Source organism: Emys orbicularis, chromosome 23 (genome assembly GCF_028017835.1).
Source record: "Emys orbicularis isolate rEmyOrb1 chromosome 23, rEmyOrb1.hap1, whole genome shotgun sequence".
NCBI lineage: Eukaryota > Metazoa > Chordata > Testudines > Emydidae > Emys > Emys orbicularis.
In genome coordinates, this window is record NC_088705.1 from 15781383 (window position 1) to 15923056 (window position 141674).

Below are 141674 nucleotides of genomic sequence, written 5' to 3' on the forward strand. Positions count from 1 at the left end.
GGCATCAGTGAGACTGATATTGGAATACTGCATCCAGTTTTGGTGTCCTCGTTTGAAAAAGATGTTGTGAAATTGGAGCTGGGGCGCAAAGAGCCACCAAATGTTCTGCGGGCTGGAGAAAAATGCCTTCTAGTGAGCTATTGAAAGAGCTCAACCTGTTTAGCTTATCAAAAGAAGATTGAAAGGTGACTTCATTGAAGTGTTGAAGTGCCTTAATGGAGAGAAAGGATTGGGTATTAAAGGGCTCTTTAATCGAGCAGAGAAAGGCAGAACAAGACCCAATGGCTGGAAGGCTAAAAGAGACAAACTCATATGACAAATAAGGCACAAATATTCAACAGCGAGGATGATTCACCACAGGAACAAGCTACCAAGGAAAGTGGTGGATTGGCCATCTCCTGATGTCATTTAATGGAGACTAGATGCCTTTCTGGAATGTGTTTGCCCCAAAAGTAGCTATTGTGTCATACAGGAGGCCTGTGATATGCAGGGGGTCAGATTAGATGCTTTAATGGTCTCTTCTGGCCATAAAGTCTACTAATTTCTGAAAAACTGAGTGGAGCATGGGGAGCAGCGTCTGATGTTTTACTGTGTAGCCGGCTTGCTTCCTAGAATGAACACTCCTTGAGTGGGGTGATCCACAGGGAGTAGCTCAAACCTCCAAAGTGCCTGACCAGCGGCAGGACATTAGCACAGCAAGGGAGGGGTGTAGCAGTGACATCACAAAGGCCTTTTGCAGGACCTCAGGCTGTTGGTCAAAGGTGGTGGGGAGGTGGAGACCTCACAGAGAGATGCTGACATCAGCCAGGCAGGACAGGGGTGAGGGGCCAAGGAGACCTCAGAGACTCCTGTGGCTTTGCTTCAGCAAGTCTCCTTCTCGAAGTCTCTCTTTGAGGACTGAGAGAATATTCGGGTTCACGTACGTGAGCGCCAGGAGGAACCTCTTTGAGTTTTCTCCTTTCATTTTAGTGATTTTACTAGAAAACAGACGTCCCTGTTTAGAAGGTAAGAGCCTCCTCGAGGTTTGAAACCTGTTCAGTCTGATCCATCTGGTGACAGTTGAATTCTAGACATGGAAAACACGAGCTTAAGGAGGCAGAATTTTATTCCGCACCTGGGATTTTGTCCCTTAGAATCACTGGGGACATTAGGGTTTGTCCTTTTTGTTTCACCTTTTCCTCCATCCCTCCCTCCTTTCTCTTCGTCTCTTGCTTCTTTTGTCCTTTCTCCTGTTCCCCTCCCAACACCAGGAGGTGTGTGTGTGTGTGTGTCGCGGGGGAGTGCTCTGCAGCTCCCACTGTGGGAGCTCCACCCAAAAATGTGGGGCTGAAATAATGCTCGGGCAGTGATCCCCACCGGTGACCTGGGCCATCCTTTGGGCTCTATGGTGAGAACCCTCAGCTTCCCGTCCTCAGTCTCTACCCTGATTGGCTGAGCAGAGGGTTATTGACAGGGAGGAGACTCAGGTCCTTGTTGTTCTCTTTTAAGACCAAGTAAATAAGTCATAAACAGTCATATGTTTGACGAATTTTGCTGCTTCTCTGCATTATCTGTCTGTGAGCAATTCATGATTCTCTCTAGCTTTCCAGTTCTCCTAAAATATTTGCAGAATAATTACTGTGCACTGTTGTTGGTCTGGAGCATATCTGAGAGCACTTTATTCAGGTCATTCAATGTATGAAATTCAAGATCCGATGGTTAGTTTGAAAATCAAGGCTCTTGGGTCCTATTCCCAACTCTGCCACTGACTGGCTGTGTGACAAGTCAATTCTCCTTTCTCAGCCTTAGCTTCTCCCTCTTTCAAGTAGGGATAACAGAAACATGGTGGAATAGTAGTCATGACTGGAGTACAGGTATTGAAGTGTATGTGCTGTTTAGGAAAGACAGAAATAAAGGCAAAGGTGGTGGAGTAGCATTGTATATCAATGATGAGGTAGACTGTAGGGAAATAAGAAGGGATGGAATGGATAAGACAGAGTCCGTCTGGGCAAAAATCACATTGGGAAAGAAAGCTACTAGAGCCTCCCCTGGGATAGTGCTTGGGGTGTGCTATAGACCGCCGGGATCCGATTTGGATATGGATAGAGACCTTTTTAATGTTTTTAATGAAGTAAATACTAATGGGAATTGTGTGATCATGGGAGACTTTAACTTCCCAGATATAGACTGGAGGACAGGTGCTAGTAATAATAATAGGGCTCGGATTTTCCTAGATGCGATAGCTGATGGATTCCTTCACCAAGTAGTTGCTGAACCAACAAGAGGGGATGCCATTTTAGATTTGGTTTTGGTGAGTAGTGAGGACCTCATAGAAGAAATGGTTGTCGGGGACAACCTTGGTTCGAGCGATCATGAGCTAATTCAGTTTAAACTAAATAGAAGGATAAACAAAAATAGATCTGTGACTAGGGTTTTTGATTTCAAAGGGGCTAACTTTAAAAAAATTAAGGAAATTAGTTAGGGAAGTGGATTGGACTGAAGAACTTGGGGATCTAAAGGTGGAGGAGGCCTGGAATTACTTCAAATCAAAATTGCAGAAACTATCAGAAGCCTGCATCCCAAGAAAGGGGAAAAAAATCATAGGCAGAGTTGTAGACCAAGCTGGATGAGCAAGCATCTTAGAGAGGTGATTAAGAAAAAGCAGAAAACTTACAAGGAGTGGAAGATGGGAGTGATCAGCAAGGGAAGCTACCTTATTGAGGTCAGAACATGTAGGGATCAAGTGAGAAAGGCCAAAAGCCATGTAGAGTTGGACCTTGCAAAGGGAATTAAAACCAATAGTAAAAGGTTCTATGGCCATATAAATAAGAGGAAAACAAAGAAAGAAGAAGTGGGACCGCTAAACACTGAGGATGGAATGGAGGATAAGGATAATCTAGGCATGGCCCAATATCTAAACAAATACTTTGCCTCAGTCTTTAATGAGGCTAATGAGGAGCTTAGGGATAATGGTAGGATGACATATAGGAATGAGGATATGGAGGTAGCTATTACCACATCCAAGGTAGAAGCCAAACTCGAACAGCTTAATGGGACTAAATCAGGGGGCCCAGATAATCTTCATCCAAGAATATTAAAGGAACTGGCACATGAAATCGTAAGCCCATTAGCAAGAATTTTTAATGAATCTGTAAACTCAGGGGTTGTACCATATGACTGGAGAATTGCTAACATAGTTCCTATCTTTAAGAAAGGAGAAAAAAGTGATCCGGGCAACTACAGGCCTGTTAGTTTGACATCTGTAGTATGCAAGGTCTTGGCAAAATTTTTGAATGAGAAAGTAGTTAAGGACATTGAGGTCAATGGTAATTGGGACAAAATACAACATGGTTTTACAAAAGGTTTTACAAAAGGTAGATCATGCCAAACCAACCTGATCTCCTTCTTTGAGACGGTAACAGATTTTTTAGACAAAGGAAACGCAGTGGATCTAATTTACCTCAATTTCAGTAAGGCATTTGATATGGTTCCACATGGGGAATTATTAGCTAAATTGGAAAAGATGGGGATCAATATGACAATTGCAAGGTGGATAAGGAACTGGTTAAAGGGGAGACTACAACGGGTCATACTGAAAGGTGAACTGTCAGGCTGGAGGGAGTTACTAGTCGAGTTTCTCAGGGATCGGTTTTGGGACCAATCTTATTTACTCTTTTTATTACTGACCTTGGCACAAAAAGTGGGAATGTGCTATAATAAAGTTTGCGGATGACACGAAGCTGGGAGGTATTGCCAATACAGAGAAGGACCGGGATATCATACAGGAAGATCTGGAGTAATAGTAATAGGATGAAATTTAATAGTGAAAAGTGCAAGGTCATGCATTTAGGGATTAATAACAAGAATTTTTGTTATAAACTGGGGACGCATCAGTTGGAAGTAACAGAGGAGGAGAAGGACCTCGGAGTATTGGTTGATCACAGGATGATTGTGAGCCACCAATGTGATGTGGCCGTGAAAAAAGCTAATGCAGTCTTGGGATGAATCAGGCGAGGTATTTCCAGTAGAGATAAAGAAGTGTTAGTACCGTTATGCAAGGCACTGGTGAGACCTCATCTGGAATATTGTGTGCAGTTCTGGTCTCCCATGTTTAAGAAGGATGAATTCAAACTGGAACAGGTACAGAGAAGGGCTACTAGGATGATCCGAGGAATGGAAAACCTGTCTTATGAAAGGAGACTCAAAGAGCTTGGCTTGTTTAGCCTAACCAAAAGAAGGCTGAGGGGAGATATGATTGCTCTCTATAAATATATCAGAGGAATAAATACCAGGGAGGGAGAGGAATTATTTAAGCTCAGTACCAATGCGGACACAAGAACAAATGGATATAAATTGGCCATCAGGAAGTTTAGACTTGAAATTAGACAAAGGTTTCTAACCATCGGAGTGAAGTTCTGGAACAGCCTTCCAAGGGGAGCAGTGAGGGCAAAAGACATATCTTGCCTCAAGACTAAGATTGATAAATTTATGAGGGGATGGTATAATGGGATAGCCTAATTTTTCCAATAAATTGGTTTTTGACTATTAGCAGTAAAAATGCCCTATGGCTTGTGATGGGATGTTAGATGGGGTGGGATCTGAGTTACTACAGAGAATCCCGGGGGGAGGGATAGCTCAGTGGTTTGAGCATTGGCCTGCTAAACCCAGGGTTGTGAGTTCAATCCTTGAGGGGGCCACTTGGGGATCTGGGGCAAAAATCAGTACTTGGTCCTGCTAGTGAAGGCAGGGGGCTGGACTCGATGACCTTTCAAGGTCCCTTCCAGTTCTAGGAGATGGGATATCTCCATTAATTATTTAATTATTTCCTGGATGTCTGGCTGGTGAGTCTTGCCCACATGCTCAGGGTTTAGCTGATCGCCATATTTGGGGTCGGGAAGGAATTTTTCTCCAGGGCTGATTGGCAGAGGCCCTGGGGGTTTCGCCTTCCTCTGCAGTGTGGGGCACGGGTCACTTGCTGGAAGATTCTCTGCACCTTGAAGTCTTTAAACCACGATTTGAGGACTTCAATGGCTCAGACACAGGTTTGATACAGGAGTGGGTGGGTGAGATTCTGTAGCCTGAGTTGTGCAGGAGGTCAGACTAGACGATCATAATGGTCCCTTCTGACCTTAAAGTCTATGATTCTATGATCCACTTCTACCTACCTCATGGTGGGTGGAGGATGGGGATCCATTGGAGAGTGTCAGTAGGAGTAGTGCATAATATGAGGTGTCCTATCACGTTTACTCAGAGCAGATTATGACATAATAGAATAGCTGAAATATTTTATTTTATTTGTATTTTTTTATTTTGAAATTGTTAAGAGCAGCAACTACTTAGCTCAGACTGAAGCATCTTATCTAATTTTTGAGATCTAAGTGCGACGAGACGATTTAACACTGTGACAAACAGGAGATGCTTTTGTTTTGCAACAAAATGTTTTTGCAAAGAACTTTCATCCCACTTGTTATGCTTTCAAGAAATAAACTGGTTTAGTCTGACTGGGATTTTCTGACAGAAACGGTTTCAATGAAACTTCCCCACCATCTCGATTCCTGGGCTCTATCCCTGCCTCTGGGGGGTTTGTTGTCCGTTAGAACAGGAGTCAGGACTGGTGGCTTCTCTTTCTGGCTCTTCCACCGCCTTGCTGTGTCCTTGGGTAGGTCACGTCCCTTCTCTGTACCTCAGGCTCCTCCCCATCTGTCCAATGGGAACAGGGACAATTCTCCAACTCTGGGCAGTGGTGAGCCTGAGGAGAAAGGGGAATTTCACAGTGTTTAGCACCAAGGAATTCTAAAGTTTGCTAAAATGTCTAGTCTGTGGAAACAAGAAATGGTCGGGGCCAAATTTTTTAACCCCTGCCTTTTGTAAAGCCCATTCAGGGATGTGAGTCCCTGTCTTTTAGGTACCTGGGTTTTTTTGCCAGCAAGAGAGAAGAGGTTCCTGCCTCCATTTTTGTGGCCTTAACAAACAAAGTTCTCATCTGAGATCCCTGAAAAAGAACATCTTCCCATCCATTAACAAGACAGGACCTATCTTTAAAAGGGGAACAAAGAGAACCCTGGGACTTACAGACTAGCTAGCCTCACTTCCATAACTGGAAAGATACTGGAATACATGATTAAATAATCCGTTTGTCAGCACCTACAGGATAATTTGGTTCTTAGGACTAGTGAGCATGGATTTGTCAAGAACAAATCATTCTAAACCAATCCTCTTTCCTTCTTTGGCAGGGTTCCGGGCCTAGTGGAGGTGGGTAAACAGTAGATGTGATCTATCTTGGTGTTACTAAGGCTTTTGACACAGTCCCGCAGGACATTCTCACTAGCAAACTAGGAAAATGCGGTCTAGATGCAATCAGTGTCATGTGGGTGCAGAGCTGGTTGAAAGCCCAGACTCCAAGAGCCCTTCTCCATGTCTGGCTGTCCAACGGAGAGGGTGTACCTAGTGGGTCCGGCAGGGATCAGTCCGGGGGCCGGTACTATTCAATATTTTCATTAATGATTTGGAAAATGGAGTGGAGAGTATGCTTCTAAAATTTGCAAATGACACCAAGCACTTTGGAGCACAGGATTGGAATTCAAAATGCCCTTAACAAATTGGAGAATTGGTCTTCTTGAGCCAAACTCCATGGCTGGGCCCCTCTCTATAGACTGGGCTGAAGTGAAACCCCAGAGCCAAACACTCCTCCTCCTGGGCAGTGCGCTCCCACCTTCAATGCTCAGATGCCACTTAGTGCTGTCAGAGCAGCTTTTGCTGGGGGATTATAGAACTCATAGAATATGAGAGTTGGAAGGGACCTCAGGAGATCATCTAGTCCAACCCCCTGCTCAAAGCAGGACCAATCCCCAACTAAATCATCCAACCAATTTTGCCCCATATTCCTAAATGGCCCCCTCAAGGGTTGAACTCACAACCCTGGGTTTAGAAGGCAAATACTCAAACCACTGAGCTATCCCTCCCAGCACTTTCCAATAGCGGGAAAGTATGAAATCCCCATTTGACTGCTGGGGACAGAGCCAGAGAGGGAGGAGCAACTTGCCCAAAGTCCCACAGGAAAAGGAAAACAACCAGCAGTGGAACCAATAGGAAACCCAGCAATGGAACTCAGGAGTCCTGACTCCCAATCCCCTGGTCCAGTCACTCCAGCGGAGCACACTCCCTCTCAAAGCAGGGGGAGCGGACGTGAGGGCCTGCTTGTAATTGCCAGCTGTGGGAGGGAGTGTGCAGCAGTGGTTAGCAAAGGGGCCTGGAAAGAAGGCCTGCTGGGTCCCATCCATACTTCTGACACTTGGTGTGACCCTGAGCCAGTAGCTTCCCCGCCCCAGGCCTGGTTCTCATCAGTGGGGTTGGGGTCACAGTCCCGACAGCCCAGGGGGGTTGGGAGGCTCCAGGAAGGTGTGTAAAGTGCAGGGATGTCAGGATCCCGGAGGCGCTGTCACCCCCACACTAGGGCGGTGTCCTGCACCCCCTGCTGCTGGCCGAGTTTCTCCGTCCCTTGGCAATGAGACAGACTCTTGTTTTCACAGCCAGCCGATCGCCCCGTGTCATCGACCTGCCTGCTGGCTGGGCAGGGTAACTCCTCAGGTCACCACCAGCCCTCTCCAGCCTGCCTTGGGCTTGGGGAGTGAGGAGAAGGGCGGGGACGACCCTGAACATCCTCCATCCATCGCTCCATCACCAGAGCAAGTGAGTGGCATTAGGGTTCCTCGGTGGCGTCCCCTGTCTGTCTGGGGAGAGGCAGAAAGAGGGGGAAGGAATCTCTCCCAAAGGAGATTGGATTTGCAAACCACCCCCAGGAGCCCCTTGCTCTCAGACCGGGGAGGGGCTTCTCCAGAGCCGTCTCCAGTGTGTTTGGCAAGGTCCCAGCAATGGTGATCCCAACCCTTCCCTTGTGGGAGACTGTTCCCCAGGCTGGGCCAGACCCGGTGAGCTGCTGAGCATGGAAATCAATGGGAACCGAGGGGGCCCTGGCCTTGCTCTGCCTAGGGACTTTGAAGTGGGGAATGGTTTCACAGGAGAAGTCCGGACTCCTGGGTTCTGTTCCTTCTCTAGCCTGGGCGGGTGGCAGGGTGTGGGGGGAGGTGTGAGTGTGGCCTGGGGTGGCAGGAGGGAGCTGCTTGTCCAAAGTGACCGATGGTCTTTGTGACTGACCCCAGTGCTCGAAAAGGACGAGACTCCCCGGTTCTTGCAGCCCAGGGATGATGAGGGGGAACATTGAGGGGGAGCAGAGCATGCAATAAACTCCTGCCAGTGTGTGTAGATTGCATTACGTGCACCCCTGTGTGGGGAGGAGGAGCTGCTCTGGCTGGGGCAGGGATCGGGGGGGACCAAACAGGCTGGTTAGTGAGAGGCTGCCTTGACCCCAGACTCACGCCTGCTCCCTGCTGGGTTCCAGGATGGCCAGGCTCCTGAGGATGTTCAGGAAGAAGGCTCTGCAGGTGGCCCCGGAGCCTGAGGGAAGCAGCTGCCATCTTCCCCAGGAGCAGAGCGGCCCCTCCGTCCCCGCTGGCGGGGAAGGAGCTCCCGGCCAGGCCAGGAGGTGGAAGTGCCCAGCCTTCTGGCAGAGAAAACCCGCTCCCGGCGCAGGCGCCGAGGTGGGAGAGGCACCGGCCAGGCCCAAATGGAGCTGGGCCAGGATGCGGCTGGGCAGGCAGGACCCAGCCCAGCGGTGGAACCGGGCAGGGTGGCTCTGGGGCTTGTTGTATGGGCAGCAGCGACCCCAGGAGCCCAGCCCCAATTTCCAGCAGGAGGCATCGCCCTGCCCGGTCACTGAGGACCTTCCAGCCTTCCCAGGGCAGGAGGTGGAGGATCCCTCTCACAGCCCCAGCAGCGCGGCCCGCTCCCTACCAGACAGCAGCAGCGCCTGCGACTCGGACGGCAGCCTGGCCGATGGACGCTTCTGCTTTGTTCAAGGTGAGGAGCCAGGCTGGGCTCAGGGAGGGGTGAGGAGGGGGCTGTGAACACCCTGGGCCCAGGCCCTCGAGCAGTGCTATGGGGGCGGGTCCCCAGCCCAGGGGTCTGGCCTGAGCCACGTGAACCCCACTGACACTAGATGCTGCCACTAGATGGTGGCACCTCCCAGGGAGTCCAGGACAGTGGTGCGGGGGGAATCTCTTTGCTATGGGCTCCTGAAGGAGTTGGGGGCTGACGACATCACTGAGAGGGGGGAGTGTGGGGCCCGATCTGCCCTATGTCCCGGAGGTGGGAAGGGGGCACATTGTCCCACCATGCCCTTGTCCTTCCCCCGAGTGGCAGCAGGAGTCACCCTGTCCCCTTCTCTCCCTGGTGCAGGATCCGCCAGGTCCTCCGAGGACAAGGAGGAGGAGGAGGATTGGGTAGACGTGGTAACAAAGGAGGCTGCTCTCAAAAACATCCAAGAGCAGCTTCAGGGCCCAGAAAAGGTACAAACATTCCCCAGCTGTGCTGGAACCGAGATTGTCCTGCTCCTTCCCAGCATCCCGACCCCCTGCAGAGGGTCTTGGCCCTCATGAGCTACCACCCCTAATGGGGACCTTTCTCCTCCATGATCTGGGACCCCAAAGATGGGGGTGTTTGTCACACACCAGCTGGGGTCTCCTCCCCCCCACAGGCACTGTCCCAGTTCCTGACCCTGCTTGTGTAGAAGTCATGGGTGATTTGGACAATGGGCGGGTCCCCACTATCCCCCATTCAGGCCTAAGTCCTGCAGCTGGTGTGGCTGGGGCAGGGAGGTCCCTGGCTAACTGGCTCTCTCTCCCCTAACCCCACTCCTGGTGGGCGCAGGACGAGGCCCAGCAGCTGGTGTTCCTGCACGCCAGCCACCCCACGTGTCTTGCTGCACAGCAGAGAGGGCAGGACACACGGGAGCCGCACTGCTCCAAGGCGGCTGTGGCGGAGAGGATTGTGGTGAGCGAGATACGTCGCCCGGCAGCTGGAGGGTGGACAGAGACATGGGAGGGGCAGGGGTCTCCCCAGGCCGACGGTTGGGGGGATGGCTGGTGCTGGAGGGGAGTTGAGGGCAAGGATTGCTGGGGCTAAAGATTGGGGAGAGGAGACGGGAGAACTAGTGGGCAGGAATCGGAGGAGCGGGAGGCAGGTGGGGGGATCCTGCTGGCTGTGTAATCTCCTCCTTGGGGAGTGTCAGTGAGGCCCGAATCTCACACGCTCCTTTGTCTCCTTTGGGTCTCACAGGAGCTCACTGAGGAGCTTCCTGATGACTCTCCACCCGGCACCGTCCTGGCCAACTGCCTGATCGCTGTGGCCAACCTCAGGTACCGAGACCCTCTTGCCCGGTTCCCCTAACCCCGGTGCTGCTCAGGCCCGTGGCTGGGAGTCACTGCCCCTCCCACTCCCAGGTTACCTCCCAAGAGGGGCTCCTCTGGCGGAGGGGGGAAGGTTCACTCCCTCTCCTGGCTGCTCTGTTCTTTTCACTCCAGTAACATTGCAATGGCTTTGGGGAGAGGCTGACTCCCAGGATCAGATACAGGAGGGGCAGCAGGGTCCAGGGAACAGGCGCCATTCCTGCCCTGCCACTGTCTGTCTGGGAAACCTTGGCCTTATCATTCCCTGGCTCGGTGCCTCAGTTTCTATTCTCGCCAGCCTCTTCCTATTTCCCTGCAGTTTCACGTCCGTGTTGGTGCCAGTCCCACCCCCGCACTGCACAGTCTAATACCGGCTCCTCTCTCTTGCCAGCACCATGACACCTGCCCTGGAGCCGGAGCTGGAGACCCACCTCCTCCGAGCTGCCCTGCACGCTGTCTTCACCCTGGGCACACAGATGGACACCAGCCAAGTCCAGGTAGATCAGCTAAATCATGGATTGAGGAGCCAACTGTCATCCTGCCCGACTCCTTGCTAATTGCCTGCAGTGGGATGTGAATGAGAGAGGCCAGGATATGTGTTTGGGGGTCTCACCAGTGCTTCCCAGAGACCCCTCTTCCCATCCTGTGGCAGGTGTAGCCCCAGTTTCCCTAAGGCTGACCCATGGCTCTCCCTTGCTTTGCAGGATCTGCATAGGGTCATACCAGACCTTCTGGACGCCATGCTGAGGAACCTGCTGGCAAAGACCCCAGCCACTGACAAGCTCTGACAGCAGCAGGAACACGAAGCTGACTGAACACCAGGGCTGCTCCCGGTTCTGGACCATGTGCTGCCTGGTTCTGCTGCCGCTCCCCTGGCTTGATTTCCTGGCATCTGATTTGTGGTGGTGATCGCAAGTTTGTCTTTTGCTGCTGATCTTCCAGTATCCTGACCCAGCTGACTCTCCACTCCTGTCATGTGAGTGTGGACTCTGGCTCTGACCAGTAGGTCTGGCTGCCCTTGACCCAGCCGTGACATTGACTTTTGTACAATTTCTCCAATGCCCTTTTCTGCTCTCCAGCAAGATACACCAGTCCCTTGGTTCCCAAAGTCCTAGTTGCCCGCTATGCAAGGGCTGAGGGGTAGTGCTTGTATTGCCCCACCCCCACCCCAGCTGCTTTTCCTATGGGAATCTCCCTAGAGCAGAGGAGAAATCTGCTCTTCTCTTAGGATCAGTCCCAGCAGTAATTCCACCCACCCTGGCCTCAGCTCAGCTACTTTGTTTACCTGGGGCCAGCGACCACTTTTGAAGCCCTTAGCGTGTGGGTGGAGGTGGGAGCAGAGGCTGAAGCTCTAGCATTTTCCACCAAAGAACACCACCGTGTCTTTCTATGATCCGGCTAGGGCTCCCCATCCGTCTTGGAGCTGAATCCCAGATGGGAGCTGATAGATTGTCCTTGGTGGGCCATGTTCTTGTGTGGGATGGAGCTGTGTGTCAGAGAGGGCCAGGAGCAGATGCACTAAGCCTGGCCGGGACCGGGCTAAACAGCCTGTAATGCTAGGTGAGTCAAACCATGGCCACAATACAGACACCCTGGGCATCCCTGGGGACTGAATCTGAGCCCTTCGCTGCCAAGAGCACAACTCATTCCAACTTGAGTCATGACTGTGGTGACCCCTGCCAGCCCCTCTGAGGTGGGTCAGTATTATCCCTGTTCGCTGGGGCATAGGGATAGAAAGCAACTGGCTGCAAGGTCACACACAACGTCCCTGACAGAGGCAGGAAGGAAGCGTGGGACAGATACCAGTCCAACTCCAACCACTAGACTCCACCCACTTCCAAAATCAGAGAACCCAGGAGCCCTGACTCTGACAGCTAGGCCTTAAATGACCAGACCAACCTCCCTCCCACTCAGGAAGCCATAGAAGGGACCATCTGCTGAGCTCCCCTGTGCAATGCCGCTGTCAGAGACCATTGCTAGTGGGGGCCAAGTGACTGAGCAGGGAACTGCTTGAGAGCCTCCTAGAGACTCGCAGGTGTTTGACTGTGACCCTCAGGGAGCCGTGGGAAGAGATTCTCCTGCTCTAACACAGGGTTTCTGGTCTCCTAGACAGTCAGCCCGTGAGGCCCGTTTGCAGAATGTGGAAGAGCCCTTTGGCGAGGGGTTGGAGGATTCCCCATGTAGGTGGCAGCAGCTGCAGTGCCTGGGGTCCCCATGGGCCAAGCCTCCACTCCTGACACTCCAGGCTAATCTCCCACTGCTCTCATTGGGGCTTGGCTTTAGCTGCTGGGCCTGTGTGCCTAGACAAAGGACTCGGGTATTTCCATCAGGCTGCTCAATGGCAAATGCAGCCCCCCAAAGAAGTGAAGAAGAATAGAAGTGAAAGAGGAAAGCTGGACCATCCGCTGAGCTGCTGCAATCAAGTGAGCAGACCCGGGGCGAGAAGAGGGAGGACTCGAAGGTGGCTGGCGGCAGTAGGGAGGAGAAGCATTTTGGGAGCCAGGAGAGTAGAAATAAATAGTTAATGACAAATGCTGCCGGCTTTGTCTTGTGTGGTGAAGGGTTGAAAAGGGGTCTCTTTACTATCATGCTAAACTTCAAAATAGCTGGTTTCAGAGTAGCAGCCATGTTAGTCTGTATCCGCAAAGAGAACAGGAGTACTTGTGGCACCTTAGACTAAAATATTTATTTGAGCATAAGAGCATTAGGGTTCACATATGTGAGAGCGAGGAGGAACCTCTTTCGAGTTTTCTCCTTTCCTTTTACTGATTTTACTAGAAAACAGACGTCCTCACACCTTCTTAGCCCTTTACAGACAGTTTGACATCTTGAGTATCACTACAAAAGTTTTGTCTCTTAATTAATTAGCCTCTTAGAGTTGGTAGGACAACTCCCACCTTTCCATGTTCTCTGTATGTGTATATATCTCTCCTTACTATATGTTCCATTCTGTGCATCCGAAGAAGTGGGCTGTAGCCCACGAAAGCTTATGCTCAAATAAATGTGTTAGTCTCTAAGGTGCCACAAGTACTCCTGTTCTTTTTACTTCTTGTCCTCTTCACTTAAGGAGTCAGCATAAGTGCCTTAGTTGGTCAACTTCTGAACTGAAGTCTTTGCTTCTTCCAGTACGTTTTCAATGGATCTCTCTCTGATTGATCCAAGTGATAATCAGGTCTATGTTCTTAGAGCTGCTACAGGACCGCATTTCTGTGGAAGACACTGCTGGCCTAGCCTGCACTCATTGTGAGGTTCCCCCACTGAGAGCTGAAATCACTGAGAGCTCATGAAACCTCAAGAGACCGACTGAGAGGTCACAGGGGCTGGTGGCAGCAGAAGGTGACGGCACAAGGCCATCGGTAATGGAGTGGTGGAGTGAATGGTGGCATGACAAACAGCGGCCAGAGTGAGCAGCCAGAGAGAGTGGCGAACAGCTGGAGGAATGAGCAAGGTACCTTCTGCCCCACAGGGCGGGAGGTGATTTCAGCTCTAGTGGTCACTTAACAAACCAAAAGACTCTCTCTCTGGAGCCTAGTAAGCTCTATCTTTAAACAGGAGAGAGGGGCAGGTCAAATAGTGCCTGTGACTTTTAGGCAGAGCCCACACCACCAAGCAAAACCCCTGTCTCCACCCTCTCTCTCCACCAGGATCTGCCATTCAAACCTCTTGCTTAGCCAGTGCAGTTCAGTTGAGGGTGACCAGTGCTTAATTGGTAATGAAAGAGGTGCCGGGGCTCAGGCAAGTTTTTTACTTTCATAACTAATGGGGCAAGCCCGGAGGTCCTGAGGCTATGAACTGCCAAGCCTAGATGTGCCAGGGCTCAGGCCTGGCAAACAATTAAGCACTGAGGGTGACCCCCTCAATCAGGACAGGCTCAGTACAGTTCTTCTGCCCTTTACTCATACAATAAGAATAACAACACTTCATTCCCCCTCATTCAAACCTCTGGGCATCTCCGCCCTGGGCTTTGCACCTCCTTTCACGCCACTTCCCATGGGCTGAGCCTTCCCTCTCCTTCAAAGCCAGGCCAGGTCTACCCAGCTATACAGATACAGGGTTATACGGCGACAGCTCTGCCTGCGATGCCTCCTAGTGGAGATGCAGCGTGTAGTGGCAAGAGAGCGCTTTGGCCAGTGTAACTATGTCTACACTAGACTTTTGCCGGAATAAAAGTGTCATGAGAACTCACACTCCTAGGCAACATTATTATACCGACCCGAGGTTTTAGTGGTGGCCAGGCACAGCTGTTCCCGGAAGCCGCCTTCGGCCATCTGCTCACGCTGCCTCGCCCCACATGTTGGAGCTCCCTGGCAATGCTGCGGGGCAGGGCTCTGTCCTCGTCCCAAGCCTGGGAAAGCATCGCTCTGTAGTTAAATGCAGACTCAGCAGAGAGGCCCCTGTAGGGTTGGCAACTTTCTAATCACACAAAACCGAACACCCTTGCCCCACCCCTGCCCTGAGGCCCCGCCCCCTGCTCACTCCATCCCCCCTCCCTCGGTCGCTCACTCTCCCCCATCCTCACTCACTTGCTCATTTTCACGGGGCTGGGGGGGGGAATTGGGGTGCAGGAGGGGGTGAGGGCTCTGGCACGGGGCCATAAATGATGGGTTCAGGGTGCAGGAGGGGGCTCCAGGCCAGGGGAGGGGCTTGAAGTGCGGGGAGTTGTGTGGGCTGGGGGTGCAGGCTCTGATGTGGGGCTGGGGATGAGGAGTTTGGGATGCAGGAGGGGGCTCTGGGCTGGAGCCGAGGGGTTTGGACTGTGGGACGGGTTCCAAACTGCGGCAGGGGGTTGGGGTGTGGGAGCAGGTTTTGGGTGTGGGCTCCAGGAGGGAGTTTGGCTGTGGGAGGGGGCTCGGGGATGGGGCAGGGGGCTGAGGTACGGGAGGGGGTGAGGGGTGCAGGCTCCAGGCAGTGCTTGGGCGGCTCCATGGAAGTGGCGGCATGTCCCTTGGCTCCTAGGTGCAGGGGTGGCCAAGAGGCTCTGCAGCAGCGGCTCCCCGGAGCTCCTATTGGGGCAGAGCTCTTCTTGACCTGCTGCTCACAAACCGGGAAGAATTAGTAGGGGAAGCAAAAGTGGATGGGAACCTGGGAGGCAGTGACCATGAGATGGTCGAGTTCAGGATCCTGACACAAGGAAGAAAGGAGAGCAGCAGAATACGGACCCTGGACTTCAGAAAAGCAGACTTTGACTCCCTCAGGGAACTGATGGGCAGGATCCCCTGGGAGAATAACATGAGGGGGAAAGGAGTCCAGGAGAGCTGGCTGTATTTTAAAGAATCCTTATTGAGGTTGCAGGAACAAACCATCCTGATGTGTAGAAAGAACAGTAAACATGGCAGGCGACCAGCTTGGCTTAACAGTGAAATCCTTGCTGATCAAAAAAGAAGCTTACAAGAAGTGGAAGATTGGACAAATGACCAGGGAGGAGTATAAAAATATTGCTCAGGCATGCAGGAGTGAAATCAGGAAGGCCAAATCACACTTGGGGTTGCAGCTAGCGAGAGATGTTAAGAGTAACAAGAAGGGTTTCTTCAGGTATGTTAGCAACAAGAAGAAGGTCAGGGAAAGTGTGGGCCCCTTACTGAATGGGGGAGGCAACCTAGTGACCGAGGATGTGGAAAAAGCTAATGTACTCAATGCTTTTTTTGCCTCTGTCTTCACGAACAAGGTCAGCTCCCAGACTACTGCACTGGGCAGCACAGTATGGGGAGGAGGTGACCAGCCCTCTGTGGAGAAAGAAGTGGTTCAGGACTATTTAGAAAAGCTGGACGAGCACAAGTCCATGGGGCCGGATGCACTGCATCTGAGGGTGCTAAAGGACTTGGCAGATGTGATTGCAGAGCCATTGGCCATTATCTTTGAAAACTCATGGCGATCAGGGGAGGTCCTGGATGACTGGAAAAAGGCTAATGTAGTGCCCATCTTTAAAAAAGGGTAGAAGGAGGATCCAGGGAACTACAGGCCAGTCAGCCTCACTTCAGTCCCTGGAAAAATCATGGAGCAGGTCCTCAAGGAATCAATTTTGAAGCACTTTGAGGAGAGGAAAGTGATCAGGAACCGTCACCAAGGGCAAGTGGATGAGGGGAAAGCAGTGGCCGTGTTATTCCTTGACTTTAGCAAAGCATTTGGTACGGTCTCCCACAGTATTCTTGCCAGCAAGTTAAAGAGGCATGGCTGGATGAATGGACTATAAGGTGGATAGAAAGCTGGCTAGATTGTCGGGCTCAATGGGTAGTGATCAATGGCTCCATGTCTAGTTAGCAGCCAGTATCAAGCAGAGCGCTTGTACTCACCCGGTGGCAGTCTGGGTTTTCGGCAGCATTTCGGGGGCAGGGGGCCCTTCAGTCGCTCCGTGTCTTCGGCAGCACTGAAGGGCCCCCCGTCACCGAAATGCTGCCAAAGACCCGTAGCGACGGAAGGGCCCCCCGTTGCCGAAATGCCGCCGAAGACCCGGACCGCTGCCGGGCCAGGGCTCACGGGGCCTCTGTGGGGCCTGGGGCAAATTGCCCCACTTGCCCCTCCCTCTGGGCGGTCCTGCCCAGAAAAGCAGCTTGGCCCAGGACAGGGTCTCACACGCCAGGAGCTCCAGTGTCCGCAGGGCTGCGGCTGCTCCACTGGGTGCCCCTCTGGCTCGTGACTTGTTGGAAATGCTGCTTTCACCTGGGCAACGTCTGGCTGGCCCTGCCTCCGCGAGCTCCGTTCCCGTGCTCCCCTGACCGCCAGCCTTTCAGAGACTAGCCCGGGGCTCCTGCAGCCGAGCCGACGCTGCCGCTGGGCAGCGCATGACGCTGCAGTCCCCGGCTGTGTCATTTCACATTTATTGGGTAGCTGCTGTGGGTTTACCGTGGTAATTACTGCGGAGGTGGCTGGCTCGCAAGGGCATCCCGGCAAATGAAGGCTTCAGCCTCAAGGACTTCTCCCCGTTCCCAGGCTAATAAACCTCTGGTGCTGTAACCCGCCCTTAGATTTCACCAGGATTAAATTCCCACCCAGGAGTGTGTCAAGGGGGACACGCAGCGTGACCATTCCTAAGGATATATTTGCTTTAGAAAATGGCCTCCCTCCCACCCCGCCTGCCCGCCCCCCCCACACACACGATCACAGAGCAACTCCAGAAACCAACCCTTCCCTGAGAGCAGCATAGGGCTGAGCTGGGGCTAGTGTGGGGTTGGGGAGCGCCTGTTCAGCCCCCCTTGTTCCAGCCGCCCTATGGCGATAATACAGCTGCCTTTGGCTGGCCGGACTTTAAGCTCTTGGGGGCAGGGACTGTCTCTCACAGTCTGTACAGCACCTAGCACAATGGGGCCTATGTGCTCCCGTAATGACCAATACATCAGAGTGAAGTTAGCACAGGGGCCTGTCTTCTCCCCCACCCCCGGAGGTTACTTGTACCCTGCAAGGCACAGAATAAGGCTTGAGATGGGTGGTAGCTACAACTTGCGTCCATCATTCACAAGTGGAGGCCTGGCTCTATCCACTCATGCAAGAAACCACTGCTAGCCTGTGGATGGTGGGGAGCTGGCTGTGCTGCCCCTCCTCGCACTCACAGCTTGGAGGTGGGCACCTGACCGCTAGGGACTGGCATGAGACTCGCCACCTCTGTCAGTGACGGACCAGGACAGGGTTTGAACCTGGATCCTTGAAGTGGAAGCCCCCATTTGCCCTGTGGCAGTTCTCAAGGGGGCAAGGGCAGTGAGACCAGCACAGCAACTCGTGCAGCTGGGTGCCCCTGTCACCCCAATTCCCTCCCCATGGCACCGCCTGCTCCCCCAACAGAGATGCAGCATTTGGACACATCTAGCAGAGGCCGTTGCTTCTGCTAAACTTCTCCCGGCATTCCTCTCCTGCAGCAGGGCTCGCGGCTTCCCTGACACCCATCTGGGGTGCGGCAGATGCTGCAGCTCAGGTACCGCTCCCATCAACCAGGACAGATCCACCCTAGACACGGCCAGTGAATCCCCCTCCCTCCCCCCGCGCAAAGCTTTCTCTAGTTTTAAAAGCCCAGAATCGAGGGAAGGACCCGAGGCTATAGAATAATTGCAAATACACAGTCGCTCCCAACAAGGAGCTCTTGGCATATAGCAAACATCCATGAAATCGCTCGACCCTCCTGGGCAGGAGGGAAAGATTATTAGTTTCCCCACCTTACAAATGGGGAAACTGAGGCAAGGAGAATTTAATTCCCCTGGCAGAGCTGGGAACAGGAGATGTGTGTGCCAGCTCCTACCCCCTAGACACCACTACCTATGCAGACAGATGTGAGAGCTGCAGCCCCATATTCAATCCGAGGCGGGCGCACACTGAGAGGGGCGATTCATTGCCAGGATAATGGAATGCAACTGCAGCGGTGGGGCTCTGAGGGAGGCAGACGTCTCCCCTCTCCCCTGGCTCGCTGCGGCCCTGGGTGGCCCAGCCTCCTCTGCACTCACACATCCTGCTGAAGCATCCACAGTGGGTGAAGAATGATAACCGCAGGCTCTCTGCCCCAGGGACCTCTCCGATCTGCAGCCTGGTTCACTGCAGCTACAGGCTCTACCTTCTGCTCCTTAGCCCCAGCCCTTGCTGGGAAGCAGAGCCCCTGTGAGCTGACAGAGGCGCCTCTCCCAGAGCCGCAGACGGAGGGAGCGGCAGGATTGCAGGGCGGTCTGAGCTCCAGGCTGGACCAGCAATGCACAGGGAGCGCTAAGGGGGGGGCAAGAGGACTCGATTCCTGTTTTGGAGACAGACCTGATCATGAGGAACCTGGGGGCCCCAGTCCCTTCAGGGACTGTAATAGGCCGTGTCGCAGTCAGATTAGACAGAGGTGGACTCTGTGTTCTAGGCAAGGGGGTTTTGGAGGTAGTTAGGTGCCTAACTCCCACTTAAACTAATAGGCATTAGGTGCCTAAATACCTTTGAGGATTGGGCCTACGTGCCCCGCAGAGGAGAGCAGAGGCAGAGGTGGCAGGGGCCTGGTTTAATGGAAGGGGGCTGCTCTCAGCAGCGGCTCCTTGCCTCTGGAAGTTCCTGGAACTGGCTCCCAGCCTCCGTGGGTTTGTTGCCCTTGTGACCTGCAGATTCTCGCAGCCCTGTGGGGGTGCCCAAGGAACCCAGCACACAAGGCAGGGCCCAGATCTGACTGACGGCAGGCCCAGAGCCTCCCTCCAAGGGGACTGGGCCTCAGCAGAGCTGCCCAGGCGCAGGGCTTGGGGAGCAGCTGCTGGCCCACACTCCTGAGACTGCCAGGAGACATCCTAGCTGCTGGCCCAATGTGGGGGGTGGGTCAGGTGCCCCCACAAGCCCTCCACTTCCCTCTGGTTGGGGAAGGTGAGGCTGTGGGACACTGCGGGGTTGGGCGTGTAGTGGAGACTGAGTTATTTGAGCTGGATACTGCAACTGGGCTTTTAAATAACGCCCTGCCACCAAGGGCTCCGGCCAGGGAGCCTCGGTCCATTTCAATAGGATAGCAGCTCTCCTAGCTTCTACCACCTAGCCATGGGAGCCCGCCTGCCAAACAGTGCCCCCATTTCCCATCGGGATTCCTAACCACCGGGGCGTCTCGCGTTGGATCCCCTGAGCTTCTTCCCATTCCAGTGAAGCGACTGGTAAGACCCAAGATGCCACCCAACCAGCTTCACTAACTTGCAGTTTTATCCCAAGTCTCACAATAGTGTGTGTTCTTCTTAAAGCCTGAGCTTCTGGAGTCAGGGGATTATCAGAACAGTTCAGCTTCCATGATCCATGTGAGGGGAAGTTTCTAACCCAACTGGCTGGAGAGAAAAGCTTGAAGACATGATCCCGACAGGCTCCAAACCCAGAAGGCCAATAAAAAGAACCCCAACCTTTGGCTTACAAATAATGGGATCTTTAAAAACACCAATCTCACATTTTGGGGGTTTTGGCTCTCACACTTGAGGTTAGTAATTCTGCAAACGGCAGGAGCTCATAAAGACCTCTCCATCCCCCCTCGTTCTGCAATCAGCAGGAGCTCATAAAGACCTCTCCATCCACAAGGAGATGTCTCCGGACAAGATGTCTCAGAAAATCAAAGGGTTAAGGCTGCTAAGCAGAGATAGCGCCATACACTGAAGGTGGAGTTTACAGCCGGTGGGACCAGTTTACACAGGGGACGGGGATGCATGCACAGTTAGACCAAAGGCAGCTACAGGGAAGGCCGAATCCGGCAGTAAGTGGGGAAAACGCATAGCAGAGTTAGGAAGCTCAGTGGACCTGATCCTTTCACAATGGTATAACTCAGGAGAAAATCCAGTGCAGTTAATGGAGTGGCACCAGAGCAGAACTGGCAGGTCAAGCCCAGTTTCCTGTTCCTCACCCCATGACGGGGAGGGGTGGCAAAGGGGAAATGTCTTCAGACAGGGAGGCCAGGAGCATGGAGCAGAGCAACAGGCAAAGCAGGGCTATCGCTGGCCCAGCTTCCTCCAGCCTCGGCCACTTGCCCAAGAGCATGCAGGAAAGGCCCTGACAGACCCAGGAATCCTGACTCCCCGTTTGGTGTTGATGTGCATAGATGGAGTGGGTGAAGAGAGAGGGGACACCCCACTCGGTATCAGATTACAACCTAACGCAGGATAAAATCTCATGCTTGCTGTGGTGGAAAGGCTACTGGGCCAGCTGTATTTTGCTTCTCCTTAATGGATCCACTGGGGAAAATCTAGCTGGACAAAATTTCTCCAAGCCAGAGCAGCAGGGAGAGAAACCTCCCTCGCACCGCTTCCCAGCTCAACTCCGGTTTGTTCAGCTCCATGCTGCAGGCCCTGCAGCTGCCTGCGCTGGCGTTCATGAAAAAGCTTTTTTTAAAACAAAGATGATTCAGAAACCCGCAGGATCATCAGATCATCGCTACTAAATAAGCCTGAGAAAGCAGCAGCTCTCAGCTGAGACTCTCTCTTTCCCCTGACACGTGGGTGTATATATATATATATAAACAATAATCCCAGGAATTGCATAATAGAGTTATTAAAAGCTATAAAGACCAGGTGATTGCATCCTTCTTGTTGTTCAGCAATGATACTAACAAGGAAGAGACGCCAGCAATGTGCATCACTGAAGGAATAGAATCATAGAATATCAGGGTTGGAAGGGACCTCAGGAGGTCATCTAGTCCAACCCCCTGCTCAAAGCAGGACCAATTCCCAACTAAATCATCCCAGCCAGGGCTTTGTCACGCCGGGCCTTAAAAACCTCCCTAGGGAACCCATTCCTGTGCTTCACCACCCTCCTAGTGAAATAGTTTTTCCTAATATCCAACCTAGACCTCCCCCACTGCAACTTGAGACCATTACTCCTTGTTCTGTCATCTGCCACCACTGAGAACAGCTGAGCTCCATCCTCTTTGGAATCCCCCTTCAGGTAGTTGAAGGCTGCTATCAAATCAAGTCCTTCTTGAACCTCATTAGATTTCTTTTGTCTCAACCCTCCAATTTGTCTAGGTCACTCTGGACTCTATCCCTACCCTCCAGCGTGTCTACTTCTCCCCCTGGCTTAGTGTCATCTGTGAACTTGCTGAGGGTGCAATCCATCCCATCATCCAGATCATTAATGAAGATGTTGAACAAAACTGGGCCCAGGACAGACCCCTTGGGCACTCCACTTGATACCAGTTGCTAACTAGACATGGAGCCATTGATCACTACCTGTTGAGCCCAACAATCTAGCCAGCTTTCTATCCACCTTATAGTCCATTCATCCAATCCATACTTTTTTAACTTGCTGGCAAGAATACTGTATCAAAAGCTTTGCTAAAGCCAAGGTATATCACGTCCACCGCTTTCCCCTCATCCACAGAGCCAGTTATCTCATCATAGAAGGCAATTAGGTTAATCAGGCATGACTTGCCCTTGGTGAATCCATGCTGACTGTTCCTGATCAGTGGTTAGAGAGCAGCGAAAAGAACGAGGAGTACTTGTGGGCACCTTAGAGACTAACAAATAATTCCCGAGTGGGGCTTCCAGCTCCACACTGCACCCACGATGGCGGGATTCATAACCCTAATTTACGTACATTTCAGGCCATGCTATTTAATACGACGCAGAGTTCAAAATAAATCTCCCCCGTCTACCCTCTCCCTTCCTGCTTCTGTGTCTGAAGGGTCGGTAGTTTACATTTCTGTAGAGCCTTTCATCCCAAGAGATCCAGGAGTTGGGTTTTCCTCTCACTCACCCCCACGGGTAACTCCACTGATTTATGCCCAAAGTACAATGGGGTGAGAGGGCAGAGCTGGGGCCCAGGGACATACAACAGCACTGGAGTGCAGCCACCTCTGAGGTGGAGGACAGCAGCCAGGTTCACAGCACGGTGCGCAGTAGGAAAGTTTTGATCTCGCGCCAGGGCAAATACCTATTGTTAGGGAAAGTGCTCTCGGATCTCTACTTTCCACCCAGGGCAGAGAGGGCTTAGTTTTTTAAGATCTTGTCTAAGAGAGCCCAGCTGCACTCTCACTTCCTCTAACACTCCTCTGAGCAGCACTTCCTCCTGCTCCCCCAGTCAACGGATTTACACCAGTCTGAGGGCAGTGTGGGATCAGAAGCCAACCTAATTCCTTACCCCAGCATGAGAACAGGCAAAACTGAGCCTCCTGGGCTTGGAACCTGGGGTTCTAGGGAATCTAGTTCTTTCAAAGCTGATGCTTAACATGTTAAGCCATCCCCTCCAGCTGTCTACAATGAAGTGTTCAATGAAAGATGCACGTACAGGCTGACAACTTTCACGGTGTTGTTAAGCACACCCAATCCATTCTGTGCTGAATTCCCCCCAACTTGATGTGAATGTAATAACCACGGATTAGCAAACCAGACCCTTGGCTTCTAATTCCACTGGCTTCAGAATTAACCCAGGGATCAATTGGACCCATTGCATTTTTCAAGAGATTCAGGGTGGATTTCTGACACAGTTTCATTAAAATCTGGAACCACATCTAAGAACATGGGGCTGTAAGGCAAGCTGTTTCTGTGAACTGGTGTTAAGCAGATTGGGGGTAGGGTAAGGGATAGGATGTTGCAGTCTATCAGATCCCCCAAACCTGCGTGATGGGGAAGTTGGTCAGAGGTGCTTGATAAGCCTGGAAAACAGGTCACCTTTCCAGTGGGGAACAAGCCTCATTCTTGGCAACTTGATCCCTGCAATTTCCCTCTCATGGTTAATGTTTATGGCCCAGTTTTATTGTGCATAATGCAGCACTCACTTTAAGGTAGTTTGCTCTCACATTACTCCACCAGGCACCAATTGCACACAGGGAAAATGGGTGCTCTGCTCACTGTCCGACAGTGCCTCCTCCTGGTGGCTCTGGGGATTAGCTCTGCCAGGCCAATGCCCTTTCCTGTCGGGGCCGGCTCCAGCATTTTTGCTGCCCCAAGCGGCGAAGAGGGGAAAAAAAAAAAAAAGATAAAGCCGTGATCGGCGGCACTTTGGCGGCTGCTCTACTGCGTCGCTTCATTCTTCGGCGGCAATTCGGCGGCTGGTCCTTCTCTCCGCAGGACTGAAGGACCCACCGCAGACCCAGATGTGCCACCCCTTTCCATTGGCTGCCCCAAGCACCTGCTTCTTGCGCTGGTGCCTGGAGCTGGCCCTGTTTCCTGTAGCTGCACTCTGCCGCTCTCAGTCTGTGGCTCCTCTCTAGCTCCAGCAGCTGCCGCTTCCTCTTCACACTCAGCTCTCTGGCCAGGTCACTCAGCAGTTTCCCCTTCCGGGGTGGCCAGTCAGAGTTTCTCTCCACAAGCAGCATCACTCCGGCAGCGACTCCGGCAGACTTTGTATCCACTGCCCTTAGTAATACCACTCTGCCGGGGAACCCAGGCCCGCCCTCTACTCTAGGGCCCAGTCCATGGCCCTGCAGTGAACAGTTAAGGTTTGCATCTACCCCAACCTTACTGCTCTTACCCTGGACTCCTCCCTCCCATGCTGCTTCTCCCCTACCTCAGGCAGAGGGACGGCAGACTTCCTCCCCGCTGATCCCCACACTGTTGCCAGCCTCCTGGCTTTATAGAAGTCACTCCAGTCCCCTCACAGGTGAGCTTCCTTCTAGTTTGCTCCCTCCACACAGCCTAACGCTCCCCCAGTGGCAGCTTACTTGGCTGATTGGACCCACTTGGCCTAATTCAGTGCTTGCAGAGCCAGTGTGGGGAGTCCACCCCATCACAGGGCCCCACACGCTCAGCAAAGGCAGACGCTGCAGTACGCAGCACTCTCAAAGGAAGGGGGGTTTGGCTTTTCCTCCCTTTGCTTCCCGAAGCACAAGCTGCTCGCTTGCTCTTGTGAGAAACACCCTTCGGTTGTGCTGTCCAGACCCCTTCTAACCTTTACAGCCCCAAGCTGGCCCACCTTCCAGCGGCTTCTTTATGCACCACCAGACAAAGTTCTGACAGAGGCTCCCCTCCATAAAACCCACCCACCCAAGCAGAGGCTGAACAGCAGCACAGGGCAGGCTACAGGCCCTCTGTACTGAGGGTCAGTGCAGCTTCAGGGGAGGGGTGTGCCATGGAAGGGTGCCCACAGGTCCTTGGGTGTGGGGACCCTGCCTGGAAGAGACTAGGGATCATTGCAAGAGATCAGGTGGGGGGCACAGATCTGTACGTGTGGGTTCCTGCAAGCTTTGGCAGCATGCATGTCCATCTGGGGGCATTATGAACACAGCTCTAGGTTGGGTGTTTAGCTCTGCTCAGAACAGAGGACAGAGACCATGCAGTGAATTTATCCTGTGCAGTCAGGGAACTTTTGATTTACAGACTTGAAAAACTTGCCCCAAGGATCAAACCAATACTGCACCTACTTGTTCAAGCCCCAGCAGGCAGCCCGAATGAGCACAGCTGGTTAAGCCAGCAGCTTGGTGAAAAGCTGATGAAGGCACTTTTGGAAAGGATGGGTTTAGATCAAAGGCTGTTGGCCAAAACAGTATCTCTGAGCAGCCTGAGCCACCCAGGTCCCAGGTGCTCTGTAAAGACACTTCCATTCACTTGAGAGAGGAACTGTGGTAAGAGGGAACCACGCTCACCCAAACACCCATGTTTGGGCATCAGAGCCCCCTGCACCCTTGTCGAGAGGCAACCCCCTCCCGCCATGCTATGGGACTTAGAATCATAGAATCATAGAATATCAGGGTTGGAAGGGACCTCAAGAGGTCATCTAGTCCAACCCCCTGCTCAAAGCAGGACCAATTCCCAACTAAATCATCCCAGCCAGGGCTTTGTCAAGCCGGGCCTTAAAAACCTCCAAGGAAGGAGACTCCACCACCTCCCTAGGTAACGCATTCCAGTGCTTCACCACCCTCCTAGTGAAATACGTGACTTCCATGGGTTCACTCGTGCTGTCCAACCCCATTTACTCTAGTCAGGGGACGGATATCTGACAGCTACTTTAAACCATAAAGGAGTGTTGTGGACAAAGCCTGAACTCTCCATCTAGAATGATTTCTGGGCAAAGCAATTCTATTTCTGCCCTTTGGCAGGGGACTGGCCTAGATGCAGGCTCCCAGTGGAGGGATGTAGTCAGTTGGGAAGGATTTCTGATCACCCTGAAAAGAAATGAATTTCTGGAATATCAAAGGCCAGGCTGAGAGAGAGAGAGACTGGCTAACCTGCCAGAAACCCTGCTACTAGCCCCTTTCATTCTGCTCCAGAGCCCCAAGAATGCTCCCTGCAGAAACTGTGGCTATGGGGAACGGGGAGAGTGACTGGACTGGTTCCTTTGGCCGCTGAGTACTAAATACTCTGACTTTGTCCCTTTAAAATGTATTTCTAGCATTTGGCTGGTTTTTACTCAAAACAAGAAAATAGGCTTCAGCGGCTGCCAGATAATTATTTCCAGCGTGGTCATTTTTATTGCTCTGAATAAAAATATAAAGCAACTCCTCTGAAGAGTAAGTGGATTCTTTCCCTGGATTCCATTAAAGCGAAATTCCCCATTTAATACTGTACAATAGAAGAATAAAACAGAGCAATAAATTCCAGTCACAATTCTTATAAAAAGTTGTCTATTTAGTTTTTCTGTATAAAAACAACCAAGAGAAACTGGACAGGAAATATACAAATCACTTACTGCATTTTAACACATTTGACAATAAATTGTCAGTGATTCTGGTAATGGCCAATAACCTCTTCAGCAGCTGAAAGTGAGAACACATGAAGCATCTTAAAAATTCCAACGATTTTAGACTATAACGCATTTCCTACCACAAATTCCCCCCTCTTCTCTTTGTGGGAGGAGCATCCAGATAAAGCTTCTCTGAAGCCTTGTTGGTTAAGACATAAATTTTGCTCTGCAAATGAAGCTGGCTTGACATTTTCCATTTCCATTACCACATGTGTCTGAAGGGGCTGGCATTGGCTAGAAGCAATTCAATTCTACTTCTGTAAACCAAAGGTGTCAAGGTCAAATATTAAGCAGTCTTCTCATCTTCACTGGATTTCTCCCATATACAGTCTCTTGTCACTAGATGCAGAGAGTACTGTCAGGAGAGAGGGGGAGAGACCAAATCAAAACGTTAAGAGCCATTGGAGAGTTTAGCAGCAGACGAGTTAACACCCATTTGGATTTAAGTACCCATCTCACTTGCTCTCAATCTTGTGCCTATAAAGTAACTTTTGAACTAAAATGGTTTTCTCCCCAGCTTGCTTTTCAGAATTATTAGTTTACTGATAGCTAATCACATTTTGCATGTTCCTGACACCGACTGACATTTTTCTATCCCAAGTTACAATTGCAGGCATACCTCATATTAAGTTAGACACTATGTTTACACGGTTATTGCTGTTCTCCTTAAAAAAATACCAATCAAATGTCAAAGATGTTATTTTCTTTGCAAAAAAAAATGTTCAGATCTCAGACATGTAAGTACTCTAATTCTGGTCGCTAGCCACTAGAGGGAGTAATCTCTTTATTAAAAGTCTCTATGGGCCATTATTCTTGTTTTCCACAATAGTTACGAAACAAAAAATTCAGCTGTCGTCCCAACATAATAAAGCACTGAACCATCTTTAATTCAGACATAGTTGTTCAGTGGTTTCATGACAGATCTCAAATGCAGTGACCGTCTCTCTAGACCTGCTGTCCCCGTAGCCCAGAGCAGGCTCCCATGCAAGTCAATTGGAGATTTTCTTGTCTAAGGATTACTGGTTCAGGCCCATAATCTCAGCACTCTTTGGAAGTCTGTGTGCCTCCGCATGCAGAGGTGTGGGGGTCTTGGAGGAAGGGAGTGGTTTACAAGATTAACTCCCTTTGATGTTAACAGGAGTCACTCTCATAAACCCTTGCCCACGGAGGGGACAGATCGCTTGTTTATTTTTCCAGATGAATGATTGAGTCACAAAGCGGTACTTAGCTGGATGCAATCGCAAACAACAAACCCCCTCTGTGGAGAGAAAGATTGCTCTGCGCTTTTAGCACCTTCTCTGACCTGGAGACAGAACAATGAATAACCGAGGAACAAACCCATAATTCATAGCACTGAATTCCCACACCCAACCTTCTGTGGAGATTTTCATTCCTGGGAAAAATGCATTTACAGGGGTGACACGTGTTGATTTCCTGGGCAATGCAATGGACGACCCAGCCCATGATAACTATGAGTCTTTGTTTCCATGGAAACAATGCAACCCTGAGGACCTGTCTGTACTACAAAGAAGACTGTACTAAGAAACAGGTGTTAAGAATGGGCTCAGCTAACGCAGTGCTGGCACAAGCACAGAGAGGGCATAGTGTGATTATGACGGTTTTCAAAACCATCTAGCAGATTGAGTTAGATCTCCCCTCCACCCCACCGAATCTGGGTACCACGGAGTCTGTCAGTACTTCCTGGAACAGGTAAAAGGTCACCTCACATGCACTTGAATTTGCATGTGTGTTAATTTCCAGAGCTTCCCCTTTATGTTTGAGAATGCTGTGAGGGGAGCTCAGCCCAGGTGAGGTGAAGAAACGTACAGAAGGTTTTATTATGCTGCTTGCTGGTGACAGCATTGCTGCTTGCAGAAACCCTACGGCACAGTGCCCCTCTCTTGGGCTCTGAGGGAGTCCTACACTTAGCATACAGGCTTAGAAATATTTCGGCAGCACTCGGTCTCATTTCCCCAGAAGACTAGAGCTTCATGACAAATCAATAAGACTTACTAATTGGTTCCTCTGGATGGAAAGCCACCTCGTTTACTGAGCCGGCATGGCCTGGCAGCTTGTAGAGAATTCTCCTGGAGGTTGTATCCCACACATAAACAAACCTGCAAGACACAGTCGTTATGAGGGCGAAAGCTTCCTGATGGCAGGACTTCAGAAAGGAAAAACTTCCAGCCCCCAATTTGTCTAGGTTTCTTGGTAACTTACATTTCCCCAGCTACACTTTAATAGTTACAATTGTCTTCCAACTTTAACATGCCAAGAGACTACTTCTGAGATGAAATCTGTCATTACCAGGCACAGACAAAAGAAAGGGTTAGACAGCGAGCAGCAGCCTGGGCAGGGGTGAGAGCCCTTCTAGGGCATTTCAGACAGGAGGCAAATGGCTGGAATTACATGCCACAGAGCCCCTCTGCACCCATCCATAATAATTTCAGATGAAGTGGCATATGGGACGGGAGGGGTGTCAGTGGGGATTTTATCTGAGCGCCAATGCCTCAGCATGCTAGTACAGGGCACTGAGAACCTGATGTGCAGGCTCCGGATGAGACCAAGTCTGAGCTCCTGACTTTTGGCGGTTACGTAACTCTTCGGAAGAGCAGAGATGCTCACCCCAGTGTCCTGGGGAAGTCCCCGGTTACCATTCCGCCTGCCTACAAATTCATCCTGAAATTTCAGCTGGATAGCAGCATTTTCCACGGTTTGTGACAAACTATTGTGTAGCACAGCTGTTTGCTGCTAGACAGCTGTCAACGCAGCAGCACCCCGCAGCAGTCACGATCAGCGAGCGTGTCAGTGCACTTTGGGACGAGCGCTGCTATAGAAAGACAGGTTGTTCCACCAAGGAATGGCTGATTATTTCCCACTAAAACCAACTCTTGATACAGTTTAATTCCTCACAGCTAATAACGTTTATAGACGGATTTCTATCTCCTAAACGGTTACAAAGTCAGGATTCACTTCCCAGTGACAGTTTCTGAGGGGGTTGATCAGATTTTGTAAAGCCCTTTTGTTAATCTCTTCCTAGTCTCCATCCCCCATCCCTGTTTGCACCATTTCTGGATCCTGTCCGGCTGTGCCACCTTGGCTGAAGGACACTGTGAAGGAGACACTAGAATATTTCCATGTGATGGGTCAGAAATTAACTGCTGGCAGTATGAGTAGTTCAGCTTTTAAGCAGATTATGTTTACAAAGAGAACTTCTTTTGAGGAAAAAAGCCCACTGCAAATCATGCTACAGCCAAGAATGCAAACTGGCCAATGCCTGAAATGTATTATTGTAAATATGGTTCATTTATGTGTCATTTGCTGCCAGTCTGGCTGAGCGAGTAGCTGTTCAGCTAATGCCCAGGTTTCACTGGAAGACTTGACCCTAGCTAGAGTGAGATTTTTAGGGGTTATTGTCAATCAGAATGAGAAAGGGCTCTAAGCAAAGTATTATAAACCAGGCAAAACCACAATGTGTCCCACCTGAATAACTTCCTTTCAGATACACCAGAACTGCTTTATCATGTGAAATGCCACTCATTACAGGGTTCACATCTTAGAGAATTCACTGAAATGGGCTCAGGAAAGCTGACAGTTATGGACTAAATTTAGACTGCTCTCTCTTCTGCTTTGGCACGGAAATGCTAACAGAAAGAGCTCTTCGTGGACATCACCAGCCTCTCAAACTAATTCTGCTAGCTGGGGGAAAAGTTCTGATGCGGCAGTAATTGGCTAGGCTGAATGAGAAGGCTGGCTCAACTGCTCTGCATCATTACATCTATCAAAAGGGACATTGCAAAGAATGAGGGCACAAAGGACAACCAGACAAGCAAAACTGCATAAAGGCAACCTACAGTGTTGTACTACTCTGAAACAGGTCTCTCTGCAAAAGGCCCCAGGGACCCCATATTTATCTCTCTCCAAATCAGATGTGCTCTGTTTAAAAGTCTCTTCTGCCAGCCCTGCAAACTCAGCCTGAGATCTGAGGGCCAAGCCTCCACCAGCCCACCATTTCTGGCTTATGTATTACCAGTAATCGAGAGTCAACAAATCCTTAGTTACAGCTGTTCGATCTTACTGCCTTCTATATGGTTTCACAGGAGTGACAGGGGGCAGAATTGGGCCTTGTAATTAGAAATTTAAACAACTCTTAGCTGACACAGAATCCAGCTCCCTCTCCCAGATGTGGGTTGCTCCACAGGGTTAATTTATTTTTGGTCAATTAAGTAGGTAAGTCCTACTCTGGATATGCACATAGAGCAGATCTGCTGAGCAAGCCATAGTCACTTTCCAGACTGGAACCACACTTTACCTGCTTCATTAAAGCTCTTTAAAGAGAAAAAATATGCTCTCCACAAGCATGGGTAAGTTCTGAACCCTTATTTAATGCAGCATCCATTTAAACTAGAGTATAGCTATTTCAACTGAGTAGGTGAGAGCTGTGACAAATCTTTGCTCCAATATTCTCCCTGTTATCTATTTTCATTAATGCTGTGGAAGAGGCAAGGCACTTTTAATTGCTTCTTTTAGCCACAACAAACTCTTGAAGGCTCAGCAATTAGTCATTTTACATGCATAAGGATCTCCAGCTAAATTTAGTCATCTTGAGGGTCCAATGTAATGTAGCAGGAAGCCTCATTACTTGGCAGCCAACTTTTACACCTCAAAGAGGCAGAATCATTATTTTCACTTCTTTTTTTTTTTAAAAGTCCTGGTAGGAAACCAAACATTTTGCAGATGTGCAGACAGAAATATTAGTGGAACAGTATTCTGGACAGGTCCAGAATACAGTGTCCATCTCGTGGCAGGACAGATAGGACCACATGCACTTGATTATACATTACACACAAAGTTAATTTCAGTTTGTGGGACTTCACCCTGCACCCATGGAACTAATCTAACAGCCTGTAGTTTTAACCGAGTCACCATGCTGCGCTGTCCAATCAAGGACCAGCCGTAGCTCTAGCTGTGTTAATAAATAGCAGCTGTTTTACTGTCTAAGCAATAACAGCATTAGCATTTCATGTAGCAGCACTTGGAGGAAGCATCACACAAAGGTTACTCAGTCTCTCAGCTGTTCTGTAATTTGATCAAGAAAGGACCATGTTTGTCTGGCATTGTAAGTCCTTTGCAAACCCCATTCTGTTAGTGCTGAAGATTTTGTTATCCTCCAAGTATAACTGCATGTCATGTAACAAATACATGATGGATACTATTTTAACAACTACGTTCACATTGTTACATTACAGTGCAGTATATTGTGCTAGGACTGCAGCTTCATTCTCAGCTCTGCCCTTGGGCTCATCGCTTGTATGTGCCATCTGGAAAATGAGTCTAACCGAATTTAACTCACAGGGTTATGAGGAGGCCCAGCTAGTGCTTGTCAAGTGCTTTGGGATGGAAGGTGCCAGAGAGAAGCACAATGATTAAGTTTTACCTGTCTGCTGATCCGCCGGCTATTTTACTCCCATCTGGTGACCATGAGCATCTCAGAAGATTCTGCGAATCAAACAGAAATGGAACTGTGCGCATTTATATGAGAAGTTTTTGGTTCCCCCCTTTGTTTGAAATAACATCACCACGGGATTTTAAATATCACAAAGCACACTTTAATGATCTCCTTTTGGAAGAGAAGCCTGGAGTTAAGAGATTGTATTTTATGGCTGGAAACATCCAGAGCCTTGTTATTTTACACAAAGTAGATACTAAATGTAGAAAATATTTAATTTACAGCTAATTATAGCTGAATTGAGCAAAGAAAGCCAGTTACTGCAGCTTTAATTGGAATCCCCCTTTACACATTAATCTTGCCCCTAGTCCTCATTAAATCCTTTCTAGTTTATATTTTGGAGTTTATTAATTTGTCTGTAAATTGTTTTTTAGACAGCTGCAGTGTTTCATTAACGAGCACTGTTTCGGTTAGGAGCACACTCACCTTCTCAAAATTATGCACATTCCCCTGGAATATCTTCACACATCTCTCTTTAGGGGCAAACGGTCGCACATCCCAGATTCGAACTGTAATGGAGCACACAAGAACATAAGAACGGCTAGACTGGGTCAGACCAAAGGTCCATCTAGCCCAGTATCCTGTCTTCCCACAGTGGACAATGCCAGGTCCTTCAGAGGGAATGAACAGAATAGGCAATAATCAAGTGATCCATCCCGTCACCCATTCCCAGCTTCTAGCAACAGAGACGAGGGACACTTCAGAACATGGTTTTGCATCCCTGCCCAGCATGGATGGACCTATCCTCCATCAACTTATCTAGTTCTTTTTTGAACCCTGTTATAGTCTTGGACTTCACAACATCCTCTGGTAAAGAGTTCCACAGGTTGACTGTGCGTTGTGTGAAGAAATACTTCTGTTTGTTTTAAAACTGCTGCCTATTAATTTCATTTGGTGTCCCCTAGTTCTTGTATAATGAGTAAATAACACTTCCTTATTTACTTTCTCCACACTAGTCATGATTTTCTAGACCTCTATCATATCCCCCCTTAGTCGTCTCTTTTCCAAGCTGAACTATCCCAGTCTTTTTAATTTCTCCTCAGATGGAAGCTGTTCCATATCCCTAATAATTTTTTGTTTCCTTTTTCTGTACCTTTTCCAATTTCAATATATTTTTCTTGAGATGGGACGACCAAATCCACAAGCAATATTCAAGATGTGGGTGTACCACAGATTTATATAGAGGCAATATGATATTTACTATCTTATTATCTATCCCTTTCCTAAGGATTCCCAACGTTCTGTTACTTTTTTGACTGCTGCTGCACATTAAGTGGATGTTTTCAGAGACACAATGACTCCAAGATCTCTTTCTTGAGTGGTAACAGCTAATTTAGACCCCATCATTTTGTGTGTATAGTTGGGGTTATGTTTTCCAATGTGCATTACTTTGCATTTATCAACATTGAATTTCATCTGCCATTTTGTTGCCCAGCCACCCAGTTTTGTGAGATCCCTTTGTAACTCTTCGCAGTCTGCTTTGGACATCTGTCAGCAACTAGCTAAAGATCATTAGTTATTGTACCATACAAAGTGACTATGTGAGCTGTCATCTCCACAAATGAGTATTAAGTTATTTAAAACAAAAAAGGATTTAAAGTATTTCTGGTAGTAAATACTGAGGTCCCAGTCAGTATATTTAAGCTATTACAAGTATGTTCAAACCATCTTAGCTCCTTGGCTAAACCCACAAGAAACAGTAAATTCAGAACAAAGGGCTGAAATTCCATCCTTCCTTCAGTACATTGTGCCAAGACATTACCACGTTCTCTAAACTGGAGGCTATTTTAGATCAGTAAACCCTGAAACACTCATTCCAATTCATTGTGCTTGGGGTGTCAGCTGAACTATCTGGCTCTTGCAATGCTGAATATTATGGAATCAGAGATAGCAGGATAGATTTGGGTCAGCTAACTTAGGTCCTGACAAGGTGGGGTTGTTCCTCCCTGAATGTCCACAGTGCTTTCCACTCCTAAGTAATTTGTGTTGGGGTCTCCTTCGCTTCACTTTGAAAAGATGACGAGCCCCCCCCTGCAGTCACCCTTTTCATGAAAAAGCATCATTGTAAGCAGAAAGTCACTATAACTGGAATTACCCCTTACACACACATTATCGTCAGTCTATCAGACAAGTTCAGCCTAGATCTTCCTTTGAGCCTTTGGCACCCAATTACATTGAGTTATTCCTCTCACAATGCTATGCAATCCCACTCCTTAACCAGCTGTAGCTCTCAGTGGTGTGAGCGCTACCCACATGGCTGCACTCAGATTCCTACAATGGCAAGCTGCGGCAATTACCTGTGTTGTCCATTGCGTTGGAAAGCAAGTAAGAGCCTTCTGAACTCAAACTGAGGCCGGTCACTGAGTCGGCATGCCCTCTCATTGTGTACGTTAGTTTGTTCTGGCGAAGGTCCCATACCTTTAAGAAAAGCGCACGGTATTGTCATTTGGTTCTCCATGTAAGGAAGCTGCAATGCAATTGGTAAGTGTGGAAGAAGCTGGCCTGACCGCTCTGGAGGCTGAACCCACAGAACTGGTACATCACAGGCAGCAACAGTGCGAAGTTCTGCTCACCATTTGTCTCAAGCCTGACCTAGAGAGACAACTGCAAAGGCCCCCTTGTTGGTACTCTTACCAGAGTCTAATTAGTGCAAATTGTGATGCACACGCCTACCCCAAGAGAACTGACTGGGACCTCAGTCCTCAACTCTTTTCACACAGGCCACTGAACAGAAGAGTCATGAGCTGGGAACAACTCTCACTCACTGCTGGGCTGGATTGGAACTGGTGAATTAGAAGAATTAAGCCTGCACATCTGTCCCAGGCATGGGACGTATGGCTTCATATACTTCCTGCCCAAGGTACCCCTGCATTAGGCAGTAAGGAGCTAGATGCTGGCAGCAAAGTGACCGAGGCAATCATCACATGGTCAGTGATAACCCTACCAGCACTTTGGAGCTACAAACTGTCTGACAGAGAGAGGGCATGGCGGCCAGGACCCAGAGGCTGTGCTCTGTTCTCCTTGAAAAAAAGAGATTGTGGAACCCTTAAGCTTCAAATGGTCAGCCAGAAATGACATTGCTCTAGTGCTTCATCTCCGTGACAGCCCCTTCACCAGTTCAGCACTCCCCATGCCTAGCACTGACTTGCCCAGGCCCTAGGTAAGATGGAGACTCGGAGGAGACACCACCACCAGCTGTGCTATATAGTCATGTAAGAACTGTTCTGCAGACCACATAACTCAAAAATAGCCGATCACGATCACATTTAAACTAAATGTGAGCTTAGCAGACATCTTAGTACCAGCCTGTCCCTATCTTACCTAACAGAATCATGTCCTAGTAGGAAACTGGAGCCGGGTTTGCAGAGGCTAAGTTTATCACAGAAGCCGCTCAACACCGCCAAATCAGTCTGGCTCTTTAGGAAAAACGTGGAAGTCTGACACTTGATACAAGATGAATATAACCAAGACTAGCCCACTACCATATCATGCCCATTACCCACAACATCATCTGGGCTAATATAAAAGGTTTGGGGAGTCTGTTTGGGATAGGTACAATAGGAAAGTGCAATAAAACAGTCAACATACCTTGATATCGTTGTCTATGCCTCCGGATAGAATCTGATCACTGGTGTCATTGAAGGTCACTGCTAATACCTGGTAAGTGTTCTGAAATGTCTGGACAGCAGCTTTTTTACGAATATCCCACAGCTGAAGGGACACAGAAAGCAAAAGTTTTTAAAGTTATACGCACACCACACATTTCACAGTACAGCCAAGGAGTCAGATCGGTACCCTCCACATTGTCAAAGTGCTCAAGGGCTGAATTCGGGGGAAGAACACGTGGAGGATCTCTACAGGACAGATGAAACCTGTTGTCCTGAGACAAATATGTATGTTTTCAAGTGGTGGGGAGAGACAGGGAAAATCAGACTGCATTTTTTCCAAACCTTAAAACTAAGTTCGCTACAAAGCATCATATAAAGCACATGAAAGCTGAAGGGGGACATGACAATAGTCTTCAAATCTGTAACAGGTTGTCATAAAGAGGATGGTGATCAAATTGTTCTCCATGTCCACCAAGAGCAGGACAAGAAGCAATCAGTTTAGATTGCAGCAAGGGAGATTTAGGTTAGTTATTAGGAAAAACTGGAACACGTTACCTAGGGAGGTTCTGAAATCCCCATCAGTGGAGGTTTTTAAGAACAGCTGAGACAAATACCTGTCAGGGATGGTCCACTTAACTCTGCCTCAGTGTGGGGTGGAGGGATGGACTAGATGACCAATTGACGGCCCATCCAGCCCTATATTTCTATGATGCTGTATAAATGTAACTTCATTCCCCAAAGAGGATCTAATAATGTAGGTTAGACTGCTTCAACATGGACACTTCTGTGGTGCCTTGGTAATGCCTGCCCAAATGGTGGTGATGGGGTTTGGGGCAGAGGGAAGGAGAACAGTATATCTTTTAAATGTTAAGTTGTTAGCTGGTGAATTTACAGGAGCATAATTAAGGACAGAACTGGACACACTCAGCAGCTCTGATCCAGGAAAAATCTCATTTAAAAACCCCTGTCTTGATTCACAAAAGGAGCCAGCTATTTTCCAGGTTTAGTCTCATGTTCTTTTCTAGGATTTTGATTTTAGTTTTAACAATCTAGTCCTGTTTATCTAAAACATTTCAAGGCCAGCATATATGAGGAAGTTAATGGGTAAGTGACTCAGGCTGGGATTTGGTTCAGAGGCAATTCTGGATGAAGTGGTCTCAGATGAACAAAGTTTTACTCAAGTGGTTTATTCAATTAGTTATTTTTGCAAAGGTCACCAAAGCTGAATGTCCTTTATTCAGATGGGTCATCTAGTGTTCGTAGATTCTCCATCACTGCAAAAGTCAGCCCATACAGAAATACTGACCTTTACTGTTCCATCATCGCTGCCTGTACAGACGAGCTGGGGTCCCCGCCTCGCTGGATAACAGGAGTTAACAAATGATGTGTGCCCCTTCAGCCTTTTCACTCTTTCTCCAGTCTCACTATCCCACACAGCTACCGTTTTATCTGTGGATGCTGAGAAGAGCATGCTAGTTGGGGGGGGAAAAAAAGACAACACAGCTATGGAATCTTGAAGGGTGATAAAATATCTGCCCCAACCCCTTTTGTTACTCTACAAAAACAGCCAAGACTAGGGGTTAGAAAATTAAGCAGACGCTAGCTAGAAGACTAAGCCCAATACTCAGAGACTGATATCAAAAGATGGCTCGAGGTTTTGTAGCAGGACCAAGGGGTAGCATGATGGTGACATCTTGCAATCCAATTACTGGAGGGGTGTCTGCTGGCTTCCTGCCAGATTTCATCTCCTTGACGTTGCTTGGGATGATGGTGATGGGGGAGGGATATCTTTTGTAAAAACCTCAGATAGTGTTGGATAATTTGGGAAGCTGTCCCTACCAGTCAACTTCTCCTTCCCCATCTTTCTTTCCTTATCCCGAATCTCTCCTCCATTCTCTCTTTCACACTGAAAGTCCCACATCCACTTTCTCACAGATTTGCTTGCTAGGGATGGGACAGAATGCCTAGGCTTTAGATCTTCTGCTCCCCATCCATGGGCCTTGGAACTTGTCACGCTGACTTTACTCTTTGCTCCTGCTCTCTAGAACCGATGTAATATGTTGAGATATTTCGGGGAGGGGCAACTAATCAAGTAACACCATTGCTTCTCCTCTTGGCTGGTGGCTCTGAAGAGGAGCTGGAGAGCAGCTTACATTCACCAGCAGCAAGTATCCCCCTTGCCAACTACAAGTATCTTTTACCCAAGATCTTTTACTATCTCTACCCAAGACCTAAACAACATGACCTTCATTTAGCATCTTCTTTCATGCAAACTATCTCCCAAAACATTTTGCAGAGTTCATTCAGAAACAGCAGCAAGGCAGGCTAATGATAGGTCAAGTCAGTTTAATCTGATATTTACCTGCCATCAGTGTTATAGTGCAACTCCATAACTGCTCCACTGTGTCCCTTCAGGGTGGCAAAATTATCACAATCCCCATACACGTGCCACAGCACTGTAAAAAATAAACCAAACAACCCCAAAACTATGTTTTAATACCAATTTGTCCAAGTAACTATAGTGTCACTTCCTGAGCTCACTAAAATAAAGCACCTATAGGATTCAGCACCATCTCCAAACCCAAGTATTTACTATGTGGAATAGGAAGCCTTTAAATGGTCAATGCAAGTCCCATGTGAGAGAGATGGCTGAAATTTGAAATAGACCTTAAATATTGGTTTGTGTGTGTTCTTAAACCGAGCTGGATAAGGGAAGCACATTTTTGTAAATACCTCCACTGCCTCTCCAAGTCTTAATATTTTTCTATTTTGGACATTCATAAACATACACCATTTTATTGCCTGTATGGTAAAATTTGCTTTTTTGGCCACCTGTAAGTGGCAGTTAGGAACATGGAAATTGTGATAATGACCCAGGATAGTATCAGATTCTTCAGAGGAAGGTGGAAGAAACTCTGTAGTGGACAAGTAAGGAACAGTCTGCCCATAGTGGATTAGAGAAAATTTTCCCCATCAATGAGTGGTTGCCTCATGCCCAGAAGCAGGAAGGTTTATTTCCCTTATAAATATGTATTCTATCTAACGTAAACGTGGATGACTTCCATATAAATATAAAATCTTTTCTAGAATCCTACTAGGCTCAATGGCATGTTGTTGCAGTGAGTTCCACAGGTTAATTATCCATTGTGTAGAAAAGTATTTTCTTTCATCACTTTTGAGTGTCATGTTGGCTCCTGTATTATAAGTGTAAATAGAAGCCTCTGTTTCAACTTTCCTATACCCTTTATTCTGTATACTTCTTAATTTAGAGAGGTGACAAATATATGGGGATGTGAAAGGAGCCCCAGATCAATCTTTCCTTATGTAGAAGGATTTCCCATCACTTTATATGCCTGTTTGGATGAATATGGATTTAATTGCATGTTAAAAACAACAGTAAAAAAAACAAACAAACCATAACAGTACTATGCTGCTACTCACAAGAGTTAGCGTAAGGCATAATCCTATAACAGGGATTGGCAACCTTTGGCACGCAGCCCATCAGGGTAAACCCCTGGCAGGCCGGGCCGGTTTGTTTACCTGCTGCGTCTGCAGGTTCGGCCGATCGCAGCTCCCACTGGCCGCAGTTCGCCGTCCCAGGCCAATGGGGGTTGCAGGAAGCGGCGCGGGACGGGGGATGTGCTGGCCGCCCTTCCGGCCAAAGGTTGCTGATCCCTGTCCTATAAAGTCACAGCCTTACATGGGAAAGTTGCACTGGTATAACCCTACGTGTGAATTTAAACCAGGAGTTTTCAAACTGGGGGTCGCTAGCTGTCAGCCTCCACACCCAAACCCCACTTCACCTCCAGCATTTATAATAGTGTTAAATATAAAAAAAATGTTTTAATTTATAAGGGGGAGGAGGGTTGCACTCAGAGGCTTGCTGTGTGAAAGAGGTCCCCAATACAAGAGTTTGAGAACCGCTGATTTAAACTGATATAGTTAAACTGATGCAAATTCCTCAGTAAAGACTCTTCAGTATAAGAATGGCTTCTTCTGGTTTAGTTTAATTCGACTAAGAACAAGATTAAGTTAAATTGAAATGAACCACTTTTAAAGCAAAATAAGAGCATCTACACTGGCTTTGCACCAGTCTAAGTAATCAATTTAAAAAACAGATTTAAATTTAACTTGTGTAATTTTCCAGTGTAGACAAGTTCTAAATCAGGGGTTCTCAGACTTTTGTACTGGTGACCCCTTTCACATAGCAAGCTGCTGAGTGTGACCCACCTTATACATTAAAACACTTTTTAATATATTTAACACCATTATAAATGCTGGAGATAAAGCGGGATTTGGGGTGGAGGCCGACAGCTCACGACCCCCCATGTAATAACCTTGTGACCCCCTGAGGGGTCCTGACCCCCAGTTTGAGAACCCCTGTTCTAAATCAAATAAATGTGCCAGTCCTCCTGACTGAAAGATGCTCAGTGTGGGCTCTGGGAGACTGCCAAAGAGACTGAGTTCAATAATAATTCTGTTGTTAATGTTGCCAAGTTCCACTTCAGAAAATGAGAGCAAGAACAATCCCTCCAATACTGACTGATGTGGTGGGGTACAAGGTGAGAGACAGGCTCTCTCATGAGTGGGTCCCAGATGATTTTAGGTCACCAACACTTTGAAATATTCTTAGAAGTACATAAAAGGTCAATGCCAAGCTATCAGCATTCTGTGCTCACAACAGCTCACTCCATAGCCATTTGAATGCATAGAAAGCAGTTTACAGCAACACTGGATTTTGTCAGAAAATTAGCTCATATCACAAACTACTGATCATTACAAACTCACAGATGAGTCTGTCAAATCCGGCAGATGCTAAAGTGGCTCCATTAGGATGAAATTTGCAACAGTAAACTTCTCCTTCGTGTCCCGAGAGCAGCATTATGGGTGCCTGGAGGGAGGAACATCGTGGAGGGCCCTAAAACACAAAGGAGATGCAGAGAGAGATAATGAAACACATGAACCAGAATGTTTGTGGTGTGGGGAAGTCGGACAGAAAAAAAATCATAACTCCCTTACTGGTTTTACTAAGCTAACATTTCCACTTCTCTGTCCCCATTTACCAAAGAATCTCAAAGCACATATCAAACCTCACAACTCCGCTATGGGGAGGTAAGTACTGTTCCCATTTTACAGAGGTGGAAACTGAGGCACGGTGCGGTGAAATAACTTGTCTAAAGTCACATCGCAAGTTGGTGTCAGTATAGATATTACAACCATAGGAACTACACGAAGAAGCGAAACCATATTATAACAGGAGTCCAGAGAATGGTGCTGGGTAACTGCTCCCCTGCCCCAAGGGCTCTCTTGTGAGGGGTTCAAGTCTGCCACCCCCTTGCTCAGGGTGTATGGGAAGGCACAGAGGGAGACAGGGAAGCAGCTGGGGCCGCTGCGGGGCACTGACACGGGGTCGGGGGCATGGAGCGGCCCATCCCGGCATTGGGAACCCGGGGCTAGGCTTGGCACTGAGTGACCCCCTCCCCCCCGAGGGGAGAGCACGTGCTGTTGGCGGGGGAACACAGTGAGAGCCCGTGAGGAAGCAGGGACCCTGGGGCGGAGGCCTGGAGCCGGGCCGGCGGGAGGCCTGGGGCCGGGACTCACCGCCTGCAGCAGGGCCCCCGGAGGCGGCTGCCCCCCGCCCGGGCCGGGGCCCAGCAGCAGCTCGTGCCGGGGCCGCTTGGCCGCCGCCGCCGCCACCAGCGCCAGCTCCGGGCCCGGCCCCTTGCGCTTCTGCTGCTCGATCATCGCCGCTCCCTGCCGCAGCTACTCGACCTCGGGGCTCCGACCCGAGCTAGGCCTCAGAGGTTTTACACCGGAGCAGCCAAGCTCCGCCCCTGTCCTCCACCCATTGGACAGAACTGCCCAGTTTCCCCGCTCTGATTGGTTGCGAGCTCCAACCGCGTCACCACCTTCTTTTCAGTGCGCTGATTGGGTAGAGCTGGCCATGCTTGTAAGCGGATTCGCGGAGGGAGTTCTAGCATCGAGCGCGCCCATTAGCTGCGTGGGTGACGCTCAGGAGCATGCTGCGTGGTGATTGGCGGGTGCGGGGTTCCTCAAGCTACGTTGTACCGGGGCGCGGGCGGGATAGAGGTGACAGAGGCGCCCTGGGGTGAGTGAGGTGGGGGGGCAGCGGGGCTGGCCGGGGACTCCATGGCCGGGGAGGCAGTGGGGAGTTGAGGCAGGGGGGGCAGCTCGTCACCCCCCATCCCCTGGCTGCGGCCCGGGGCGCTGCCCCCCCCCCCAGCATGCTGCCCGCTCGGGCTGCGGGGCACCTGCCGTCCCCGGTTACGGCCCGTGTGCTCGGCGCTGTACAGACCCAGCTGGCCCTGCCCGGGGGCTCGCCGTAAGCGCTCGCTATGGGCGCTGGGCGCTATCGAAGAGGGGACGGTGCGGCCCACTCTCGCCCTGTTTGTGTCAGCGTGTTTCGTGTTTCCCTCTAAGCCCAGCTCGTGGAGGCAGGGAGGAGCCTGGAAACGTGCCCCGAGGGCAAGCGAAAGGGGGAGAACCGGCGCGCAAAGAAAAAGAATCCCCAACGCGGTGTTCCGTTCTGAACCGGCGTGGTGGGGTTTCAGCCGTGCTAATGATTTGGGGCCTCTGGACTCCTCATTTTGTAACGGTTGGGGACGGGTTGGCAGTACTGGAGAGGCTGCCGTGTTTCCTTGTCTGGGTGAGAGCGCGCCCCGTGGCGCAGCGCCACTCTCTGGCTGAGCCAAGCATTCAGAAAGCTCTAGGCAGGCCCTCGGCCTTTTAAAGGGGGACGGCTTAGACAAGGAATTGCGGGGTCTTTTTATGTATCAGGGGGTAGCCGTGTTAGTCTGTATCTACAAAAACAACAAGGAGTCCGGTGGCACCTTAAAGACTAACAGATTTATTTGGGCATAAGCTTTCGTGGGTAAAAACCTTAGTTCTTCAGATGCATAGTCTTTTTGTTTACGTTCTGGTTTTTAGGCGTGTGTCGTAGGTAGTAGTGAAGGGAACAGATTATAATCACCCTAAATACAGTCGCTGAAATAAAATACGTATGTATGAGGGTGCTGAATTCTGAAAATGGGGCAAAACTGGCAAGGTATTACCAGAGCCAATTTACAGTCATGGGTATGTATTTTGCTGTATCTGCCTAGGTACTATAATACTTAGTATTTATGTGGTCCTCTTCATACGTACACCTCAAAGAGCTTTCCAAAGGAGGGTATCGTATCACACTTTTATAGATGGGGGGAAACTGAGGCACAAACTTGTGACTCTCTTACGATTACACAGCATTCTATTGGCAGCTGTATCATAGAAGAACCTAGGTCTTCTGGTTCTTTGGCTTGTCTACCCACTGGATTGTACTGCCATAATATATAGCGTGAGCACCAGACACTATAGTAATGGATATTCAGAAATTACTGTGACTGTAGTATGAGTGAAAGTGGGGCAGGTAAAAAAAAAAAAGCTCTTGAAGCCTTTCAGGGAGGTTTTTTTATTACCAATGAAGATATTTCTTTCAACAAGTGGTGTCTGTCTTCATTTCAGTTATGAATAGGGTTGCTCCACAGAGGGATAACATCTCATAAATGGAATCAAAGTAAGCTGCAAGGTTAGGAAAGAATTGTGGAGTGCATGCTCTTAGAAAACTTCCCAAATGAAGTCTATGAGACCTGAGACAATGGAGCCATTACCTGAACTCTATGACGTCTTTCAAGGAGAGGTATGTATTGTCATTGCTTAAGGTCACAAAAAAGTATGGGAGACATGAATAGTGCAGGACATTGAGAGAGGATTAGAGCCTTTCATTTTGAAATCACCAGTTCAGAATCAGCCCTAATTACTTGCAACAAAGCAAGTGACCTATGTGAAATGAGCTGCTATTGTGTACTCTGGTTCATAGAGAACAAGTGTCTACATCACAAAAAGCCACTACCACCACAGCTGCCTCTGACTGACCCCTTGCTGGCATTCCCAATATAGAGACTGAGTACATAGGCTATATAGAGAGAGAATTCCCCTCTCCCCCTTTAGGTTAGAGTTGATGCACATTGATAGGGATGAGAAGAGGACTTCAGTCTCTTGAGCAGCTGCCTTTTACCAGCATTCTCAGATTAAAGAAAAATATTTAACACACTTTTTTGTAAATATCTTAACTAGTGTTTTGAGAACTGGTTGAGACTCTTATTGCAGGTGTTATTTCATTAGATGTCTTTAAAATAAAACTGATGGCTGAGCCACATTGCTAATGCAAACACCTCCATTCTGAAGAGTAATAACTACTAATTTAAGAGGATTAGCTAAGAATGTGTATTCATAAACATGCTAGTCTTCTTGTAGGATGAGAAAAGCTGTCTTCAGAGAATTCATGCTGATTATTTCTCTCAGCCAAGTCTAATTTTTCAACTCAAGTGTGAGGGATCTGAAAATCTTATTGCTTTAATTTTGGTGTCATGTGGAGCTTGGGGATAAAGCTTTCCATCCTGCCTCATGCTGTGAAATACAAGAGACTTTAGCTTTTAAAAATTGGAAACTGTCTTGAGTTTAATAGCTGCTATCAAGAATATTTGTTGCTCAATCTGGCACAACTAGAAGACTTAAATTGCAATACCTGGGGCTCCTGCCACTTATTGGTGCCTGAACTTAACATTAAAATGTACAGTGCCCTTAGTTTCCCATTCTTCTAGTTAAAAAGGGAAGTGAGATCCTGTCTGCCTTGTTATAATCAAAAGAGCCCTGGGTACTATTTTCCCCCTTAAGAATGTTAAGAGGACAAAGGCTAGAATTATAGGTGTCAGGGGACTGAGAATGAGTTAAAGAGCCTCTCAAGTGTAGATTGGTTCAACTCCAACATCACACCCTGATTCCATAATAAAGCTCTGCATGGGTGGATCAATGCAGTGACTAATTAACTTCAGTGAAGTTCAGTGCAGGCTCACGTGTCTATTTGCACAGGGTTTATTGAATAATTGGGGCCATAGTCAGCAGTGAGCGAAAGTCATTACCATCAGATGCTTGTTTGTAATAACTATGTGAAATTAGTTGGTGGGTCTGAGTGCAGGTACTAGTGGACAAGTATCCATTTCAAAACCACCACTGCCACAATTGGCACTGACTGGCCTTTTGGGCAGTCTCATTAGAGAGGCCTAGGATAGAATAGAGCATGGAGGGAAGGGTTAATTCCCCCTTAATGTTAGGGTGAGTCCCTTCAGAGGCACGCTAGTTTGAAGATTTAGGGAAGTTTTTGTTGCCTGTCCATTGTCTGTTCCATAGATAAGCATAAGACTGTTTCCAAGCCTGTCAGCCTGGCCTCTCAGCACTAAATTTACTCAAATGGTAAAATAGCGGAAAACAGAAGTTAAAAATATTGGTTCCTGCTGCTGAATATAGCAAATAGACTCTCTTTGAAAAATGTAATTTTTCAAGATCTGTCTGTAATCTCGCAGGGCAGAAAATAATCATCCTGTGCTTTTGTGTGTATCTGATGCAACACTGTTTGTTATGTAGCTCCCCAGTTCAAAAGCAGATAACCTAAAGCAGACTCATAGAAGGCAAATTAGAAACAGCTGAAACCAAATAAGTGCATGCAAAGAGAGTGGGTTGAAGGGAAGGAGAAAATGAGACAGAAAATGGGTGTAATGTACAAGATTCTCTTTCAATCAATGGATATATTGATTTTCTTCACAGGTTGCTGCTGTAACAGAATATGGGGCATTTATAAAAATTCCAGGCTGCAGGAAACAAGGTTTGTTTCTAAGACTAGATTTTCAGACTTAGTTTCGTGCTGGTTTGGTTAAATCATAAAATCCTCCCCTTGGAGAAGGACTTGACGTCTTAGAAAATGCTGCAAAATGAGTCTGTTGCCCACCTCTCCCGAGTTGATTAAATCCCCCCAGTGTGGGGTTTGGTTTTTTACTGAGGTCTTGAATGTCCCCATTTATGCTATGTAAGGGCTCCAGATACAGTGATGGGGCTATATAAATGCTTGCATTAACACTGAATATATTCATTTAACATTTTTTCTGTAAATGAGAATAAGTGTGTTTCCAGGTGATTATAGGCTATGTTGGAGTGGCATTATAAGGCACTAGACTGGAGTGCAGTAATTCCCTACAGATTCAGGGCCCGGAATGCTTAATTTCTCCTATGAAATAGAATTCATAGATGGAAGGAAAATCATAATGGTAAATCATTGACTGCTGCACAGTCCAGGCTTTCTTGGTTATTTTTCATGTTTTTCCTATCAGTTGTGTGAAAGACTTGCACTCACAGGTGAATCTGAGTATACAAGGGAAATAGTTAAACTGTACAGGAAATGTCAAATGCACAAGGTAAACAAACTGAAAAAGTATTAAATATCTTTTTCTCCGGTCTCTGCGTTGCAATGGTACTAGGGGGGTTACTCGTGACAAAAATAAGTGGAATGTTTTCCACGTCAACTGTGACACTAAAAAGAAAACAAGAAAAAAAGACTGGGCTTTCCCTTGAGATGTGGTTATACCCTGAAAAATGACACTATGGGTTCAATAGTTAATCTTGCTTGGACAGTCCCACAACAAATGTCTAGTTTGTGCAAGTTAAAAGGATTATTTTTCTACCTGCTAGTTATGCAATGCCACGCCAGAGTCTTCAAGTCAAGTTATGTTTTCTGCCTCTGGTGTTGTCAGCTAAAAAATGTGCTGCTAACGCCCGAAACAGAATAGCATCTTGTTTGTTCTCCCCCAGCTCTGTTAGGTCCACAGGATTGGCAGGAATTAAAACTTGTTTGTGCCTCTTAAATTAGCATCCTATCAGACAGCAAAGGTGCTCTTTCTTTGAATTGTTTTTCTTACTTTTCTTACTAACTGCACTCTAAGATCTAAAATATGCAGCCTCCCATCTTCCCCTTCCCACGAGAGTGATTTGTAGTCAGAAGTAATTGGCATTGGGTTTAATACAGTAGGAACCTAATCCTGCAGCCTTTATGGATGTCTACATTCCATTGAAGTCATGGAGACTTTTGGCCCAATCTTGCAGTACGTACCACATGGCTGCAAGCTTTCCATCTGCACAGAGCTTGTTGCTGCACCAGAACCTTAAATTTGCATGCACCTTGCTATGCACAAAGACTCGCAAGATCAAACTCTTTGGGGGAAATTACACCAGTTCTATGAGATTGGAATGATATAAGCATTTTTTAGCTGTCAGGTTCTCATTTTGCAAGAGCTGCCCCATTGTGAGTTTGGAGCAGATTTTGGTGGGTTTAGCTGGCTGCATTTGGTTTATAAATGGTTTTGAAAAACCGATAAACCTCATAAATCTTTATTCTGCATGAAGTGGTGATTGAGTAACCCAGATATTTCATTTCACCTGAGGATACTCCAGCACTTGATGTTCTCATTTTCTAGAGGATATGTTCAACCAAAATCAATTTATTTTATTTTTTCCCCCAAAACTACCTCTAGGCCTTGTCCATAGAACCCACATGTCAGCCTGTCGGGTGGACAAACCCTCGGAGATGGTAGATGTTGGAGACAAAGTATGGGTGAAGCTTATTGGAAGAGAGGTAAAATTGCTTATGGTGTCTTAAGCACTGTGTAAACTAAGAAAAAATTTGCAACTACAGCAAGCTAATGGTTTTCATGTTAACAGAAGCTTAGTGTTCCAATCACTTTGTTTAGTGCATGATGCTGTTTGTTGTGAACACAAACTAATCATGTTCCTCCTCACATGAGCATTTAAGAACCAACTTTTTGTCTGGTTTGCATGGGCTTCAAAGATCACATGTCATCTTGACTCCCCCCTGCACCATTGTTCAGGCTACTGTTTGCTGGTTGGCATGTCACCCTCCTCTATGGGGTTTGTATATCATGTGAAGTACTTCAGGATTTATTGGAAAGCAAGATGCTATATAAATGTAAACTATGCACTATGGAAAGGTCTCTAAACCCATTCTTAGCAGAAGCTGAGAATTCTCTTAACTCTATTTGAGGGAATGATCTTTCTTTGAAAGGACACTGCTAAAGTTTGTTCTTTTTTTAAAGATGACTTGCAAAATAAAAAACAATAGGGCTTGTGCCCTCTTTTGCTTCTTTGTGGTGTCTAAAGAAGGTCTGATGGGATGTGTGTGCAGGGTGGATAAATTTTATTTTAAAAAAATCCAATTTTTATTTAAATCTATTCAAAATTAAATTTGAAATTGGCAACCTACATGAACACCTGAATTTATAATCTATTAAAATCACTTAAATATAAAAAAAATATTAAACAGCACATGTTTGCTGCTGAGTTTTAAAGAAAGTCAGACCAGTTGGTGGAAGTCACTGACTAGGCACCTGGAACCAGATTAAGTGCTAAACCAGCTTTTGAAAGTAGTAGCCTTTTCTTCAAGTGCAGAGAGAATTTTTTTTCATTTCAGCTAGTTCAGTTCAATGACTAGTTCAGGGGTTCTCAAACTTGATTGCTCCACGACCACCTTCTGCCAGCAAAAATTGCTGCATGACCCCAGGAAAGGGGACCAAAGCCTGAGACCCACCTGAGCTCTGCTGCTCCGGGTGGGAGGGCTAATGCTAAAGCCTGAGCCCCACTGCCCCGGGTGAGGGGGGCCAAAGCCGAAGCCCAAGGGCCTCAGCCCCAGGTAGGGTGCCTGTAACTTGAGCCCCAGATGGTGGGGCTTGGGCTCGGGCTTCAGCCCCAGGCCCCAGCCAGTGTAAGCCAGCCCTGGTGATCCCATTAAAATGGGGTCCCGACCCACAGTTTGAGAACCGCTGGACTAGTTCATTCAAAGTTAAGAAACCAGTTGAGACTCGCAAAAGCAGTGAACTTGTTTTCCTCTTCCTCTTCCAATTTATGAATTAAAAACTAGTGTGAGAGGATGAGATTTACTAGTTCTAAAATCTTGAAGTGAGCAGAAACAATGAGTTAAATTCACCAGCTACAGAAAATATTTTCATTGTTTAATTAATCATTAGTTTTAAGTGTAAAACATGGTTTGATCATCTTTTTTGGTTTCTGGCACATTTAAGATAGCTTTATTTAAAAAAAAAAAATTCAATTCAAATAGAGCTTGAGACAAATCACAAGAAAAAACGAATCAGCGTACTAATTTTAGTACCTGCTGTTTGATGTTCTCCTTAGAGACTAGCAGAATGTAAAGATGATAATATGATGAGATTACGTCCTCTGTTTTCCCCAAACACCGAACAGAAACATTTATTGAACACTTCTACCTTTTCTGCATTATTTTTAATAATTCTACCATTTCCATCTAGTAATGAATCTATACCATTGTTAATGTTAGTGATGATTGTCTCAGTTTCAGGGTGAGCTGTACCTTTAACCTCCCCAACCCTGCTTGGCCTTCTTGGAGTGCACCCACGTAAGATTTCAGGTTCACAGCCATCACTTACCTTGGGTGGATGTCTCTCCCTCCAGTCCGGGGTTTAGACTTGCCTTAATCACCCCCCAATGTTCTATTTCCTGGAGGAGCTGTGATAACCCTCCCTCATATAGTAGAACACAATCATGTATAAACCATTCATAAATTTAATCCAGTGGTCCACGAAGATACTGCATTCTGTTGCAATCTCTGTTACAACAACATCACAAGAGCTGAGAGTGAAAGCTGACCAAGCCAGTGGGGAAGGGATATTTAGTTGGACTGCTAAAAACTCCTTTAAAAAACGAACACATCTTTAATTTGAATGACTCACATTTTGGAGAAAGCATGTCTTTATTAAAGATTCAGCAATCCTGTCTCTTTGAGGGGTGTGTGCTAACAATGTGCCATCTTAAATCCGCTACGTATCTTTCAGAAATCAGGGAAAACCAGAGATGACAGAGAATAAAACCCTTTTTTTTTTTTTTTTTTTTTTTGAGTGTTAGGTAATGGGTGCAGGGACCTTTAAGACCTTATGCATACATTATAAAGAAGCAAAAAAAAAAAAGAAAAGAAAAAGCAGAGTCTTTTAAAATCCTTTGCAGGTCATATTTCCAATTTTTTTTTTAATGTCATTATTGTAATGACCCCTCTACAGAGTTGTAACCTATGATCTGATCTGTTGTGGTGATTTTTATGATCTTATTTCTGAGACAATTATTTTTAAGTTATATACTCCAGTCCATTAACTAGAACATTGAAGTGTAAATAAAACTAAAATATACTTGTCAAAATTAAAACGTTTTGTGATGTATCCTTGACTTTAGAGCATTCACTTCTTTACTAATTGGCAGTTTCATTCATTCTTTGTGGGTTTCCCTGTAACTGGGTTCTGCTATGACTTGTTTTTTTCCCCTCCATGTCTGTCTCTTACAGATGAAAGATGACAAGTTGAAGCTGTCTCTTTCCATGAAGGTCGTCAACCAAGGAACAGGAAAGGACCTTGATCCAAACAACGTTGCCCTTGAGTAGGTAAATCTGCTCTGTTGGGTGTAACGAATCAGCCCAGCGATCATTGCTTCCTTTTGTTCCCTGCCCTCCCATTACAGTGACTGTCCCAGTCCTCCTGCCAGGAAGGAGGCGGCAGCTCCCTCCCTGAGCCCATCAGTGCCGCCCTGAAGCGAATGGAGGGGTCACTAAAGAACAATCTAAGATGTTCCCTCTGCAGCACTGTCAGCAAACGACTGCATTTGAATACCAAATTTCAGCATGCTAACAAAACATGCTGTTCATAATGACCTCTCCATGGCAATCTTTCTTCCTGTGCTGGGGGTGTATTTATTTCTTGTGAGTTTACAGCCCTGCAGAATTGTCCAAACACTTACCATCCCAGGCACAAAATCTCCTCGCCTGCCCTTTATTGTGATGACATTTTACTACTCCATCAAAAATAATTATTTTATCCCAGGCATATGTTTGGGTACATTACGTGTATGTATATATTAGTGTAAATAGGGCAGCTGTGCGTTAGCTTTGAGTGTGATGGCCTTATACTTTGGCTATGTGTGTTTGCCTGTATTCTGTGAAGCTGACTCTGAAGTGAGTCCTCTTATACCAAGAAACAAATAGGGAGCAAGTGTTATGCTGTCTGTGGCTTCCTCCACCAAGTAGTCAACTGCATTCTGCAGAATAGTCACTTTTATTTAGATGTCTAGCTATGGATTTAAAAGCTTCACTTCAGGCAGCCATGTTTGAAAACTTTGGTCTGAGCTTCCAAGTAAATGCATGGGGTTAGAGGTGATGCAGATTGGAGGAGGAAAATAGTTCTTTTCTTTCCACAGTCAGGATGAGCGGAAGAAACGTTCATTCAGAGACTACACTAGTCAGAAGATTACCCTGGAAGCTGTCTTGAACACTGTCTGCAAAAAATGTGGTTGCAAAGGTACATTTGTGCTGTTTCCATTCTTGTTCTATTGTTCTAGTTTTTTGTCTTGACCTTCATTATGGAGGTATCAGTAGTGACTCTGCAGTTATGGCTGCGTTGATATATTCAGTTAAAGCATGCTACCCATTTTTTTTCTCGCTGTAAAGATTGAATTTAGGTCTCCAAACTTAACTCTTCAGAGGACAACTGAAATTTCTGTAATTTCTAACTATTGCAGAGGAAACATTTAGAAATGCTCATTCTTAAAGACTTGATTCTCACATGCTCTTTTGAACTTCATCTAGCTAAAGAATCCGTCGCTACAGATTCCAAACTTTTCTGTCTCACACACATTGCATTTCACAGCAAGGATACTGTTCTAATTTTACACTTGAACAGAAAAACTATTATTTCCTTAATTCATCCTAACTGCTTGCTATTTCAAGAAAAGCCAATGGAACTACTTAGTTCCATCCGCTACTAGGAACTGAATGCATGCTTGCGAGCAGTTCTGTGTTAGAATCTCTACCCAGACACTCAGTTTTAATGTGTGTGAGATAAGTCAGTTTGGAAGGATGAGATTTTTTTATTGGTAAACGTTGATTTCACCAAACACACACAGACCAGCACAAAAGATTTCCATCTATGTTAATGAAACTTATAGATAGGCAAAGAAATTAAGATGCTGTGTGAAAATGAGTTTAAGCCTTCCAAGGGAGAGTGGGGACAAAAAACCTAACTGTCATCAAGCCTGAATTTGATAAGTTTAAGGAGGGGATGGCAGGATGGGACTGCCCACGATGGCACATGGCCTATCGGCAACTGCCAGTAACAAAAATCCCCAACAGCTGAAGATGGGACACTAGGTGGGGAGGCTCTGGGTTACTACCGAGAATTCTTTCCGAATGTCTGCTGGGTGCGTCTTGCCCACATGCTCAGGGTTTAACTGATCAACGTATTTGGGGTCAGGAAGGAATTTTCCTTTGGGTCAGATTGGCAGGGACCCTGTAGGTTTTCCACCTTCCTCTGCAGTATGGGGTAAGGGTCACTTGCAGGTTTAAACTAGTGTAAATGGTGAATTCTCTGTAAATTGAAGTCTTTAAACCATGATTTGAGGATTTCAGTAACTCAGCCAGAGGTTATGGGTTTATTGCAGGAGTGGGTGGGCGAGGGTCTGTTGCCTGCAATGTGCAGGAGGTCAGACTAGATGATTATGATGCTTTTTTCTGTCCTTAGTCTGAGTCTGAGTCACTTTGCATATTTTGACGTGAAGTTCACAGTTTGTGTTCAACAGTTAATAAAGCTTTGCCTTTTTGAATCTCAGCATCTACTATTAAATAATTCTGCAAAATGATGGGGTTTCAGAACTGTGAAAATTTAAATTGATAAAAATAGGAAAATGCATAAAAATAAAGATATCTGTCAAACTCATTAAAAAAATTATATTGAATTCTGCGAAGCCTAGATATGAGAGTTGTATGGAAGTGAATCTTGGCTTAACTGGGGGTTTCTAATTGTGGGGGCATCAGACAATTATTTAATGGCAGTAGACTTTGAGATTCAAAAAGGGAAAGCTTTATTAACCTTTGAACACAAATTGTCAACATCGCCTGTCAAAATATACAAAATATCCTTAAATCAAACTGAGTTCTCATGCAGCATTTTTCTTACTTTGCCTATCTTTGTTTCATTATTATCAGTGGAAATATTTTTTTCATTGGTTTGTGTGTGTACAGTAAAATTGACACTGATTAAAAAATCGAATCCTTATAAGCCTACTTAAGATGCTTGGCTGGAAAGACATTCCCATTCTCATGAAGGGCTTCCCTGACACGGGCTTATTCCCTCTGCCATATGCCCCTTCTGCTGTTGAAGCCCCTGCGCAGATAAGTCTCTCCCATAGTTCTTTGTTCAGACACCAGGACACTGGGTTTGTCTAATTAATCCCTCTTAAGTGACCTGTGTTCTATTCAGTACCTTGGGTTGGTTAATCAGTGCAGATTAAACCAGTAGAACATTAAAGGAAACAAGCATTGTAACAGGAGATTGTCACTGCTGCATCTAAGAAAAAACAGTGATTTAAATGTCGGAAATGAGAAACCACCAATCTTTAGTCTTACAAGACAAATCGGGACTGACCTCTGGTCCCAGTTTCCAAGTATTTTAAAATACTGAATTTTATATATCTATAAAATATATACACAAAAAAAATTGGCTACAATTAATTGTAAATTAACCAAAGCATATTTTAAAAATAATTCTCAAACATATTTAATATTTATCTCTTTTGGCCCAGTTATCTCAATGCTCATCCATCTCTGTGAAGCACTGTTATCCCCATTTTACAAATGAGGAAACAGAGACGGAGAGGTGAAATGACTTTTTCCCAAGGTCATATAGCAAACCAGTGGCAGAGCCAAGAACAGAACGCAGGACTTAAGTCCTATTCTAGTGTCCTATCCACTGAGTCATCTGCCTGAAATTCTGCTTTTTTCATGGGGCCTAAGTTCTCTCATTCCTGCCTCCTGCTGGGACGTTTAGAGCTATACAATAAAGTTGCAACCTCAAATGAGAGACAACAACAACTGAATGGAGTTTGAAATAGTGATAGATTTTTAATAACATGGTGACAGCATCTTCCATCTGTCCCTTTGTAGAGAATGTAGCCTGGACATACGAATATAAGTTCAAATTGATGAGCAAAACAAAAACAAATGTATGTCGTGGTCACTTTCATTATCTTTAGTGTTGGTCAGTTTCAAAGGGCTCCAACTGTGAAGAGCAAGTTCATTTATTATTCTTAGGGCTCCATGTCTGTCCTGGAGGCCGCGGAAGTCATGGATTCCGGGACTTTCCACCATCTCCGGGACTTCTGCAGGGGCCAGTGTGGCTGACCTAAACAGCTGGCTCCAGGGTCAGCCGCTCTGGCAGCCACCAGAACAGCCACACCAGCTGCTGCTGGAGCAGCCCCGTGTACAGCCAAACCAGTCGGAGCGGCTGCGGCCCCGGCAAGCTGGCCAGAGCGGCAGCAGGCCCTTCACGCCTCGCCAGCACCTCTCCCCCCACAAGATTTAATCACAGTATTTTTAGTATAAGTCATGGACAGGTCACGGGCCATGAATTTTTGTTTATTGCCCATGGCCTGTCCATGACTTTTACTAAAAATACCCCTGACTAAATCATAGCCTTAATTATTCTTTGTATTATAGCACCTAGAGACCCCAACTGAGATCAGCACCCCATTGTACTAGAGCTAGAAACTGTCCCTGCCCTGGAGAGCTTTGTCTAAACGAAGGCTGGGAGGAGGAACAAAAGCACAGTGGAGGGAAGTGTCTTACCTTAGCTCTCACAGCAGATAGAGGGGAGCAGCCCAATGCTCACTTGGTATTAAGAAGGCATTCTATCACTTCGAAGGATATTTTATTTTAAGATCAACAGACTGAAGTAATCACTATGGAAATGGGCTCCAAGTAGAATCTTCATTGTGCTCCTCAAAAGAAATAGCCCACAAAGGGGGATTCATTTTGCTCTCTCCCATTTCAAACGTCGTTTTGCAGGTCATTTTGCCAAAGAGTGTGTCATGCAGCCTGGGGGAACCAAGTATAGTCTGATACCGGAGGAGGAGGAGGAGGAGACAGCAGAATATGAAGGTGATAAAAAGTCCAGCCATGCTGAGAATTCTTCAAAGAAAAAAAAAAAGGTACAGGTTGTATCCTTGTTGATGATAGACCACAGAAAAATGGGCCAGGTTACAAATGAGGCCCTAGGGAGGAAGTTAACCTACATTGCAAAGTGATAACAAGCAGGCAGCTCATTGGTTTGGGAAAGGGATAGATTTTAGTTTTGCACAGTTTCTATGGTGAAATGGACAATTTATGCACTTTTTTTTCTAGCTGACTTGTTCATTTTTAATAAATTTAGCTTGGATATTTGAGGTGCTTGTTACCATAGTATACCATAATCTTACAGTCTCATTGATTTCCAAGTAGTCCACTTGTCCATTCTTTCATTCTCTTCTCCAGAAAAACAAACGATAGAACTGAGCTACCATCTAGTGAAGTAACTCTAACTCTAGTTTATCTCCAGGCTTTCAGTGTCAAACGGAGTTTTCTTTTCTTTGATCTGCCATTTCCTTAAAGTCCCTTGATGATTTCATTTTTGGTCCAAATGATCGCTTTCCTTAAAGGATCTCTCCTAGGATGGGAAGTCTCTTCTCCCTCCCCATGTGCTCTCCACCCCATCTGTTGATACATAGTAGCATAGGAGTGGAAGCCAGCCATGGATCCTTCATGTCTGCAATGGCTTGATAGCTCTATCCCGCCTTGTCACAGTTCAGGGCAACTGCACCTGAATTTCCCCCTTGTGGTCCATCATGGGCACCCACTCTAGACTCCAGGCTCTTCAGCCATCTCTCCTGGGCAGAGACCTGCGGGTCTCTCTCATGACTGGTTTTTTTCCAGGCTGCACAGTTCCCTACCTACACTGCGAGCTCCCCAGCAAGTCAGACTGCCTAAGCAAGGCTGCTTTGCTTTCTCCTCTGAGGCTTTACGCAGTGTAATTGCCACTAGTTATAAGTTACCACACAGCCCTTTCTAAGCAAGCACATTTATTCTTAAGGTGAAAGCATTACAGAAAAAACACATTAAAAAATAAAAGGACCTACTTGCATGCTAATAAGCTTCCCAGAAAACACCCCAATTCCAAAAGGGTTCTGGCAGGTGATCAGCCATTCTCACCCCACACAGGGGCTTTTCTGTGGTCACAAGTTCATAACAGCTTCAGTTCAGAACAGTCACACCCAAAAATCTGTGAGCCCCTCCTTTATGCAGCTCAGGACTTTGATCTTCAGATTCTAGGAGTAGGTAATCAGCAGACAGTGGGTTTCTCCATGGGGCATAGCTTCAAAAATTTGGGTCCGGAGGTGGGAATTTGCATTCACCTCCTCCTGGGTATTTCCTAAGAAACCCACTCAACTTTGTTTGCTCCAAAAGTGTCTCCTTGTCTGGCACTTGTTTAAAATACTGTAGTGCTTTGAAGCTCCTACCACTTCCTAGGGTTTACACTGGTCACATCTCCCTCCAGAGCAGTTGCATACAGTCCCACAATAAGACTTTGGGGTTTATGGTATAACGGACTCCAAAGCTACCTAAACTTTAATTCAGTAAAATCTCCCAAATATATTACAGGAAATTGCCATATCTGTCGCACTCCTGTATACTTTGTTAAAAAACTTTTTTAAAGTTCTTAAAACTTTGTCCCAAACTACTTTCACAGAAATTTGGGGACCCTTTTCAGAGTGCATAAAGTTATTTTATAAAAAAAATAAGGACATAGTGGAGTAACTTGGATGCTTGTAATGAGATAAGATAACTGCCATACTGGTCCATCTAGCCCAGTATCCTGTCCGTGACTGTGACCAGTACCAGGTCTTCAGGAGGAGTATACAGAACAGGGCAGTTAGAGTGATCCACTCTGTTTTCCCCTCCTGGCTTCTGGCAGTCAGAGTTTTAGGGATACCCAGATTTTGGGGTTGCATCCCTGACCATCTTGGCTAATAGCCACTGAGGGGCCTATCCTCCATGAACTTATCTAGCTCTTTTTTTGAACCCAATTATACTTTTGGCCATCACAACATCTCCTGGCAATGAGTTCCACAGGTTAATAGTGTGTTGTGTGAAGAAGTACTTCCTCTTGTTTGCATTAAACCTGTTGCCTGTTTAATTTCATCGATTGACCGCTGGTTTCTTTTATTGTGGGAAAGGGTAAATAACACTTCTCTATTTACTTTTTCCTTACCAGGATTTTAATAGACCTCTATCATAACCCCCCTTAATCGTCTTTTTTTCTAAACGGAACAGCCCTAATCTTTTTAGTCTCTCCTTATATGGAAGTCATTCCATGCTCTTGATCATTTTTGTTACCCTTCTTTGAACCTTTTAGAGTTCCATCATATTATTTTTGAGATGGGGTGACCAGAACTGGACACGGTATTCAAGGTGTGAGTGCACCATTGATTTATATAATGGCATTATGATCTGTTGTCTTTTCTATCCCTTTCCTAATAGTTCCTAACATTCTGTTAGCCTTTTTGACCGTTGCTGTGTATTGAGCTGAAGTTTTTAGAGAACAATCCATGGTGACTCCAAGATCTGTTTTGAGTGGTAACAGCTAATTTAGAACCCATCATTATATATAATATGCAGCTGGGATTATTATTTTTTCCAGTGTGCGTTACTTTAGACTTATCAGTGTAGAATTTCATCTACCATTTTGTTGCACAATCACCCAGTTTTGTGAGATCCCTCTGTAAATCTTCACAGTCAGCTTTGGACTTAACTATCTTGAACAATTTTGTATCTGAAAATTTTACCACTTCACAGTTCACTCTATTTTCCAGATAAATAATAATGAATATGTTGAACAACACAGGTCCCAGTACAGCTCTTTGGGGAACCCATCTGTTTGCCCCTCTCCATTGTGAAAAGAGACCACTTCTTCCTGCCTTTTGTTTCCTATCTTGTAACCAGTTACTGATCCATGAAAGGACCTTTCTTGTTATCCCATGACTACTTAGTTTCTGTAAGAGCCTTTGATGAGGGACCTTGTTGAAGGCTTTCTGAAAATCCAAGTACACTGTATTGACTGGATCACCCTTATCCATGTGCTAATTGACCCCTTCAGGGAATTTTAATAGATTGGTGAGGCATGACTTCCATTTACAAAAGTCATGTTGACTCTTCCCTGACAAATCACGTTCATCTATATGTCTGATAATTCTATTCTTTAGTTTCTATCAGTTTGCCCAGTACTGAAGTTAGGCCATTGTCCTGTAATTGCCAGGATCGCCTCTGGACTCGGTTTAAAAAATCAAAGTTACATTAGCTACCTTCCAGTCATCTGGTACAAGAGGCTTGTTTCAGCAATAGGCTACATACCACAGTTAGTAGTTCTGCAATTTTATATTTGAGTTCCTTCAGCACTCTTGGGTGAATACTATCTGGTCCTGGTGACTTATTACTGTTTAATTTATCAATTTGTTCCAAAACCACCTCTATTGATACCTCAGTGTGGGACAATACTTCAGATTTGACACCTATAAAGGATAGCTCTGATATCCCCCATATCCTCTGCCGTGAAGACTGTGGCAGAGAATTGATTTGCCCCTTGAATGACTTGACGCTTTCAAGGTGTTCCTACTGCATGCAATGGTCCTGAATCTCTTCCATGGTACACTTGAGCTGGAATCTTAGAATTGGGTAGATTTACTTTTTCTTCTCAAAAAGCCCTGGAGAACTTAATTGTGGCAATAGAAGTGGGGCTGTATAAAACCTGTTCTATAAACATCTGAAATGTAATAGAGAATGAGTTCATTCCTGCAGGGTTTTGGACTAGCCTATGGAATTCTACAGTAGTGTTATAATTAAATTCTAGAGGATGGTTCCAAAGATGTGGTGGTGATTTACTATTCAGTTCTTGAGAACTTTGTGTAGGAGTTGTGCTCTAAGTGTAGGACATTGACCTTTACATCAGAGGTCACCAAGAGGTCATCCTGTTTAGATTGCTGATATTCAAATGCCATCTTGAACTTCAGTCTTGGATTCAGGCATACTTGTTTGCAGAGGAAAACTGGGAATCTGTACTTTTCCATTGCTGTCTTGGATCACAGAAGGTGGTCAGTCTAATAATTTTAAATTATGTTTATTCTTTAGCTAGGTGGCCATGTTGGGAATGAGACCTGCAGCCTGGAGGCAGCAGTAGTCTGAGGGTCTGCTAACCCACTCTATCTGAGGGAATTGTTGAAGGCAGAGAAAGCGCACAGCAGGGTTAGTCGTGTCTACCCAAAAGGCAGACTGCTATCAACTAGTATTAGATGGGATTCTCTCACACGCACAACCCCCTAGGCACCCTGATTGCCCACAGACTTTGCAGGACTAAAGCTAATGAAATATTAATGAGAAGAATGCGTGGAGGGCCATCTAACTTCGAAGTAATGATTCACACTGATCAGCACAAATGCCAGCTTTTGTTCAGGACACAACAGTCTGTTCAGCGCTGTGTATTAACATAGAGCCCAACCAACTTTGTCATATTGTTGAGATAGCTTCTCAGTAGTCCAATGGCTAGGGCCCTAGCCTGAGACCTGGGTTCAAGTCTCTGCTCTGCAACAGACTTCTTGTGTAACTTTGAGCAAGTCACTTAACCTCTCTGTGCCTCAGTTTCCCCTCATACGTTACTGCACTAAAAATTGTGAGGTTCTCAGGTATTATGGTAATTGGGGCTAGATAAATACCTTAGATTATATAAAAGTTCGGTGAAAGCTGCCTCAAGTTTTGTTACTGAAACAAACTCTTTAACTTTTAACTCTTTGGGTCACAGGAGAACAAAAAGACTCTTCCATGGGAATAGTGCATACCGAATCTCGGCTGGGCATGTGTAGGAGGAAAATATGCTGAGCAAAAATTTCCCTTCTGATTTACCCCCCCACACACACATATCCCCCGTCCATAAGAAGGTCAGCTATTCCCAAGTATAAGACTAAAATCTCTTCAGTTTATTTAATTCCACTTAAGCATCTAATTTGCTGCTCAAATGCTGTGCTTTCTGTAGCTAAGCTACATCTTTCTTCACATAAAAGGTCCTAAACTGGACACTGTGCATCAAAAGTGGTCTAACTAATGCTTTATAAAGTGACAGCACAATATCCTTGGATTTACATAATCCCAAACAAAGCTGTTTTTGAGAGGTCACTTTCAAAAAGAAATGGAACAGTATTTCAGAAGTATTTTTACAGTCTGTCCCTTCATGTATAGCTTGTCTCAGAAAAGTTCTGTTAGAATTGGAAAAGGTGCAGAGAAGGGCAAGTAAAATGATTAGGGAAATGGAACAGCTTCCACATGAGGAGAGATTAAAAAACTGGGACTGTTCATCTTAGAAGAGAGATGATTAAGGGGGGGAGAGGGGTATGATAGAGATCTATAAAATTATGAATGGTGTGAAGAAAATGAAGTATTATTTACCCCTTCATGTAACACACGAACTAGGGTTCACCCAATGAAATTAGTAGGCGGCAGGTTTAAAACAAATATAAGGAAGTACTACTTCACACACTCCACAGACAACCTTTAGAACATGTGTTCTCTCTCTGAGCACCTTTAAATCTGGAGTGTGTTTACAAGTAAAATAAAAAATGTCTTTTCTAACTTCCAGTCCTGCACACTCAGGTGAGAATCAGGAGTCAGCTAATGCCTTGGCTCATGCATCATCAATAAAAATTCTGGAGACCAAACTCTGCCCTTATTTACATCTGAGCAGACCCATTGCCTCCAGAGGGGTTTCACTGGTGTAGCTGAGAGCTGAATTTGACCCTATAGTTGCAGTTAAGTTATTTCTGTTGCTGCTTATATGAGCCAGAACAGCATCCAGCTGTGTGGGTTGGTACAAGGTTAATAGGAACATAATCTTCAGAATTATGAGTAAAGAATTGAATAGTGTGTTAGGTGCAGTATAGGAATCTAAATATAATGCAAAAGTGCTATTTTTACATAACTGATTCTCTGCAGTGGGACCACATCTTAACTATGGAAGAGACTATTGTCTCTCCATAACTTGCTCTTTCTACCCTGTGAAGATAGGGGCCAGGCTCTGTTGAGAGAGAGAGCGCGAGCGAGCCATTGAAAGTAGTTGTAGTTATAGGAGACAGTGGTACTGTTTGCTACACTCTCTCCTATATGTTCTGTAGGATGAAAAAAATTCCTTTGATTTCCAGCTTTGTAAACTGTATTTTGCCACCATTGCTTCTTTCCAGCATGATCAAAATATTTAAATCCTGTTGTGGGTTAAATAAACAGGCCCCGTAGTGTGGATTACTAAAAATGCAGGCTGGCTGGTTGTCATGCCAAACAATGCTAATATCACAACTTTACAGAAAAAAAGGCAAAAGTCACTTGTTTTGGAGCACACTGCCCTCTAGCTAGGTATTTGTGGTCCCATCACTGTACTGTGTGAATACTTGTGTAGTATTTCAAAGCACTTACTTTAAACCATTTACAAGCCCGGGTCATTCTCTCATATTTCACTTTGTTGGATTTACATAGAACCACAGTTGTGTGATGTTAATAATCTGAGAAGAGGCTGTAGTCTCTTCTAATGGAAGAAATATCCCTTGCAATGTGAGGCAGCTTTCCTCTCCAGCTAGGAGACTTTCACTCCCTAGAAGCCCCTCTAGGGTCTGTGGATCCTCCCATGCTAACTCTTCCCCTCACTCTGCCTCATTCTCCTCTCTAGCTTTTCTTTTGTCTCTGTGCTGCTGCTTTCAGTTTTTGTTGCATATGAACTGGTAAGCAATTAGCATCTTGTCAGCCTGCCCTCGTGTTGAGGGATACACTCCTGCTTGATTTGTCTAAATAACGACACACTTTGTCCTAACTGCATCTTTTCACTGTCCTTATGTTTGCAAATATAGAGTGAGCTCTTTTCGCACGGGCTCTGCCCAATCTGGTCCCTTTAAACTGGTTGATATTTATCTTTTGAAGGGGAACAAATCTAAGGGGAGCACTGCCATTCCTCTGCTGCAATAATATAGGTGGTTAAACTGAGGTGCAGAGAGGTGAAATGACTTGCTCAAGATCACAGAGCATGTTTGGCGTGAGAGCCAGGACTATAAGTCTGAAGTTCTTGCATCCCAGCCCCCTGCTGTCACCACTAGACATGCTGTGTTAGGTTCTTAGTTAGGCCTGGTCTACACTAATCCCCCAATTCGAACTAAGATACGCAACTTCAGCTACGTGAATAACGTAGCTGAAGTCGATGTACCTTAGTTCGAACTTACCGCGGTCCAGACGCGGCAGGCAGGCTCCCCCGTCGACTCCGCGTACTCCTCTCGCCGAGCAGGAGTACCGGAATCGACGGCGAGCACTTCTGGGTTCGATTTATCGCGTCCAGACAAGACGCGATAAATCAAACCCAGAAGTTCGATTGCTCGCCGCCGAACCAGCGGGTAAGTATAGACGTACCCTTAGTTACGTTGGATCCAGAGCAGATCCATAAAAGGGTAGAGTTTTATTCTGGATTTTCACAGGTGTCACTCATATTGGAACCTGGGCTACCACCTTGTTGTTGTCCTAGTTATGTGCTTCATTTCCTTATGCTGAGTCAGGTTTTTTAACTTTGCCCTCTAATTAAGCTGCAGAGATGTTCCCCCTCATTGGCTGCTGGCTTGGAAGGAATCATTCTGTTTGTAGTGCCATGAATTATGTAACTGTACCAGTTGGGTTGACTATTCACTTCTATTTCCTCACCAAGTGACTCCACAGCACTAACAGCTGTGACAGGGCAGGAGTGATTTACAGCAAGGCTGTTCCAGCAGAACTCCCCATGAGCCCCGGGATGGGCTCGAGGTTACTGGAGAACATCTTCCCTAAGATAATAAGCAGCGCTGTCAGCTTCGGTGACACTTGGCTTCTCCCGTTACATTCCTCCCTAGAAGGGAGTGTAAATCATTCTTTATATGACAGAAACAATGAAAAGGTTATAGTTAGGGCTCCCATTACTTTGCTGCCTCATCTCCCTCTGTCCTTCCGCTCCTTGAAGCATGTTCACAGCCAGACCTTGAGCCTTGTTAACAGTCTTTCAAATGGTTGAACTAAAAAAGTAAAATAAAATGAGTCTTTTTGTCAGATGTACTGAGATCCCTTGTTCGTCTCTTCTCATGACACACAAGCCTGAATAGCCCAGGATGTCTCCAGCTAGTGGGCCTGTGCCCAGGTGATTTGCATTATGGACACTGTGTAGTAGTCTTTCCTTCACCTGGAGGAGAGAAATGGATTCTGCCCTCTCCCCCCCCCCCCCCCAATTTGTGACTGTTTTCAAGAACAACAAGGGCTAGCTTCATCCCCACAACCCCCCATATTTCCTTTCATGCTAGCCCTGTCATGCTTTAATCACTGGACAGTTAACTTGATTTTTAACCCCATTGTTGATTTAATGCTTGTTAATAGAGGCTACATACTCAGAAGTATTGAGTTCTCTGTGTACTGCTTACAGTGTCAGTTAATAGAGCATTACAGTGGCTGGATGACTTCAGTCTAAACATAGCAAGGGGTGACAATGAACAAAGGGGGGTGGGGGGGAAGGGCGTTGGGGCAGAGACAAGTTACAGGTGGGAAAAATCCTGATCCAGTACACTCATTGTTAGCATATATCTCGTTAGTGTCCGGGGGAGGGGAGGTCAGAAGACCCTCTCAGAAGCAGGCACAGTGGAGAGTGTTCTGATGCTTACCAGTGCAACAGTGCCACAGCAAATAAATGACATTCAAATAACTGTAGGAGATGACTATGGCTCAGTGTAAGCCTTATATTGGCTGCATTTCCTGTGATCTGGGAGCGATGGAGTTTGTGTAGTTGATCTTTGAAGTTGTTCTTAACCCTTTTCCGTTGGCACAAATATTTTTTCCAGGCAATGGTTTAATTTCAACAGCCTGGGTTTGCATGCTTGGCACCCCTTCTACCCAGGAAACCTCCATCCCCCTCCCCCCCCCCTTTTCAACCTTGAACTCTATGAAAAATGCAAAACAGCCCCTAGTGCATGGTGATCCATTCCTGAGAGTTTTGTGGATAAAAGCACTGAACTCTGACTCAGGAGACTTGGGTTCTATTCCCAGCCCTGCCACTGGCATGCTGGGTGGCCTACGGCAAGTCACTTCCTCTCTGCCTCAGTTTTCCCATCTGTAAACAATGGGAATAAAATGACGCTAATCTCGTTTTGTAAAGTTCATTGAGATCTGCTGATGGAAAACCATGTAGAAGAGCTAGGCCAGCATCGTCTATACTGAGCACAAAGCTGGGAGCCAAATTGATAGAGCCCTGTGCAGATACAAATGTACATCCGTGGATGCAAATCTGTATCCGCGGAACCGCAGGGCTCTCCCAGGAAGGAGCAGAACATGGGGTCGCCTCTCCCAGGAGCCAGTGCCCCGCGCCGGCAGCTCCTCTGGCATAGCTGTACCTCCTCCAGCCCTGCCCCGCTCCCTTCTATGCAATTGTCTGCATCTACTGTCTGGGGGCGTGCGCGCCGCTAGAACATAAGAGCACAACCAGGGACAGCTGCCGGTGAACCTAGTGCCCGCCCCAGTGGGCAGGACTGGGGTCGGTACAGCCACGCCTGAGGAGCTGCCAGCGCGGGGCACTGGCTCCTGAGAGCAGCAGCCCCACGCTCTGCTCCTTTCGCCACTGCGGTTCCCGGGAGAGCCCTGCGGTTCCGCGGATACCAATTTATATCCACAGATACCTGCATCTGTGGGTATAAATTTGTATCCGCGCAGAGCTCTACACATCAGGATTGCAAAGTATTGTTAAAGCCAGTTAGTGGTGCTGGTTGGCCTAGAATGTGGGATGTGGTCCCAAATTGTGCTCTATCCTCACAAGAGCACATGGACTGGACAGGCAGCATCACATTCTTAAGGAAAAACTGGTCATCTTGGTGTTTCACTAACTACCTCCTAGAATACGCGGGTGCAATGTCACACTCATTTGGAAATTTTGTTTAGAAATGCTCTAATTCTGTAGAAGTGTTGGGTACGCAAAAGCAGGCAGATTGAACTGAGGAAAGCTCAACACACCAAGACATCCGGGCATTTGCTCACACTGCCCCAAAAGGGGGTCAAGACAGATGGCCCCTTCTGAATTTACCATTTCCCTGTTTAATCTCCCCCACTGGTAGCAATATCTGTCAGAGCTATTGTCAGAGAGACCGAGTATAAAGCAAACCTTTGTTAAGCAACTGCTTAGCTCATTACCTTACCACATTTCTTAGAGTTCTTTTAATTTCAGTTGCTTAACTAAACAAAAATTATTTGAAAGTAGATTTATAGAGTTTATTAAATATCCTTAACACTAGCAACTAATAGTATAGGATAGAAGGCAAAAATGGTATTGGACTATGATTTGGTTACATAAATTTAAACACTGGTTGATAAAACTGTTTAGGTTTTCAGAATCAAATTACACACCCACAATAGAGAATAATTCTTGTACTCAATTACTGTCTTAGAAAGGTGACTGTGTTTAGATTTTTGACTCAGTCCCTCATCCTCACTTGCCAATTAGTTATGAACTTTGGTGTTTCTAACACAACAGAGGGGGAAAAAAACACCAAGGCTAGATCACAAGACAATTTGGTCAATTATTTACATTCCAGTTCACCAAGGTCTCCTTCCCGATAGATCTGTAGTAGTCAGCCCTTGTTGCCCACTTCCCAGTGAATGATAATCTCCGGATCAGATAAACACTCCTAACTACCTAAAATAAACTCCTACGGTATGACAGACCGAATAGACTGAGAGCAATGCAAGAAATTTGAACACTTGGTCTCATTTTGTATCTACATACACATAGAATTTGGAAAGCAGTATGAAACCATTAACTAGGGTAAACACCTGTACAGTTCTACAGTTGGTAGTTACATGTAGATGTACATGTAGTTAACAGTAACTTCTTCAGTTTTAAAGCTACTTTACCACAAACTTAATTGGAACCTGTTCCAAAATAAAGACACACACACACTAACTCTGTCAGTCTGTAGAGCACATACACAAGCATGAATGCTTCCTCACTCATTAGGCACTTTGTTTCAAGAGGTAGTCATTGAGTGATTTGGGTAGAAACTTCTCACCAGATCTTTACTCAGCCACCAGCCTTCAACTCCGTTATTATTCACAGCAGGAGTTAATGCTGCAAACGTAGGTGGAACGAAGGACAGACAGGATTATAGTCTTTTTCTGATGAACTAGCAGGCAACCTGAATTACTGGAAAATAGGAACAGAGGGTCCTATTAGCACCTTTAAGACTAACAGAAGTATTGGGAGCATAAGCTTTCGTGGGTAAGAACCTCACTTCTTCAGATGCAAGTCTTTACCCCTCTGATACTGGAAAATAGGAGACAGTTAAAGGTGCCTATCCAAGATAGGTACTTGGAGTCACCAGGTGGCCGGCCCAGGACCTCCGTCTTCTCTTTTCTAGGCATTTTTGGCTTTTGGAGAGCAATGTGCTGAAGAAAACAGGCTGCTTTATCCTATCCCATGTGGTCCAACCTGGTTCCTCTTCTTGGAGGTGCTGATGTGGACCATTCAGATGGTGACTCCTATTCTTTGATGCTTTTTAAACTTGTTCTAACAGTCCATTCATTATACAATACAAAGTCACTTCAAGAACTGTTGTTCTCCAGCAGGCTGGAACAGCTGTATAAGCCTTCCATTTTTGTTCTCCTTGTTTTAACAATAATAGGACCTTAGTATGTATGGCTGAGCTGAGTCTGTGTTACATTTCTGATTATTCCCTTCTGTGATCAAGTGTCCTTATAGACAGACTATTTGGCTTCAGTTGCTTTTATTTACTGCCTATTTCAGCAGAGGTGTATTTTGCTAGTGTTATGGCATAGGCATGCTTGATTGTAAACATTAGCCTTACTTCTTCACTTTTTATTACTAAATTAAATCAATATGAACGCAATCCCTTGCCCTCCCTACCAGGATTCCCCATGAGATAAACCTGTCATTAAAGTTTCTTCATCCAATTAAACATAAGAATTGCCTTACTGGATCATACCAGCTGTCTGTTCAGTCCAGTATCCTCTGTCTGACTGCTTCAGGGGAAGAAATCCTGCTCTGCCAGTTACGGGGTAACCTGGGCCTAGTAGTCAGAGGTTGCTTTATGTCTCAAAACATGAGAGTTTAGATCCTTTTCCTAGCTCTCTTTAAAAATATTAATTATAGCAACATTGGCTATTCTTGTTCCCCATGTCAACGTCCAATCCTTTTTTTGAATCCTGCAAAGTTCTTGGCCTCAGAGGTCTGGCTGTAGAAATGGGAGGGTAGGTTATCCGAAGTTGCTTCATGCCTAATAAAAGTGTGTGTTGGACAGGTCCACTGAAAGGAGGTTTTGCTTTGAGCTATGAGTGAGAGCTAGGATTGCACCTTTGGTGAGGTTGTGTGTTTGTCCTGCCTGTCACAGAAAGGCATTGTGGCTCTGTAGCATGTGTAAGTGGCCGCCATCATCAGTAAAAAGGTAGGAAACATATACTGTGGATGACTTTTATAAGCAACCCCCTAGCAGATTAATTGGCAAGAATTGAGAAGAGCATCAAAATTGATTAAGGAGCTGGAGGCAAGTGAATCAGGAGGAAATATTAAGAGCTAGACAGGTTGGCTAGAACAGCACAGCAGTAAATCACATTCAGGAGGTTATCGTCACAGCCATAAAGGCAAGAGACTATTTCTTTTCAAATGACACTTCCATTCGGCATACACTAATGGGGCACCCAGTCTGTATCAGCTCCATTGACGCTTACTCCTAACTATGCCCCTTTGTACCACCTTCAACAATTCTGATCGATGCCCCTCTTTCTGTTTTTGTACCCTTCATATTCCTCTAGCCTCCGTGTACCCTCCCTCACCTGTGCTCTAACCCAGGAGTTCTCGATCCTTTTCTTTCAGACCCCCTCCCCCACACACATGCTGTAAAAACTCCATAGCCCACCTGTGCCACAGCAACTGTTTTTCTGCATATAAAAGCCAGAGCCAGTGTTAGGGGGTAGCAAGCAGGGCAGTTGCCTGTGGCCCCACACCACAGGGCGCCAAGCAAAGCTCAGTTGCTCAGATGCTGGGGCTCCAGCGAGTCTAATGTCGGCCCTGCTTGGCAGACCTCCTGAAACCTGTTCGCGTCCCCCTGGGGGCCACAGAACCCTGGTTGAGAACTGCTGCTGTAGGGAACAGGCCCCAAGGGTTCCCTGCCAGACTTAAGGGGTTCAGTTACTTTCACATTTTTGAGTGGGGGGGCAGGGAGATACAGAGACTGGTTTTAGATTAGCTAGTTTAGAAACCCACTTTATGAATAAACTAGGGCCTGATCTTGCCAACTACTACCCAAGTGAGTCACCTGTGTTTGAATCGTCTCTGACGTCAGTGGGACGAGGCACGTGAGTAGGGATTACTTGCCCGAGTAACAGTTTGAAGGATTGAGGTTTGTGCTTTATCAAACTGCCCCCACTATGGTAACTGTCTCACCCCAGTTTGCTGATATGGTTTGACATGTCAGAACTATTTAACTGCTGAGTAGCTGGACCAGCAGCCCATCCCGTTCTTCCCGGATAGCAACAGGCTGTGTGTTAAGAAATGACCTGACGTTCTCATTCTGAAAAGCAGCTCGCTGCCTTAACCAGTGAGCACAGGTGAGCACTTTGCAACCGGTGTGGCTTTGTCTCCTTCTTGCCAACAGGAAAAGAAGAAGAAAAAGAAACACAAAAGCAAGAAGTCATCAGAGTCCAACAATTCAGACAGCTCCGACTCGGACAGTGATGGGGCTCAGCCAGCCAGCAAGAGGGCCAAGCATTCGGAGAAAGCTAGTAAGCCTCAGAAGAAGAAGAAGAAAAAGAAGCATAAGAAAAAGCACAAGGAATGAGGAGGAGAGGAGCTAGAAAGGGGCACTGGTGTTGTCAACTCTCTGCCTGACTGCTCTAGCCTTCTAGAGTAAACTACCTGGGAGAGGGTAGAGTTAAATCACTACACGCTTGTTTCAGGGATGAAGAACTTCCTTCTAAAAGCAGCATTCAGCTATTGATGTTAAAGATGTTGACTTTGAAATTAATTATCCACTATAAAGTTACACAGGCTGCCATTCTCCTGCTGAGAGCCCAATGGTTGTGCCTGCCAAAATAGATTCATTAATCCTCTTCATCAGTGACTCTCCCATCCTGTAAAGCTTCAGGTTCCTCTGAGTGAGCTGCCAGGGCTGCAGTGAGTTCCTTTGAAACAGCAAGGAGTGTGCAGGACAGCAGCAGCGTCTCCAGTGCCTGTCAAAGGGTGATCGCTCAGGTTTGGGCCGTGCCAACCAGTCCCTGCAAAACATTAGAGGGAGCCACTCACACCCTGTCAGCTGATTGTCTAGTCATGGGCACCGCCTCCCTGCTGATTGTTACAGTTCTCACCCCTCTGCATCTCAGTCCTGCCCTATGCACTGTTTTTGTATCAGTGTAACTCTGTGGCTAGGGGTGTGATTTTTGTTACCAATAGAGTTATACTGCTACACTCCTAGTGTGAACTCAGTTATGCTGATATAAATGTCCTTCTCATAGGCGCCGACTGCGTGGGTGCTCTGGGACTGGAGCACCCATGGAAAAAAAAAATAGTGCTCAACACCTACCAGCAGTCCCGCAGATCAGCTCCTCCCCCAGCGCCTCCCGACCACCCTGATCAGCTGTTCAGTGGTATGCAGGAGGCGCTGCGGAGAGAGGGTGGGAAGAGGCAGGATGGAGTTGGGGGCAGGGCCTGGGGCAGAGCGGGGATCCAGCACTCCCAGGGAATCACAAAGTTGGTGCCTCTGGTCCTTATACTGATACAGCTTATTCCCCTGTCATATGGGAATGGCTGTACCAGTATAAGTCATCTTCATACGAAAGTACATCCACTCTAGGGGGATTGTATTGCTTTAACTAACAACTTTTGTGTGTAGACAACCCCTCAGTCTTGTCCATTCTGCCTGTTAGCAGTGGCAGAGGGTTGGTAACAAATCAGCTAAATTATGTGATGGAGACACTCAAGGTAAACATTAGCTTTGTCAGTATTGCTAGCTGTGTAAATGATGAAAAATAAACCTCTGAAATGCTAAATTACATTCTTCCGATGCTGTTCTGATTGGTGTTTTGGGGTGTGTCTGCTCTGCTGGTGCACACACCTATGTCAGTTGGGGGTGATTTTTGACTGACAGAGCTGTGCCACAGTTATACCAGCAAAGCCTCAGGTTTACCGCTATAGCTTGTGTCCCTTGTGGAGGTGGGGGTGGGTGGCCTTGCTATACCAGGAAAAGCTTCACCAGTATAGCTGTGTCCACACTAGGAGCTCTTTGCTGATCTAATGTAACACTGTTCCTAGACCAGTACAGTGCTCCTAGTGTAGCTATAGTCCTTTGTCTTGGGCAGCAAAACAAAGGCCTTGTCTAAACACACAAGTTGCACTGGCTTATGGGTGGCTTATTTCAGAGTAGTTGAAACCTGTTTCAAATCAGTGTAAGCTAAACCTCAATAGACAACTGTTAAACTGAACTAAGGGTTGTCCCCACAGGGGGTTTGCATCTGTTTCTAATACCACCTTTAGTTAAAATGCTGCAGCTTTCTCATAAATGTGCCCCAGACTGGTCAACTTCAAGGGGACCTGACAAGGGAAAACATGGCTTTGTACTGCCTTGCTCGTCTGATGTACAGAGAGAGAGCAAGTCTGAAAGTCTCTCTTGACAACTGAAGAACTAGAAGGGTTCAAGTCAGAAAACATTATGATCATCTAGTCTAACCTCCTGCATGACATGGGCCGGAGAATGACATCACTGACAAGAAGGGTGGTTCCTAATTGAGAAGATAAGTGATTCTTACTCTCATTCAAACTCTGTTGCACCTATTTAACTCACTAGGGAGAAAATCTCTCTGGGAAAGCCCTTTGTGCATTGAGGAAATTCACTGCAGTGTAAAAGGATATGCCAACTCGAATGTGACTGCACTGACCTTATGCAAAGCAGGGCTTCCAGCAGTACAGCTAAACCAGTAATGTACTGAAGTAAGCTACGTAAGTGCAAACCCTGCAAAACCTTTTGTTTGTACAGTGCAGAGTACAATGGGGACCCTGATCCCTGACCAGGCCCCTAGCCCCTACTACAACATTCATTTTAGTGCATTCACTACACCAGACTGAATTTCCTCAAGGTAGACGGGGCTTAAGAATTCAGCTCTAGATTGAAAGGGCAGGCTGGCGAGAGCTTTCATTCCACGTGTTCTTCAGCGAAGTCAGGGAAGACCAAACATTTCTCCCACTTGTAAGGTCTTCAAGCACTGGTGGCGTGGTGTGATATGCCTCACCTGCTGGAGGGGATATGGGATCAGTTCAAAATCAGACCCTTCTTTGAAAAGTCCCAAAGCATGATGGACTCCGGGGTTATTGAAAACTCATTTCCCAAACCTCAGTGTGACAGATCTAGCTGAGCATCCCTGTTTCCTAATCTTGATTTCCCAGCTTCCCTTCTGCTCGTGTGGGCAGTGTCATGCGTATGCTACACAGCAGCATTCTCTGCTGAATTTGTGCTGTAAGGATTTGGTTATGTGGAATGATGTGTGTGTATAAAAATTATACTCTGAACAACCACTCCTAGTAGAATTGCTGGTGCGAAAAATATAACAGCCCTGAGAAAACCAGGCTTGATTGTGACCCGTGCTTTCACGGCAGATACTAATCCATTGCAGGGGGACCACTAACAATGAAATCTTGGAGTGGGTCCTGTGTGGTTGGAGTGAAGAGAGACGTTTGAAGGCTGTGTGATTGTGGGGTCTTCATACTAAACTTGGGGGCAGGCTCGAATTGCAATTTCACCTTGCTTTTCTCTGTAGTAATCGTGGTGGAACACTGTCTTTTTAAACCACAGTGGCATCCTTGTAGCTGCCTGGTTACCAAACAAACAGGAACAGTGCCTGTTACGTCTGCATTTGGATCCAACTTTCCCCAGAGTAGTAGAAATGTGTGTTGCCTGAACAGGCTGCTTAAAGGTAAGTCAGCCCTGGGAAAATGTTTTTCTCCTTCCTTAGCTGCAGTTCTGCCTGGGGCCAAGGCCACTAGAGGGAGTGTAATGCAAAATGTGAGCAGAGACGACTCATGGAGCTGGAATGGGGAGGGAGTTGGAGAGACTTGTGGAGCTGTAGCCAGGCGAGTAGAGTAGCAGCATCCCTTTGTTTTTGCGGACCCTTGAATCTAGCAGCTAGCATGTGATCCTAAGAGACCCAGCTGCTGCTCCGCTAATTGGCAAACTGGAGGGGGGTTGAAAGAAGATGGTGGAGGGACTGATCCAAGATTAAACAGTGTTTGGTCGATCAATGACTAGAGTGTTGTGGAGTAGGTGTATTGAGGCCGTATGTCTCTATCCTATCCTGTTGTTTTTCCACTGGTGGGAGCACTAGTAGAGAGGCCAGCAGGGGCTACTGACATTTTAACCACCAGGCTGCTTTGACCTGCTCTGAGCAGGGCTACAACTGAAGCTGGCTAGAAAACTGCCTTTCCCTCCCAGGAAAAATCTAGAATTTTTGAAAAAACATTTGTTCCGCCCTGGCTGCCCAGCGAGCCTGGAAGCGAAGGCTGTATTAAGCTGCTCTGACTTCCTTGCTAGGGTTTGTTGGTCTCTGCAAGTCCAAAGCCTGCAGTATTACCTAAGCAGAACCCACCCCGTGCCCACCCACCCAGCTGGCCCAGAGCAGAGTGAGGCCCATAGCTAGAGGTGCTGAAAATTAGTCCTGGTATGGAGACGGCTTGTGAGCCTTTCCCAGAGCAAGCCAGACACCAATCTGTAACAACTTTGGTTTATTATTTTCCACATGGGGTCTTACAAGATTTAAAAAAAAAACAAACCACAGTACCACAGAAAGCAGAGTCACGGGCAGAAGGGGAGGGCTCGCCTGCACTGGCTCCATGCTCACATATTAAATTGAATACAAAACGTGGGGGGGAAATAGGCAATTCAGTGAGTTCAGCACCAGGTGATCAGCAGAGAGCTGGTGTCTATGTTGCCTTTTCATAGGTGCGAGTGCAGATAACAGTGCCCATGGTGAGAGTCTGGAATCAGAAACAAAACAAGGGAGGTTAAAGGAGGATTTGGGGTCAGTCCCTCGCCAGGAGCTTCACAGCTGACTTTTCCCCTAGCAGGTTCTGTCAGGCATTCACCGCAGGGCAGGATTTGACTGGATTTCTGGGAATTAACAGTTCTTGAGATCTGCCCCCTAGCTTCTCTCTCAGCTTTTAAGCTGTCCCTGTAGGACAGATATTCAGCCAGCTGTTCTGGTTCTTCTAACCCGTCCAAGGCCTGGACTACACTTGTTGGACTGGTTTAACTGTGGATTCAGAGTGTATATTTATATCGGTACCACCCTGATATATGCTGGTATAAATGTACCTTATTACCAGTATAGCTATTTCTCTTTCCTGTAAGGGAATATGCACCTTTATACTGATGTAGCTTCTTCCACACAAGGGGCTTTGTAGTGCTTTAACAGGGCTAGTTAAAGCAGTTACAACTTACCGCTGTAGACAACCCCTATGTTTATCCGATGCCACCTACTGATTGGCAATATCTTGAGTGAATGGAAAGGCAGGTGCCGTTAGCAGATCCTAGGAATACTTTTGCCCTCTTACCAGAATTAACTTCCCATCCTCCAGTTCTCGGACTAGCGTTGTCTCCTTTCCATCCCATTTCTGCACATGGATAAGTTTTCCTCCATCCAGCGTCACAAGAGACTGCAGGGGGAGAGAGAGATCAAAGCGCATAGCATAAAGTGGAGCAGCACAAGTGGTTTAAAATGGGGTAATAAGATAGATCCTTCGTGGGCTTACGGTTCAGGCACACGCAATGTCTCTGCTCGCACATCCCCAAGGATTTGCCCTTGAATCCGGTCAGCAGGACCTTTCATGTCTATCAAAGGGGTGAATGCCTGGGACCTGTGAAACCAAGGAAGCGGTGCAGGCAGGGTGGTGTCACTGCAGAAAGAGCCATCCGAATTAGCTCAGGGCTGGAGGTGGGGATTTTTAGATCTCCCTGATGCTTGGCTGTTCATTGCTGCAACTAGAGTAGGGCAGGGCACTCGCCCGGCCATCCCAGCAGCTGTATTTTGGTGGCTTGTACAAAAGAAGTTTCTTGGTGGCTGCAGAGAGAATGGACCCTGCCCTCCCAGCTGCTAGAATTAGTTTACAGGGATGGTCATGGTGGCAAAGAGAGAGATTTTAATCAGGCCTGGAGCTACCGGGGAGCAAAGGGGTCATCCCACCCCCACCCCCAAAAAGATCATCAAGGGGTCCTAAATTGTGAGAGAGGCTAAAATATGAACCAAGTTGTTCAGTGTAAAGCAGTGAACAGTGGCAGATGGGAGAGTTTTCATCCTTTATATAAATTCGAAATCACAGCAAAATATTGACACCGGAGCTACATTTTATTTGTAAACTCTTAAAATCCAAGATTTTTCAGGAGTTTCACCAGCCCCTGGCCTTCTGGAAGGTAGGTTGTTTTTTAAATAGTGATGTCCAGGGGCCTCAAAATACCCCCCCCCCCTCCCAATCATGGGACCCTAGAACTTACCCTGAGTTTAATGGTGCATCTTGACATGAATTTCCTTGGTGAGTTAATGCCAAAAAAGGGAGGAGGAGGAGGGAGTCTTTCCTACCCTTTAGTCCCATCTGAGGGTTCTCTCGCCTCAACCTTAACTTGAAGGGGCTGATTAATGTCCAGGGGAAATAAACACTCAGGAGATCCACTGGGAAGGTGGGGGATGCTGCTGCTGTTATGGGAGAGTTTGGGGGTGGCCACATTGGTTTGGATAAGGAAGGGGAAGCCCAAACTGCTGGAGACCAGAGCAGAAGTTGGGTGGGGTTTGGAAGACAGGTGTGTCTGTTCACCATGGCTGATGGGAAAAGGTGCAGTTCTACTGCCGCTCCCACAGTGAGCGGGGGATTGTCCAAACCTGCCCTCCCCTGGTGTGGCCTTCACTCTAATCTGACAAAGCCCCAAGGCAAGACTTCAATTACAAATGCAAACCCTGTCCTGAAACACCTAATCCCAGGGCTTTTCAGCCTTGGTTCCTAGCCCGCCCTCAGGGAGCCAGTCTGTCTCTTATAATAGAGTTGGTGCTTGAGTGACCCCACCCTGCTCTGACTCCCAGGATGAGTCAGACAGGCAGCTCTTCACCTCCCTGGTGTGGGTGGGAGGGAGGGGGTGCAGGTGGATGACCCAGAGGTCCACTGGGGCCAATGAGCAAAGGTTTCGCTATTCTTTACGCTCAGCGTCTAGAACAGCCTGCTAATAACGCTCACCCTTAGCTCAGGCCCCAAGGACTGATGGTCCTGGTGATAGCTGTGGCATTGGTGTGTGAGTGGCCATGGCTTCGTTATCTCTGCTCTCCCCCCGCTGCGTGCTTCACCGCCTCCTCAGAGCTGCTTGGGCTGTTCAGAGAGGATTGAATCACGGAGGCCTCTTTATTTAATCAGTGCTGAGCTGGTTGCCCAGATGAGCCAGTTTTGCCTTGGGAACAAGAGCCGTAGAGGCTGAATTTCATCTCCCGATGAGCTGCTTATGGACGGGCGGGGGGCTCGGGTCACAGTGTCACGAATGGGTTTCTGAGCAGTGTAATTAAAGCCTGATTGTTCCCTCCACCTGCCCCTGCCTTGGCAAGGCTGTGTTTACACGGCATCTTGTGTTGACGCTGACCTAACAGCCAGGCCTGGCCATGGCTAAGGTCAGCGTGACAATTCTCTTGTCCAAATAGCCAGGGAACCCCTGTGCAATCAGGTGGTGTGAGGCCAAGCCAGGTCCATCTCAGGCCAGAGAGCCTCCTGCCCTCTGGAGACGGGCTGCAAACCCCAACCCCCTCCTGCTGCTGTCCCGGTGTCACTCTGCCCCCTTCTGCATGTGTTTGCAAGAAAAACTTTCCTCTTCCATGCCTGCAGCAGGCTCGGGCTGCAGGACTCAGTTCCTGCTTTCCAGCACCCCAATGCTTGGGGAGTATTCAGCTCCAGGAACCCCATCTCGGTAGGATGCGGCTACCCCCAGCCACGCTCCTGGGATGTTCTGGGAGGCACCTCTGGGGCTCTCTAAACTCCTTGCTGAGCCCCCAAGATTGTTCCATGGCTCCCGGCTGCCAATCATTAAACGTGAGGCCCCCACCAAGCCCCTTCTCTCTGGTGATCCTGCCCCACTGCTCCCTTCCCTGGTCTGGGCCACCCACCGGCTGCAGGCATGTTCCCACTAGAGAAGGTGGCCTCCTAGCCTTGTGGCGCTCCAGGTGGCAGGCACCTGGGGGATATAAGACTTGCCCTCTCCCAAGGTGGGAGCACAGGGCAGAGGGTAGAAGGCTCCATAAAGGCAAGAGAGAGGAATGGTGCAGCAGCTGGGTGGGACAGGGGACCTCTGTGTGATGTTTCTTTTGGGGGAAGCTTTACAGATCCTAGGACCTAGAGATGGCAGAGATCTGGTCAGCCCACTCCTGATCGCAGTGAGAGCAGCATCATTCCCCTGCCATCCCTCTCCAGGAGGTGGGGACCACAGCAGGGTTGTTCCTGGCTGTATATCTGGAAGATCTGTGTAGTGTAGCTTTGAGCGTCCCAAGGAACAGGGCTCCCCAACCCCCAGGAAATGAGTCCCCAGCCTTGCAGATCTCACCATTAGGGAAATCCCTTCCCCAAATGCCATCCGCTGGTTGCCCCTTGGACTGTCCCACCCAATCCCCATCTCCCGCTGGTGCAAACCCTTCCAGACAGCAGCACCCGCCCAGAACTGGGGCTTTCATTAATCGCTCTCCTCAGCCCCCTAAACGCTTGTCCCTGATGATCGATTCCATTCCTAGCCGACTCTCCCCTTCCAAGCCCTGAGCTTCTTACCACTGCTCAGTACAGATCCTTTGTCATAAGAACGGCCACACTGGGTCCGACCAAAGGTCCATCTAGCCCAGTATCCTGTCTTCCGACAGTGGCCAATGCCAGGTGCCCCCAAGGGAATGAACAGAACAGGTAATCAACAAGTGATCCAGCCCCTGCTATCCATTTCCAGCTTCTGGCAAACAGAGGCTAAGGACACCATCCCTGTCCATCCTGGCTAATAGCCATTCATGGACCTATCCTCCATGAATTTATCTAGTTCTTTTTTGAACCTTGTTATAGTCTTGGCCTTCACAACATCCTCTGGCAAGGAGTTCCACAGGTTGACTGTGTTGTGTGAAAAATACTTCCTTTTGTTTGTTTTAAACCTGCTGCTTATTAATTTTATTTGGTGGCCCTAGTTCTTGTGTTATGAGAAGGAGTAAATAACACTTCCTTATTCACTTTCTCCACACCAGTCATGATTTTCTAGACCTCTATCATATCCCCCCTTAGTCGTTTCTTTTCCAAGCTGAAAAGTTCCAGTCTTATTAATCTCTCCTCATACGGCAGCCGTTCCATACCTCTAATAATTTTTGTTGCCCTTTTCTGAACCTTTTCCAAGTCCAATATATCTTTTTTGAGATGGGGCGACCACATCTGCACGCAGTATTCAAGATGTGGGTGTACCATGGATTTATACAGAGGCAGTATATTTTCTGTCTTATTATCTATCCCTTTTTTAATTATTCCCAACATTCTGTTCGCTTTTTTGACTGGCGCTGCACATTGAGTGGATGTTTTCAGAGAACTATCCACAATGACGCCAAGATCTTTCTTGAGTGGTAACAGCTAATTTAGACCCCATCATTTTATATGTATAGTTGGGAGTGTGTTTTCCAATGTGCATTACGTTGCATTTATCAACACTGAATTTCATCTGCCGTTTTATTGCTCAGTCACCCAGTTTGGAGAGATCCTTTTGTAGCTCTTCGCAGTCTGCCTGGGACTTAACTATCTTGAGTAGTTTTGTACCTTCTGCAAATTTTGCCACCTCACTGTATACCCCTTTTTCCAGATCATTTATGAATATGTTAAATAGGATTGGTCCCATTACAGACCCCTGGGGGATACCACTATTTACCTCTCCATTCTGAAAACTGATAATTTATTCCTACCCTTTGTTTCCTATCTTTTAACCAGTTACCAATCCATAAGAGGACTTCCCTCTTATTCCATGACAGCTTACTTTGCTTAAGAGCCTTCGGTGAGAGACCTTGTCAAAGGCTTTCTGAAAATCTAAATACACTATATCCACTGGATCCCCCTTGTCCACATACTTGTTGACCACCTCAAGAATTCTAGTAGATCGGTGAGGCATGATTTCCCTTTACGAAAACCTCCTTGATTCTTCCTCAACAAATTATGTTCATCTATGTGTCTGACAATTTTGTTCTTTACTATAGTTTCAACCAGTTTGCCCAGTATTGAAATCACGCTTACTGGTCTGTAATTGCCGGGGTCTCCTCTGGAGCCCTTTTTAAAAATTGGCATCTGAGATGCATGGGTTAAGCATCCTGCAAAATAAATAACCCACAGAAGACATGTGGGGAGATAATGTTTATGGTTTTGTATATTTACATATGTATGAGTAGGGTCAACAATGTAATCAACAGTCCCTGTCTATGCCCTATTCTGATAATTCAGAGGTCAAAGGAAGATCCTAGCATTTAAATGAATTGTAAACATGGGATACCTCGGTATTCATCTCTCTTTGAAATGGATAGCAAATAATCTGTGAATGGTGGAGGAACAAGCAAATTGCCTTATGTTAATTCTATAGCTAAGTACCGATGATGGACTTCCTTCAAAGTCATCCTAATTACCTTTTGTTCCGCGAGGAACTCGCAACTTGTCAAAAGACATGAATTGTATAAAAGATCCTTGGGTCCTGATTCTGTCATCTCAGATCCACTTAGGCTTCATCAGGGGAAGTTTGAGTCACAAGACTGAGGTCCCAGTTACGCTGGTCCACCCTGAATGTGAGATTTGGACATTGGACTATAACCTATGAACTGAATTCCAAAGGAACTCTTTGCAACTGCGAAGCTCACCATCTGTGCTGTGAATCTGCACCTCAATGAATTGAACTCATGTCTGTGTGTATATTGATCTTTTAACCAGACTCTCTCTCTTTTTTTTTTTTAAATAAATTTAGTTCAGTTAATAAGAATTGGCTGTAGCATGTATTTGGGTAAGCTCTGAAACATTCATTAACCTGGGAGGTGATGTGTCCGATCCTCTGGGATTGGTAGAACCTTTTCTTTTATGTGATGAAATAAGATTTACAGAAATTTTCATCATATTTGATGTGGGTACCTGGATGGAGGCCTGAGGCTGGATCACTTTAAGGCAGTGATTCTCAAACTTTTGTACAGGTGACCCCTTTTCACATAGCAAGCTTCTGAGTGCGACCCCCCCTTATAAATTAAAAACACTTTTTAATATATTTTAACACCATTATAAATGCTGGAGGCAAAGCGGGGTTTGGGGTGAAGGCTGACAGCTCGCGACCCCCCATGTAATAACCTTGCGACCCCCTGAGGGGTCCCGACCCCCAGTTTGAGAACCACTGCTTTAAGGGAAACTGTTGTTTGGACTTCTGAGTAACCAGTGAGGTAATAAAGAAGCTGTTTTATGCTGGCTTGGTGAATCGAAGTATTGGAATATACACCAGCTTTCTGGGGTTTGGCTGCCCCATTCTTTTCAGTTCACCCTAATTGAGTGACTGTAGCTGGCTCCCCACTAGGACCCCGGTCACAGTGGCGTAGTTGCGCTTGGATACCCATTACCATGGGTTAATTGGGTTTTTGGATCAGAACCACACGCTTGTCAAAATTTAATTTTGATATTGGAGAGCTTAAGGGTAAAAATCAGTTACAGTGAGTGACCCATGATCGAGATCCTGACAGAAAAAGCCTGGAAGAATTGTGCTCACAGAGGGGGTTGTCTTTTAAGAAAAAGGCCCCAGATCAGGAATTGAAAAATCTGTTAATTGCCAGTAATAAGGAAGCAGACCCAGCGAAAATGCATGCAGTGAGAAACCAGCAGCTAGAACTTGTACAAAAGCAAAAAATAGCTGATCTGGAAGGAGAAGCTGTTCGGAAGGAGCAGCTGCTGAGAGAGAACGCCTGTGGTTTGAACATGAACAAAGAATGGCAGATATTCGATTGCAGGAACTAGAAGCTAAGGCAGAAGTGGACAGACTTAAGCTCAAACGCAAAAGAATAAAGGAACAACAGGAACTGTCTCATCCTGAAAAGCCAGCTCCTCTCAACAGCAAAGATGGGGATAAAATCTCTCCAGTTTGTAACAATGTTGGTATGTTGTTTGACTCTAAGCAGTTATCTGTGTGTAACCAAATGTACCCCAACACTGCCACCTTTCATGTAAATGTTTTTACTGTGAGCTCAGGTGAAGGTAACCCCATAACTTGTGCAGAGAATGTAAAAGTCAATGGTAAAAGTTGTTTAGGGCAAATTACAGCTTCTAACATCACTCTTGTTAAAGCAGATCTTGTCAAAGAGGAAGATTACTTATCAAATAAGAGTGTGAATTTTGTAGTCCTCTATGAGTTTACTGTAAGTGTGCCTTTAGCCAGAATCCATCTTGAATGGAATGGTGTTAAACATGAAGTTATAGCTGGTGTAAGGAAGTTATTGCCTAAGGATCTTTTGATTGGGGATGATATTAAAACTTTGTTCAGTCAAGCTGATGACATAAACCAGTCACAGGAAAGAAATGGTCCTGAACCTGTGTCTACTAGGGGCAAGGATTTGCCTATGGAAGGTTTCTCGAAATATTTGTCTGAGGAAGATGGCTGTTTGTCTGTGCAAAGAAGCAGTTGAAGCATATGTGAATGAAGTTTCTGAATGTCTGTCTGATATCTCAGAAGTAAATCTGGAATTAGATGAAGCACAAAGAGAGCTCATTTAGGGGGAAGAGGTTTTTCTAAAGCAGATTAAAGTTGATGGTCAGGTTAAAGCCCGACTGAGGAAGAAAAGGGCGCATTCTTGGTGAGTGATACATTGTTGGCTAGTAAAGCGTGGAAAAGTAAGCCTGACCCAGGTAAAAGTGATGTGCTTAAAGTAGCTCAGTGTAATAAGACACTATTTGTTGAAAACAGCAGTTTATCTGTTAAGAGAGGGGAAGGCAAAGAAAGTTTAGATGAGCATAGGCAGCCTTCTGAGCTGATGGCTTTGTCTAATCAGCAGTTTGGGAAGGCCAGGTTAGTGGAACATGAGTGTCCCTGCACCTTACCTGTTACCAGAGAGGAGAATTGTCACAGTGAAGGAAATATTCCTGTGACTGTTAGGGGTAATGACTTGCCCATGAAGGGAGCTACCCCAATCTCCAAGCAATTGTCCGTGAACAGCCATGTGTACTGGGACAAGGGAAATGATATCCCAAGCTGTTTGTCTGTCAAAGGGGAATGTTTCCCCAGCTCTTTTCTGTTTGTAGAGCAGACAGAAGAAGCCTGTCAGCTTATGATGGTTAGGGTTACCGTACGTCCGGATTTCCCCGGACATGTCCGGCTTTTTGGTGCTCAAATCCCCGTCCGGGGGGAATTTCCAAAAAGCCGGACATGTCCGGGGAAATAGGGAGGCATAAGCCAGGGTCCGCCCGGCCCCAGCATGATCCGCCGGGTCCGCAGCGCAGCCCAGCCGCCCCGACTACATTGTAGCGAGCTCGGGCGGGGGGGGCTTGGGCTTCCCTTACGGGCGGGGACCCTCCGGCCACTGGGGGACCCTTCCTGTGGCCCCGTTGCCCCGTGTGGCTCGGAACCCGGCGCCGCGGGAGCTGTTTCCGGCGGGGACAACAGGCCAGGGAACGTGCTCGGCGGCAGCAGGAAGGAGGCTGCGGCCAGGGCTGCAGGGACCCACGCCGCCCCGGTCGCCGCTGAGCGTCTGAAGCCCCCGCCAGGCAGAGGCTGCTGGGTGAGTGGGGAAGCAGGGCAGGCGGGGGGGGGGTGCAGAGGCTGCAGGGCGAGGAGGAGCAGGGCAGGCAGGGGCATAGAGGCTGCAGGGGCAGGGGGGTGCAGGGGCGGGGGGGCACAGAGGCTGAAGGGGCGGGGGGGTGCAGGGGTCTCAGAGGCTGCAGGGGCAGGGGGGTGCAGGGGCGAGGAGGAGCAGGGCAGGCAGGGGCAGGGGGGTGCAGGGGCTGCAGGGCGAGTGGGGAGCAGGGGTCTCAGAGGCTGCAGGGGCGGGGGGCGCAGGGGCAGGGCAGGCGGGGGGCGCAGAGGCTGCAGGGGCGGGGGTGCAGGGGCTGCAGGGCGAGTGGGGAGCAGGGGTCTCAGAGGCTGCAGGGGCGGGGGGGGTGCAGAGGCTGCAGGGCGAGTGGGGAGCAGGGAAGCACTTAGCAACCCCCAACCAAGATCAGAGTGGGAGGGAGGAGGGGGAATGCAGGGTGCTCAGAGGAGGGGGCAGAGTTGGGGCAGGGACTTTGGGGAAGAGGCGGGGCTGGGGCGGGGTTGGGGCGGGGCCGGGAGGTGGGGAAGGGGCGGAGTTGGGGCAGGGCCAGGGCCCCCGTGGAGTGTCCTCTTTTTTCAATATGGTAACCCTAATGATGGTTGAAAATGTATCAGTTGACCAAAAGTTGGTTCTGGATACAACTAAAGCCCAGGAAGGAAGTGGTCCTAAATTTGTGTCTGCTAGGGATGATGACATTGCAACTAGGTTGCATCCAGTTGATGTCCTAAATAGCTCCCAGAGACCAAGCGATTCTGGTGCTTCTATTTTGCCTGTTGCTAGTGTGTTGCTGAGTAAAGATATGACAATCTTGTCTGATCAGGGTGCTATCATAGCCAGGGCACAAGGAAAGCATGAAGGTGATTTAACTATGTTACCCACTGACAGTGTGGAAACGTGTAACAAGGAAGAGAATGCTTCTAATCTTTTGACTATGAAGTCTAGCAGTTTACCTGAAAGGGGGTTGTGTAAAAATCCTCCTGATGGGCCAGAGGTGATTCTGGATGTATGTGAAACTCAGAAAGAGTTTGGTGATTTGTCTAGGGTTACCATACGTCCGGGTTTCCCCGGACATGTCCGGCTTTTCGCTCTTTAAATAGCCGTCCAGGGGAGATTTCTAAAAATCTAAAAATGTCCAGGATTTCCCCCCGGTCGGCTATTTAAAGAGCGAAAAGCGGCTGACAGGGCAGCCGAGCGCCGCTCACATTGGGGCCTCAGCGGCCAAAGCCCCTTCCTGGCTCCCCGCATCCCCTGCAGCCTTAGCACGCCGCCCGGCAGTCCTGGGGGGCGGGGCTGTGCGCCTGTGAGGGAACGCGGCGGCGGGGCTGGCAGCGGCGGCCAGAGCCCCTCCCCCGCTTCCCCCCTCCTCCATAGCCTTACTACGCCTCTCGGGCGGGGCGGAGCCAGACACCTGCTCTAAGCCGAGCAGCATGGTAAGGGGGCCAGGGAGTTGGAGAAGGGGGGCAGTCAGGGGACAGGGAGCGGGGGGGGGTTGGATGGGTCGGTGGTTCTGGAGGGGCTGTCGGGGCAGGGGTGTGGAGAGGGGTTGGGACAGTCAGGGACAGGGAGCGGGGGGGTTAGACAGGTCAGGGGTTCTGGGGGGGCTGTCGGGGCAGGGGTGTGGAGAGGGGTTGAGGCAGGCAGGGAGCAGAGGGGGTTGGATGGGTCGGGAGTTCTGGGGGTCCTGTCAGGGGGCGGGGAGCAGTTGGATAGGGCATGGGAGTCCCGGGGGTCTGTCTCAGGGCGGGGGTGTGAATATGGGGTGGGGGTGTGGATAAGGGTCAGGGCAGTCAGGGGACAGGTAGGGTCCTAGGGGGGCAGTTAGGGTGGGGGGTTCCCAGGAGGGGGCAGTTGGGACAAGAAGCAGGGAGGCTTAGATAGGGGGTGGAGTCCTAGGGGGCAGTTAGTGGCAGGGGTCCCAGGAGCGGGCAGTCAGGGGACAAGGAGCAGGGGGGGTTGGGGGTTCTGAGGGGGGCAGTCAGGGGGTGGGAAGTGTGAGGGACTGGATGGGGGCGGGGCAGTGCAGGGGAGGGGCTAGAGCGCCCCCCCCCCCCCCCCAGTGTCCTCTTTTTTCATTGTGGAAATATGGTAACCCTAGATTTGTCTGTTGTGCCAAAGTCGGTTCTGGACATAAATAAAGCTCAGAAAGAATCTGTTGCAGTGCATGATAGTGCAAAAGAAAAGGAATTTCTTAGTGAAATCTTTGAAGTCTGTGACAAGGAATTGTTTCCATTGACTCTGAATGGGCCATCGTGGATAGTAAACAGTCTCTCTTCTGGGGAAAGTGTGTTGGTGCCTACTGGCCAGAGTCTTTCAAATGAAAATGAATCCTCTGAATTTGTTTTGAAAAAATCCATGGTGGAGAGCTTTGAGGAGATCTCAGATGGAATAAAAATTGTTAGGGAGTTTAACCAGCTTGTCGGGGAGACAATGGTGTTGGGACAGGACTGTCTCCATGTTGATTCTTTGAGTAAACAGTCTGTATTTCAGGTTCAGAGGGACGACTGGAGAGCTGAATCTGCAGAGCAGGTGGACAGTTGTGCAGTTAATCTCTCGAGAATACAGGGATGGCAGGTAAACTCTCCTCTCTAGATATGTTGGAGATGACTTGTAGTCTCTGAGTGCACTTGACATCTGATTCCATGTGGAAGCAGAGGTTGGTAAGGGAAGGACAAAAGAACCTTGAAACAAACATGCTAGTGAAAATGGATGCAATTTCTTTAAGACAGAGTCCAACCTTGGAATTGGTAAAGCTTGAGGATCTGAAAACTAGTAAACAGGCTAGTGTCTGTGTTGATGCAAATTACCTGACTGACTGGGGGGGAGAAAGACTTGCCCATAGCCATTAGCAAAGAGGACGCACCCAGCCAGCCAATGGATTCTGTTACACAAAAGAGTTCAGATTTTGACTGTACTGGACAGGGAGGAAGAAGGGAAGGTTTAAACCTTGCAAATAAAAGCCACAGATTAACCCTAAAATACCGAAACCGCAAGGAAGTGGTTAAACTGAAAGCCCATGTTAACGAAGACCCTGAGGTCAAGAAAAAGCTACAAAGATTCAAAAGGGATATTGAACAAGCTGACCTAAAGAATGATTTGTCTAGACCAAAAGCTTGGCATGACAAAAATGATTGTAAATGTACACTTGTGATAAAACTGATGTTATTGCTAATTATTGTAACTAACTTGTTCCTGATACCAAGAACTATAAAAATGTACAATGTGCATGGTCCTTTGAAAAAACCCTTGAACATGTTGGGAGTAATACATAAGAACTCATTATGTTGTAAAAGCCTTCATGGTTATACTGTTTCATTACATGACAACACACACTATGTTAAAAGGCCTGGTGATACTGATATTTCACAGTTAGTGCCTGTATCTAATCTTGAAACTGTACATAGCAGAAAAACCACTACAAGCTTGAACTGCTGTGCACAAAGGGAAACTGAGGTACAACACCTCACAGCCTTCATGGCTGAATACCAGAGTAAGTGCTCTCTGAAGAACATTAATGGCTATGTTAAGTTAACACATAGACGAAACCCTGGAATCACCAAAGTGTTTCACAATGTATGCACTAAGTTTTTGGTTGGGGCCAAAGCATGCATCAATAATTTGGCCTTACAAAGAATTCAATGTAAACACAGCTCATATCAATGTTGGAAGGTCCTTAAGGTGTATCCAGGAGCTCTAATTTCGCCCCTCCACACCAGTCTCACGTTGGGGGTGTGACGCATGGCTAGAAAGGGTTAAACATCCTGCAAAATAAATAACCCACAGAAGACATGTGAGGAAATAATATTTGTGTTTTTGTGTATTTACATATGTATGAGTCGGGTCAACAATGTAATCAACAGTCCCTGTCTCTGCTGTATTCTGATAATTCAGAGGTCAAAAGAAGATCCTAGCATTTAAATGACTTGTAAACACGGGATATCTCAGTATTAATGGATAGCAAATAATCTGTGAATGGTGGAGGAACAAGCAAATGGCCTTATGTTAATTTGTATAGCTAAGTACCAGTGATGGACCTCCTTCAAAGACATCCTATTTACCTTTTGTTCCCTGAGGAACTCCCAACTTGTCAAAGAGGACATGAAATTGTATAAAAGATCCTTGGATCCTGATTCTGTCATCTCAGATCCGCTTAGGCTTCATCAGGGGGAGTTTGAGTGGCAAGACTGAGGTCCCAGTTATGCCGGTACGCCCTGAATGTGAGATTTGGACATTGGACTATAACCTATGAATTCTAAATGAACTCTTTGCAACTAGGAAGCTCACCATCTCTGCTATGAATCTGCACATCAATGAATTGAACTCATGTCTGTATGTGTATCGATCTTTTAACCAGACTCTCTTTCTTGTTTTTTAATAAATTTCAGTTTCGATAATAAGAATTGGCTGTAGTGTGTATTTGGGTAAGATCTGGAATATTCATTAACCTGGGAGGTAATGTGTCCGATACTCTGGGATTGGTAGAACCTTTTCTTTTATACGATGAAATAAGATTTACAGAAATTTTCATCATATTTGATGTGGTTACCTGGATGGAGGCCTGAGGCTGGATCACTTTAAGGGAAACTGTTGTTTGGATTTCTGAGTAACCAGTAAGGTAATACAGAAGCTGTTTTATGCTGGCTTGGTGAATCTAAGTATTGGAATATCCACCAGCTTTTTGGAGTTTGGCTGTCCCATTCTTTGCAGTTCACCCTAATTGAGTGACCATAGCTGGCTCCCCACTAGGACCCTGGTCACAGCATTACATAAGCTATCCTCCAGTCATTTGGTACAGAAGCTGATTTAAATGATAGGTTACAGACGACAGTTAGTAGTCCTGCAATTTCACATTTGAGTTCTTTCAGAACTCTTGGGAGAATACCATCTGGTCCTGGTGAGTTATTACTGTTTAGTTTATCAGTTTGTTCCAAAACCTCTTCTAATGACACCTCAATCTGGGACAGTTCCTCAGATTTGTCACCTAAAAGGAATGGCCCGGGTTTGGGAATCTCCCTCACATCCTCAGCCGTGAAGACCGATGCAAAGAATTCATTGAGTTTTTCCACAATGGCCTTATCATCCTTGAGTGCGCCTTTAGCATCTTGATTGTCTGGGGCCCCACTGGTTATTTAGCTGGCTTCCTGCTTCTCATGTACTTAAAAATGTTTTTGCTATTACTTTTTGAGCCTTTGGCTAGCTGTTCTTCAAATTCTTTTTTGGCCTTGCTAATTATATTTTTACACTTCATTTGCCAAAGTTTATGCTATTTTCTATTTCCTCCTAGGATTTAACTTCCACTTTTTAAAGGATGCTTTTTTGCCTCTCACTGCTTCTTTTACTTTGTTGTTTAGCCATGGTGGCTCTTTTTTGGTTCTCTTACGATGTTTTTTAATTTGGGGGATACATTTAAGTTGAGCCTCTATTATGATGTCTTTAAAAAGTTTCCATGCAGCTTGCAGAGATTTCACTTTTGGTGCTGTACGTTTTAATGTCTGTTTAACTAACCTCCTCATTTGTGTGTAGTTCCCCTTTCTGAAATTAAATGCTACAGTGCTGGGCTGCTGTGGAGTTTTCCCCACCACAGGGATGTTAAATTTAATTATATTATGGTCATTATTACCGAGCGGTTCAGCTATATTCACCTCTTGGACCTGATCCTGTGCTCCACTTAGGACTAAATCAAGAATTGCCTCACCTCTTGTGGGTTCCAGGACTAGCTGCTCCAAGCAGCAGTCATTTAAGGTGTCAAGAAACTTTATCTCTGCATCCCGTCCTGAGGTGACATGTACCCAGTCAATATGGGGATAGTTGAAATCCCCCCATTATTATTGGGTTTTTTATTCTAATCTCCCTGAGCATTTCACAGTCACTATCACCATCCTGGTCAGGTGGTCTGTAATATATCTCTACTGCTATATTCTTATTATTCAAGCATGGAATTACTATCCATAGAGATTCTATGGTACAGTTTGGTTCATTTAAGATTTTTACTTTGTTTGATTCCACGCTTTCTTTCACATATAGTGCCACTCCCCCACCAGCATGACCTGTTCTGTCGTTCTGATATATTTTGCACACTGGTATTACTGTGTCCCATTGATTATCCTCATTCCACCAAGTTTCTGTGATGCCTGTTATATTAATATCCTAATTTAATACGAGGCACTCTAGTTCACCCATCTTATTATTTAGACTCCTAGCATTGGTATATAAGCACTTTAAAAACCTGTCACTTTTTAGCTGCCTGCCATTACATGATGTAATTGAATGGGACTTTTTTTCATTTGACTGTTTCTCATCAGATCCTACCTATATTTTATCATCTTCCATCCTCTCCTCCTTACTAGGACATAGAGAATCTCCATTAATAGATCCTCCTCTAAGGGATGTCCAAACTACATGCTCCTCTGCACCTGTCGGCTTTCCCCCAGCCCTTAATTTAAAAACTGCTCTATGACCTTTTTAATTTTAAGCGTCAGCAATCTGGTTCCACTTTGGTTTAGGTGAAGCCCATCCCTCCTGTATAGGCACCCCCTTTCCCAAAAGTTTCCCCAGTTCCTAATAAATCTAAACCCCTCCTCCTTATACCATCATCTCATCTACGCATTGAAACCCTGCAGTTCTGCCTGTCTAACTGGCCCTGCGCGTGGAACTGGAAGCATTTCAGAGAATGCTACCATGGAGGTCCTGAACTTCAATCTCTTACCTCACAGCCTAAATTTGGCCTCCAGGATCTCTCTCCTATCCTTCCCTATGTCATTGGTACCTACATGTACCATGACCACCGGCTCCTCCCCAGCACTACATAAGCCTATGTAGATGTCTCGAGAGATCTGCAACCTTCACACCAGGTAGGCAAGTCACCATACTGTTCTCCTGGTCATCGCAAACCCAGCAATCTATGTTTCTAATGATCGAATCATCCATTACTAATGCCTGTCTCTTCCTAATAACTGGAGTTCCCTCCCCTGGAGAGGTATCCTCAGTGCGAGAGGTTACCACAACATCATCTGGAAGGAGGGTCCGAACTATGGGATCGTTTCCCTCTGCTCCAGCTGGATGTTCTCCTTCCCTTAGACTTTCATCCTCCTCAACAGCACAGAGGCTGTCAGACCAGGGGTGGAATAATCAACACCCCCTGCAACACGTAACTTTTTCTGAGAGGTCTCCCACTCCACTACTAAATGTAAACATGCTTAGTTTACAAGGTCTGAAAATATCAGGTGGTATAGTTACAAAAGCAAGGCACTTCTGAATTCAGTAGGAATGTTGGATGTGCATAGAACACAGGACTGGTTCCTGCATGGTTACAGACCTGCAGTAAAGTGGAACAATTTTCAGTTTGTGTGATTGGAGGATATCTGGATCCATATTTGTTAGTCTCTAAGGTGCCACAAGTACTCCTGTTATTTTTGTGGATCCATATTGTAAGACTGTCCCACATAATGAGGAAAAGTTGAAGTGCCTTTGCTGTTGTTGAAAGCTTAGTTTCTGTGGAGAACTTGTCATCTTCTTTTTATGTTTTTACGGGAAACAAAACTAAAAAAAGGGCAATGGTTGTTGAAAATAGCAATTCTGGTCCTAGTTAGCATTGGGAAGATGCCAACATTTGTTGCTCAATTTTATCCTATTTTTTCTACAGAAATTTACAGTGGGTCAGTATTTGACTTGGGAGAAATGAAGTAACAGAGAGCGGCCCAAATTGAACTTGAGCGCTCCTGAACTTTGAGGGTGTAAATCTGGAAGGCAGGTGCTAGATTCCCTTTCTGAATGTTAGATAAATCTGGAACGGACAAACCAATTTCTGCTTCCTTGGCTCAGAAGTGGAAACTGAGTCACATCCTCCTGTGTGTCTGGTATCTAAAGCTGCCCAGGTCCTCTAGTAGAGCCTTCCCTTCCTTACTTATCATTTTAACTTCTCCTGGTGGGGTCCACATAACCCTGACCCTTGCTAGGCTTCAGATAGACTTATCAGTCTCCACCCCAAATCCCACTTTGCCTCCAGCATTTATAATGGTGTTGAATATATAAACAAGTGTTTTTAATTTATGGGGGGGGGGGTCGCACTCAGAGGCTTGCTATGTGAAAGGGGTCACCAGTACAACACTTTGAGAACCACTGAGATAGAGGCACACTGTCCATTCATTCCACGCAATTCCTTCTTTGGGGGCTGCCAGCCAAGGCCACTAGCTTCCCTAATCCAATCTGGGGAAGTCTTTTACTCTTTGTGCCTACATGTTCCCCATTCACAGCACCACCCCCTTCTAGCAGCCAGCTCCCCATTCACCGCACGTGCCGTGCATCAGGTCTCAACAGCCCCCAGCAGCTTCCCCTCCTTTTCTGGTTGATAGCAGCCAAGGGACTGCTGGGAGATGTAGTTCCTTTCCTGCTCCAGGGCCAGCTTTCCAGGCAGGGAGCTGGCCAAGGAACTACAGCTCCCGGGGTACTTTGGGCTCTCAGCTCCCAGGCTGGATCCCTGCGGGCAGAGGGTGAGGGCTGGTCTGGAACGTTGTTGCCTGTCTCTGGTCGGGGCAGGGGGGGATACAATGTATCAGGGCCCTGAAACAGTGTATCATATCCTGGGGGTGGGGGGGGCTGGCGGTCTGCTCGCCCCAGGGGCTGGCCGAGCCTGCGGGGTGGGGGTGGGGGTGGGGGGATAAGGTGTTCTCTGGGGCTGGACTCCGCGGTAACCAGTGTGCTGCTCCACACACTGAGAGGGGAGGAAGCGAGTGGTATGAGCCCCTTCTGAGTGTGGGCCCGGCGCCACGGAGCCACTGGTGCCATGGTAAACCCGGTACTGGGTGGAACCGTTCTACTGTGTCCCGGAAAGTATGTACCTCTCTGTCTCCCTTAGCTCCTCCAGCTCAGTCACCCTGGCCCCCAAGCCTGTACACGGTCTCTGAGGACCAAGAGCTCCTAGCACTGAATGCACTTATGGGACCTGCCCATAGGCAGGTCATCATACATGCTGCATTGGGTGCAAGGGTAGCCCCCACTCTGTTGCTGGACTTTAGCCTGCATTCTCTTTTTACTCCTGCAGCTGGTTCCTTTGTTGTTATTTTGTTTTTAATCAGGGGATGTTTTTTTAGCTTAAGTTTAAGGAATGTTACATGTATCCCCCAAACTCCTTCGCAAAACTCCCCTGTTAGCCACTGCTCTGGTCGCTTAGGAGTGGGCTTATTAAAGCCCTGGTTTTCCTGAGTAGCCCCGCCCCTTGGTTAAGGGTTGATGGGTGCTAAAGAGATTAGGGATCAAAGCCTCGTTAAGAAGCTCTCAGCTCCCAGCCTTGCCTAGCAGGCCACTAGGCTCAGCACCCCCACGGTCAGCACACAGTCCCCCAAACAAACAGACTGCATGGTATATTTCAGTCCTGCAGCAAGCACAGCACAACAAACACAAACACACACACAACAGACAACAAACTTACCCCAAGGGCAGGGCCGGCCCACAACATTTTGGCACCGGAGGCGGGGAGCTCAAATGACGCCCCTTTGCCACCTCGCTTGGGCTAAAACTTTGAAAGGTCTCAATTCTGCCTTCTTCCTGCTCTACTCCTCTCATGGTACTGCTCTGCTACCTACCCCAAGAAAGGAAAACTAACAACTTAAAGTGCCTTGTTCAAAAATTTTAAGTAACACTTAACTTTCAAACGCCTGAACAGCAAATGTAACTTTTCTTGTCTGCATTTTATCTGTTTGAATAATCAAAGTGGTGCTTTCTGTGCCTTCTTGATTGTAAAGATTTGAACCGCTTCCTGAAGGTCCACAGTCTGGGCCAGCTCATGCTCTATTGAGATGGTTGCAAGGCCGACCAGCCTCTCCTGTGTCATTGTGGAGTGTAGATATGTTTTTATTAACTTCAGCTTGGAGAAGCTGCGTTCTCCACTGGCAACTGTTACAGGATGTGTTAGAAGTATGCGCAGAGCAACAAAAGCATTTGGAAAGAGGGTGGACATCTTATTTGTGCACATATATTCGAGAACAGCCTTTGGAGTTGATCCTGCTGAAATGTATCTTGAAAGGGCTTTCAGTTCATCACCTAAATCACTCGCATCAATATTGTGCATGTCATCATGTGTCAACACTGTCTCTAGTGCCCTGCATTGCTGGTGTAGGTCTTCTTCAGGTATAGTGAGGAGTATTGGAATATCATACAACATCCCAAATATACTGCTGTGTTCCTTGAGCTGCATGAAATGTTCTTCAGCTGACCACATTGCATAATCTAGCACCTAGTTAAAGAATTCAACTTTGAATTGTTGTTTGGGGTCTCTTATGGGATTATCCCGTGCCTCGTAATCAAAATGTCTTCTTCTTCGGTGACTCTTGTATTCTTGAATGGGTGGGAAAATAGCTTCAGTGTGAAGTTCCTCTGCCAACTTCTGTGCACTCTTCAGCATGTTTTGAAATCCCTCATCTGATCAGTAAGACTGTAGGTATGACTTTGCTTTGTCCAGTTGTTCCATTGCTCCAGATATATCTATATATACCAATCTCTTGCTTACAACATTTATTTTAAACAGTATGTCATGCCACAACACTAAGCCACACAGAAATTTGAAGTTATGTATGTTTCTGGTAATTCCATTTCTCTCTGCCACTGTTCTCCCATGAACAGTTCCTGTCATAGCATTATCCTCCATAATGGCAACTATGGCATCATCTATCTTCCCAATTTCATAGAATCTCAGGGTTGGAAGGGACCTCAGGAGGTCATCTAGTCCAACCCCCTGCTCAAAGCAGGACTAATCCCCAGACAGATTTTTACCCCAATTCCCTAAATGGCCTCCTCATGGATTGAGCTCACAACCCTGGGTTTAGCAGGCCAATGCTCAAACCACTGAGCTATCCCATTTGGTGTTTGATAGGCTTTATCACCTCCACTCGACTTTCCCATCGTGTGGTTTCAGTGTCAGAGAGGATGTTCCCAGATGTTGCTTCAAAATTTGCCATTGATGAGTTGATGCAGAGAAAAATACATAGATGCTTTGAATTACATTAAAAAATTCAGCAGCCTCACTAGAAGCTGATGCTGCATCACTGACCACCAAGTTCAATGAATGAGAGCTGCATGGGACAAAAAAAGCTTGAGGGTTTAACTCTCGGATCCATGTCTGCACTCCTCTGTTCTTTCCTCTCATGTTGGCACCATTATCGTAGTCCTAACCTCTCGTGTCAGCTATCGCAATTCCCGTATCTTCCAGCTTTTTAAGAAGCACATTTATCATACCAGCTCCTGTAGTATCATCAATGTTAATAAATTCTAGAAAATGCTCTCTGACAGTCACCCCTGCAGGGACATTTTCACTAGGTTCTGTTGTTACAAAACGCACCATTCCAGTCATTTGTTCTGTATGGCTGATGTCAGGTGTGCAGTCCAGAATAACAGAGTAATAGCTTGCTGACTTCAGATCTGCCACAATCTTCTGTTTGACTTTTGTTGCCAGTAACTGTCTGATCTCATTTTGAATTGTTTTTCCAAGGTAGTGGTGTGTGGACATTTCTTCTTAGATGCTCCTGGAGTACAGCATCAAACTCAGCCATCAGCTCCACAGTTTTAAGGAAGTTTCCATTGTTTAGCACATACAGCTGATCTGAAGTGCCGTGCAGTGCTAGGTTTTGGGTAGCAAGCATTCTCACAATGGCAATGAGCCTTTTCAGAACATTTTGCCAGTAAAGAGACTCTGATGCGATCTTCTCTTGATGCTGATCATCTATGGTGGCCTTTAACTTTAGTCTCATCTCAAGCTCTTTCCACCTATGGAATGCTCTCTGGTGATTTCTAGCCAGATTTTTCTAGTCCTTTGTTCCTGTAGAACCCAATGTGGCTGGAACATTAGACTGGAAGAGTTTGCAACAAAAACAGTATGCAGCATTCTGGGTTTTTGAGTACATAAGCCATGGCCTCTCCACTTTGTCACCATTGGGGATTTCACGCCAGTAATGTGTTGGATGGAAACTTCTATTTTCATTGTCTTTGGGGAACATGAAGTTTTTCACTTGCTGTGGCCCATGCAGTACAAGGAAGTCCCTCAGGCTACTGCTCAAGTGGGTCCACAGTCCTGGATCATCTTGACTTAAGGTACTAAACTCAGCAGCAGCTGTTTCTTGCGCCTCCACCACACTCTTCTCTGATCTACACTTTTCTTCAGGAATGTGCATGGTTACAGCCATTTGAGATGGAGATATGGATGCTGCAGTAGCTGCCAGGTCACCTGCACTCTGACTAATGGGAAGATCAGGCATCTCCTCACCACTCACATCCTCACTGGGGCCGGAAGGCTCACCGTGAACATTTGTGTCTATGTATCTCAGGAGAGCTCCTTCCTGCTTAGATAGAAAAGCTTCCTTTGCTTGCTTTCTTTTTCTGAATGCTGCCCCACAGGGGCGCTTCTTCTTTCACTCATGACTGCTGTTCTGTGCCAGCTATAGTGGCTCTCAACACTCAGCTGAAGGGGACAAATAAGCAGGCTGGTAGCAGGGCCTGAGTGAGGGAAGATATCAGCATCTTAAGGGCCTAACTGGCTCCTACTACTTCAGTTGACTGCCTGTTCTCCTCAAGTGGGTTCAGGGAATCAGCAGGAAACAGGAAGCTCCCTGAGAAGCTGGTGTGAATCAGTCCAGGCTCCTGGGGGTGCTGGAGAGGTACATAAGAGGCTCCTCCTCCTCTCTCTCCCTGCAGCTCCTGCTGCTTTTTGTTATTCCCTCTCACCTTTTCTCCTGCCTGCCTGTTATGTCTCTTGTGCCCTCCTTCCTCCAGCACAGCACTCCACCATCTCTGTGCATCTAGAGCAGAGAGAATACATAGGCACCAGCAGCAGACACAATTTTCTACACTCTGGGTCCTAGTGGCGCCCCCCATAGTCTGGCACCTGAGGCGGCTGCCTCAGTTCACCTCATGGTAAGGCCAGCCCTGCCCAAGGGTCACGTAATTGCTCCTCCTTCACCTGGAGAACTCCCTTGGAAAACTCCTCTGCTAGCCGCTCCTGTTTGCTAGCTCCTCTGGTCGCTTAGGAGCGGGCTTTTTAGAGCCCTGGTCTTCCTGAGTAGGTCCGCCCCTTGGTTAAGGGTGGGTGGGTGCTCACCACCAAGCCACACCGCTTTGGGCTGGCTGGGCGTGGCGGGGCGACCTGCGGCTGCGTGCAGTGCCGAGATCAGTGCAGCGGCTGCCTTGGGCTGGAGGTTACTGTGCTGCCGTCCTGCTCTTCCTGCTATTCTTTACCCTCTGGCCAGCTGCCCAGGGGCACCTGAAGGGCACGTGCTCAGCCTACAAAGAACAGTCCTCAGCAGTTCACGCCTGCTTGCTCCATATGGGAAGCCAAGGTGAGTTTAGTGTAGATTCCATCAGACCTCGTCACCCTGTATGTTTTTCTCAAGCTCTCCAGTGCATCACGAGATACCCTGGGCAGCCAGAGCTAAGAGCGAGTCAACACCCCACCCCACCCACCCACAATAGAATCAGCTGAACATTTTGGCTAGTGAATATAGGCCCAGGATCTTACCGAGCCCCATAGCAATGTATTTTCCTGTTCTTTTACTGTAAGTTATAACCTGCTGTAACTGGGAGTCATGCATGGCTGTGTGCATGTATGGATAGGATCTGCATTTATTCTCCACCCTGCCACTGACCTTCAACACCTCTTACTGTCACTTCCCTGCTCTGTGCCTCGGTTTCCCCATATGCAAAAAGGAGGTGTGTGTGTGTGGGGGGGGGGGGGGGGGGGCGATGATACTTGCCCAGCTTTGTGATGTGCTAGAAAGTATCTTAGCTAAAGTGCTAAGTATCTTTAGCCATTTACATAGATTTTCCAGCTTGTACCATACATTATGGGACTCTCTCAAACACTCCCCTTAAAAATCCCATGCGATTTCCTTGAAGGAAGCCGTTGCTTATTCCTATCCGGGGCTCCAGGCTCTGTTCCCTGCCCCAGCTTGGTGTGGGGGTCGTGGGCAAAGCCCGTCACTTCTCTGCAACGCCTTCCCTGGCTGTGAAGTGGGATTAAAACGCAGTCCTGGGCCCAGCCTCTAGAGGGAGACGTGCTCACTTGCCACCAAGCCAGGCCCTGTGCAGCGCCGCAACGCGGGGAGGGATGCGTTACGGAAGGTGAAATCGGTTCAGCCACTGCAGGTTGGGGAGCAGAAGACACCCCAACAACCCCTCCCCCCTCAACTCTAGGCTTTGTATTGGTGGCTGGTGAAACTGCTGCGCTAAGCACTGTCCCTGCAAGGCCGGCGCCTCAGGGTGAGGGGCCCACTGTGAATCAGTGGCATGGCGAGGGCAGGCAAACGGGGTGGGCCCCAGGTTTTGGGTGGGTGGCCAATGACGGGATGTGGGAGGGAGGGGGCCAGAAAGGAGGGGGGCCTGCCTCCCCCAGCCCCTCCAACCCGAAGCTGAGGCTGCTCGGGGCACATAGGCTGCGGGGCGTGCCCATGGGGCGCGAGCTTTGCCCACCCCTCCCAACCCCGCCTCGGTGTCTGTCTGCATCCCGCTCCTGTCGGCGCCACGCGCTGCTCCCCGGTCTCCGGCCCCAGTGCTAGCCCCACCCAGCCCCACCCCCCGTCTGGGACGACTCACCCCCTCCCAGGTGGGGGTGTGCCTTGTGGGGACGGGTCTGGGCAGCAGCACGCGGTGCTGGCAGGAGAGGGACATGGCCGCCGGGATGGACACCAAGCTGGGGTCGGGAATCCCAGCCTGTGGGTTCGGGTGGCTCCAGCCCTGATTTGGCTGGGCCTGGAGACTAAGTGGGTGGGCCGCAGCCCACTCAGGCCCACCCGTGGCTACGCCCCTGTTGTGAATATGACAGAGCCAAGGCGGGTGTGTGACCGATTGTCACGCTTAGCTTTGCCATTCGGACTCTGGCACGCCAAGGGGCAGGTCTTGGCATTAGCTGGGCGGCGGGTGTGAGCAAAAGGGCAGTCCTGGGGCGCTAGTGGTGGAGGTGCTATGTAGGGACGGGCAGAAAGCACCAGGGGGCACCAGTGGAGACCGTTCAGAAATAGCATGGGCTACATCCTTCATTAGGGCTCAGTGTGATTGTCCTGGGCCTGGCCACGCCCTCTTTGGGGGGCTGGAACAATTTGTATAGTGGGGGTGCCGGTGCTGAGAGCCATTGAACCAAACTGTAAACCCTGAATAGGATGGAAACCACTTCAAGCCAGGGGGCGCTGCAGCACCTCCAGCACCTATGGGGGCTGGCCTCATTCCTTTCTGTCTTCCTGCCTTGCCAACACTGCAATGCTACAGGAAGCATCAGTGCAGTTGCCTGGGTCTCCCCATGTCCCCAGCCCAGCACTCTCACAGGGGGAACCCCATCTGGCTCTGAGAAATTAAGCAAGGTTGGTTATATGTACAGAGGCTGCAATTCGCCCCTGCATCAAGGTCCAGCCTGAGGCCTGTACCCCAAGGGAATAACTGCATCGCTCCAGCAGGGGGCAGTCTTTGTGTATGGACCCACCCCCCACGTACGCACACACACCCACCCAGAGCGTGCCCGGATCCTTTCAGATACTAAACAACATTGCCAAGAGATAAATCAGTTTAACAACAAACAGCCCATGCGGAAGCCCCGGCGCGCTGGGCATCTCAGCAGTTTGACAAGTCCCAAGGCAGGCTGGGGTTTATTTTTGTAACACAGCAACCTTGACGATGTCCCCATCGTTAAATGAAAGGGCACAAACTGTCTTGTTTGAGGTCTTTGAAGTGTATTTAATGGCGTCTGGGGGCCTCGTGCCTGTGCCAGCTTCCTATCCGTGCAGCCAGATCTCACTTTGCTCCAGGGAGGGGAGCATTCTTTGCTAACAGTAACCTGAAGAGGGGGAAATCCAGGATGTGCTCCCTTTTGTGGGGGCCACTGATGAATAGAGAGGCTAGAAAAGGCAGGTTTCCTCCCCTCAAAAAGGGTTTTTCCTGCTTGTGGGGTTCCCCCTCCCCCCCTTATGGATATTCCAACTTGCCGTCCCTGTTTCTTTGGAGGACTCCTGGACAGGGGCGGCTCTATGTATTTTGCCGCCCCAAGCACGACAGGCAGGCGGCTTTCGGCGGCGCGCCTGCGGGAGGTCCGCTGGTAACGCGGATTCGGCGGCATGCCTGCGGGAGGTCCGCCGGTCCTGTGCCTTCGGCGTCCCCGCCGCCGAATTACCGCCGAAACCGCAGGACCAGCGGACCTCCCGCAGGCAAGCCGCCGAAGACTGCCTGACTGCCGCCCTCACGGCGACCATCAGGCCGTCCCCCCGCGGCTTGCCGCCCCAGGCACGCGATTGGAGCGCTGGTGCCTGGAGCCACCCCTGCTCCTGGAAGAGGAGAGATCTGGAGTGGGGTCATTTGGCGTAGAGGGGTGGGAGTGTTTGAATCTTTCCCAAAGAGAGGTTCTCGCTTCACTGTTTACCAGGCATTGGAATTAAGCGGGGGTTACCCAAACCAGCGTTTTTAAACAGCCCATCCAAAGCACCAGTCCCTCCCCCATTGATCAAGCTCCATTCTTCAGACCCCTGGTGGCAGAACCCTACCAGTTCTCCACAGTCACTGACGGAAAACAGGGGCTGCAAACCTATATTTCTAATGTAAAAAAAAAAAAATGCAACAAATGTTTTTGGAAAGCCCCTTCCAGGCATTCCTGGTGCACCATAAAGAAGCAAAAAGGGGGATGCAAACCTCCATACTTTTACCCTGGGGGAAATGAGGGTTGGACGTGGCTGGGTGTGTTTATCTTGCACAACTTGCCTTCACATTACAAGCTTCCAGCGCATCTGGCAGCCAGGCCTGGATAACTTCCCCTTGATTTTATCTCAAAGGATCTGATTTTGCAACTCTGAACTCCCGGGGGCAGCTCTTCTGCAGCATCCCTCTGAAGTCAATGAGGAAAGGACTTGAGCGCGGGGCCCCAGCCAGAGGATCTCAGAAGTTCCAGGAGCGGGCAGGGCTTTTCCAAAGTGGATGGGAGAGGACAGGACCTCAGCCCAGGCTTCAATTAACAAACTCAGTAGGGGTAGGGTTACCATATTTTAATTTAAAAAAAGGAGGACACTTCACGGGGCCCCGGCCCCGCCCCAACTCCGCCCCTTCCCTGCCCCCGCCCCTTCCCCAAAGACCCTGCCGCAACTCTGCCCCCTCCCCTGAACGCTCCGCCCCCTGCTCCTCCCCTTCCCCTGCTTCCCGCAAATCAAATGTTGGCGGGAAACCTGAAACAGGGAGGCAGCAGGTAAGCAGGGGCTGGGGCTGGGGCGGGGCAGGGCGGGGCGCGGCCCAGTCCGGCCCCCCCGGCCGAGAGGCTCCCTCTGGCGGCGGGCCGGCCCAGGCCAAGAGGCTCTGGCCCCGGCGTCTCCCGCCCGGCTCGGCTCGGGCCCTGGGGCGCCGGCCCCTGGCCGAGCACCGCTGGCACTGGCCCAGCCCCGGCCCCCGGCCGAGCACCGCCGGCCCCGGCCCAGCCCCCGGCCCCGCACCGCCGATCCCGCACCGCCGGCCCCGGCCCGGCCCTGGCCCCGCACTGCCGGCCCCGGCCCCCGGCCCTGCACCGCCGGCCCCGGCCCCCGGCCAAGCACTGCCGGCCCCGCACCGCCGGCCCCGGCGCCCGGCCAAGCACCGCCGGCCCTGGCCCGGTCCCGGCCCCCGGCCAAGCACCGCCGGCCCCAGCGGGCCCGGCCCCCGGCCGAGCACCACCTGTCCCAGCGGCTCCGGCCCCCGGCCGAGCACCGCCGGCCCCTCCCTCCCTATTTTCCCAGACATGTCCGGCTTTTTGGGATTTCCTCCCGGACGGGGATTTGAGGCCCAAACAGCCGGACATGTCCGGGAAAATCCGGACGTATGGTAACCCTAAGTAGGGGATACAACAGCCCACTGTCACCGGGGTGGTGTTTGCAGGAGGGGGGGTGATGACCCTGCAGCAGACCGAGGTTTTCCCACAACAAACTCTTGGTGTTTTCCAGTTGCTCTGCTAAGCAGGGCTGTTCACTCTGTCCTCTCTCTGGTGAGGCGGTGTCCAGGGAAGCTGGGGCTCTAGAGCACGTAGGGAGACCCCCCCCCCTCCACCTCCCCGCTCAGGTTCGGGTGGAGTTTTAGCAGGGGACTCCTGAGACTCCTTCGTGCAGCAGCTGCAGTAAAGGTGCCTATCTGAACGCTCACCTTACTCACTGCACTGGAGGGAATTAATACAACCTCGGCTGCTGTCCCTTCTCTGATCCTTGGGGGTTCCTGGCTCAGCCACCTGTTGCTGTCCAGGTTTGAAACTTCTACTCAGCCCTCCCTCTCTCTGATTCAAAAGCCCTTCTGGTTTGCACTGGCTGTTTGTGGCTATGAGCCGCTGTCTCCACACCCCCCAGAGCAAGGGGCCACGGGCACAAAGCTCGGGTACAAATCTTCTGGTTGACAGGACAGTTATTACAAAACACTTTGTCACTTTCCCCAGGGCTTTGCACCACACAGATAAGACACGTCCCCTGAGCTGGAGAGCTTTCCAGCTCAATGAGACAGGACAGGCAAACCCAAGGCAAGGCAGAGAGGGAGGGATTGTAGGTGAGAAGGAATGGTTCGAAGAGGCAGACTGAAGGGTGTAGGTGCTAAGGTGCCACATATCTAGATTGCAGAGGGTGTCAGGCGGCCAAGGAACCTGGGCCTTGGCCCGTTGTAGAGATCCACCGACTGCAAAGTTGGATCTAGATCTGTGTTTAGATTCTAAATATACCCGGGAGTTTGGGGATGTTTGGCTCAGGCCCATCTCTAGTAATATCTATTACCCCTTGGCCATTTGGAAACCCATTCACAGCCCTGCAGTACATCTGCTCTGCTGGTGGCAGGACACAGATCTAAATGAGGGCTTGTCTACATGAGGACACTCAGAAAAGTTAATCTGAATTAGTTTGGTGGTTTAGTTAACTGCATTAACTCTGAATAAGAGTGCTCCCCCAGGGGATTAAAGTTACCTTAATTCACTTCCAAAGTGAATGCTGAATAAGAGCATCCACACTGGGATTTAATGTGTTTTCACTAATCCACTTTAAATTCACACCTTTAATTCAGATTAATTTTCCTGAGTGGCCCAGTCAGAACCAGCTCCAGCTTTTTTGCCGCCCCAAGCAAAATATATATATAAAGCCACGATCGGCGGCACTTCAGCGGCAGCTCTACCGCGCCGCTTCGTTCTTCGGCGGCAATTCGGCAACCGGTCCTTCCCTCCGAGAGGGACTGAGGGACCTGCCACCGAAGACCCGGACATGCCGCCCCTTTCCATTGGCCACCCCAAGCACCTGCTTCCTTTGCTGGTGCCTGGAGCCGGCCCCTGGGCCCAGTGTAAACTAGCCCTTGGCTATCTAGCAGCATCCCCATCTGATGGCTAGGGCTGCCCTGTGTGTGTCCTGTTTGTCCTCCGGGCCAACTGTTCCTCCTACCTTGACATGTCTGTCATCGGCAGTCATCTCATCAAACTCCTCCCCCAGTTTGAAGCTGATCTCTGTGCTCTTGAAGGTGCTCTGGGTCTTCACGGTGACCTTGTCGCCCTCCAGCTCGATGATGGTGGTGGGCTTGGTCAGGTTTGCGATCTGCCTCATGGCAAAGCCCACGCCTGTGGGACAAACAACAAGAGCAGACAGCACTGAGTGGGAGCTGCAGGCAGCGGGCTCGAGGCCTACCTGCGGGGAGCGGGCGGAACAGATCCTCAGCTGGTGTGAACTGACTCCAATGGAGCCACGTCATTTGACACCCGCCTCAGATTTGGCCTGATATCTTCCTTGTGCAGCTCAAAGCAGGGCCTCTCCCTCCAGCACATCCCCACCTAGCTCACCCTTGCTGCCTCTCCTCACAGCTCCCGACGAGAGATCACCGACCAATGGGAGCCCACAAGACACATCAGGCCTGATTCTGCCCTCGCTCCCACCCATCGCTGCCGAGGGGTGACTCCCCACGCACTCTTGGGGGCCTATTATCTCCTTTCTATTTCTTGTGAGACACAGGAGCCAGAGGGGGTGGGTTCACACTAGGCACTTGCACTTGGCCTTCTGCGTGGGTCACCCCTTGGCACGGGCAAGTGTGCGACAACACACCCGTGATCATTTCTGACTCCTACAACCAAGAGCTTGGGAGCCTGCCCTCCAGCATCTCAGTAGCTTTAGGGGGGCGGTGTGCAGTAAGTCCCCTTCCCAAATCGTCTCTCCCCTCAGCTGTACTGACTGACTCACAACTAATAAATAACATCCATCACTCTCCAGGTAGCACTGGACAATTTCCTGAGCATTGGTGCCTCTTGTCTTCACTTATCTCAATTGGGCGCTTGGTTCCGTGATTGCCTCTCTCATCACAGCTCTCGAGGGGCAACGGAGCGAGAACTTGGCCCACTGACCACAAATCACTGCCAGCAAGCAGCTGAACGGAGCCCGGAGAGGAGCCGTGTTCTGAAATGTATCAGCGTTTGTACTGGGCTCCCTGCATAGCCCGAATCCAAGCGTCAGTATTTTACAACCCTCTGGACACTGGTAAGAATGGGAGACGCCCTTGGGGCTCGGTCTTTGGCAGCTGTTCAGTGGCCCAGCTCCACTCCCTTTCCACCCGCTGAGAGCTGGCCCTCAGCCCTCAGCAGCATGGCAGGCTCCCTAGCCCTCATCTGGCCAGTGGTCGTCTGCAGCGCCGGATTTGTGGTTACAGATGTGCCCGGAGGAATGTGAGCAGCTGCCGTGGCCTGGCAGTGGGTAGGGGAGTGGATAGGGCAGGCACCGAGGAGGGGGCAGTGAGGAAAGAGACAGAGGGTTTCCCACACTAAGCAAACTGTCTGTGTGATTCCAAGGTGCACCCACCTCCCCGCACAACTGCAGCTTGGTTTGTCTGTGGGACCCGCGCTGCAGCCTTTTGTCTGTAGAGCGCCTTTAGGGAAGGTCTGTCCTACACAAAGCTGGGCTCAGGTTCATTCAGGGACAAAAGTCCCCCCACCCGTGCTCAAGTGCTTTGCTGAATCAGGGCTGCTGTGCTGAGCACTAACCCTTCCCCAGCACCCATGTGCGCTGCTGCGTTCGCACCTGCAAGCTCCCAGCTGCTGGGAGCCAGGGTATCAATGGCAAGCAGCAAGTGATCCCGCGATAGGCCAGCGGTTAGCAAATGTTGGCTAAGCTGGGGGGACCACCTGAGCAAACGTGCACTTATTAATGCACAACAGGGCTTGGCTCCATGCGACTCAGCGCCTGGTTTCCTTCTTTCGGGACATGTAGCAATAACTGCTGCAGGGACAGGCGCAGGTTAGCCATAATCCTCACCGTGAAATCACCACCAGTTAGGGAGAGTCTAATCTGCACCCGCTCTGCTCAGGGCTGAGTTGTGTGGGGCAGGGACCACGGCACAGCTGGGGAATGCAGGAAGCCTGGGCCAAGAATGACTCGTGTAACGCTGATACTCCTGGGGAGGTTGGCAGCAGCAGGGATCAAACCTGGGAGCCTGGTTCCTAATGCATCAGCCTCTACTGCCCGAGCTAAGAGAGCCAGCTCTCCTAGGCCGGAGCAGGCGCATCAATCGATCTGTTTGGCCTAGCCACCGCTGGAGGGGACAGAGCTTCGCAGCAAGTGGGCATGTGTAGTGAGGCGGAGTGGCCTCCCACTGAGGTAGAGGGGAAGGAGTCTGTGACGTTCTCTACCTTGTGGGACCACCCTGCACCCCCATGTATGTTCATCCTTATAATATGCTGGTGTGGGATCCAATGCAAAGTTTGTCATGTCGGGTGCCTTCGGAAGGCTCATGACACACCGAGCAGTGTTGTTATAGTGATGTTATAGGTTGTAATTTCATGTATATAGTGATGAGGCTGAGAATGTGTCCTCATGGCTTAAAATAAGCCCAGACAAAAACTCTCCAAGAGCAGAGAGGCAGTTCACACCTCATCAGGGCATGTATGGGAAAAACCCAGCCCAGCCTCACAGGAACAAAGGACACTGGCCTAAGCAGCAACAAAGGATCTGTTGGACTCTCGAGTGAGTCACCCCCCTTCCTTTGGTCAGTTTGAGACTGCAATGAGGTAATGCTCACCTGACTCTGAAGGGGGGAGGCAAAGCCATGAGGGAAGAAAGAACATGATAAAAGGGAGAGACATTTGCCATGCTCTTCCTCTCTCTTCCACCTACATCTACAGACATCACCACCAAGTGACTGAAGCGCTGATCAAAGGGGAGAGCCTGGCTGAAAGGCAACCAGCCAGCCTGTGGTGAGAAGCATCCAAGTTTGAAAGGGCTCTGAAAGTGTTAAGATCAGCTTAGAATGCGTTTTGCTTTTCTTTCATTTGACCAAATCTGACTTATGTTTTGACTTATAATCACTTAAAATCTATCTTTGTAGTTAATAAATTTGTTTGTTTATTCTACCTGAAGCAGTGCGTTTGGTTTGAGACATCTCAGAAATTCCCCTTGGGATAACAAGCCTGGTGCATATCAATTTATTTGTTAAATTGATGAACTCATATAAGTTTGCAGCGTCCAGCAGGCATAACTGGACACTGCAAGACGGAGGTTCCTAGGGTTGTGTCTGGGACCGGAGATATTGGCTAGTGTCATTCGGTTGCACAATCCAAGGAGAAGCTTACATGCCAGAGGCTGTGCGTGAACAGCCCAGGAGTGGGGGTTCTCACAGCGGAGCAGGGTAAGTCTGGCTCCCAGAGTCAAGGATTGGAGTGACCTAGCAGATCACGGTCCAGATAACACGAGGGGAACATCACAGAGTCACTCTGTGATCCCTGGTGAGTGCAGCCAGGCCGGGCTCACCCCTCCTGCCAGAAGCTAAGGGGCAAGACAGAAAGTATAAAAGGCAACGCCTCTAACTCAGTTGAGCCTGAGCCAGGAAATGGAGCAGATGTCTCCAAGCCACTGCAGATCCCCAGACCTGAACCCACGCTGCACCATGCCCTGCCCTGCTCCTGGAGGAGACCGAACCAGGTGAAGAGCTGCCAGGACTGCCACTCGCCATATACCCCAATGAGAAGGGAGATGACCCGAAGCCACAGGTACATTATAGTGGGAGAGTAGGAAGTAGCCCAGGGTCACCAGACAGTAGTTTGGTTTCTGTTGTTGCCTGAACCCCGGTCAGTGTGTTTTGGGCAGATCCCCACTGGTCAAGTGGCAGAACACTCCACCACTGGGCTGAGACCAGCTGGGGTAGGGTGGGCCCGGGTCCCCCGACCCCCTGCTGCCAACCTCCCCCTGGGGTGGCAGCTCCTCACCTTAGGACAAGAGGCCTGCATTGTCTGCCGTCTGCCAGAGCTGGGACGCCAGACTGTCTGTTTGTATTGTTCTGCCCACCTAAGAGCCTGAGCCTTAAGCCTGCTTGTTTGCTCCGCCCTGCCTAAAGGCTGCGGCTTTAATCCCCGATAGGGAGTGGCATCCCAGAGTCATAGTGAGGTGGAGTGGCTTCTCACTGAGCCAGAGGGCAAGGGACCACGACAGCATGGTTTTCACTAGTGATTTGGGGAGACACCTAAAAGGTTGCTGAGCACCCGTCCTCTGCAAACCCTCTCCTTTAAGGTGTGCCCAGGTGGGCACCCAGAATCACTAGGCCCTTCTGCAAAATCGTGACCCACGTTTGGCTGGCTTCCCCCAGTAGCAGCCCAAAGCTGGCTTTGCACTAAGTGTCAGCTGGGCCTCTGCTCCCAGGAAGCCAAAACCCTTCCGCCAAAGTAATCAAAGGCCAGAGCTGGCCCTGAATAATCAGATTGGGGTGAAAGTGGGTGACTTCCCCCTGTGTGCGTGTACGTGCATGTATGCATGGGAAGACGTACAAAATGTTTCATTCATTTATTCCAGGCCATTTTGCACCCCTGATATTTCAGTGTCACAGTCAGGGAGGGACCGTGGACCCCACCCAACCCGCATGACTGGAAAATGTCCCCACCATGTTTATTCAATGGCAACAGCTTCTGGGAGCCAATTTCGAGGGCGCAGCCATTTTACACAGCAGACCCCACAATCTGCTGGAGCAGCCACTCGCCATCCCTGACAGATCCCCTCCCTCGGGGTAGCTAAGGCCAGGGCAGGGGTCCCCCGAGGAGTCAGGCAGCCCCTCTTGGATGCTTTGCGGCTGCTAGAGATTGCAGTGCTCCAGAGCAGTGTCTGCCCCGTGCTCCAGCAGTCGCTCACATGCAAAGCAGAGCACTGCCCAGCCCAGGTGAGTTGGAAGCGGCTGGGGTGTCCAGTATGACAATGCAAACCCCTTTCCTCCGATGCCGCGAGGAGGAGACTGGGGGGTCCAATCCTGCCCTCAGTTCCACCCAGGCAGCTTCACTGTGATTATGCTGGACATGTAGCTAGAGCTCCCCGGTGGCAGCGCAGAGCGCTTGCTGCTGGGCCCAGCTGCCTTGCCCGAGCCTTGCAGGGTTCTGGATGGCCTACGCCCAGCGATGACTCCACATCCATCTGCAAATGCTGCCTGGCACCAAGCAGTCTGCGCACGGCAGAGAGGAGAGGCACTGAGTGAAGCCAAGCTCCCATTGCCAGAGCAATGACAAGGCAAAGGGTAGGACGGCTCTTGCATCAGACACAAAGGGCCACTAACACCCCCCTCCCCGCTCCTGCAGAGGGGATTGCATGGGTGTGGCTGATGCCTGCGAGCTAATTGATGCTGGCTCAGGAAGTCGCTGTGGCTGAGAGCGATGAGCCTGGCCAGCCGCCATGCAACCCAGGCTTCCCCTTTTGTGTCTGATTGTAGAAATATCAGCGCCGGGCTTGGCTTGGCTCCGTTACACTGACCTTGCTTGCCAGCTCTTGCACTTAGACCTCCCCCCACGCCCATCCAGCTGTCAGCCGTGCAGAACCCCCTCCTGCCGGGCCAAGCTGCTCCCAGAGAAATCAGGTGACAGAGCGATTAACCCTGCCACTTCCATGCCCCCATCAAGGTCGGAAAGGGGTGTGTGTGTGTGTGTGTGTGTGTGTGCATTTTAAATACAGCACAGCAGCCTGTTTGCCTTTGATTTTAGGTTTAAAAAATGCTATTTAAAAAAATAAAGATAGTAACACTGCTTGCCAATAACACTTGTCCCATATTTTCCATTTCCGAATAGGGTGACCAGATGTCCCATTTTTAAAGGGACAGTCCTGTTTTTTTGGGAGTTTTTATTATATAGGCACCTATTACCCCCCACCCCCTGTCCTGTTTTTTCACAGTTGCTATCTGGTCACCCTATTCCGACAGGAACATTTGCCCCAGCCCTACACGTACTGGAAATTCAGCGTAAAGAGAAAACCGACATCACTGTTTAAAATATTACCCAAAATACCCCCTTCCGACTGAGCCCACACCCTGTACATTATGCCCAGGGGACACTTGCCTGCATACAATGCACAGAATTCAGCTCAGCAACGGGAATGCAGCCAGTCCTGGGATTTCACTGCCTGTTGAGTTATTTGCCTTTTTTCCTGGCCAGCCTGCAGCTCTCCTTGTATCTCCAGGGCAAAGAATAACCCCCTAGCCATCATTATCCCTTTTAAATAAAGGCTCGTCCACTGCACCACCCAATTCCCAGCCCCCTTTCACGCTGCCAATCACTCACCAATCGCTTTCATGTATTCATCAAAATTATTGCTGTCCACCAGCTTCCAGGTGCCTGCGAAAGCTTCAGCCATGCTGAACCCTGTGACTGTGCAAGCTGCCGTATGGCACTGAGGAGAGGAGAGGAGAGGAGAGGAGAGGAGAGGAGAGGAGAGACTGCTCTCTAATCTAGGCACATTCTGCCTCTTTAAATAACTGTTCTAATCACATGATTGGAGAGTGAGCGGCTACAGAAATATTTCCCCAGCCTACCAGAGAAACTGTCAAACTGGAACAGCTAGCTGGGCTGGTAGGGGGCAGAGCTCAGGGAGAGCTGTTCCAGCCTCGCATTGCATTAGTAACACTCCAGTGCTGCATGGATTGGGCTCTTCTTGCAAGCAAATCATCTGCATCCTGCCCCCATCTCCTGTGTGTGCCGCTCCCCACGGCTCAGATGAGATCCCAGCGTGGCCAGTGAAATCTCTGGCACGGACTGACTTCTGCAGATTGACACGCCAGTGTACAGATGTGGGTCAGGAATCAGACCCCTTGGCTTTTCTCCTAGTACCTGGCTGGATCTTCTGGGGGGGTTTCAGAGCCTTACGCAGCCCTAGGTTAGGCAGCGATGTACGAATGATTATTTGTATTGTAGCTGTGCTCAGATTGTGCCCAGCGGAGATCAGGGTCCCGCTGTTGTAGGGCGGGGTGTGAACACGCAAGGAGAGCCACCCCCTGCCCCGAGGAGCTCACAGGCCAATAGACAAGACATGAAGGAAAAGCCAGTATAATTATGCCCATGTTACAGATGGGAAAGCGAGGCTCAGACGGGGGAGGCGTCTCGCCCTAGGTCACATAATGAGTGGCAGAGCTCAGAGCAGAATTCTGATCCCCGGATTTCCACCTGAGCAGACCCCACTGCCCCTCGGAAGCAGGGCAGTTGCCCAGTCCCTGGTGGTATTTGGGAGACAGTCCCCCAGGGCCAGTTAGAGTCAGGGGAGTTCCCACTCTCTCCCATCAGACCTCAGGGCACGTGGTATAAATCCACTTCTTCCCACGTCTCTCGCCGGGCTAAGCCCTGCCCCTGCTCACACCCACCTTCTTAGCTCAGGGGCTGGAGCGGGCACGGTCTCTCTCTTTAGTTGTAACATGGCGTTGCCCATCTCTGGCACCGTTCACCCAAGGCATCAGTGCCATTGATCAGCGCTCACCAGTGCAGCCGCGCACCCCAGGGTCACGGTGTGGGGCTGGCCGCCTCTCCGAGTGCAGCCCTCAGGCGTCAGGCCTCGGGTTCTTACCTCCTGGGGGCTGGCATCCTCCGATTGTCCCGCTCTCGGAGCGGGTGCTGGCTCCAGTCCCCCGTGCACAGGCTGCAGCAGGACGGCTGGTCCGTCGGGGGGTTGTGACCCGTGTGGGGACAGTGACCCCGCAAAGCTTCATCCGAACAGCAGCCTAGCAGGAGAGAAGTGTTTAAACCACCCAACGGCCAGCAGGCCTGTCTGCTTTGCCCAGGTCTGACATCCCAAAGTGGAGACCTGGACAGGCTCAGCTTCCTCAGGGCACCCCTAAACTCCGGGGATGGGGGTCAGGTTCTGCTCCTCCTTGTGAGAGTGTCTAACCCCCCCCCCCCATAGGCTTTTGATCCTCCCACCCCCGGGACTTTGAATCCAGCCCAGCAGGGGCATGGAGCCCAGTGTTCAGGGGGAACCAATCTGCATTGGCTTGTCTGGGGAGAAGGGCAATCAGGATTCGCCTCCCCTGCCTGGGTGCATTTCCTGCTCGTCAAGTAGCTCAGGCTATAAGTCCATTAAACAGCACAGCAGCCCGGTCATCAGTTCTAGGCAGTTCCAGACCCAGCACTGTAGAGTTACTCTCACGCTGTAGATAGGTAAAGTGAATCACCGAGAATTGTCTCTCCCCCTTCCCCCCACCCCCGCGAGATGCACAGCCGTGGCAGGAAAAGAATTCAGGTGTCCAGATCTCATATCTGTAAACCTGGGTGTAATGCAGATGCTAATAGTCCTTAGCATTCACATGGTGGTTTTCTTCCATACACCTCAAAGACATAATTATCATTGCAGCTGGGGAAACTGAGGCACAGAGCAAGGCAGGCCCCGGTCCTCAAAGACATTTAGGCACCTAAATGCCTTTGAGGATTGGGGCCGAAGTGGCTAACCCAAGGCCATGGAGTGAGTCGGTTGCAGGTCCTGACTGCTGGCTTTGTTTTGCACTATTCTACCTGAAGTCGCAGCAGCAGCATGCCAGCAAGGCTGACCCCTGGGGCCGAGGGGAGCAGGCGTGTACATGTGCAGGAGATGCCTTGAGAGCCAGCGCGCTCCCATTGGGGCTCAGGGGGCCCCTCCTATGACTGGCAACGCTGTGGTCCCGTGTGGAGTTTGAGCCTGATCTGCCCCCTGCTCCCAAGAGCAGCAAGCCGAAGCTGGCTGGGACGTCTCCGGGGTGGTCCTCTGCTGGGATTGTAATTCTGGCCAGGCTTCAGCCCTTGTGTTTCTCGCTGGGGGGTAGGGAGACGAGAGCTTTGTTCTCATTTCCCAACAAACTCCTTCTCCCCACCCTGGGGAGGGGCAGAGCTCCACAGCAGCTTGGCCTGGGACTCTGCGAGCGCGGTTCTGTCGCTCGGGGTAAGGAGCTGTGCGTCTCACTAGCAGGGAAGCTATCAGCCCATGGCTTCATCTCACGGTGACCGAGGCTTTGTGCCGCTCCCCCCTGCCCCCCGGGGGAGTGCGCCCTGAAAAGACTAGTAGGCCTGGCTGCTGCATGGTATAAGGAGCATGTGTAGCCTGACACAGGGGCTCGTGGATTTTAGGAGCTCCATCGAGTGCTTGCAGAGGGAAAACGGGGGAGGCACAGTCCCAGCTTTGCCCCCATGCCCCCACCCTCGTTGCACCCTTTGTGTAAGGGAGCCACGTCTGTGACCATCAGCAGCCACCTTCTCCTCCTGCCCTGAGCCACAGATTCTATGGACCAGGGCTGAAATCCTGGCCTTCAGTTTGTACAGCGCCTAGCACAATGGCATTCTGGTCTCTGACTAGGGCTCCTAGCCTCTGTGGGAATAGAAATAGTAAATGACTATCATACCGACATCCACAGCGAAACTCCCATTGACGGGACCAGGGCCTGCCCCACAGACTTTGCTCCGTGGATCTCGTTCACCTCTGGACTTTACGAAGAGCATGTGGGTAATTTTTCAGGAATACTTTACAGGCCCTGCAGCAAACATTCGCTGGGTTTCTAAGTGCTTCTTTCTTCAAAGTACTTCAACAGTCCTTATCATTTTTGAAGCACTTTTCATGTTCAAAGCATCACCCGGCTATTAACGAATGACTCCTTGCAACAGCCCGGCCAGGGAGGCTGGTGAGCTGAGCTAGGCAGTTTTAGTATGAAATTATTCAGTGAAAAAAATGCAGCGACAGTGACACTGAAGCAGTTCACGACAGCGTGTTGGTTTCACTGGATTGTTTTGGCTGAAGAAACCCTACAAAATCCACTGAAATAAATCGACGTGTTTCAATTGTTTGGTTCCAAATGACTTTTCATTTCACAATAGCCTTTCATTTTCTTTTAAAAAAATAAATCAAAACCATCTGAAAATGGTCAAAAGTGAAATAAAACATCGATTTGTCCAAACAAAATGTTTAATTCGGAAAAAAATGTTTATATTTTTCAATTCACCAAACATTTTGACAATTTCCATTTTGCTTTGAGCCCAGGTTTTTTGTTTTGTTTCAGATTTCAGAACCAACAAAATAAAAATCAGTTATTTGTGACACAGAGGCCCATTGGTTCCAACAGGCAAAGGGTTCACTGTTCTTTACAGACAACTCCTGTCTCAGACCTGAGAAACTCACTACTCCTAAGGGCTGATTTACACTGGGAACTTACATTGGCATAGCTACATATCTCGGGGTGTGAAAAATCCACACCCCCTTGAGACATCCATTTTGTGCTCAGTGCAGTAGACAGAGAAGACAGATAACCTGCACCTGCACTGTGACAGTCTTCCACACCCCAGCCAGAGGTGCAGGGCACAGTAATCAGAACGGTCCTCTAATGTGCACCAGCAGGCTACTGTTTTATAGACCTGGATTCAAAAGATACTTAGATGCTGCAATGCTGAGTGTTGCAACACCTAATTTTTAGGTGCCTAGGAAATCACTGGAACAATAGTGGGATCAACAAAGCCCAAGTTAAGTGCTTGGGTTTCCTATACAATGAATGGGGAGACAGGCTCAGATTGGGAAGGAAAACCAGAGGTTTTTAAGGTCAGGCTTGACAAAGCCCTGGCTGGGATGATTTAGTTGGGGATTGGTCCTGCTTTGAGCAGGGGGTTGGACTAGATGACCTCCTGAGGTCCCTTCCAACCCTGATAGTCTATGATTCTAGATGTAGCTACACGGACCTAGCCCCAGGTGTAGCCAACACGAGGTTGATGGAAGAATTCTTGCATTGACCACACTTTCCCTTCACTGAGCACATATATAACTTGACAAATGTCACTTGTTTCCTTTTCCAAAGTGTTCGTAGGCAGCACATGCTTTTTCTGAATCTGTTTCTTACAGGAAATGATTTGCCAGCTAATCTCAGTAGCTCTCTCTTGTTTTGTATTTCAGTTTCTTAGTGTCTGAGATCTGCAATCAGAACAGCTTTGCTTAGTTTGGATGGGATGCAAAGATCTCATAGAAGGTCTGTGTTCCCGTATTGGATGAGGGTGACTGTCAGTATCAGATTTCTGGTGCAAACACTCATGTTTACAAGTGGCAAATATTGCTTTCCCTCAATGTGGTCCAAATATTTACTTAGCGTGTGCTGATTCGGTTAACGCTCCTGCCACCAAACACATCTCTGGTGCATTTCTCCAGAGCGAGTGCAAACGGGGCATGAAAATTGGCCCTGCCAATTTCTTCTAATATTTATGGGATTTATTTATTTTTTTTGCAGTTCTATTTAGCTTCAGCTCTGCATTCTCTCCACTGCCCTATATTATAGTGATAACCCCGAGTGGATAGGACTTGCTCTGTCACAGACTTCCTCTGTGATCTTAGACGAGTTACTTGGGCCCAGGTCCTCCAAGGTATTTAGGGTCCTACAATCCACTGAAGTCTGTGGAATTTAGGAACCTAAATACTTGTGAGGGTCTTGGCCTTAGCCTGTGTGTGCCTCAGGTTCCTGTCTGTGCTAAGAGAATAATAGCACTGCCCTTCTCCACACGGGTGCGGTGCGTCCCATCTCCTAGCCAGACACTGCTTCACCTGCCAGGCCAACACCCTGGGGGCTTTGCAGGGTAGAGCTGCCTTGCAGCTGTTGCTGGTAAAGACTGTGCATTAATTTAATTAGCTGAGATCCAGGGGGAATGCTCGTGTTGTGACGCTAGTTTTTGGTCTGGAGAGACCTCTGTTGTTCATACTTAAATCGTCTCCGCCAGAGGCCCTGTTTTGGAGCCATGGCTGCTTGCTGACGGTCCCAAGGGATTCCCACGATTGGTTCATGCTGGTGCTACAATGGCCTCCTATTGTGGGTGACCGAGGCCCAGAAGGCAGGGGCCTGCTCTCCCTTACGCTGGGAGTAACTACCTTGCCAGGAGTGGAGTTATTCTGGTTCTACACCACCGTGACAGAGATCAGACCCTCACCCAGAGAGACTACCTGGTCTATGGCCACCGAATCCGGGCCATGGAAAGAAAGGGGGCTCTAGCTGATCAAGTGCTGAACTGGGTCTCAGGAGAATTGGGTTCAAATCCTGGTTCTGCCACAGACTACCTGGGTGCCCTTGGCCAAGTCATGTAGTCTGTGCTGTGCCTCAGATCCCCGTCTGTGAAATGAGGGTGATACTTCCCACCTCACAGGGGTGCATGCAGGGCCGGTGCTACCATTAAGGCGAACTAGGCGGTTGCCTAGGGTGCCAAGATTTGGGGGCGCCAAAAAGCGGTGCCCCCAATATTTTTTTTACAGCGTTCCTCCCTGAGCGCGCGGCCACCGCTCCACTTCTCCCGCCTCCCAGGCTTGCAGCGCCAATCAGCTGTTTGGCGCCGTAAGCCCGGGAGGAGAATTAAAGTAGGGGTGGCGTGCTCGGGGAGGAGGTGAGCTGGGGTGGGGAGGTGCCGCACGGCTCCTCGGGCCGGGGGGGTGGGGAGCTGCCGCGGGGGTGCCTCAGGGCGGGGGGGACCTGCCGCAGGGCTCCCCACCCCAGCTCACCTTTGCTACGCCCCCTCCCCGAGCACGCCGTCGCTGCTCCACTTCTCCCGCCTCCCAGACTTGCGGCGCCAATCAGCTGTTTGGCGCCACAAGCCTGGGAGGGGAGGAGAATTAGAGTTGGGGCGGCGTGCTCGGGGAGGAGGCAGAGCAGAGGTGAGCTGGGGTGGGGAGCTGCCGCACGGCTCCCCGGGGGGGGAGCTGCCGCGGGGGGCGCCTCAGGGCGGAGGGGGGCGGGAAGCTGCCGCAGGGCTGGGGGAGGGGGGCGCAAGGTGGAAGTTTCGCCTAGGGCGCGAAACTTCCTTGTACCGGCCCTGGGTGCATGGCTAAAATCCCTTTGTGATTGTGAGGTGCCGTGGGCCCTGTATGACAGATAGGACCGAGCAGTCCTGATCGCTAGCAAACGCATGTTCTGCGGCAGTCGCCTTACTGCTAGTCTGTGCCTTGGAAAGTCGAGCTCTGTGAATTGGGGCAAGGAAGAGGGGCCTTTAACCAGAGTCTCTCCCATGCGTGGCCTGACACATTCCTTCCCCCAGCCAGCTGCACTGTGCTGACCTGATGGGCTTAGGAAGCAGCTGTCAAGTGCTTGCTCCTGGCCACTGCGGGATGGAGCTGCTGGTACCTGTAGCAGCCAGGTGGTCACAGGCCAGCCCCTATTGATTCCTGCAGAGCCCATTGTGATCCTAAGGGAACCCCAGTGCCAGAAGGCAGGGGGCTCACTGTATCAGGCAGGGAGTTTCCGCTGGTCTGACCTGTTCAGTGCATCCCAATCCCAACTCTGTGTCAAATGGGTGTCGTGTGAGGTATCCCTGGACAACCAATAACACCCCGATCGTTAATATTCCCGCACGGTGCATGTACGGTAAACACCAAGGACTGAGCAAATGGGAAGGAAATATGGGACCAAGACAGGGCTGGGGAGTGGGGAAACAGGTGTTTCCGGACAAAGGAAAGGCCAGTGCCTCCCTCCAGCTGCAATCAGACAATTGGCAATCACAGTCGAGTGGCCAGTCATTGGCCTATCAGCTGCTGCAGGGACAGATCAGTTTCCATTGTAGAAAACACCAGCGGGGAAGAAACCTGCATGGAACCTTCTCCATCAGGCTTCCTGGCATCTTTCCTTACAGCGGGAACCCCCCGGCCTTCGAGGAGACATTTCCAAGGTCCATTGGACTATACAAGACAGGGGTAAAGAACCCCAAGTGATCTCTCACCTAAGATGACAAAGGAACCGAGCAGTTTGGACTTTGTGGGAGATCCTGACCCAGGGCTGGTCAGCCGTCTTGCTGGAGGGACGTGTGGTAAGACTCTTATCTGGAACCAAGTCTGTGGTTTTGTTAAGTCTTAGTCACTGGAAAACGTTTTTCACTTTTATTTGTTGGCAACCGTTTCTGTCTTTATCCCTGATCCCTGAACTCACGTCAGACCTCTCTCTTTTTGAGGAAAGACACCAGTTTTACTTCTAGTCTAAATCACCCCAGTGTTTGCTATGACATGTTTATTAGCTCCAACTGTGTGCTTATGTCTCTTTAAAGGCGCAATGGGTCTTTATTACTCCTCTGAATGTCCCAGGACAGGGCTGAACATTTCCGGGCAGACGGTTTGGGGGAAATGCAGGACTGGGGGTGTGTTTGGGTCACCTGGCTGGTGGTAACCGAGGCTGGTGAAGACCAGAGTCTGGCTGGCGGGTAACAAGCAGGCGGCAGGAGTCACAGCTGCAGAACCAGGACACTCAGGGCATGCTTCTCCACTGGCGGGGAGTGTCCAGACAGGGAGCTCCAGCAGCAGAGCATTTTAAGGTTCTCAGGGTTACAGGAAAAGCTGTGACAACCTCTCACTGGCCTGGACTGCACCCCCAAAATGTGAGCACCATGCTCTCCAGTTACCCCAGGACACTGTCTTCCTGTCTGGAACTGGTGGGCCATGGGAATGGGGTACAAAGAGACCTTATTCTCTGCCCCATTTTGTCTGGCTGCTAATTCTGCACCCCACACTCCTTGTCAGAGCCCGAGACCCCACCTTCTCTGCACCAGGCTTTTGGGCGGGAGATCTGGATAGAACTTCTTTCAGAGACCATGAGTGTCACTGCCTTCCTCCAGAGATCAAGTGCTCTGCAGTACTCTCCCCCTCCGGCCAGCCCAGCTCTCCTACCTGGCAAGACACACCATGGACACTGATAACATATCAGCCACGGAATTCAACGATCTCTTCTCAGATAGGGAAACTGAGGCACCAAAGCAAAGTGACAAAGGTCACTGAATAAGCCAGTGGGAAATCTGGAAATAGAGCCCAGGAGTCCTGACTGCCTGTCCCGTGCTCTACCCACCCCTCCACATAGTCTATCACCAGCTGGGTCGGCCCCCAGGCTGTTGTGGTAATGTGATGTGACCTCTAGACAATTACTCTGTGCACAAAAGCACAACCCAGAGGTTCCCAGGTGTCCGGAAGCCAGGCCTGGGCCGGAGGAGGGGAGGGTTTGCTGCGAGGGACGTGGGAATTCTGAACCGAATGGGGAGCTGTTGGTGATGGAGGATGGGCAGAAGGTTGGAGGAGGCGCTGAAGCCTATGGGTCAGGGCTGCCCTGTGCACTCAGCTCCTGGGGGCAGAGCCAGGTCCCCAGAGGCAGGGAGACTCCATCCGAGGGAGCAGCAGGACGCCTCCTTGGCCATCAGCGGGGGGGCCCTGAGCAGAGGATACTGGAAGAGCGGGGAGGAGCTGCTGTGTGTGGCCCATGAAGGTCTCGGCCATGCCCCTCGCGGGTCAGCGAACAACACACTGATGGACCAAAGGTAGGTAGGGACCTAGGTAGGGTGGCAAGGAGCCGGTGGGAGTTCTCACAAGCCCTGGGGAGGGACGGCTCCCTGCTGGGGAGGTCTCTGCTCACAGGGCACAGGGGGTGAGCGGGAGGGAGGGGTGGCTCCCCGCTGAGGCGGTCTCCGTTCACAAGCCCGGGCAGGGGGGGAAGGGGGGAACGGTTCCAGCTGCTCACAGGCCCTGGCGGGGGGCAGGACGGTTCCCTGCTGGGGAGGTCTCTGCTCACAGGCCCTGGCGGGGCGGGGGGACGGGGACGGCTCCCCGCTGAGGCGGTCTCCGTTCACAAGCCCGGGAAGGGGGGGAAGGGGGGAAGGTTCCAGCTGCTCACAGGCCCTGGCGGGGGGCAGGATGGTTCCCTGCTGGGGAGGTCTCTGCTCACAGACCCTGGCGGGGGTGGGTGGGGACGGGGACGGCTCCCCGCTGAGGCGGTCTCTGCTCACAGGCCCCGGCGGGGGTGGGAGGGGACAGGGACGGCTCCCCACTGAGGCGGTCTCCGTTCACAGGTGGGGGGGGGGAATGGCTCCCCCCTGCTCCCCCAGCAGAGTTACTGTTTAACAGGTGCCTGCGGCTGGAACAAGCTGATTAGGCAGAACAGCAGCTTGAGCAGCAATTAAAGTGCCTTTGTCCCACCGCAGCCCCTCTGGCAAGGCGCCGGCAGCGGCTGACCAGGGAACCCACAGATCATTGGGCAGAGGCCTCCTGTGCGCCAATCCTCTCCGCTCACCCCCAGCAGCGCCAGGACGTCCTGCAGCCCGCCCAGCCCCACGCCCTGGGGACTAGGCCACAGGCCACAGGCCTGGGGGCCGGAGGAACAGCACAGGACCATGGCAGCCTGCCCTGGGAGCACGGGAGAGGAGAGGTGCTGAGAGCTGGCCTGGAGCCCTCCGCTCTCCCCCGTTTCTCCTGGCCCTGCCCTCGCCGTTCGGTGGGGCTGGGCGCTGCACGTCTATGCTGAGGATCCTGGTGGGTTACCGCTGCCTGGGATCCACAGTCCTGGGCTGCTGATGCCCATTGGGGTGTTTCCTCAGGCAGGAGCTGGCTGGTGGCTGTAGCAGGCCCTCTGGGTGTTGCATGTGTATTTGCCCAGGCCCAGAGGGGTCTGGGAGTCTTGGCCCCCAACCTCCATGCAGGAGCTAGGGGCGTCCTTCCGAAATGCGCATCTCAGACCCTACGAGCCAATGGGAGCTGTGGGTGCTCAGGCTCCTGATTTCCAGGGGGCTAGCCGCAGGGCCCCATGTTTGAAAGGCTTGGGCTCACTGCCATGGGGTAGCGCCAAGGCTTGGGACAGGCGGGACCCACGGTGAGCCAGTCAGTGTGCTCAGAGCACTCTGGGATACAGCCACGCAGCCTTTAACCTGCTGGCTTTGCTCTGGTCGCAGAGCTGCCCCGCTGATTAACTGATCGGCCCCCAGGCGTGGCAGAGCTGCTGCTGTGGGTGTTGTTAGGAAACTGACCCATCCACCCCCCCAGGGGCCGGCCAGCAGGGCCCAGCACTCGGGAAAGGCAGAGTAGGAGCTGTTCAAAATATCAGTTCACGTGTCACCAGCTCATAGGAAAATCCATCCCCAACCTCTCCTCTCCACTGGGTTCTTGTTCCAGTGCGATCGGGTGATAGAGCAGGGCCAGAGGGAGCCTGACCCGCCCCGCACAGATCCTCGGGTGGGACGGACCTAGGAGTGGGAGTGGGGCCGTGGAGTAGGTCTGCCCTGCAGTCAGGGGTGCGGCTGCAGCACGTCTGGCCACACCCGAGCTGGCTTTGGTCTAACTCCAGAACCAGAGAGCAGTGACGCTGCGGCAGCACGGAGTGTCCACGCCTGGCTGGGACTCGCCCAGCTCGCCCTGCTGCCACGCCAGCACTGCTACTGCCATGGCGCCAGCGAGAGCAGAGCCAGCTCGGGGACGTCTGGCCACACCTCTGATTGCAGGGCAGACGCACCTGCTGGTTCTAACATTTGCACTAATAGAGGTGGGTGCGATACCTGCACTCACCTGCCCCTCACGTGCTAGATGAGCTGCCAGCTCGGGCACGGCATTCATGTCTGGGGGTGAGGGGTGGCCTTCGGGGGAAAGCCTTGGCCAGCTGGGTACCGTGGTGGCCAGGTGAAGGACGCTGCCCCATCTCACTCCCATTTGCGCTCTGACCCCAGGGCACGCTAACCTGTCACTGTGTTGCAAGCAGCTGGGAGAATTGCTGGTCCCAGCACCCAGTGCCAAGAGATAAGGGCAGGAGGCATGCAGCCAGCCAGATCCCGCTGCAGAGCTGGGAGAGAGTCCAGGGGGCCAAGCACGTCCCTTACGTCTGCGTCCAGCCTGCAGGGCTCTGGGATCCAGATCATGCTGCCCAGAGCCAGGCCTGTGAGACTTCAGCTGCAGGTCCCAGTGTCGCCGCCCCCTGGAGCTGCCCTGGTGCCAATGTGACCCCCACCAGGAGCAGAGCAGTGCCCGACTCGTTGCCACCCCATGCTTAGCTGGAAGGTTTGGATAAAAGTGTCAGACACACAGGGCCTGATTCTCCCCTATGGACACCTGGGGGACTCCAGAGACTCCTGATTTACTCCACCAGGGGGTGCTGGAAACTACAGCCAGTGTAATTGCCATGGGCCCCGCCACTGCCCACAGCCCCATCTAGTGCTCCTTGCCCCCTCGAGCCCAGCCCAGCTTACGAAGCCCACGGAGCCGTCAGGCTAGAAGCAGAGTTTGGCGTCTAAGGATAGAACAGTGACCCTCTCGCCCTCGCACTTAGTCAAGCGCATGGCGTAGGCAGCTTGTGTCACTTCACATGGCTTTGCAGAGGGGCTAGGGTTGCTAAGTGTCCAGTTTTTGCCCGGAAGTCCCAGTCGAAAAGGGACCCTGGTGACTCGGTCAGCACTGCCGACCAGGCTGTTAAAAGTCCAGTCGGCGGCGCAGCGGGGCTAAGGCAGGCTCCCTACCTGTCATGTCTCTCCGCGGCTCCCAGAAGCAGTGGCACGTGCCCCCTTCGGCTCCTATGCGTAGGGGCAGCCAGGGGACTCCACGTGCTGCCCCCACCCCAAGCACTGGCTTCGCAGCTCCCATTGGCTGGAAACCACAGCCAATGGGAGCTGCGGGGACGGCGCCGGCAGACAGGGCAGCGTGTAGAACCACCTGGCCATGCCTTCGCATAGGAGCCTTAGGGGGGACATGCCGCTGCTTCCAGGAGCTGTTTGAGGTAAGTGCTGCCCAGAGCCTGCACCCCTGACCCCCTCCCGCACCCCAATCCCCTGCTCCAGTCCTGATCCCGAACTCCCTGCCCCAGCCCTGATCCCCCTCCCACACTCGGAACCTCTCTGTCCCAGCCTGGAGCACCCTCCTACACCCCAAACCCCTCATCCCCGGCCCCACACCAGAGTTCTGGGGCGGAACATGACAGCTGTTCAACAGGTTGTTTAAAAAGAAAACCTGCCCAGGAGTTGAAGACGTTCATTGAAGGCAAATGCTGTAGCCAACTGGAAACACAAGAAGAATTAGGTAACACTTAGATTTGTTCTGTGTTTGTACAGCTCCTAGCACAATGGGGTTCTGACCCATGGCTGGGGCTTTTAGGGGCTATCACACTACAAATAATAAATAATAAGCATACTGCAGCGATGGGCGCTATAGAAAACCCTTAGGTAGTGAGATAGGCAGAAGTTAATACGCCCTCTAGTGGCTAGATCACATATAGAGGTTTGTGGGTCTGCTGCCTGATGTTTTAGCAGAAGCGCCTGCTTGACCCAGAGGTCCCACGTTCAGCCCTCCTGGGTGACTCCTCCAGCAGTGGCGTTACACAAATCGTTAATGACCATAAGTAGCCAGGACTGGAGTTTAGCTCCCCTCTGTACCCTCCAACAGCAGCGTTGGCCCTGGACTGACGTGGGACGAAAGCCAGCCAGCGTTACAGCACAGCTGTCCTTTGCAGCTCTTCCAGCTACTGCCCCAGCCAAACGCTGCTTCACTTGCAAGAACTAATAGGCTCACAGCACAGGGCTGCGTGGCTGCATCTTCACCTGTGGCATGCGAGTGAAGGGCAGGAAACAAAGCCCTCTCATACAACCTGAGCCCGCTGCCCACGGGCATTACAAGCATAGAGCCAAGCTAAGGCCCTGTCCTGCAATCTGATCTGACCTCACCAATGGGGCAACTGCAGTGCAGAGCAAATGAGCAGATTTGCATTGGACCCAGAACCCCTGTCAGACCTCAGCATTAGCCCAGGGCAAATCAGCACATCCAGGAACACCAGGCCCTGATAAATCCTGGAGCGTGAAATATGGATTTGAACAATAATCATCCGATCAGACTCCTTCAGCACAAGGGGATGGCTTTACAGTTTTAACACTACAGCACCACCTGTTGGGCAAAAGATATCACTGCAGCCCTAGTTTGTTTTATAAGAGCAGGAGACGTCCTTAAAAAATTAATACTCTGGGTCCTTTAAAATCATAATAAATCACCCACATTTAAAGATACATGCGCAGTTTGTTTCAAGTTGCAATTCTGTAGCAAATGGGATGGGCTCTAGCTTCCCCAGCTCCTTTGTCCACGAGCCCTCTGACCGTCCCTATGTGACAGCTGCAGATCGCAAGGCAGGTCCCCCAGCGACCCGCGTGTTCATGGGCAGGAAAGGGACACCTCAGGGTTTCTCCAACTAGTGTTTCCCTCCAGGTCAATTGCGGGACGAGTTGGTGGGCAGGTGCTCAGCCCACCTAACAGACAGGTGACCATGTCACAAAATAGTCTCACCACGGCTGGCACTAACTGGCCCCTTCAGCAGAGATGCCAAGGGCTGGATGGGCCATGGAGACCGAATAGCCCTCTCACCTCGAAAGGTGGCTCCCATAGAGCAGGGTCTGCTGGCGGGGCTGTGGGCGAAGCTTGCCCTGCCGCTGCCCAGGCTGTACCCCCTCCCTAGAGCGAGACGGCCGCCCTCCAAGGCTGTCACATGTTCATGGCATAGTTTTCATTGGACCTAAATTCATTGTAAAGTTTAAAGGACAGCCCCACCCCCACCCCCTGCCGTAAAGAGAATCTGCTTCATTTATGGCAAGCGGGGCTGGGGCTGGGCCTGGTGCTTCATAAAGGCCAGTCTGTAACACTGACTGGCTCCAAGGGGCTACCTTGTTGTTACTCAGCGCGCTGCCTCGGGTGCTGGGATTCATTTCTCGGCGTGCTGGGTCCGTCTGTCTTCTCCTGGCTGCAGGGCACATGTTGTGGGGCCTGTCCTACAAGCGCCGAGCATGCCGACAACAACAATCCGAGGGACTGCACAGCGCCTGGCCAGGGTGCTCTCTGAATCAGCGACCGAGGAGACAACGCCGGGTTTGGGCCTGGAGAAGTGGCCAGGCTCCGTAAAACTGGGCCGGGACCACGTCCCTCGGGTGCCTTAGCACTGCCGGTCCCAAGCAATGAGGAATGACGGACGGGTCCCTGAACAGCAGCACCGGGTCGGGGTCATTCGTGCCGTTCCAGGGGGAGGTTTGCCCCCTAATGACTCCTGGCAGCAGCGTGCATTGCCCCACCCCCACCCAGGACAGGAAATCAGGGCCCAATTTCCATTCATCTCATTAGGCTTTGAAGCCCTTAGGCTCCAGTCCGTAAAGGTACATAGGTGCCTAAGTCCCAGTTTTGGGCCCACTGTGATCTACAAAATTGCCACTGAACCCTGCAGGCGCCTAAACTCACTTGGCCCCTACATTTTCAGGGTAAAAGTTCCCATGGCCTGTTTCTGCCTCTGGCCATGTGCGCGGCTCCCTCCCTCCAGGCATCTGGACTCCCATCTGAGCCCCAGAGCAATCCAGGAACTGGGGGGCAGATCGGGGCTCACCCGCCTAACTAGGATTGCCCAGAACGCCCGGTCAAAAAGGGACCCTGGCAGCTTCGTTAAAAGTCCAGTTGGGGGCGCAGCGGGACTGAGGCAGGCTCCCGGAAACAGCAGCATGTCCCTCCTCCGGCTCCTATGCGTAGGGGCAGCCAGGGGGCTCCGCACACTGCCCCGCCCCAAGCGCCGGCTCTGCAGCTCCCATTGGCTGGGAACCATGGCCAATGGGAGCTGCGGGGGCGGCGCCTGCAGACAGGGCAGCACACAGAGCCATCTGGCTGTGCCTCTGCCTAGGATCCAGAGGGGGGACATGCCACTGCTTCTAGGAGATGCTTGAGGTAAGCGCCGCTCAGAACCTGCACCCCTGACCCCCTCCCGCATCCCACCCCTCGCCCCAGCCCTGATCCCCCTTCTGCCCTCTGAACCCCTTGATCCCAGCCCATGGCACCCTTCTGCACCCGAAACCCCTCATCCCCAGACCAGCCCCAGAGCCCACACCCCCAGCCGGAGCCCTCACCCCCCTGTGCCCCAGCCCTGATCCCCCTCCCACCCTCCAAACCCCTCAGTCCCAGCCCGGAGCACCCTCCTACACCCCAAACCACTCATCCCCAGCCCCACTCCAGAGCCTGCATCCCCAGCCGGAGCCCTCACTTCCCCCCGACACCCCCCACCCCCCTGCCCCAGCCCTGATCTCCCTCCTGCCCTCTGAACCTCTTGATCCCAGCCCGGAGCACCCTCCTACAACCCCAAACCCCTCATCCCCAGCCCCACTCCAGAGTCTACAACCCCAGCCAGAGCTGTTACACCCCTCCACACTGTAACTCCCTGCCCAGCCCAGAGCCCCCCCCCCACACCCCAAATCCCTCATCCCTGGCCCCACACCAGAGCATCCACCCCCAGTTGGAGCCTTCACCCTCCCACACACACTCCAACCCCCTGCCCCAGCCCAGTGAAAATGAGCGAGTGAGGGTGGGGAGAGCAACTGACGGGGGGGGGGTGGAGTGAGCAGAGGGCGGGGCCTCGGAGAAGGGGTGGGGCAGGGGGTGGGGCAAGGGTGTTCATTTTTGTGGAACTAGAAAGTTGGCAACCCTATTAGTCACGTGCAGGGCCTGACCCAGAAGGTGTGCTCAGAGGCCACCACCAGATAGGGTCTGTGATGGGGTATACTGGGACCTACCACAGAGCACCACAGAAAAGGAGCAGTAAAGATGGGTCCTCCAGGCCTGCCTAGAAAGGCTGCAGGGAAGCAGCCAATCAGAGCCCAGCAGGCTCAGTTAAAAGGAGCTGCAGGGGCTGAGCAGGTTAGTTCCTAGTGGGGACCAGAGGAGCAAGGCAGGTGCTCCTTGCTGGAGTTTAAGGGAGAGCCAGAAGAGGGTTTTGGTGACATTGTCATTTCATGAGGAAAGAGAGGAGAACTTCAGCCCTAAGGGAAGGGTGAAGAGGAAGGGGCTATGGGGGAAGCAGACCAGGGAATAGCAGCAGCAACTATTACAGAAAGTAGCATGTGGCTGCTTTTTATAGGGTCCCTGTGTCAGGACCTAGAGTAGTGGGTGGGCCTGGGTCCCCCCACTGGCAGGATGGCGTAAGCCCTGAGAAGGAGATAAGGCTTGTTTAGAGGCCTGAGTGAAGACACGGACTTATTGACATAGGTGGCGAGTTCTATGGGCCCGTAGTGCCTGGGCACCAGGAATATTCCTGGCCCGGCTCCAGCACTGTTTGAGGCCGGGTCTCTTCCTCTCGGCCCTGTCTTCTGCCCCTGGGTGTCCCCCAGGCGATTTAAAATTGCCCCGGGACCCCCACTGGCAGCGCAGTGGAGCTGAGCGGCTTCTGCCTGTTCGCTCCGTGTGGCTGCCGGCCCCTCCCTGCGGCCCCTGGGCGGGGTGGGTTGGGTCTGTGTCCACGCGTGTTGCTCCTGCCCCAAGCGCCCCTGTGGCCAATAGGAAGCTGCGGGGGTGGTGCCTGGGGGTAGCTGCACACGGAGACCCCCCAGCCCGCCCTGCCTAGGAGTCCCAGGTAAGTGCCACATCCCCCCACTCCCTCCCAGAGCCTGCACCCCCACCCCTTTCCCACACACCCCCTCCTGCCCCTAACTCCCTCCCAGAGCCTGCACCCCCTCCCTCTGCACCTCCCTCTGCACCTCCTCCTGTCCTCAAACTTCCTCCCAGAGCCTGCACCCCCTCCCTCTGCACCTCCTCCTGTCCTCAAACTTCCTCCCTGAGCCTGCACCCTGACCCCAGCCCAGAGCCTGCACCCAAACTCCCTCCCAGAGCTGGCACCCCTCAACCCCTCCTCCTGCCCCCCTGCCCCAGCCCGGAGCCTGCACCCAGCACCCAAACTCCATCCCAGAGCCTGCACCCCCACCCCTTTCCCACACACCCCCTCCCACCTCTAACTTCCTCCCTGAGCCTGCACCCCCACCCCAGCCCAGAGACTGCACCCAAACTCCCTCCCAGAGCTGGCACCCCTCAACCCCTCCTCCTGCCCCCCCACCCCCTGCCCCAGCCCGGAGCCTGCACCCAGCACCCAAACTCCATCCCAGAGCCTGCACCCCAGACTCCCTCCCAGACCCCAACCTCTCACCCCTTCTGCACCCAAACTCCCTCCCTCCCAGAGCCTGCACCCTTCCTGCACCCCAATCCCCTACCCCAGCCCAGGGCCTGCACCCAGACCTCCCCACACCCAAACTCCCTCACAGAGCCTTAGGCAGGTGGGGGCGGAGTTTGGGGGTGGCGGACTCTGGGCATTCTGGACACCACCAAAATGTCTACAAACTGCCGCTCCTGCTTATTGAGTCTCTAGGGAGAAAACCCTGGGAGCACTGCTCTAGGCATGGGCTTTAAGCTAGCCCAGAAGGGTTGAGGACTGAGTCCAGAGCCAGGGCTGAAGACATTACTGAGGGCACAGGGACCGGCCCACTTGGACCTTTTACCTCAGAAGGGGTTCGTTCATGCATTTGACTGTGTGACTTAGATGGAGGGTTGAGCCACCAAAGACCCACCTGATGCGGTTCACAGCCGACAGGGGGTGCTCACAAGAGGTGTGTCTCCCCCCCCACACACAGGGTCCCATTGGGTCCCCCTGCTGCGGGAGGCGGTGCCTATGTGGTCACTGTTAGCCCAGGGATGAGGGCACTCCCCTGAGCTGTGGGAGACCCAGGTTCCATCCCCACACCTGAGGGGAAATGAGGGATTTGAGCAGCGCTATGGGATAGTCTGATGTGGGGGGCTGATAGTCTCTTCTGTTGAAGCTGTTCCACTGGTGCAGGGGGGGTGGACCCAGGGGCTCTGACCTCCCAGGTGGGTGCCCAAACCACATGACTATACAGAGTCCCTTTGTGGATCTAGGCCAGCTGGCCCTCGAGCTCCTGCTGGGGAGCGGGGCCTGTGGCTTGCCCTGTTCTGGTGCTCCAGCCAGGGCACAGGGTTGGGGGCCATTCCAAACGGCTCCCGGAAGCCGTGGCATGGCCCCCCTCTGGCTCCTACGCATTCCAATGGCCCCCTCCGGCGCTGCAGGGGCGGTGCCTGCGGACAGGGCAGCATGCAGAGCCGCCTGGCCGTGCCTCCGTGTAGGAGCTGGAGAAGGGACATGCCGCTGCTTCCAGGAGCCGCGTGAGGTAAGTGCCACCCAGAGCTTGCACCCCTGAGCCTCTCCACGCCCCAGCCCTGATTCCCCTCCGAACCCCTTGCTCCCAGCCCCTCCTACACTTCAAATCCCTCATCCCCAGAACCCGCACCTCCCAGCCGGAGCCCTCACCCCCCCGCCCCACAGCCCCCTCCCGCACTCTGAACTCCTCATTTCTGGCCCCACCCTGGAGTCAGCACCCCCAGCCCTCCCGCACCCCAACCCCAATTTCGTGAGCATTCATGGCCCACCATACAATTTCCATACCCAGATGTGGCCCTTAGGCCAAAAAGTTTGCCCACCCCTGACTTAGGACATTTAAAATTGGCCTGGAAAGAGCCCTTGGAAATGCCCCCTCAGGGATGGATCAGGCCGGCAATGGCATTGGGAGACGGGCCGGAGGCTCTGAGAGGCATTTCCCAGCAATAGCTTCCAGGAGCTGATGCCAATTCACCCCGGACGATTTATTTCATAGCATTTCCTCTTATTTTTTCCAAGCTAAACGAGCTGGCTAAGCGGCCGTGGGCTCGCTCCCTTTTCACCGTCGCTCTGTGACACAGAGCAGTCAGGCGGGGGCCTGTCCCCCCAGCGCTGTGCTGCTGTACACAGTCACTCTGAGTACACGCACCCACTGGGGGGTGGGCTTGACATGCTCCCCGGTGGGTTACAGACACACTGAAGATCAGATTTTCAGACGTGCTCAGCTCCCTTTAGGCACCGAAATGAGACTCAAGGGAGCAGAAGGGCCACGGCTGCCTACAGGGTTGTGTGCCTGGCCAGAGGAGGCAGGAATGGGGCTGGGAAGCCCACTCACAGGCGGTGGCACATGCTGTGGGACTGAGGCCTGGTAAGAATTGCACCAACAGTGCTGGTTTCCCTCCTGTGCCATTGTGCCAGGTATGGGGGGTAGCCTTGGTGAGCCCCAGCTCTCCAGCCCCCCCCACTCTGGTACATGTGGAATGCTGCACCTGCGATAACCGTCCTGGCTTCTCACCATATGGCTCCCCCCCCACTTTAAGTCTTTTCATTAGCTCGCCTGCTTCCACCAAATCAGCCACAATGGGAGGGGGAGACGGGAATGAACCATCCACCTCCTCTGCAGCCGGCCCATGCATGACTCTCCTCACCTGGTCATGCCTCCTCATGGCAGAAACTTGCTCCTCTTCCCCCAAATGCAGGGAGGCCCCCACCTCCCTGCCCACAGTCTGTCTCCCCCCAAGCACAGGGAACCCGCTCTGGCAGCAGGCGGCTCTCACCAATTCACTGGGCTTAGCTGGAACATGGTGATCCATGGGGAGGGGCGGCTGGGTGGAGAGTCTCAGGGAACAGCAGGGACAGGATGTCATTTGGGCAGCAGTAGGGTGTGGAAGACAGGCTAGAAAACCAACCAAATGCCGATCTGCTACTTGTCATTTTAAACTCCCCTGCCAGTGTCAAATCTTGCCCATGGACAGCTGCTTCATGGCCTTAGTAATCTTGTCTAAAGAAGGAGTGATGGGCAGCTCCTCCAGGACAGGATGCTGTAGGAAGTGAGTCGATCGTTCATTGGACATGGGCATTGACAGTTCAGGAGACTATCAAAGGGCTCTGCCCAGTGAGAGAGAATATCACTGTCATCTGTGAGCAGCCAGCCACTGTCCACTGTGAGGACAGGGGCTGTACCACTGGATTTTGGGCCTTCGTGTCATGCTTGTCAGCTGCTTTCTGCAGCCTTCTGCTGCCACCAGTGTTTCTTCATCAGCCTTAGTCAGGTTCGTAGTGTATGTTTGGCCTGATGGTACCTGGCCTTCTTCATTGCTGATTTCTTGTCCAAGATGTAGGACTTGTGTGTGGTGTGCACGATCTTCAGTAGCCAGTCTATCTCAGGTTCATTCTCACTGAACCAGGCTTGGTGTTGCCACCTTAGAAAGCCAAGAACCTTGGATGCTGTATTATACGTGACATCTCTGAGCTTCTGCCAGGTTGCCTCAATATCTGTGGAGTTCTTTGGGACCTCAGCTAGAGCAGTCTCCAGTGTCTGTTCCAACTTTGTTTCCTGGGGTCTTTCATGGCAGCCACATTGATCATCTTTGGGGGTTTGAAATGATTTCTGGGGCGCTTTGGTGAGAAGTGTAGCGACATGATACAGCTTGCTACCCGATGGTCTGACCAGCATTTGGTGCCTCTCAAAGAGTGGGTGTTGTACACATCTTTAATGTCTTTAGACTGTACTGTATGCCTCCATGTTGTCTTATATTTATTGGCCTGTTGGAAAACTTTGTTGGTAATAGTTAGACTGAACTCTGCACACTTGGAGAGAAGTAGTTGACCGTTGGAGTTTGACCTTCTAATGCCGTGATGGCCTAGCACCCTGTTCCGGGTGTCAGAGTTGGCTCACACTCACGCACTAAAGTCGCCAAGGACAATGAATTTGTCCTGGTGTGGCACCCCTCTGACCTGCTGAGATCTTCATGAAACGCCTCCTTGGACTCTCACAGCTGTCTATCATGGGGAAGATCCTTGCATGGGTTGTTCTCAATAGGCTCATCTCTCATCTAGTGGATTTGGTGTGTCCAGAGTCACCGTGGGGTTTTCATGCTGGCCATGGCACCAAGGACATGATTTTTGCAGGCCAACAAACACAAGAGAAGGCTCGTGAACACAACAGAGACCTGAACATGGTGTTTGTTGACCTGCCCAAAGCCTTTGCCATGGTGAATTGTGAGGGCCTACGGAAACTCCTTCGTAAATCTGGCTGCCCAGAGAAGATGATTGCTGTCATCTGCCCATTTCACGATGGCAAGATGGCCAGGGTGATGGAGGGTGGTGACTCATCAGAAGCCTTCCCCGTCACCAAGGGCACCAAACAAGGATGCGAAATGGCTCCAGTTCTCTTTGCCATTGTCTTTCCAGCCATGCTCGTTTGCATCCCAGGACTTGACAGAGGCACACACATCAGTTCAGATTGGCTGGGCTCTAGCGACTCAGGTTCTGCGCCAGGGCGATCGAAGAGCCATTGAAAGAGCTCCTGTGTGCTGATGACTGTGCCCTCATTGCGCGCACACTCGAGGACATTCAGCTTATCGTGGGGCGCTTTGCCTAGGCCTCAAAATGCTTCGGTTCCACACTCGGCCTGACAAAGACGCAGGTCACGTCCCAGCCAGCCCCAGACCACCGGCATCACGAGCACCTGATCCCATCGTCACAGCTGACAACACACCCCTCAAGTCAGGTGGGAAATCCGGCTGCCTGCGTAGCACACTTCCCAGCAACGCCGCGCGGGGTGAGGAGATCGCTCAGTGCCGGACGCAGGCCAGCTTGGCACTTGGCAGGCTCACCCACGGGCTCTGGAGGGAGCGTGGAGTCTGCCTCAGAACCAAGAGAAACAACCTACCAGGCTGTTGTACTCACCTTACTCCTCTACAGCTGTGAGACACGGACGCTTTCCCAGCACCACACCAAACAGCAGGAGAGCTCCCACCCTCACCGCCCAACATCCATCCACAGCATCAAGTGACAGGACCGGATCCCCAACACTGAAATCCTTGACAGGTGCCAAATCCCTGATGTCGACAGCGTCCTCATCAGGGCTGAGCTTCACTGGGTCTGACACGTGGTCGCATGGAGGTTTCCCGTATGCCGATCGCAGTGCTCTACAGCCAACTGAGCACAGGAACCTGCTCTAGGGGTCGGCCCGTCCTCCGAGATAAAAATACCTCGAGGGCCGACTTCAAAGCATGCACGAGAGACATTAAAACCTGGGAACTTGTTGCCCTGGACAGACCCAGATGGAGGGGTCTGTGCCCACTTTTGAGGAGCGGCTGTGAAGTCTCTGCGGGAGAAGAGCACGGCACAAGGTCAATGCCCCATCCTCCCCCATGCAAGACCCCAGATCGGACTCGCTTCCCACGGGAGAAGCGATAAGAACAAACCCAGAACTGAAGTCCACATCAGCTGAACACTCCTCCATCGCCGTGTATCCTATGCCACTCCTTGTGCTGGTAGCCACTGCAGTTCAGCCCAACCTTCCTGCCCCCCCAGTAATCACTCCCTTTAAATCCAAGCATGCTTGTTGTCTGCGACACTCTGAGCCGACAGGCCGATCTCGTTGCTGCTTTTGGTGACCCGGCTAGGGTGCACTACGCTCTAGCACCCGTCGGTTGAACAGAGCCCAGTAGGAGACCAGGGAAATCTCCTATTACACACGCAACTTTCCCAGAGGGTTGCACACGTCATTGCTTATGTAGGCCACGCTGTACACCCAGCTGGGCCCTCACCCAGATGATGGCCAGGCCCCTCGCGAGTCGCCCCGTACTCTGGTCAGAACCCCACTGATTCAGGGGAAAACCAGAAAAGGCTGCCCCTCCCCCAGGCCTCGGTGACGTCACTGTCTCACCCCTGTATCTTGACGCAATTGGCACTCGGTGGGCCTGGTTCTAGTGGAAACCAGGCTTTTGGGGGTTTCAGATTCAACTCGACGGCATTTCGGTGACAGTGTACATCCTCACCCCACACGCTGCACGGCCAATTGTGCAAACTCCGGCTTTTCTTGATAGCCATATAAATGTCCAATCCCTTTTTGAATGGCTCTCCCCTAACGAGCTACCTGCTTCTCTCCTAATATCACTTCTTGACCCCCTCCCCTGCTGATCAGCTGCTAGCCCTGGAGATCTTCACCCCACAATCCTCCCAGCTTGCAACACCTCCCCCTACACAAACATCCACACTCTGCATGCAGTTCAGCTCCCTAGGCCTCTCACAGACCCCTTTGCAAGCCAGAGAGAGGGATTTCGTTTGAGAAGCCCTGCTCTCTCCTGGCCGGCTACACGCCCTCTGACCAAAGAAACCACACGCTGCACGGGGGGTTCACAGGAAAATACTCACAATTTATTACCCAAACAAGTCCCCAGGTGGGAGCAGCTCAGGACTCTCTCAGAGATGCACGCTGCTCCCTTAAAAAAAGACCCTCCGTGTTCACTGCCCTCCCCGCCCCATCTCAATTCCTGACAGCAACCAAGTCAAAACCAATGAGCTCTGACAGTTCGGGCGCTGGGGGCATCTGCCCATCTGAAATTTCCCTTTGGAAATCCCAGTCCTCAGACCTTCCTCCCAGCCCTGGTCACAAGTGTCCACCACAAACCAGTCTCCGCATTCACTCTGTTCCCAGCTGTGCTCAGACGCTCCAGGAAGCAGCATGTACACACTATACACAGCCGACACACACCCACACATACACGTTACACAGACATTAAATCCAGGAAACCTCTTGTTTACATGTTAGGAATGATGCTAAATCCAGTATCCTTTTACAAGCATTATTTAGCCGTGGGGGTCCAGAGTCTGGTCTCATTTCCACTGGTGTAAAATTGGAATAACTCCATTCACTGCAATGGACTTACTCCAGATTTATCCTGGTAGTCACTGAGATCAGAATCTAGGCCTGAGCCTTCCAGCAATATCTTGGCAGACGGATGTTTTGCAAATTCAGCACAGGATCAGTGCTTAGAAAAATCAGATTGGTCCTGAAACTATTTGTATTGGTCCCATCAACAAAGCACGTTTGTTCCAGTGTGATTTTAGCAGCTGATATTTCAAGTTAGAGGTTGATGCTTTATCCCCTTGGGAATCTCAGATTTCCAAGCTTCCATGAAGAGGACAGGCAGCATCAGTTTCTGTCTCAAGTGGTTCTTGAGATGGCAGCTACCAAAACACATTGGAATTCAAGTGTGGGGAGAGGGGGGTGGGAAGCAAGATGGTAATCGGAGTGATGAGATTTAAAAGATCTGATAAAATGACCTTGGATGATTAGAAATTAGTGCTTTATACCCCTGGAAAGCTGGGAATACCTGCTTTTTTTTAATGGCAGGAAGTGTCTGTTTGTCCCCTAGGTAGTTAAGGAGAAATGAATTTCTTAAGTCTATGTCAAGCCTTTAGGAGTTGTTCTGTGTATCACTGGAGCTGTAGTTTTTTTTTTTTTTTTTTTTTTTTTTTTAAATGCCCAACACTGGGTGTAGCAAGTCCCTTGGACCAGCGATATATTCATTCCTGTCTATAACCAGGGTCGGGTTGTATTTTTGGGTCCATGGGATCTTTTTGTATAGGACTAGGAGATCCTCAGCTGGAAGGTGCTGGAGAATGGCAAAGGGCCGGTATTACTGTGCAGCACAAAGGTTTAGGAGAAGCAGCTTGTTCCTTGCGACACCGATGTGTTTCCGGCTGTATTCTGATGACCCCAGGCCTGCCTGGGCAGTGAGCTCTACCCTGATTCCACAGCTGGGAGACCAGAGCCCCTGTACGGCTCAGTCCTGTCCCAGGAGGAACTTCCCAGTACCAAGGCAGGAGCTACCATGCTGGAGACCTGACCTTAGCAAGAGCGACAGATGGGGAAGGAGTGTTCTTCACATCAGTTTGCTGGGTCTGGGAGCCCAGGAGGTCAATAAGAAACCTGGGCAGCAGTTCTGCATTCTCAGAGACTGGGGCAACCTCAGACTCCTTGGCCTTTGCGCTGGCAGAAGGTGAAAGGCCAGCAAAGGCGATGAGCCCAGCCCCCAGGGAAAGGACAACAAAATCCAAAAGGGCCTCTCTAGTCCCCTGAGCACCCAAACCAGAGACCATGGCTGGAGGCAAGCGTGGAGGGGCTGGCAGCACAGGCACAGGGTGCCCACTTTAATCAGGAGTTAGGGAGCCCAGGGACACAAGTGGGAGGGGAAGGTCTGAATCTAAACGAATTCCCTCGAGGGAATCATTGCAGAGTCCTCCCATGGCTATTGTCCTGGCTCCTGTGTGCCCAAGGCTGGAGGCGAGGCCAGTGGCAGTGAGTCCTGGTGGATGCATAGTGCTCGTCTCCCTCCCACGAGCCAGGTAGCCACAGTGAGTGCTGGGGCGAAAACCAGCATGAGCCCTCGTGCAGCCTGGGCACAGCCCATTGCACAGCTGATCTTCAGGGCTGGGAGTGTCTCCGCTGGGTCTGCACAGCGCCCAGCCCAGTGGGGCCTGGGCCCGTGACGGGGGCTCCTAGGCACTACTGCAATACAAACAACAGGAACAGTAAGAGAGAGGCCATGGCGAGCAGGACAGCAGGGTTCTCTGTCCCAGAGCTCCCCTATGGAGCGGACCATGGCAGGAGGGAGCCCTCTATCAATCCAGAACCCTGCCCCGTGTGGCCACGGCAGCACTCGCTGAAGTGCCACACTATATCTGAGCCAAACCCACTAGGTTTCCTTTATATTTTCCTCCTCTCGGGGGCAGGGAGGATCCAGGCACGGTGGAGGGTCCCTCTACGCCTGTCGTGAAAAGCAAACATTAAACCCCCCCACAACCTGAGTAGCGCCTTGTACTGCCTGCAAATCGTTCCCTGCCGTCCTGGCCGGTAAGGGATGGGAACTTGGGGCTGTGTAACGCACCAATCTCCCTGCAGAGGGCAGTGTGCTGCCAAGTAGACAACACCTGTGTTTAGGCAGCAAAATCCTAGGCCTCAGGTTCTCTGCTGTTGTGTAGGGCAGCCCCCTCTGGGGTTTGCTGTGAAACCCACTGACGCCCCTTCTCTCTCCGCAGAGCCCAGCCGGCCGTTTCTCGTCCCGAGCGCTGGATGCTCCTGATTAGCTCAGGCGGCAGCCATGGCTTGGGGGCAGAGTCAGCGCTGCTCCTGAAGGCCAGTCGTGGGGGAGGTAGCTGTGCACAGTATGCCCTGGCCCCTAACCACAACCCGGGGCAGGGGTGCTGCATGGGGGCAGGGATCCAGGCAAGCCCGGGGGGCTGGGCTGAGCCTGGTTCACCAGTGATGCTAAGCTCCATGGATTGGCATCACTTATGCCCCGGTGTGGCCTGCTGGCTGCTTTGAGACTTTGGTGAAACTGCCAAACTTCATCCCCTTTAGTTGGCAAGCTCCTAAAGGGAGCCAGGGCTCCAGGTAGCTTTATCCTGCAAGTGGCAGGGGTCCCAGCGTAAGCAGGACCCCATCTGGGAAGGGACTCACTTCTCTTTGCCAGACAAGGGCTTCACCTTTGGGTGCCAGAGAGGAGAACGTGCTACGGACCCCCACCGCGCCATTTGCCCCAGGCTTCTCAGAAGGCCTGAATAAGGATACTGGATCATCTATTATAAAAGAAAAGACAAGGAAATTGTGCCCCAGAACATCACAGTGAACGAACGTACTCAGCTAAGAACAACCCTTGGGTGCTCGTCACGATCCTAGCACGGAGACATCGCGGGCGGCAGCACCGCTCAGCTGTTCGGGTGTGAAGATGAGAAAATACCCCCAAACAAACGCCCTTGGTTCCTAAGTTGTGTCCTTAAATGCCATCGAAGAAACGTTTCCCCGCAGGGTTTTTCCCCAGCTTTGCCAAACGCGTGGTTGCTTATTCCCCCTTGGAGGTTCCTCTACTCCCCTGCTCCAAGGAACACAAGATGTTCTGGCTGCATAGCACCAAGGAAAACCCAGCAAGCTCCAGGCCCCACCACTCAAGCTGTGTTGATGCTCGACTGTCTCTCCTTTCCCTGCTGGTCAGAAATGCCTCCCAGGGGAGGTGTTAAGACGTGTCCTTCAGCTCTGGGCTTTGGGGCTGCTGCGGGGGCACCTCTGTGGAGGGGGACTGCATTTCCTGGGATCTGTCTGTGGAGAGAGCAAGGGAGGCAAGTGCAGTGAAAAGCCCTGGAAAGCCCAATTCTCTGCAGCCCCCAGGCAGCCCCACTCCCAGCCCCAGCGAGACCCATTCCCTCCAGCTTGCCAGCCCCACTACTCACAGCCAGCGCCACTCCCCCAGCACTTTTGCCTACAAACAGCCCCATTCCCTCCAGATCCCCTGTCCCTGGGTGGCCCCCCAGCCCACAGGCAGCCCCAGCAGTCCAGCCCACTCCCCCAGTACCCTTGTCCTGGGCCAGCCCCACTTCTCCCAGCCCCTCTGGGTGACCCAACCCTCAGACCTTGCCCAGAAGGGACTATCTCCTTGGCTTATTCAGAGACTGCCAAGGATGCCAAACGTGTTGTTCAAGGCAGCCACGTCATAGTGACCACAGCACCGAAGGAACTAGCCATCAGGCAAGGATCCCCTCACGCTGGAGCGGGGCGAAGAGCGCTGGGCAAAGGCTGTCTGTGTGCTCTGGCAGGGCACCCACATGCCATGGCGCTGCTCGGCATGTCAGCTCTTTGGGACAGGGACCATCTGTCCATTCTGCGTCTGTACAGCGCCTAGCGCCATGTGGCCTGGTCTGTGACTAGGGCTCCCAAGCGCTATGGTAACACAAACGATAAATAACGATACTCACACTAGAGAGATGCCTATCAGAATAATAACACATAACAATCCCCATTGTTCCAGAGGGGGAATTAGAGGCGGTGAGAGGAAGTGACGAGAGTCACTCCGTTCCCTGCTGTAACCACTAGCCCATGCTCCTAGGCTGTGTGACCCTTCTGCAGGGCACATCTGCCCTCTGCCTCCAGTGGCCACAGGACCAGATTCCCTGGGGGGGACAGGGCAGGGCCAGACCTGCTGTCTGGTACATACCTGAGCTTAGAGACATTTCAGCTAATTTCAGAGGCAGGTCGGAGGGGCTGACGCCGGCCGGCGAGCCCAGGATGTCAGGGAGGGCGTTCCTGCGGCCAGTCCTCCCAGAGGATGCAAAGTCCAGCACAGGCTCCACCTCAGTCATGCTTCCCCTAGAAGGCACACCCAGGTCAGGCTAGAATCTCCTGCTTCCCCATCCCAACTCAGGGGCTGACTGGGGAGCTCAGACCCTTTGGGGCAGGCTCGCTAACCGCTAAGCACCAACGGCAGGCAGCAAACCTTTGCCTCTCTCTCCAGGCCTGGTATTCTGCCCCTGGTATTCTGCCCCACGCCCCACAGCAAACCCCCCAACCCTCGGGCCCACACAGTGCATCAGCCTCTGCCCAGCGGCAGAGCACACGGAGGCAGAGGGACTCAAACCAAGATGGAGGCAGAGAAATCCTCTGTCTTCCCCACACCCCCATGCCTAGGGTGGCCACCTGGCTGGGTTTGGTATTGCCTTGCTGGTTGCCAGGGAAAAGATGTAACGTGCCAGCTTTTGCCCCTTGGCTGGGACCAGCCCTCCCAGTCAGATGTGCAACCGCCATTTTGTAACTACCACGCACGTCACGTCTGCAAGGGCGGCCGGACTAGACCCTTGCCTATGGGCCCCATTGTGTGCTACATTTAACCTGGATTGTGAGCCTCTTGGGGGCAGGGAACATACTGTTACTTTCATCTGCACCACCAATGCCTAGGATTCTGTAGAAATACTATGCATTGGGGTGGGGTTTTTAAACACACAGGTCCTCTCGGGGCTGCTGCGAGGGGGGAGGAGCAGGGTGGGGGAGGCCGGGGCTCCTGGGAGGGGACGGTACGGGGCTTCCTTGAGCTGGCAATACCCCCAGCACCAGGCCTTGGCCCACCCAGGCCATTTGTCTGTGACACTCACTCGCTGGCCTGGAAATGACTCCGGGAAGCGGGAGCTGGAGTGCAGAGCCCTGCCTGGCGGGGGTAGTGACAGCAGCCATGGGGGCTGGCATCAGGGGAGCTCCAGAGGCAGGAGCCAGGGTATCTATACCTTGAACTAAAGAGCCTGGCTCTGTACCTGGGGCGACAACAGATTTCCCTCCTCCGTGACTCGGTGCAGGAGGGGGACTGGACTGGACGGTGGGTAACCTGGGCTTGTGAGCTCTCCTGGTGGGGTACAGACCTGGGTTTCTCCCTACCCCATTTCCTGTCCTCAGGCGCTTCATGGGACTGGTTTTTCTCGTGCCTTGCTGGTTTCCGGGCAGAAGTAATATGCCAGTGTTTTTGCTGGGTGATCTTAGCTACCGGCCACACACGGCCATAGGTGCTGGAACCAGGGGCGCTGGGGATGCTGCCGCATTCCCTGGCTTGAAGTGGTTTCCATCAGACCCAGGGTTTACAGTTTGGTTCAATGGCTCTCCGCACGTGCCAGCCCCGCTACGCATGGCATGGCTGGGAGTGCGCTGCAGCTGCCCCCCTGGCACCCGGGTCCTGCTCTGCCTGCCTGCAGCAGCCATCAGCTGTTGGGGAAGCCGAGCCCTAGTCCTGCCCCGAATCCCCCCAAGTCTCAAGTAGCCCCTCCCCATGGTTCCCCCCAGTCCCGGGACCTGGCCCCCCCCACAGACCAACCCCTGCTCCCCTGGGTCCCGCACCTGCCTCCCCTGGGATGTGCCCCCCCCCCCACAGATCAGCCCCTCCCTCCTGGACCTGGCCCCACCCACAGATCGGCCGGTTTTTCTGTGCCTCGTAGGTGACAGCCCTAGGACTCAGGGGGTGCGTGCGGGTGCTCTGGGGGCAGGGATGGCAGGGGAGCAGTCCAAGCTTCCCCCACATGCCCTGCCCAAGTGCCTCATCCCTGGTAGGGGAAGAAGGCAGTTCAGTCTCCTTGGCCCAGCCACTCCTCGGCCTCTCTGCTCAGACGCCCAACAAAGGGCCCAGTGATGCCAGTGGGGGCTGGTTTCTCTGACGGGGCCTCCTGCCCACAAGGAACTGGGCCGGCCCAGCTTGGCCTGGGACTTTGCTGTTTGGGTTGAAGGTTCTCGTGGGGCACGCAGGAAGGGAGTGGCCGGGTCAGGGTGTACCAGGGCTCCTGGGCAACCTTGTCTGCGCTGTTGAAAAGGGCATTGGGAACAGGGCACCCATTGAACCAGGCTTCGTCTCCCCTCTGGTTCTGCACCATGGGGGGAATCACAGCCTCCAGCTGACCGTCTCCAGGGCCCTGGCATTGCCAGCAGCCCCGTCTCTGTCCTAGCGCATGGTACGTGGGTGACACTCAGCCACGCCCAGAGGGAACAGGAGCAGAGGTGCAGCCTTACCTACAGCCTTCCAAAAGGGGCTGGCTCTGGCTCGCCGAGTTCCCAGGGGCCCCGCTCCCTGGGGTGGGGTCTCCCCCTCCAGACGTCCTCCAGCCTGGGGAGCGATTTCACCAAGAGAATGTGGGGCTTGGTCCCAGCGTGACTGGCCTTTGCCCACAGAGCGACGCAGCACGGCCTGTTCAAAGAGACAGCGAAACCCTCAGAGCCGGCCTGGGGATGCCCACATGCAACCCAGCGGCCGCTCCCAGACAGAGCTGCCCCAATGTCCTCCACGATTAACTCCCCCGGCTCCCGCAGCCTGGCCTCTCTCCACCACGCTCCACATTCAGGGGGCAAGAGATGACTATTTCCTAGAGGCGAGCAGAGAATCCCTTTCTGTCTTGCCCCACTGCCCCCTCTCCTCTCCCACTCAGGAGCAGGGCTCTCTGGGAGAGGCATGGGAGGCTGGGAACGCTCTGTGTTGGGGAGAGACGGGCGCTGGCTTGGTCCGTGTGTGCTAGCCAGCACTTATACTGGCAGTCAGAAAGGGTCAGATGACGTGGACCTCCTATCGCCCCCTGCTGGGGAAAGGGGCTGCATCTTCGTTGCTCTGCTCCTTGAGTGGTCACCGACGCCAGCGCAAAGTGCATGTAAAAGGCTGCCAGCTGGAAACGGTGGTGTTTTTGCACAGTGTAAATGACACACAAGGTGCGGGGTGATGGAGACTCCAGTCCTGAGTGGGGTGTGCGGGATTCAAAGCACCCCACTTCACATGCCATATAAGATCCTAGTACTGCTCCCTGCAGTATAAACTCTACACCCCTCAGCCCTTTGGCAAGCATGAATCATAGAATCATAGAATATCAGGGTTGGAAGGGACCTCAGGAGGTCGTCTAGTCCAACCCCCTGCTCAAAGCAGGACCAATTCCCAACTAAATCATCCCAGCCAGGGCTTTGTCAAGCCGGGCCTTAAAAACCTCCAAGGAAGGAGACTCCACCACCTCCCTAGGTAACGCATTCCAGTGCTTCACCACCCTCCTAGTGAAATAGTGTTTCCTAATATCCAACCTACACCTCCCACATGGGCCTTGGGTGCTAGCCACAATGGGTTGATTTCTGTTCCCTGCAGGAGCGGTGCTGAGGGGGGACCCTGTAGCCACCCCTCCCAGCGCACAGTTCAAATGTTACGCATTAGTAAGGGTGGCATGGTACGGCATCATCACCCTTACTTCTGTGCTGCTGCGGGCGGTGGTGCTGCCTTCAGAGCTGGGTGGCTGGAGAGCGGCGGCTGCTGGCTGGGTTCCCAGCTCTGAAGGCAGCGCTGCCGCCAGCAGCAGCACAGAAGTAAGGGAGGCATGTCGAGCACAGGAAGGGGTGGGAATAACAACAAACAAGGGAGGAAGCATGTAGGGAGTGAGATGTGTGGGGGAGTGTGCATAAGGAAGAGGATCACAGATGGGGCAGGGGAGCATCAATAGGGGAGGGGGAATCACTGATGGGGAGGGGGGAGCATGCATGGGGGAGGAGGATCACAGATGGGAAGGTGGGGCTTGGTTGGGGCGGGGATCACAGAACAAGGGAAGAGGAACCTGCATGGGGAAGGGATCACAGCGGGGGGCGGATGCATTGGGGAGGGGGGATCACCAAGGGGGGCATGGTTAGAGGAAGGGGGCATGGATGAGGGGCACAGAGCCCCGAACAGAGGAACTGTAGGTGCGGGAGGAGTTCCAGACCAAGCGAGGAGGGGACTGACACCCTGTGGAGCTGTAATGTGCAGCCTGGTGTGGGGCACTGCACGCCGTTGGGGTGGCACAGGGACTGGGATCCGCAGCCACGTTGGGAGCACAGGGGATGCTGCTGCTGTGAGCGGGGCAGGCAGGCACCAGGGTCTGGTCCTGCCGCTGTGGCTGGCCGAGGGCTGCTAGCGGTGGGCTCGCCAGGCACTGAGCAGAGCTATGCCGCAGGGCGGCGGGCAATGTGAGGGGTGCGGGGCTGACCTCAAGCCGCAGGGCTGGAGCCCAGGTGGCTCCAGGGCCCTTCCCACAAAGAGGCAGTGAGAGGTCAGAGCCCTCCTGCTCCTCCCAGGCCCTGTGTGGGACAGGCGAGCCTCAGTGCTCCTGTATGTGCCCACAAGATGTATAGTGCAGCCCCCCTCCCCAATTTTCTCTCTAGCCCACCTCAGCCCCCCACCGGGAAGAGTCTGGCGCCGCCCCTGGTTCCCCATCCCCTAAATCCATTCAGATAACCGCAGCACCCCAGAAAACGATCCCGGCACAGTTTTACCACGACAGCCTCATGTCTGGGCACAGGCTGGGTCAGCAAGCCCCGAACTCACAGTGCCCCAGCAGCCTGGGTGTTAAATGAAATCCAGAGGGAGGCTCCTCCTGGGAGCTCATTGAGGCCCGGAGCATTGTTTCCTTATGTGGGTGTGGTGTCTAGCCCTGATCCCAAACGGGGGAATCTCGACACCCCACCAGACAAAGAACAACGTGGGGCTCAAAACTCCTCGAGACAAAGCTAATCACAGGGAGATGCACTACCGGCTAGCTGCCTTCACAGCCAGAGAGTGACAGCGAGGGACAGCGAGGGATGGGACAGAGACGGAGAACTAGAGGCAGCTGGAAGGACAGCGAAAACGATGGATAATGCCCTGGGAGGAAGGGTAGTGCAGATAGGAGTGTGCAGCTCCTACTGCAATCATGGGCATAAATGCAGTGGATTTGGGGCCCCTAGGAAGGAAGGGGGGCAGGGGTGGGACAGACAGACAGACACACGCCCTGCCTGGCTGGAAGCAGAGCTTTTCGATCAATTGCCCGTCACTCTAACGTGCCAAAATTTCCCCTTCAGCTCCTGGGAGAAAGTCGAAGAGCATCAGGCTGCTAATTCACTGAGTGCTTTCTGGGCAGCGGGCACTGGCCGGGGATGGAAATATCACCATCGGCTTTTCTGCACGACAGCGTTAATCTTCCCAAATGCAAGCGTCCCAAGCAATACAGCGCAGCAGGACAGGCCTTTATGTCTAGTGAAAGGAGAGATAGGGGTCTGGCTCCCCGCACCAATAACAGTAACAGTGCCAATCAGAGCCAGCCAGACTCCCTGCTCTGCTAGCTCTTGCCCGTCCCTTTCTCCAGGCAAGGAGTCTGAGGGTACGTCTACACTGCGGCTGGCCCGGGCTGATTCAGGCTCACGGGGCTAAGGGTCTGTTTAACTGTGGGGTAGCTCTTCAGTCTCAGGCTGCAGTCCAAGCTCTGGGGCCCTCCCTCCTCAGGGTCCGAGAGCCAAGGCTCCAGCCCAAGCACATCTACCCTGCAATTAACCAGCCCCTTGGCCGGAGTCAGCTGGCCCGGGCCAGCCACGAGGTCTAATCTCAGTGCAGATGTACCCAGAGAGTCATACAGTTTAATCCCCGAAGGGCACCAGATCGTCTAGTCGTACCTCCTGTATATCACCGGCCACCACCACACTGCACCCAACAACCGAAACCAGACCAAAGCACCACAGCCCACAGGAAGGCGTGTTCCTTTCCTCTCCTGTTCTGATTGCAGGCGATGCCGCTGGAACGCAGGTCATGACCCAGCCAGTGGGCAGCAATGCAGGGCCATGTCGCGTGGTGGCTACCAGAGAGTGCAGGGAGCCAGCCATCACCCAGACCCCAAATTGTAAAGTCAGAGGCTCTTGAGCACAGACGACTACTTGGGGGGTGGGGGGAGATTTCTCAGAGCTGCTGGTGCATAAGAAAGGTATCCTGTCCCCTCCAGCACCTCCCAGCTGAAGATCTCAAAGCACCACATAAACATTCCCGAGTTAGAGTCTCCCAGCACCGCCATCAGGTGAGGCAGTGCTGCTCTCCCCATGTTACAGCTGCGAGGTCACCGACCTTTCCAGCTACTAAAGGGCGTCTGTAGGAAATAACACAGCACAGGGCCTGTATGGGATAGCAGCAGCCCATATGGTCCAAACCCACTGTCAGTTTCACAGCATCGGATCCTCTGTGGGGTTGCTGCTCGGAAGCTGGCTCTGGTCGGGTATTGGGTGCCGGACCCTGATAATGGAGGGGAGTCTGCAACCACCTCATGCCAAGTACCTTTGCTCGCCTCCAAATCCCTCCTCTTAGCAGCCCCTGTAGCATCAGGAGATTGCGATAGGGCAGAGGATGAGGCTGACAGCAAACAATGCTCCAAACTTTCCATCTCCTGTGCTATGAAGTGCTATATTTAGAACTACCACTAGACTAAATATAGAAGAAGGGGCCGGTGCAGCTCACTGTTCCTTCTCCATTGTCTTTAAAAACCATTGCAGGGAGGTGGTTTGTTTGGGGCGTCCAAAAGACTGTTGGAAAGTGGCCTTCCTGGTACCATCAGCCCCCCAAGTGCCCAAAACATATGCCAGGCCCCACAAGCATGAGATTGGATTACATAGTAATTGTGGGGTTCCTTTCTTTGCTGTCTGGTTTTGGAGCTTTGAGGACACACTCGCGTCATGTTTTCAAGCTTTTTTCCACCAACATGGGGGCTAGAAACTTCCTTTTTTTAAAAACGAAAGCTGAGCTTCTCGTATAATCACATGACTCCAGGAGCTGGGGCTTTAAGAAATAAACCAGATATCACAAGACTTCAGGTGCATCAGGTGAATTGGCAACACTGCCTTCCCGTGCCCCAGAGGAACTTATGGGACACTGCACAACAGCCTAATATAAATGGACTGTCTTTAATTCCCCAGTCTCTGCAAGGCCCTTGTGGCATTTCCCTCAATGTACCTAGGTGTCTCCAGGGGAACATGGCCAACTCCATCCCTCCATCCTCGTTGT

General features: G+C 50.3%; 3 protein-coding genes across 4 annotated transcripts; 1 reads left to right on the plus strand and 2 right to left on the minus strand.

The window, feature by feature from the left end:
* Positions 1-26061: 26061 nt before the first annotated feature.
* SNRNP40 (small nuclear ribonucleoprotein U5 subunit 40) lies at positions 26062-41204 on the minus strand. The gene is made up of 10 exons (XM_065421707.1): positions 41061-41204; positions 40248-40377; positions 37822-37915; positions 36766-36931; positions 35440-35562; positions 34149-34269; positions 32278-32360; positions 31780-31841; positions 28356-28459; positions 26062-26697 (listed from the first exon to the last, which is right to left on the minus strand). The coding sequence occupies exons 1-10, from the start codon at positions 41202-41204 to the stop codon at positions 26648-26650; spliced, it is 1077 nt and encodes a 358-aa protein (XP_065277779.1). The 3' UTR covers positions 26062-26647.
* A 295-nt stretch (positions 41205-41499) lies between these two features.
* On the plus strand, positions 41500-69370 carry ZCCHC17 (zinc finger CCHC-type containing 17). 2 transcript variants are annotated; one of them, XM_065421620.1, is made up of 9 exons: positions 41507-41568; positions 41901-42019; positions 42978-43152; positions 45117-45174; positions 46874-46974; positions 49723-49814; positions 50628-50728; positions 54268-54410; positions 67980-69370. In XM_065421620.1, the coding sequence occupies exons 3-9, from the start codon at positions 43087-43089 to the stop codon at positions 68160-68162; spliced, it is 744 nt and encodes a 247-aa protein (XP_065277692.1). In that variant the 5' UTR covers positions 41507-41568; positions 41901-42019; positions 42978-43086; the 3' UTR covers positions 68163-69370. The 2 variants fall into 2 exon arrangements, with proteins under 2 accessions (XP_065277691.1, XP_065277692.1); XM_065421619.1 differs by lacking the exon at positions 41901-42019 and having other exon boundaries at positions 41500-41568.
* Positions 69371-72075: 2705 nt separating this feature from the next.
* On the minus strand, positions 72076-106828 carry FABP3 (fatty acid binding protein 3). The gene is made up of 4 exons (XM_065421654.1): positions 106652-106828; positions 100533-100705; positions 72920-73021; positions 72076-72343 (listed from the first exon to the last, which is right to left on the minus strand). The coding sequence occupies exons 1-4, from the start codon at positions 106722-106724 to the stop codon at positions 72290-72292; spliced, it is 402 nt and encodes a 133-aa protein (XP_065277726.1). The 5' UTR covers positions 106725-106828; the 3' UTR covers positions 72076-72289.
* Between the last annotated feature and the right edge of the window lie 34846 nt (positions 106829-141674).

Excerpts from the sequence above, each read along its gene's own strand:
- FABP3 (XM_065421654.1), bottom strand. The coding sequence starts at position 106,724 with ATGGCTGAAGCTTTCGCAGGCACCTGGAAGCTGGTGGACAGCAATAAT. Across the intron at positions 100,706-106,651 it reads TGAATACATGAAAGCGATTG|GCGTGGGCTTTGCCATGAGG; the intron begins GTGAGTGATTGG and ends TTTGTCCCACAG. Across the intron at positions 72,344-72,919 it reads AGGATGGGAAGTTAATTCTG|ACTCTCACCATGGGCACTGT; the intron begins GTAAGAGGGCAA and ends TTCTGATTCCAG.
- ZCCHC17 (XM_065421619.1), top strand. The coding sequence starts at position 43,087 with ATGAAGTCTATGAGACCTGAGACAATGGAGCCATTACCTGAACTCTAT. Across the intron at positions 45,175-46,873 it reads TCCAGGCTGCAGGAAACAAG|GCCTTGTCCATAGAACCCAC; the intron begins GTTTGTTTCTAA and ends AACTACCTCTAG. Across the intron at positions 50,729-54,267 it reads CAAAAAATGTGGTTGCAAAG|GTCATTTTGCCAAAGAGTGT; the intron begins GTACATTTGTGC and ends GTCGTTTTGCAG.
- SNRNP40 (XM_065421707.1), bottom strand. The coding sequence starts at position 41,204 with ATGATCGAGCAGCAGAAGCGCAAGGGGCCGGGCCCGGAGCTGGCGCTG. Across the intron at positions 36,932-37,821 it reads CACTATAACACTGATGGCAG|CATGCTCTTCTCAGCATCCA; the intron begins GTAAATATCAGA and ends CCCCCCAACTAG. Across the intron at positions 34,270-35,439 it reads GCATAGACAACGATATCAAG|GTATGGGACCTTCGCCAGAA; the intron begins GTATGTTGACTG and ends CTTTTCTTAAAG.